Source organism: Prionailurus bengalensis, chromosome E3, assembly GCF_016509475.1.
Source record: "Prionailurus bengalensis isolate Pbe53 chromosome E3, Fcat_Pben_1.1_paternal_pri, whole genome shotgun sequence".
NCBI classification, from domain to species: Eukaryota; Metazoa; Chordata; class Mammalia; order Carnivora; family Felidae; genus Prionailurus; species Prionailurus bengalensis.
This window is the reverse complement of record NC_057357.1, coordinates 23,602,245-23,746,423: the sequence shown is the minus strand read 5'-3', so window position 1 is coordinate 23,746,423 and position 144,179 is coordinate 23,602,245. Positions and strand designations below refer to the sequence as shown.

The window sequence follows — 144,179 nt, the reverse complement described above, 5'->3', positions numbered from 1 at the left end:
GCCCTCAAGGAGAGAGGACTGTTCACAATGACATCCCTCCTCCGCCAGGGGATGATTTCATGATATCACATAATACAAGGGTGGGGAGACGGCTCAATCTCTTTCTATTAATACCATTCAGTGGAACTTTGTTAAAGAAACAGAACTGTATCTGCTTCTGCGACTGCAGAAATGGGCAAAGGCCTTGGTCTCTGTAACCCTTTGGGCCCTCCAAGGCCATGTATGCAGAGCATGCATAGGATCCTGGCTGGTGCCCATATGCACCCCCATTAACTGAACTCTCCGTCTAATGAGCACAACCCCCGAGGAGGGAGGGCAGAGGCGCAGGTCAGTGGGAAGGGCTCTGCCCTCCCTACAGACCGTGGTCTGGAGAACAGGCTTCACAGGATCTCAAATGTGCATGTGAATTTCTTGCTCTGTGCTGTGGCTCCCTGGCTTGAATACAGATGAAGCCTGCTGAAACCCCGGGCCCCTGCAGGGAGGGGGTTGGCTAGAGCCTTTTTAATGTCTGCCATGAGACAAGGGAGAATCCTTCCATCCAGGCATTTTCAGCTGGGATTTCCTAAGACGAGAATATACTTGGGGCATCAGCAACAGGGGGTGCACACAAAACGAGGGGGTGGAGAATGCTGATAGCGCTTAGCATTTAATATTTCCAACACAGATTTTGTAGACATCCTTACGTGTATTAATTTTTTTTAAGTTTTTGTTTTAACTATATATTGGATGAGTGGTAAAAACCATAATCTTTCATAATAGCTATGCTAGTGGAAAGCGCTTACTGTGTACCAGGCTCCATTCTAAGGATTTTTAAAATATTACCTCATTTAATGCTTTAACATTTTGAATTACATGACCTATTTTTTCTTTAAGTGAGCTCTATGTGAGGCTTGAACCCATGACCCTGAAATCAAGAGTTGCATGCTCCACCAGCTGAGCCAGCCAAGTGCCCCTATGTGATCTATTTTTATTCTATCTTACAGGTGAGGGAACTAAGGCACAGGGAGGTTAAGGGCCTTTTTCTTGGGTTAGACAATTAAATGGTGAGGCTGGGATTTCAACCTAAACAAATGTGCACCATAGTTGTATCGGCTAGCTTTGGCTATGTAACAAACCATCCCCAGCTTAATGGCTTTAATCAGCATACATTTATTATTTCTCACAACTAAATGGGTTGGCAGGCTGGTATTTCTGATGTGGGCCAGCTCAGCTGATCTCAGTGGTCTGCAGAGCAGCTTGGCCAGGGCCAGATGGTCCAAGATGGCCTCATCTGCATGTCTGGTGGTTAGATCCAAGTCTGTGGTGGTGATGGGGATGACTTGGTTGTGCATCTCTCTTCATCCAGTAGGCTATCCCAAGGCTATTCACACAGAGGTGGTCATAGGGATCCCAAGATAAATGAGAGAGGAAAGGTCCCAATATGCAAGTGCTTTTTGAGTTTCTACTTGTATCACGTTTGCCAATGTCCCACTGGCTAAAACAAGTTATAAGACTAACCCAGAGTCAGTATGGGAGGGGACTACCCAAGGTCATGGACATAGAGAGGGGAATAATTAGGGCCTGTTTTTACAATCTCCACAATAGTCTCAGCTCTGAACCTCTCACTAAACTGCCTCTTAGGCTTCTAATAGTCTTACTCCAACTCTGGCCCTCAATGGAGCTCAGAGCAGGAGCAGCTGGGAGGAATCTTATAACCAAACATATCCAGATACTGCTCATGCATGCCCAATGCTCCACCTTCTCCCAATGCCCCACCCAATCGGTACCCCACCATTATGTGGAGACAGAATCTGACTAAGCGTGTCCATGGAAGGAAAAGGAAGTGGGTTGTGAATCAGGCAGTTTGAGTCCAGTTACCTGAAACTAGCTGTGCGACCCTGGCTAGACCACCTCATCTCTCTGGGCCTTAGTGATTTTATTTTGCTCAATTCAACAGTCCCATTCATTCGATAAACACTTATTTGGTTCCCACTGTGTGATAGGCATTGTGTTGGACAACACAGATACATTTGTGAAAATAGACAGCTCTGCCCCTCATGAAGCATGTAGCATAATGGGAAAATAGGTGTTAATCAAATAATCTCAGTAACAATCATATATTTGCAGACTGAGGTAAGGCTCTGAAAGACAAAATCCCAGTGCTATGAGAAGTTACCACAAAGGAATTTGGTGTAGACTATGAGAGTGGGGAAGGAAAGAAGGTGCCCTCCAAATGAAGGACAGTTGAGAAGTTAACTGGGAGGACCAGGGAAAATGGAAGCCTGAGGGACTGGGAGATATTTTTCCATAGATCTCTTGCATTTCCATACACCTTGAAAGCAGAGGCCCTAATTGCCTTTGTGCTAAGCTAGATTTTCAAGGATATTTGTATAGTAAGCAGCCTTGGAAGACAGTGATAATACCTCCCTCTGGAGCAATGGGTCAGCATGCTTACTGCCCAGTATAAAAGATTTGGGTTCCCTACATTTCAGGTTCCTCTACTATAATGCAGTCCACTGCATACACAAGTGTCACATAACCCTGTGGGAAATAGGGCTCAGAAAACCAAAGCAAAATGATGATACTTTGGACCCTGCTATTGCTGTGAGTAATAAAGTGTCCTCTTTCTCTGACCCAGGTGTCTCTCATCTTCTGCCAGCATCCATGAAGCAGTAGCAAAGCTAACAGTTTAGCTTGCAAGGCAGGCAAGACTCAGACCCTTCACAGCTCTTGATGTACCCAAACAAAGTGTTACAAGCTGAAGCTGGAAGATAAATAAATCAGAAGGTGGGGATGAGCAGAGGTCTAGGCAGAGAACAACATGTGCAAAGACTTGGAGGTGGTGCAGAGCAAGGAAATGGAGAACAAAATTGTTCATTATAATGGGAATGGGGGAACCTGATGAGGAAATGGAGAGAGATGAAGTTGCAAGCCCATGGGGAGAAGAAGTCAGCATGTTAAGCAGGGAGACCTTATCCTAAGGGCAGTGTAAGCCACTGAAGAATATTTTGGGCAGACTAGACACAAAACCCATCAAGGCAGACTCTGAACACCCCCCCCACCTTAGCCTCCAGAACCTTTTCTACCTCAATACCCCCCAGAAAATAGCATTGGTTGCAGCATAGGTTGGCATAGAAACTGATGATGTGGCTATTTTCCCTGTGGTTTTATTTTCACAAGCTCAAGATTGTCAAGCAGGCCCTAGGTGTGTTTGGACAATTATAGGTGCAGAGGGAAGAGAGGTAGAGAGTCAACCTCCTTCTGGCTGAGGACTGGACAGTGACAGGAGATAATTTCTTTTGGGAGACTGAGCTCCCTAACTAGTCCTGTCTGGCCTGACAACCACTGTTTGTTTAATCCAGCCAGGCCAAGAAAGCAGTGTCTTTCCTGTAACCCATGAAATATATAGTTAGGGAGGCTTCAGAAGGAGTTAATTCCTTTTACTTGAATGTATGCAGAATATACAATGTATTTGAGTGTATGCAGTGTAGAATCAGACTACTTGGGTTCAAATCCTGGCCCCTCCACCTACCAGCTTTATAACTTCAGGCAAATTAATTAGCTGCTCCAGGCCTTTCCCCCCATCTATCAAATGGGATCTAACTCATAGGGTTGTCATGGAGATTAAATGAGGACTAAATATGTAAAGTGTTTAGAATGGTATTTGGCACATAATATGTATTCAATAAATATTAGCTATCATTATTATAACATGTTTGAAATGTACCTTCTTACAACCTCTGTCATTCAAAAATTTCAAATATTTCTATCATTTCCATCAGAGCAGGGTTTGTACAGCAAATTAAACAATTTTAGTTACTACATCACATTATAAGAAACTCCCTCTTGGAAGCCATTGGAATTACTACAATTTGAATTTAAAACTTCCCAAAATACTGTTTTGGGGTTCACTCAACCTAATTTGTTGATGGCTCTCTAGTACTTAACCAAGTTTCCTTCCTAAGGGATACATAGTAGACCTGGGGGACTTCCCACAATTGTCCTTGGGCTCCAAGTTCTTTAAACTGGGGAGGTCCCAGTCAACCCACAGAACATGAGAAATAATAAACCATTATTGTTTTAAGCCACTAAGTTCTGAGGTGTTTCATTACTCATGACTAGATAACTGATATACAAAACATGCAGACTGCTCACCACACTTCCAGAGATTCTGACTCATTGAGTCTGGGAAAGGGTCTGGGTAACTACTGTTAACTTGTGTCCTAGGCGATTACTAATTCACATGGTTTCCCTCACTGTCCACCCCCCACCCCTTTCCTGATGATAAGAATCACCTGGAGATTCTTGGGCCCAAACCCAGAACCTATGAATCAAAAAGTCTAGAAAAAAGACCCAAGAATTGAAAGACTGAATATACAAATGGACATTGGCCAGATCATATATAAAAATAGAACTCTGACCCATTATCTGGAGCAATCAGCCCATGAACCTGTAGCCATCAACACAACACGGCCAGGACTTGATCGAAGGCTTCCCCAATTTTGGGCCCTGCTTCCAACTTAGGGCCAAGCAGAGAAAGCCAAATGTGCTCCCCTAACCAATCACATAGGATGCCCACTTCTAGCTAGCCCACCTCCAGCTTGCCCATGCCAGTAGCCTACAATCAGGGCACACCCAAAGTCTTCCCTCTTTTCCACTACAGAGCATTCCCACTCCCTGCCTGTCTTTGAGTCTCTGCCACAGCTCAAGCAATGGTAGCTTCTAGAGCAACCTCAGAATAAATAGCTTTTGCGTATTCTTATTTAGGTGGTCTTCATTTATTTCCACAGAATTTACATACTTAATAAAGACAGGTGATTCTTCTTATCAGGGGAGTTTGGAAAACCACCACAGACCCTTGCTACTCAGAGTCCCCAGAGCAAGAGCCGCAGCACCAGCAGCGGCACCTGGGAGCTTGTGTGATATGCAGAATCTCAGTCTCTACCCCAGACCTACCGACGTGGAACCTGCATTTTAAACAAGATCCTAGAGGTGACCCTCCAGCACACTGAAGTGTGAAGAGCACTGACCAGGAACATTGATCCAGGTCAGCGGGTCTCAGCTCCGGGTGCACATTAGAATCCTCTGGGGCCTGTTTAAAATACCAAGGCCTGCCTTCCACAGTCAGAGCATCTAATTTAATTGGCCCTGGGTAGGGCTTGCACATCAGTGGTCTTAAAAGCTCTCTGGGTAATTCTCACATGCAGCCTGCGCTAAGAACCACTGACCTAGGACAATGCTCTTCAATCTTTGGTGTGTGTCCGAATCATCTGGAGAGCTCACTGGGTGCACAGAGGTGCAGGCTGGGTGAGGGAGCAGAGTCCTGGCCTTGGGAAGAATAACCAAGTGTCTGGGTGATTCTGAAACTGACCAAAGTAGGAGAAGCACTGTGAGGGAAGAGTCCCATGGAAGCTTCCTTTCCAGTTCTCTTTGCCTCCTAATTTTTTTACCTTCCTCAATTCCACCTGTCTGGCACCATGGCTCTTAAAACTCAAGGAACAAGAGAACCTCAGAACTGGAAAGAACTGTAGGCATCTTTGAGCACAGTAAGAGGATCTGACAGGCAAATCCAGCTCATTACACATGTGTGTGTTTTCATCTATACGGAATTTTTTTCTTCACACGGAGTTTTTAAAAAGCTTTTTAAAACTGTCAGCATTTTTTGTGGCGCCTGGGTGGCTCAGTCGGTTAAGCGTCTGACTTCAGCTCAGGTCATAATCTCACGGTTTGTGAGTTCAAGCCCCACATCGGGCTCTGTGCTGACAGCTCGGAGTCTGGAGCCTGCTTCAGATTCTGTGTCTCCCTCTCTATCTGCCCCTCCCCAACTTGTGCTCTGTCTCTCTTTGTCTCTCAAAAATGAATAAATGTAATAAAAAATTTTTTTTAAACTGCCAGCATTTTTAAAAAGGAGATTTTACATAAAAACCTAGATTTCTGGAATCCCCTGGAAAATTAGGGGACCTAGCAACAAAACCCACATTCCTGCATGGCAACAATTGGCTGTAATTACCTCTTAAAATGAGTTATGCATTCACCAGTTTCCCATAGTCCCCGCCTGATCCATGTCACTCATTTTTGTTACCTGCCTGGTCCTGCAAGCATCTGAGTTTAGAAGCTTTATACATTTTGTAAATGAGAAGACCAAGCCCCCCACATTACCTTAGTGGAAGCTCAAAGTCCCTGAATCACAGCCAGTGCTGGGACTTGGGTCAAACATCTGACTGTGTGCTGTTTGTAGGTGGAGGTCCTGCCTTTCTGAGACCCAACTTCTGCACTAGAGGATAATGGTCTAGATACCCCCAGTACCCACTCAGAACTGAGAGAACCTTGAACTATCAGAGATTTCTGCTTTTGGCCTTGGGGCTGTCACCCACTCAGATGCACCTACAGCAATCTATTCAACCCTTTGAGCCTCAACAAACTCATCTACACAATGAGGGTAATGACAGGGTCTGATCTACAGGGTTATTTGAGGGTTACATTAAATCATGTTTGTAAAACATTATTCTGGTACCTGAGACATAGGAGGGGCTCCATATGAGTCCTAAACAGTATTAATGTGGTTTTTTTCTATGTATTTTTCAGAATGGTCATTTTAGTTTCTGCCAATTCCAAACTTACTCAGAAAGCAGTGTGATAAGAGAGTCACCTATTGGTTGAGTGGTTTTAGGGCAAAACTCTCAAAACTTGATAAGCCCCAGTGTTTTTCATCTGTAAAATAGGGGTAATAATAGCACTTACTCTCCAGAGTTGTGTGAAGCTTAAATGAGATAATGCATGTAAGGAGCTTGCCTACCGCAGTGCCTGGATCCCGATAATCTCACGTTTTGACTCCTCAAAGCAGGGTCACCACCTAGTGGTGTAAGAGGGTAACTGCAGGCTCTACAGGGCATATGAGAAAAATAATGGCCACAAAATGGCCCTCGTAGGTGTATGAAAAGATCTGGCTTGACAGTGGAAAGTGAATTCAGAAAGAGGTGGCTGACCGCTCAGTGTGCTTAGGAATGTTCCCAGGCCCACTCCTGGACCACTCTTCACCATTACACTGCACTGGCCATGACAACTCTGGCTTTTCAGCTTGTTTGGAGGTTGAGGGTCTCCTCTTGACATTAGCCAGCAGGACTCTGGACTTGCTTGGCCCCTGGTTTGGTTCATGGCTAGTTGGTGTAGTTATTAACCACTGGCTTGGATAGTGTGTCCAGTTTCTGGTCTCAACTACTCAGTTGTTGAATGCTGTGCATGTTTGGACCCTAATTTGGCTCTGTACCATCATCATGGCTCAAGCCAGCTGGTCCTCCTCCAGCTGTGGATAAGAGCTACTCTTCTCTGCCTGGAAGTGTGGACAGCTAGAGGGGTGGCCCATTTCCCTTCCATAAGAGACCTGGAAACTGGCCCTGCCCTGCCCAGAAGAACCCCAAACCACAGCAAGGAGGCATCAACTACTCACTACTGTCAAATGGAGCCACTAATCAGTCTACAAAAGTGCCCTGTATCAGCCTCCAAAAATGTAGCTTGAGGTTCCTTTTTGCTCCCACCTTCTTCACCTAGCTTCTCACTCCTCCCCAAGTGGCAGATAGGATCAAGAAGCAAGGTATTCCTCCCTCAAGGAGGGATTAGTTGAGTTTAAGGATGTCTTATGTTTTCCACCATCCCAGAAGTGGGCAGGGAAAGGCCATGCCAGGTGACTGAGGCCTCTGTCTACACTTTCTCTTTCCCTCAGGTTCTTTATTATGACAGGCAGATGAGAGAGGAAATCATCCAAGGGGACAGAGACCGAAGGCTCATTCCTTTTTTTCTTTCAACAAATATTTAGTGGGCATTTACTAGATGCCTGGCACTGTTCTCAGTGCTGGAGATACAGCTGGGGACAAAATAAGCATGCATGCTCTCCTGGACCTGAATTCCAAAACAGAGAGATGGACACAAATAAGATAAAAAAGTGAAACACATGGTGTGTTAGTAAGAAGTGCTATGGAAAAACAAATCAAGGAAATGAGAAGGTGGTGAGAAGCTGACATAGGGACAAAGACCTGAAGTGGGGAGGGACTGAACTGTGTGGATATCTGGGAGAGGAACATCCCAGGTGGAGGGAAGGGCAAGTGCAAAGCCCTGACATGGGACTATGGCATGGAGATACAAGAAGACCAGTATGGCTGGGGCACATGAGTGACAGGAGAAGACTCAGAGATGAGGTCAAAGAGGTTCCAGGTAGGCCAGGAGGTGAGGAGTCATTGGAGAGTTCTGAGCAGAGGAGTGACAAGATCTAAATTGTTCTTACTAGGGGTCAGTCTGGCTACTGTCTGGAGAATGGACTGAAGGGGACAAGAATGACAAGGGACAAGAGTAGAAGGAAGGCATCCATTTAGGAAGCAAGAGATAATGGTGGCTTGGACAGGAGAGTTGCAGTGGAGAAGATTATAAGTGGTGGGTATGTGAAAATGACTCTGGCAATAAGCCTTAGAAAGGAGTCAACATATCTCACGTGCAACACCAACTACTGGCTCAATTAATTCCATAATCATTTGTGTCCTATCTGTCTCACCTGATAGAGTGTAGGCTCTCTGCTGTTGGGAATCAGGGCTATCTTTTTAGTTCTGTGCCTGGGTGTCCAGCACAGTGCCTGACATTAAGTGGACATTTGGATGGATGGATGGATGGATGGATGGGGTAGAAAGTTCCATTTACCCAACTTTCCCTTGTTCAAACTATGGAGTTATGACTAGCCAATCAATTTTAGAATAATTCATGGAGCTGACTACCCAGTTAAGGATATTCCAGAGATGCCCCCAACTAAAATGACAACAACAATAACGACAATAACAACAACAAAGGAAGAATTTGTAAATACAGCTGAATTCCTGAGAAGCCTCATCAGATGCCTGGGAGAAGCCAGAACTAGAGACTTTAGTCATCCCAACTGAGGTGAAAGACATTCTAAAAACTGAGCTTTGGACATCAGGGAATTTTCAGGGTGTGTGAAACATCTGCTGACTTAAGGCTTTGTGTGTGGTTCTTTTTTGTAAGCACTTTTTGTATAAACTTGCGTAAACAGGACTCTAGAAATCATGCCTGTCCAATATAGATATTCCTGAAAGGACCACTGTGTGGGTGACACTGAGAGAAGGTTGCACTTCATATTGGTGTTCGGTCCAAATAATTTTCCAAGGACAACCCCCCCACCACTTCTCCACTGCACCAGGAAGAAATTCTTGTCTTATTAAATATCCAGACTTTCAGGGCACCTGGTTGGCTCAATTAATTAAGCATCTGGCTCTTGATTTCAGCTCAGGTCATGATCTCATGGTGCATGGGATCGAGCCCTACATCAGCTCAGAGCTCTGACAGCTCAGAGCCTGCTTGGGATTCTCTCTTTCTCCCTCTCTCTCTCTGCCCTGCCCCACACACGCCCTCTCTCTTTCAAAATAAATAAACATTTAAATATGAATGAATGAATGAATGAATGAATGTCCAAGCTCTCAGGGGAACCCATCCCTGCCCAGACTGCTCCCAGCTATACCTCACCTATAGCCACAGGGAGACTGGAGACAGAAAGTTTATCAAAAATAAAACCCACTTTGACTACCTCAGCAAGTAATGTCTCAAGAATCGTTAGTTTTGCAATTCCCAGTCTGGATCCAGTCTGGCCACAAAAGCTTCTTCTATTCCACACAGTCATTAGCAACCCTGGAATCAATAGATAGCCCATGCCAGCCCTAAGAAATGCACAAACAGTCATAGCCACAGACCCAGTTAAGCTACTGTGGCGATTCCAGGAGCTCAGCAAGGGGAAAACTGCACTCATATGAGGGTATATTCTTATCTTTTCTCATAAAGACATCTGTACAACATGCAAATAAGTACATATACCTGCAAGTATTTTCAGTCTCTCTCTCTCTGCTTCTATTTCTGTCTCTGTGTCTCTGTCTCTGTTTCTCTCTGTCTCTGTGTGCATATCCCTTTCTGTCTCTATCTGTCGCTTTCTCTCTCTCTCCCTCTCTCTCATACACACACACACACACACACACACATACACACACACCCATTCTGTATTTTTTTTAATTTTTTCCTTTAAAAATAGCATTGGTAAGCATGTACAATGATAATGATGTCTGAGACAGTTAGCCAAGGAGAGGAAAAAAACGTCTGTACAAGGAAGAAGCAAAAGACCCACATCTGGGACAAAAGTTCAAGGGAGTATCTTAAGTTATCATTAAGATGCAGGAACAACAAGGATGTAATTGCCTGTTTGCTATACTAAAAAAATGCTAACTTTCAAAATGGAGAAATAACCCATATGTTTACATTTGTCTATGTAAAGAATATTTTTAATGATATAAAAACCTCTTACAGTAATGTACAAAGAAATATGCAAATTGCTAAATATTTTTATTCATAAAAATTACATTTTAAATGAATGTTTATTGTCACCAAGTATGTTCATTATATATTGTTAAGGAAAAAGTGAAATAAAACAACATAGGGTTTGCATTTCTAATAATCTAATGGACCAGGCATCTTGACAAAAATCTCTGACATAAAACATGTAGAAATCCTTCTAAATGAATACATGAATTAGATGAAAATAAAAGAAATTCCCAAGATGCCAAATATGAAGTGAGGGCTGAAAATCAGAGTGGCAAATTGACATTGAGGCTTGGGGACAACTGCCAATCGCAGTAACCAAGAGGTTTTTTACAGTTTTACATATTTTAAGTTATATGGGGACAAAGGACCAAAGTCCTAGACCTACCAGTGGTGGCAAAATAAGGCCAAGATCCTCAAAGGGCCATGCACTGGTGAAAAGTTTGACTAGAAAATAATTCACCCACTGGCAAAGAGATAAGAGTAAGGAAGACTGTTGGACTCAATCTGAGATCTGATAGGGAAAGAATATTTCCCTGAGAATTCATAGTCACAGAATTATTCTCACATGCATTTGGAATTTAAATTGCACTCCCCGAAAGGTTTGGAAAACCCCAAAGCAAAATATTAGTAGCGTCATTCCACGTTGGTATTACTTCAGACTTCCCAGAAGAAGAAAATGCATAATCTCTCTAGAGGTACCTATCCTTAACCCAAGCCTCCCTGGAAGCCACAGAAAATGCCCCATTAAACATTAGTTCACTAACCAAAACTAAAAAACACACAAATAAACAAGCCACCACAAATGAAAATAAACAGAAACAACAAACAGCAGAATTAGACCCCCAAGAACTTCATAGCACAGAACTGTCAGATTCAGAATATTTAAATAATGCTTTTTAAAGGAGAAAGAAAGAAAATACTATCCCAAAAGAGCAGAGGCGAGAGTGAAAAATAACAAAATATCATGTTTAAATATAAAAACATAATAATTTAAATGGAAAATTCAATGAACAGGTAAATCAGCAGATTAGAAACAGATAAAGAAAAAACAATGACCCAGAAAATAAACCCGAAAAAACTACCTAGAATACTGTACACAGAGATAGAGGTATAAATTGATAAGTGGTTAAGAGACACTGATTCTGGCACATATATTCAATCATATTTCCAAAAAAGGGAAGAGAGTTGCAAAGTGATATAAGCAAAATAGGAGAATAGTATACTCCAGCCCTTACTCTGACAGAAACATCAATTCTGACAACCATCCATGGACAAGAATACTTCTGTGGGAACCTGGGAGTCCAGTGGAGAAATTCCAGCACCCTATTCAAACTCCAAAAACAAATGCATTGAAGAGAATAGAAAAAGTTTCACTTAATCTCTGTCACTCCTCTGTTAGGTGGCATAGCTCAGTACCAAGAGAGGCTCCTGGACCATAATTTCTCCCATACAGGAAAGTGAGACTGAGTGAGTGCCTGGCTTTCCTAGCCTAGAGAGATGTTGCCCAAGAGGCCCACTTCTGCTTCATGCCACCCAGAATGCTGAAGGGATTAGTATAGCTGAAAAGTCAGGGAAAAGGAACAGGCTCACAACAACCTACAGATCTCAAAAACTCAGCCACAGATCCCACTAACTAGCTCTCAGACTCCACCAAGAGACCTGCCCACAAATCTCATGGAACTTCTCACCTGCAGCTCCCCCAAGTGACCAATGCATCCCCCCGCACTCCATGTGTACCCCTAAGATAGTGCACACAAGCCTCTATAAACAGTATGCACATGCTCCCACAGATGGTATGTGCAACTCTCTGCAGACGATACATTGATATCAGCAGCAGGTTTGATTCTGCAGATCTGGAGAAGGCGCACAAGCTTGCACACTTCAAGGTGCTACCCTAGACAAAATAAACAGAAGGCTCTCAGCCCCTGGCCCAACTTTGGGATGGAGAGAAGGCACACAATCCTAAGAATTCCCCTCCAAAGAAGGGACAAAAGGGAATGAAAAGAATGAAGAAAAGCAATCCTTGAAGAAATAATGACTTTCTAAAATTGATAAAGAAATTAATCCTGAGACTCAGAAAACATACAAATCCAAGAAGTTTTCTTAAGTCCACATTTGTACACATCCCACAGAAACTGAATAAATATGCAGACTACTCCTCTTCCCACTCCACCCACCAAAAATAAAGATCTTTTTTTCTAAGTTTATTTATTTTGAAAGAGAGAGAGAGATAGAGGGAGGAAGGGGCAGAGAGAGAATCCCAAGCAGGCCCCACATAGTCAGCGTGGAGGCTGACACAGGACTAGAACTCATGGGCTGTGAGATCATGACCTGAGCTGAAATCAAGAGCTGGATGCTTAACCAGCTGAGCCAACCAATCACTCCAAGAATAAATATATTAAAAGCAGCCAGAAATAAAAAACAAAGGAAGAGAAATCTGAGTAGCAAGGCTTCTCAACAGAAATCTGTAAGCAATAGACTAAGATCTCAATGTGCTAAAATAACTGTCAACTTAGAATTATATACCTAGCTAAACTATCATTCTCTACCAACAACAAAATAATGCCATAATGACAAATAGAATAAAATGATGTCTTCATTAAAGAACCAACAAAGGAAATATTTGAGGATAAGAAAGTGAATCCCAAAAGAAAGGTCTAAAATGCACAAAGAAATGTGCATACAGTCAGGTCTACGAATTTGGTAGTCCTACATAAGTCTAGTTAGAATCAGAAGAGCAAAAGGAAGGTATCTCGAATCCCTAAGGCAGGGATGGACAGATGTTCCTTTGGAAGATGCTAAAGTATGCAGATGCTCTCCTTCTGGAATATAATGGACCAGAAAACCTTTTGCCACCATAACATTAGAAAATCTTTTCTGGAGGATGGAGGATGTTACACAGTTCCCTTCATTGGCCCCAGGGTACTCTTCCCTCTAGATGAACACAGCCTGCAACTTTACCCTCCTCCAAAGCTACAGAGCTGTTAATTTTCCAGATAATCCTTCAAATCCACATGCCAGCTTTCTACTCAACTGACAGTAATTCTCGATGAATCATACTAATACCTAAAAAACAAAACAAAACAAAAAGGGCGTTCCATTTTAGATTTTTGAAAGGAGAAGAATCATACTCAATGGAAAATAAAAGAAAGGGGATACCCTGGGCTTTTGAATCTCATTTTACACCTCATGCTTTTTATAGTTCCATCTCTTAAAATGTTCTTGCCCTTTTTTTTGCCATATGCAAACTCCTACTCCCCCCTCAAGACCCAAGTCAAACAAACATAAGTTCCAAGAAATACTGGCTGATTCCCTCTATACTAATGCTATAACTTTCATATAATATTTCAGTTTTTTCCCATTATTTCTATATGTCTGTCTTCATCATTATACTGTGAAGTTTCTAAAGACAAGAACTAGTTTTTTCTTTCTTTGTATCCCCAACTCCTAGAACAGCATCTGACATATAGTAGGTATTTCTTCATATGTATTTATTGAACAAGTGGATGGCCCCCATGGATTTTAAAATAATCTAATAGATATAGACTATTAAATCACTAGGTAATCAGGTCCCACATCCAGTATTCTGGATCCTGGGAAAAGTCTAGCTCACAAAATGTAAAAACTCTCAGTAAGTAAGGAACTAAAGCTCAGCAATGATTATATTGATGTCCCCATAGGATCTGGGGTCAAATATCTGTGACACGGACCTAATGCAAAATTGAGCCCTGGGACTGCAAAAAATACCAGAGGGTTCTTGGACCTTATCAACTGTCATGGTCCTGGGAACATTTATTGGGAAATTTACTTATCAGGGTTGGTGACCTCTAGATTTGGATTTGTCTGCCTACTTTCTAAGCTGCTCATTAATCTGCAGGACGTTCTCTGAGCCTTGATCATTTCTGCCTTATTAGCATATCATTAATTTCTATGTAAAGTAGAGGTCACAGACCATCACTGTGACACAATAATTCTCCAAATGTAGGAAATTGAATCATTTAAATTTCTAAACAGAAATGAGAAGATATGTCTTCCCCAAAAAAGTGGTTCAGTGATAGCAGAACAGGAAGTATCCTTGAGTAAGAAATGGAATTTTATAGAGTAGGAAAGAGAATACCAAAAATTGCAGGCATGGGCCCTTTTTAGGTAAATGTCCAGAAAAGGCAAATCTATAGAGACAGAAAGATTAGTGGTCGTCTGGGTTGGGGATAGGAAGGGAAATTAAGTGTAAATGGGCTCAAAGAGTCTTATTGGATGATGGAAATTTTCTAAAACTAGTTTATGGTGATAGGTACACAGCTCTACCAAGTTACTAAAAAGCATTACATCACACACCTAAAACAGGTGAATTTCGTGTATGATATGTAAATGATCCCTCAAAATACTAGTTTTTTTGCTAACAGTTTTAGTATATCAAGGCAAAAACAAAGTTTGGTCAAGATATCACTGGTAGCATCTCTGGAATAAGCTACATCAAGAATTAAGGAGACTGAAACCAGGCAGGACTTAAGAGGCTTGCAACAGGATGTTAGCTGCAGTGCAATTGTTTGATTTTCCATTATAGAAAATGTGAAGCATATATAGACAGAGAGAGGATGGTATAGACAACCCCCATGTACACAGCATCCATCTTTAACAATGATCCAACTCATAGACAATTTATTTAATCTAAAACCCACCTACTCCAACCCACCCCACACACTAGATTTTATAGCACTATATTTTATTTTTTTATTACGGAAAATTCAGACATATACTAATGTAGACAAGGCAGAACAATAAACCCCCATGAACCTTCCAACTTCAACAATTATCAATACATGGCCAGCTTGTCTTATCTCTATCCTTCTTGCTTCTCCCATCCCTGTCTTATTGGTAAGTATACCTCAGACATCAAATCATTTCATCTGCAAATATTTCATGAAGTATCTCAAAAGGTGAGGACTTCATTCTTTTAACAGCCAGAGTACCATTACCATATCCCAACAAAATTAACAGTGTTGTCCTGATATCACTAAATATCCAGGGTTCAGATTTCCAGTTGTACCATAAATGTCAAAAATATGTTTTTTAAGGGTTTGTTTATTTGAATCAGGATCCACAAACAAAAGTTCACAAACTGCTATTTACTGACCTGTTTCTCATTTCTTTTAGTCTTCAGGCCCTCCTCATCCCCCACCCACCCCATTTCTCTCTCATTTTCCTTGCAATTTCTCTTTTGAAGAAACCATGTCATTTGTCTGTAGACTTTTTCTCAGTCTAGATTTTGCAGCACTATTTTCAATAACAAAACATTGGAACTAGTAGACGCCATCCATCAAAAGGAAGTCAGTTAAATAAATGAGGATATAACCACGTAATGGAATTCATAAGAGCTGTGTGATTAATTTATATCAAACAGCAAGATTCAATAAATGTTTATTAAATATATACTATACTATGTGCCAGGTTCTATTCCAGGTGTTAGAGACAGAGCATTGAATAAAATAGAATCTCTGCCTGCTTGGGGAGAGATCTCCCCGCCCTATATTTTAATGGAGAGTGACAGACAATAAACACATAAATAATTAAAATGCATAGAGAGGTACCAGGCTGGTTCAGTTGGTTGAATGTCCAACTCTTGGTTTCAGTGCAGGTCATGATCTCATGGTTTGTAAGTTCAAGCCCCGTGTTGGGCTCTCTGTCAGTATAGAGCCCGCTTCAGACCCTCTATCTATCCCCCACCTCTCTCTCTGCCCCCTCCCTCCTGCTTGCACTCTCTCTCAAAAATAAATAAACATTGAATACATACATACATACATACATACATAAAATACAGAGACTATCAGATGATGCAACCTGTGATAGAAAACAATACATCAGGAAAAGGGAATAAGGCTTGTGAGGAAGTGGGAAGGGAAGGTTGCAGTTTCAAATGAGGTAGCCACAGAAAGCTGTGATGGAAAGGTGACATATAAGCATAGAACTGACAGAGGTGATGAGTGAGCTAGTTATACAGATAAATGGGGGAAAGAATCCAAGGCAGAAGCAACAGTCAGTACAAAGGTCCTGAGGTGACAGTGTGCCTGGTATGTTTAAGGAGTGACAGGGAGGCCAGTGTCACTGGAGGGAACGAGGGGGAGAGGGGTAGGAGATGCTGCCTAAGAGGCATCTGGGCCCAGAAACTGCTGGGCTTTTCAGGCCATCACAGGGATGTTGGCTTATATTCTGGGTGATATAAGGCCATGGGAGAGGTCCCAGCTGAGAAGTCACAAGATAATGCAGCAGTAACAAGATAGAGGGAAGATGAATAAAGAAAGTTATTATACTTGCTGGACAATTTCTCCATCAGCGTATGGAGTTCCTGCACATGACCCTATAGGCCGATGACTGTTTATCTTTCACTTGTCAGAGAGGGGACAATGCAGGGGCTGCTGAGGCCCTTCCACTGAGGCTCAGGGCTAAGAGGTCTGGGTTGGGTGAAGTTTATTAGGAAGTTCCCCCAGAAGTGTTGATTCTGTGGCAAGAGCCCCCCCTTCCTGCAGTCTAGCCTGGGCACTAGTCATCTGTCCCTCCAAGTGCCCCTAAAGCAAACTATAGCCTGTTACAGACTTGTTTTTGTAAGTAAAGTTTTATTGGCATACGGCCACACCCATGCCCATTCATTTGCATATCGTCCAGGGCTGCTTTCAGCTAAGCAGAGTAAACTTGTTAGACCTTATGGCCCCAAAGCCTAAAATATTTACTACCTGGTCCTTTACAGGAAAAGTTTGCCCAGCCCTTCCCTAAAGAAACCTAAGCCTCTCAAAGCCCAGGGGCCACCCATTGAGGTGGAGAGCCGCAGCCTGGTTCTGGCTGAGAACTGCCATTGCCATTCTGAGAGGCTTCTTTCATTGGTCTGAGTGGATTTCCTTAGATGGGTGGTGGGTGCCCAGGGCCCCTCTGCTCTCCCTCCCTTTTCTCTTCTCCTGGGAACTTGGGTGAATGGACCCTGTCTCATGTACCACCCTTCCCCCTTACCCAGAGTGAGCTCCTGTTCAGTGTAGAAAATCCTGGTGGGTTCAGACCCCCTAAAACAAAGAGCCCTGGGCCCAGATCCCAGCTCTGCTGCTGCTTGTCACCTTGAATAATGCCTCTTGGCCTTGGGCTCCTCAACTGCAAAACAGGGCTAGCAGTAGCTGGTCCAAAGATTGCTGAGAGAATTACATGGGGGCGGTGGGGGTGGGGGCTGAGAACAGCGCTTAGCCTTACTAGGTCAGTGACGCCAGTGCACACTGGCCGCCACCACTGACATGGGCCTCTTACTCCATTTACAGTTCCACCTGGATGCAGTTGTGGATACTCCCAATTATGGGGGCCTTACAGGCTATCCTTGACCGTGCATCATTGTCATTATCACAGAGTACAACTGTCATTAGAGAAGTCCTGCACTCTTAGGCACCAGTGGACATCTCATGCTTTCCTGGCAATGCTTCTTCCCTTTCTGGATAAAATCACCATCGTTTTCCTTTGGGTAAATCACCCCACCCCCTCTCTCAGTCCATGTGGCTTGAGTGGGGCTGACAGGAATGGTGGGGATGAAATGAGATGACCCAGCATGCCCCTGCCCCCAGCCAGGCCAAAGAGTATCCTCTTCAGTAGGCAGAGAGACCCAGGAACTCCCAGGAATCAAGCCCGTTTCCCAGCACAGACTTTGCATTGTGTTGCCCAGCTTAAAAATATCCATCTCCCTGTGGGCACAGGCTAGAATCAGCCCTTCTCCGCCAGCTACCACATACCTGGGCTCTCAGAGTCTCCTGGACACTGTGTGGCCATCACTCCTCTGATCTCTCACCCCCACCTTGTGTGCTCACTTTCATATTAATACTACATTTCCAGGCTTGCTTAGTCAGAGAGGTTTCTGGGGCCAGAAGTGTCACTAGGGGACCCAACACTGCTCCAAGACTCACACTGCATTACACTCCAAGGTGTAGACAAAAGCTGCCTTGTGTCTCCTTTTAAAAGGAGGGAACCCTGTTTGGATGTGCTAATGATGAGGATGGTGTAGTGATCAGACTGGCATCCCCAAGGCCAAGCAGAGTAATAGCTGTGTTCCATAGCTGCCAGTCATGTCCCTTTGGGTTATTAAGTAATGAAAGGAATCAAATGGAAAGAAGGGTAAATGGAAGCATCTTCTGGGAAGATGGGGAGCTCCTCCTATCCTATGTCTCATTATTGTATCTAGAATAGTAGCTGAAGGGAAGAAATTGTTCAGTAACAGCAAAAGGATGGCCAAGCAAGTCTTTGGTAGGCTGCAGCCCCAACTTTGCTATATGACAAAAACAGGCTATTCTATGTCTTATTGGAGGCGCGTGGAATAGGGCGATGGCCAGGTTTTTCTGTCTGGCATACCGTTGCTTCTGTTTTGACAAAAGCACCATGGTTTTCTTTTGTAGAACCACGTTCCCTCTGCTCCCCATCAACCTATAAATCCCCAAGGGTAAGGGGGTACATAGCCCATTCCTTTGCTCCAGGGATGGGCAAGTAAGCCAGGCCTGTCCAATGAGGGTACTCTATGTCCTTGTCCACAGTGATGGGTTCAGAGGTGAGCAGAAGGCCCATGCTGCACCAATCAGAGCCAACAAGTGTCATCTCTAGGGCTTTGGATGGGATGATTGGGCACAAGTTTTTCTCTTTCTCCTAGATATGCAAGCTAGTTATGGTCTAGAGCCACAGAGGGGCCATCCTGGCCACCACTTGAAGGGGGACAGCCTAAGAATAAAACCAACCTCGATAGCCCAGCACAGCCAGGACACAGAGACAAGTCCTGATGACTTTTGTCTGAACTCCTGCATCCAGCCATGTCTAGAGCTAACCATAACCCTGACCTTTACTGTTCATAAGCTAATAAATCATTTTTCCATTGCTTAAATCAAAACTTCTGCCTGATACAAATATCTGCCAGGCACTAGGAAATTAGGAAGGGGTGTTTTCTCCATCTAACCTGTGGGAAATCTCTTTTTTGAGCATTTAGATATCCTTGTCTTTTTTTGGTGGGGGGGGGGGTGGCACTGGAAATTCAGTATGTTAATTTTTTTCATCTCCTTTGGCACTCTCTAAGAAAAAGAAAAATGGACTAGGGAGGAACATTCTTTGACATGGTACAAATGAAGTTCTGTGTAATCTAAATAAGTCATTCAGTTTGATAAGAAATTCATCAAAATTCCAAGAGTCTTGGGGAAAAGGCAAAAACAATATGCAAATGCCAAAGGGAGGGAATGTATGAGCCCAAGCATCCCCTCGGTGTCCAGATCAGCCTGATCACTCAGCGGCACACTGGATGTCAGGGGGTTCCCAGGGCGCCCAGAGTGACAGTTTCCCCAATGAGGTGCTAAGGAGGAACATCTCCAACTTAGGGAGAAGGTTTCCTTAGTAATCTTGCTTCTCATGTCTCTCCTGCCACATTTCATGGGAAGTGGGCTGTAGGAGATGGTGGGGAGGGCTGGAGAGAATTGTGAACACTGTTTCTATGCAAAAATGATAGTTAGCTTTACACAAGTTCTATTGGATATGCATCCCAGGCCTGCCCAATTGCATGTCCTATTTCCATGATGCCAGGTGGCAGCATGAGGCCTGTAAAGTTTGCTAAAATTCTTTAAGCCAGAGTGGTCTCTACACTTCTCCATATGGCCCTGAGGGCCAGGTGGCTCACTGACTAAGCAGGGGAGGGTCCTGGTAGTTCCACCAGCTAACACACAAGTTGGTGAACACCAACCTCATTTGGCCAGTCCAGATCTTTGCTACACTTTCTCCCTCCCACTCAGTATTCACTTCTGGAGTAAATCGTTGTTCAGTGGTTGACTTCCAAAGAGCTCCAAAATCTCCATTCCGAGACTGTGTATCAGTTCTTCCCACAGATATGGGCAATCCTTGGCAGCTCACCCTCCCCATGTATAAGGAAAAAGCATACTAAAACCACTCTTCTCCAGGGCCACAAATACAAAAATAATTTATTCCCATGGTAGCCATAATAATAATCCATGCAACCACAAACTTTTTTTTTTTTTTGGAGCATCTATTTTTGTAGCAGCACTCGATCAGGCACAGAGACTAAAAATGTAAACCAAGCTTGGACTCTATCCTCAAGTAGTTCATAGAAAAACTAAACAAACAGAAAGAGGCTCTACAGGAGAATTCTTCCCAGCCTCACCTAGTTTCTGATGTTCTGGTGTTCCTTGCCATTCTTTGGCCTATAGATGCATCCCTCTAGTCCCAAAGCTACCTTTTCCCTGTGTGTCTTATCATCATCTTCCCTCTGAGTATGTCTGTCTCTGTGTCCAAATTGCCCCTTTTTATAAGGACATCAGTAATGCTGGATTAGAACCCACCTGATAATTACCTCTGTAAAGACCCTGTTTCAAAATAAGGTCATACTCTGAAGTACTGGGGGTTAAGACTTCAACCTGCCCTTTTGGGGTTGAATTCAATTAAATTTTAGGGACAGAATTCAACCCATATCAGAAAGTCTCTCTGACAAGACTCACCTGCCTTCCAAATGTATCACCATATCTGTCTCTATCACCACTGGGCTCTGCCTACCTGTAGGGCCCCAAGACTTCAATGTGAGATGCCCCAGGACACACACTAGGGCCCACTGAGCCTGTCCTGCCCTGGGACACTTAGTGCCTGCCCAGTCATCCTAACTGTCCATCTTCATAATCTGGCCAGACTCCACTTTGAGTATTTGGTTGCTTAATGCTAGCTATGGTGAGATTAGTGGGATAGGCAGCTGAACAAACCCTGGAGCATTCTAGTCAACTGTCCACCATACTCAGCATATGATGAATGTCATAAGTCACTAAGATCTCAAAAATGGGAAATACAGAGAAACCACCCAAAGCCATAATGCACATGAAGTTTACTTAAGCTACCTGTTTTAATGAATGGGGTACCTTCCTGCCATTTAACATGGAAGGTAGGTTAGCAAAACAATGTGAGGAATGGCTGAATTGGTTGGTGACTTATTAAACACTGTTCAAATACACATAACTCCTTTGAGTTTGCTGGGAACATCATAGTCTTATTCTCATGGTATAGAAAGTATCATGACATGAATAAAACTTCGAAGGTGTTGTGATCCGTTCTGGTCTCTACTTTTCTGTGTTTAACCCTGGAGTCCAAAGGGATGCAGTCACAGAATTGTGTCACAGATAAGTAGGTTATTTCCTCTCTCCACTCCAACTGCTCCTCCATTTCCTAAATCAATGGGACCCTTCCTGCCACTGCCCTGTCACCTCTGTCTTCATCCAGCTGGGATAGGACTGGTAAAACCCCAACAGCTGTGAGTCTAAGAAACAAGGAGTGGGAGAGATATAAGCCATTCCAGCTGGGTGGAGAGTCTGGCACCAGGATAGATTTGAAATGGTTCAACCCTAAATTGATAATCCTTGTCAAGAGCCTTATGTTTGGCATCCCCTGTCTTATTCTGTTCAATTATTCATCCCTTAGAAAGAAACATCACATTTTTTACTAACTAGGGTTGAACTCTAGTTTGAAACCCATTATTTTTCTCAATTATTCCTCTTCCTTCTGGTTCCTTCCTCCAGCCCAGGTATTCTAGGTATTGTGTCTGGAAGGAATGCAGCAAAATATATTGAATTTCCCAACAAATTTCCATTTTATAAAAATATTCCCACATTAGACTATTATGTGCCAGGAGTCCAGATCTGTGATGCTCAGCACTCACTTCTGTTCTGCTTTTTAAGGAGAGGAGGGAACCCAATGGCTAAGAATCCTTGAAACTTATTAGTAGAACTTACTCAGTTCCCATGCCTCCATTTTGGGTAGCCTGCCTATAACCTCCCCTTTCCAACCCCAAAAGTGTTTCCACTAACCCTTTTGTGGAGTCTACATTGAGAATTTCCCAAATAAAGAAAATTCTTAGGTATGATTTTTTCCTGATAAATTCAATTCAAATACCATCTACTAAACACATGTGTTGATCATTATGGGGGACAGACAAATGGGAAAATCCTTGTTCTGGCCCTCCAGGGGCCAAATAAGTTGAGAGAGAGAGAGGCAGAAATATACAAATAAGTGATATAGAGCAGATTCTGCTAAATGTTACTCAAGGGGTGGGTAGTGGATGCCATGTGGGCCACCCACATCTTCCCTCTATGCCTTCATTCCCCCAGCTGCCAGGAGTGTTAGTTGCAGTCAGCTAACAACTGATTTGGAAAGGCATTTTAGACATTTATCCAACCAATGCTTATTGAATACTTGTTCTGACCTGGCATTGTTCTAGGCACTGTGGATATAGCAGCTAACAAGACATACCTGGTGTCTCTCCCATGCAAGTAAACAAACAAGATATTTTTAGCCAGTGACAAGTGCTAAGAAGAAAATAAAATGATGGCTGCTAATCCTATGAATGGAGTGACAGAGAAGGGCTCCTTTGGGTAGGTGGTCTCTCCCCAAAATGTTGAATGGGTAAGCCATGTGCATATTTGAGAGAAGAGAGTCCAGATGGAGGAAGTGGCAAGTGCAAAGACCCTGAGGTGGCAATGAGATGGGTGTGCTTAAGGAACAGAATGAAGAACCATATGACAAAATGAGAATTGGGAGAAAGGCTGGGGCAGATCAAGGGGTGGTGCAGATCATGTAAGGCCTTGAAGATTAGGTGTTTGGATTTTATTATAGGAAAGATGGAAAGGCACTGGCAGATTTAAAGCTGGGAGTGATATTTTCTGCAGTTTAGAAAGATGGTTCTGGTTGTTAAGTGCAAACTTGGAGGCAGGAAGACTGTGAGGAAGTTGCATCACTGCACAGGGCAGAGGGGATAGTGACTTGGACTGAGGAGTTGGCAGAGGGGACAGAAAGGACTGGACAGATCCTGGACATAGATTAAAGACAGACAGCAAGATTTGCTAATATCCTGCTAGATAAGAAGAAGCAAGGTGGTCAAGGATGACTCCCAGATTTGGGGCTTCAGTAACTGGATGGCTGTGGTGCCATTTAAAAAATTTTTTTTTCAACGTTTATTTATTTTTGGGACAGAGAGAGACAAAGCATGAACGGGGAGGGGCAGAGAGAGAGGGAGACACAGAATCGGAAACAGGCTCCAGGCTCTGAGCCATCAGCCCAGAGCCCGACGCGGGGCTCGAACTCACGGACCGCGAGATCGTGACCTGGCTGAAGTCGGACGCTTAACTGACTGCGCCACCCAGGCGCCCCTGTGGTGCCATTTTTTAGAAGGAAGGATGATAAGTGGGCAATTTATGGGTAGACATTAGATGAAAAGGATTCCAGGCAGAGGTAATATGGAAGCCATTGAGATAGGAGAATCGGCACATCTGAGAATCTCCTACTTGTCTAGTGCAGTTGGGCTGTAAGGTGTGTCTGGGTGGGAAGGAGCAGTGGAAGGAGGCATTCAACTGGACAAGGAAGACAGAAAATCATGTTTGAAAGGGGAAAGCAATTGAGTCTGCATTGAGCATTTTAAGCGGGAGGTGACTGAGTGGCCGGTTGGTGGAAAGTTCTGTTGGCAATTAAAAGCACTTAACCTGGAGTTCCAGAGAGAGAAGTAAGGGCTCCATAGACTTGTGGTGGTTGAAGCTATAGGCATGAGTGAGCTCACACAGGACAGGGCTGAGAATGGAGTCCTAGAGAACAATATTTAAAGGCTGGGAAGAAAGGAAGTACAAAATGGGGACTTCAGGATCAAGGACAATCAAGGGAGCTCAGAATAGTCAAGGAAGTCAGAAAAGGAGAGAAAGACTTTTGCAAAATAACAGCTTCCTTAACTAGCCAACCACCCTCCTTCTTTGCATTTTAAAGTATAACAAACAGGTGTGGTCTCAGGGTTCTGCTCACTCTTAGGGGAAGATCCTCCTGCATCCAGTCAGTGTCTGGGTCCCAATGGCTAGAGTGTATTCCCAGGGACCAATGCCTCCCTCCTGAAACCTCACTGCTTCTGCTTTATCTTCTCTCCTTGCCTCATTTCTCACAGCAGCAAGGCTATGGCTTGGAATCATCGCCATTGGGAGCTAGGATTAATGCAAAGACGTTTAAAGGCAGTAGTTCTCAACTTTGCATGTAGGCAAATCACAGGAGAGCTTGTTAAACTGCAACCCCAACCCCAGAGATTCTGATTTGGAAGGTGAGAGGTGGGCCCAGGAGCCTGCATTTCTAACAAGCTCCCCACTCCTGCTGTGGCTGCTGCAGAGCTTTGGGCCACACCCTGAGTTGCACTATCCAAAGGCATTTGGGTTGCAATGCTGACTTCTTGTGGGCAGGCCTCTGGAAGTATACTAAAATAATAAAAGTAACAGCAAATATTTATTGAGCTCTTACTATGTGCTACTCTCCACTAAGCACATCCTATGTATTACTTTATTTAATCCTTAAACAATGTTCTGAGGGAGGCAGGATTATTAGTCTCATTTATTCTCAGAGAGATTGAGAAACTTTCCCGAGGTCTCACCACTTCAGTAGCCCTGAGGTCCCTCTGAGCTTGTGACCTTAGCCAATGCTTATATCCACTGCCCAAATGGATGGGACTTGCCAAGAACTCAGCACACTGAGGACTCTGCCTGCCCTGCCTGGTTACAGAGAATGGCCATCTGTCCACTGAAATGATGGTTCTCACCCATTCCCCACAACTGAAACACTAACAGATGGAATTCATGATACACCTCTGTGGACACAACAAAATTTCTACTCTGCACATGGGCAAAATGTAAGAGAAACTTGATGCAACTATAAATCACAACTTGCAGGCAGTCCAATAATTCCCAACTATCACAGTTAAGAAAACAACACCACGGCAACAATCCATCACTATGAACTATGACCAAGACAAGATAGTCCGCAGGTTACGTGTGATTCTTAACACACTAACTATGATGCAAGGGAGGGAGAACAATGTATTATGTGTGCAATCTTACACCCATTCTAATTTTAGGAGCTGGAAGGTAAATAATTTGAAAACTGACTCTCTTCCCATCTGGTTGACATCTGTGTTTTTGTCTTCCTGGTATCTACTCCACCTTCAAATCAGACTGAAAAATAAGTGCCTGCCCGCCCCACCCCCTGCCTTTCTAGTGTTGTTTGGGTAGAGTCAGTTCCAGTCCTGATGCCAGTGGTGAGCAGGTGGCCCAGATGTAGCCAATGAGAACACAATATGCCCCACACTATTGGTCCCAGATTGGTCACCAGACTCAATCAGAGCCAGTCAGACTCAGTGCAGGGACTTTTATCAGAACTGCTGAGAAACAAGGACCTCTCCTACCTCTTGGCCTGAAAGCTGGAAGGATGCAGGCCTGGAGCTGCTGAAGTCCACACAGAGGGTGACCACATAATTAATCATCCAAATTGACACACTTTGAGAGTAAAAGGAGATGCTGTTAGTAATTATGCTGAACATCAGGCAAACATTGGGATTGTCTTGGGCAAGCTGGAGTGACTGGTCATCCTGGCCACGAGAAGAGCTAACAGCAAGAAAAGCAGGACTAAGAAAAATCGAGTCCAGCTGAAAGTTTCATTTTTTCAAATAAATGTTTTAAAAAAAATAGACTTTACTTTTAGACCAGTTGTAAGGTTCATGGCAAAGCTGAGTGGAAAGTATGCAGTGTCTCCTTATAACCCTGTCCCATTCCTCCCCTCCCCCAAGCCTTCCTCACTGTCTGTATCCCCCACAAGCGTGGTACATTTGTGACAGTTGATGAACGTACACCAACACCTCATTAACACCCAAAGTCCACAGTTTATATCAGGGTTCACTCTTGGGTTGTACATTCTGTGGGTTTGTACCAATGCCCAATGACATGTATCCACCATTACAGTATCACACAGAATAGTTTCACTGCCCTAAGAACCCCCTGTGCTCTGCCTATTCATCCCTCCATCCCCCAAACCCTGGCCACCACTAAGTTTTTACTGTCTCCATAGTTTTGCTTTTTCCAAAATGTCATAGAGCTAGAGTCATACAGTGTGTAGCCTTTTCGGATTGGTTTCTTTCACTTAGTAAAATACGTATTTTAAGGTTCCTCCATGTCTTTTCATGGCTTGGTAGTTAATTTCTTTTTAGGACTGAGTAATACTTCATTGTCTGGATATATCACAGTTTATTTATCCATTCATCTACTTAAACACATTTTGGTTATTTCCAGGTTTTGGCAATTATTAATCTGTTATAAACATCCATGGGCTGGTTTTTTTATAGACCCAAGTGTTCAACTCATATGGGTAAGTACTAAGGATTTAATAAGCTTTTTGCTTTCAAATAATTTTAGATTTATAGAAAAGTTGCGAAGATAGTCCAGAAAGTTCCCATATACCCCTCACGCAGTTTTCCGCAAGGTTAACATCTTACATTGCCATGGTACGTTTATCACAGCCAAGAAACCAACACTGGTACATTACTATTAACTAAAGTCCAGACTTTATTCAGATTTCACTAGCCTTTTCACTAATGACACTTTCAGTTCCAGGATCCAATCCAGGAGATCACATTCCATTTAATTCTCATGTCTCCTTAGCTTCTCAGTATTTCATTATTTTTCATGGCATTAGGAGTTTGACAGAGTATCGGTCAAGTATTTTGCAGAATGTCCCTTAATTTGGGTTTTTCTGATGTTTCTCTGGTGATTGGACTAGAGTTATGGGCTTGGGGGAGAAATGCTCCAGAAGTGAAGTGCCCCCCTGATCACATCACAGCAGGAGGTATATATATATTATCAAAATGGCTGTCACTGTTGACCTTGGTCACCTGGCCAATATAATGTGTTCCAGGCTTCTCTACTTAAGTTACCTTGTTTTTACCCCTTCCCATACTCTGTTCTTTGGAGTCAAGTCATTAAGCACAGCCCATGCTCAAAAGAGAAGAGGGAACTAAGCTGCACATCATAATGGTAGCTTTGAGCCCCTGGATCCACCTATACCTGAAGCCATACACCCCCAGAATTCTCAGTTACATAAGTCCATACATTCTTGTATTTCTGGAACCAATCTGAATTGATTTTTCTGTCACTTGCAAATGAATGACTACTAATGGATGCCCCATATCCCTTCTTGCCTCCTTCCAATGCATACAGAAGCCAGCATGATTTTTAAAGTGAATATATGATAAGTTCCCAGAACTACTACTAGGTCACAGCCTATTTGTACAGCCTGTATGATGAACATCCCTTGAGCTCCTGAACTGATGTAGCCCTGAGGCTTCAACCCCATCTGTCTCTCTGGGATAATATATTCTGTTGACCCAACCCTGTCAGGAAAACAGTCTATTTAGACTTACTGTTTTACCACATTTAGAGAGCTCAGACACCCAGAAGTATTTATAGGCATGATCTCTATCAAGGTGGGGGAGAGAGGGTACTTTGTCCATCTCAGTGACCCAGATAGGAGGTTAATGATCTTGCTTGGGCTGTTAAGTTCAATCTTGGGAGTCTGTGCATTTCACAGTAATGAGGGGAGCCCTGAAATACTGGGACATCCAGTTCTTTGACTTGTTCTTTCATTCATTCAATTAATATTCATTGAATTTGTTATGTACTGAATACTGTGCCAGGCTCAGGGAATACAATGGTGGACAAGACAACATCCTTACCATCATGGAGCTTATTTCTAGTGGGTAAACAGGTAATAAAGAAGTAAATGAGGAAATAAACCAGGCAGTTTCAGATGATAAGTGCCATGAGGGAAATACTGAATACTGTGCCAGGCTCAGGGAATACAATGGTGGACAAGACAACATCCTTACCATCATGGAGCTTATTTCTAGTGGGTAAACAGGTAATAAAGAAGTAAATGAGGAAATAAACCAGGCAGTTTCAGATGATAAGTGCCATGAGGGAAATAACTGAGAGACCTGGTAAGAAGTTAACTGATGGGAGAGGGAGAGGAGAGCTTTACATGGGGTTTTAAGGGAAGATGTCTCTAAAAAGCAAAAGAAAGAAAGGAACTCATCATGAGAAACACTAGGATAGGATCTTTCCAGGCAGAGGGAACAGCGATACAAAAAACAGAAGGCAAGAAAGAGCTTGGTGTGTTTCAGAAACGAGAGAGAAGCCAGTATGACTGCAGTGTGGGGAGTGGACCAGAGAGCAATGAAAGATTACACTGAAGATGCAAGGGCCATCATGGAAGACCTCTGTAGCCATGGAAACAAGGACTTTAAGAAAGGGAGCAACACGCTCCAATTTATTTATGTTTTTTAAAGACTGTTCTGGCTGCTGAGTGGAAAACGGATTGCAAGGTGGTAGAATGGAAACAAGGAAGACCAGTTAGCTGTTGCTGAAGTCTGAGCAAGGGGTGGGGACTAATATCCAAGGTGGTGGCTCTAGACTCCAAGAGAAGGGGATAGATTTTAGGTTCTTTTCAGACTACAAAATGGGTTGGTAAATTAGAAGTGAGGAGGGGATTAAGGCTGACTCCTAGGTTTTGGGCTTGATGATGGACCCATCATCTGAATTGAACAGGCTGGGAAGTATAGGGTTCCATCCTGACATGTTACATTTGTGACGACTGGCAGTGAATAATGAAGCAGGGCATCTGCTGAAAGGAAGAGGTTGGGGGAAGGAGGGAGGCTTGAGAAAAGGCAGAAACATTTGAAATGGTAGTCTCAGAAACCGATTAAGCAAATTCAATGAGGAGTGTGTGATGAGGTTTCTGGGGAACCTTCTGTGCCAACCTGAAATCTGTGGTCATGAAACTAAGGTGAAGCAAGGCAGGCTAGATGTGATTTTCTCCTGTGGTATTCAATTGCCTGAGTATAGACTGACAGTTTGGTCCAACAAATAATGAAATTTTTTTCCAGATGAATAGATGACGGGAGAGTGGAGGATATCTGAAATAGTGTGATGATAATAATAAGACATGGAACTTATATTGGATAGATAAGACATTCAAGAGGCTGGATAAAAATTTAATTATGTCAGTGGACTAGAGTTGTTGCTCTATCGAATATGGTAGCCACCAGTCACGTGTGCTATTGGGCACTTGAAACATGGCTAGTCTGAACTGAAATGCACTGTAACGGATTTCAAAGACCTTATGAGCAATGGAAGATGTAAAATGTCATTAATAATTGTATATTGGCTACAACGATAAAATGATAATATTTTGGATCTCTTGAGTTAAATTAAAAATATTAAAATTAATCTAAAATGTTTATTTCATACTTTTTTTTAAATTATTTTTTTAACGTTTTATTTTTTTTTATTTATTTTTGAGACAGGGAGAGACAGAGCATGAACAGGGGAGGGTCAGAGAGAGGGAGACACAGAATCTGAAACAGGCTCCAGGCTCTGAGCTGTCAGCACAGAGCCCAATGCGGGGCTCGAACTCATGGACCGCGAGATCATGACCTGAGCCGAAGTCGGCCGCTTAACCGACTGAGCCACCCAGGCGCCCCTATTTCATACTTTTTTAAAATGCTTATTTTTGAGAGAGAGAGAGAGAGAGAGAGAGAGAGAGAGAGAGAGAGAGAGAATGAGCGGGGAAGGAGCAGAGAGCGAGGGAGACAGAGGATCGCTAGCAGGCTCTGTGCTGACAGCAGAAAGCCCGATCTCAGGCTCGAACTCACAAATCATGAGATAATGACCCAAGCCAAAGTCAGATGCTTAACCACTTGAGCCACCCAAGTGGCCCTATTTTATACTTCTTAATGTGGCCACCAGAAAAACATAAATGGCATATGTGGCTTGCATCATATTTCCATTGGACAGGACTGAGCAAAAGTCCCACTGACTTGGGGAAATGATTGGGGTGGTGGTATTAGAATAAAAGAAGAAATATTGGTCAGAGAGTGGGAGACTTGAAATTCAGAGCTGGGGCGGTACAGTTACCATCAATGGTAAGGCTATAGGAAAAGGTGAGGAGAGATGGAGAAATAGGTCATAGGTGTGTAGGAAGACCAAGGAATGGAGAAGTCAAAGGACTGGATGAGTTATCTATGTAAATGTTGAAATCACCAAGAATGATGAAGAGAGGTTGGAAATAAAGACAGTGACTAATTGGGCACTAGAGTCTTTAATGATTGAGGGGATGATAAATGACCACTTTGAGGAGGAGCGGCTGGTACCACAATCTGAGGACTTCACTTGAAAGATTTGGGGATTTTTTTTTTAGTTTATTCATTTATTTTGAGAGAGAGAGAGAAAGCATGAGTCAGGGAGGGGCACAGAAGGAGAGAGAGAGAATCAAGCTCTCACTGTCAGCACAGAGCCTGACGTGGGGCTCACAGCCACGAACCGTGAAATCATGGCTTAAGGTGAAGTTGGACACTTAACCAACTGAGCCACCCAGGTGCCCCTCAGGGATTTTTTTGAAAGGGAAAATGTTTTGGAGGTGGCAAAGGGGAACACTGAGGTACATGTGGTGACAGAGACACTCAGGAAGGTTGGGGGACCTCTGGGTGCAAGCTAAGACAAGAAATGAAAGACAATGTCAGAGAAGATGTTGAGAATATAGGGATGTCTGCTAGCTACAAACTGGGAATTCCAGAGGGCACAGAGGAAAAGTTTGGGGAGGTAAGAGGGGGATAAAGGAAACTGGTCCAATCAGGATGTAGAAAACACTATGGACCTCGGTTTCTAGGTGACAACAGATGCCCTACAAGACTTGGACTTCTGGGGCTGAGTGATCTCCCAGAAGCAAGTGGATGATCTGCAGAAGCCACCGTCCTAAGTACTTAGCTTAATGGTTTGGAAGCTAGGTGACAATCTTCAGGCATCTGACATCCTCACTAGTTCTGAGAGATGTTCTAAAGTAACAGTAATTAGTAATGATTAAAAAAAGAATAATTAGTATAATGAGAGGTACCAGGAATAATTAGAACTTTCAATGATGTTGCTGTTGTGAAGATGAGTTAGGAAGGGCTTTTGATTAAACTAGATCAATGAGGAAAGATATTGGAAACAATGAGTGAGAAATGTCAGTGAGTGTGTCAGTGGAGAAGCAGCTAAAAAATGCTGCTGACGGAGAATTTAAGAATGCTTACCCAGAAAAATCTGCTCACATGGAGATTTGTTTCTTTTTTAGTATTTTAATGATACACGTAGATGAGTTTAGGTACTGAAAGGAATCAGGAGGAATCTATACCAACTAGTTAACTGAGGCCACTTGTAGGAATGGAGTTTAAAAAGGGATTACTAAGAAGGGGGGGTGGGGGATGGTTACTATCTTCATTGCATATTTCTGTGATGTTAACATTTTTATAATGAGCATATATTACTTTTAGAAATATATACCGGTACTACATTTTGGAACAGAAAGTATACATATATATGTAAAATTTGAAATTTTGTATAAACCCTTTCAAAAGGATTTGAGGTTTCTGATACAATGCAGGAATCGGCAAACTTTGCAGATGGTAAATATTTTAGGCTTTTTGGGCCACACAGTCTCTGTCATGGCTACTCAACTCTGCCATTGTAACAGTAAAACAGACATGGACAATATGTAAGTTAATAAGCATAGCTCTATTCCAATAAAAGTTTATTTACAAAAAGAGGCAGCAGTCCCAGATTTGACCTACAGACCATAGTTTGCCAACCCCTGAAATAATAAACACATAGAATAGAATAGTAGCCACATGAAACAAAAAGACATAAACATTCCCTCATGTTTGCCAAGTAATAATAATTTAATGTAATTCTGGGTGCAATTTTCACCACATGTTAAAATTTTTAAAGAGGAAAAAGACAATAAAAACCAATGCAGAGGCAATGAAGCAATTATTTCACACTAACTAGACTGACAGATGCTCCTGAAATTATCCAGAGAAGTTATCTTGGAGCTTCTTAGAGGTCAAGGCGAAGAGGGAAACATGAGTGCTTCGCAACATCTCATCATCAGACAAAAGGAAACATCCCAGTTTAGCAGGAGGAATGGTCTTTTTCCTTTTTTTTTTTTTTTTTTTTTTAGCTTCAAGAGAATCTTGTTTTCCTCTGAGTCTTTATTTAAGTGCAGGAGACCAACGCATCCTAGTTTTCTGGATTAAAAGTACTACATCCCAAGAATACCCTCAGTCTTGCGAAAATGAGGGTGGTTGGTCACCCTAATTAATTAAGGGACACTGAAGGAGAGTTCTCAATAATGGCAGTTACACAAATTTCAGAGTTCTTTTTACACATGTTCACTTCTGGTATGAACCAAAAGTAATGGCCAACACGTCATTTGTCCAACCCTCAGGTATTTATTGAGTGCCCACCATGTACCAGGCACTGCAGATACAGAACTAAATAAAATGCCCACTTCCCCTGCCCAGAGGCAGACAGCAAGTACTAGGAAATGGAAGAGAAGCCTGTACAGATGCCTGAGTTAAAGGCTTTAAGGAGGAAGAGAAGACAAAATACTGGGTTCTGGAGGAGGGATAAGTAGAATTGAATGATGTGTGTCTAATACGCATGGCAGAAAAGGCAACATGATTGTTCTCAAGGTCATGATGGAAGAGGAGAAAGCAAAGGGAATATCAAGGTGGAGACATAAGATTTCCTAAGCTGAAATCTCAAAGGTATTTCCCGTGCAGAACTTCTGGCTGGGAACCCTGAGACGCAGAGGCCACCCGCCTTCTCAGAACTGTTCTCAGTTGATGCTGCTGACAAAGCATCCAAATTTGACTCAGTGAGGGCAACTCTGCTGAAAGTCACAAACAGAATCCTGCAGGCTGGCCCTGGGCCATAAACACCCACATATGTGTCACCTCTCTGAAGATCCTTACATTTTTAAAAAATTACTTAAATTTTAAATTACTTAAAATTTAAAATATTTTGGGATATTTCACAAAATCATTTGAATTTAGTTAAAAATCAGGAGACCAGATGATCTGTCCCCAATGGTGCCATCAGCTGGACCACCCTTCCCTTTAGATGGGTGTCAATGCTTCAGTGTGCAGAGACATCATCGCTCCCTGTTACCCTGTGACACTGAGGCCACAGGCCAGTTCCCATTTGCCTTCATGCTTGCCCTATTGTTTAGTTCACACTCAGGCTGCTTCATTGACTTATGTCAAGTTCCTGCCCTGATAGTCATTTCTACTCAAGTAGGTGACCCCCAGGATAAGCTAATCAGCTAAGTCATAGAGTTTCTTGGTGATCCATGGGACCCAAGGAAATCTCAGGATTCTTAGAGGACTCAGTTCTCTTCAGTGTTTGAGCTCTAACCTCACCAAGAAGATGGTGTCCTTCCCATTACTCACAGAAACTGTAAAACTTTACTTCAACCCTGTTCTTATCCCTACTCTCTTCACCCTTAGCAGACATTCCACCTTCCATTTCCCTCCCACTGAACCCTAGAGTTCTCCTTGGGAAGTCCTCATCATCTTCAAGATCTGCGACAGCACTGGACCATCCACTCCGTGAAGTCATGGACTGCCTCTGTTCTGTTGATTGCCAGATCCTGAATGCCTAGTGCTAAACGTTCTCAATAAATATGCCTGGGTGAGCAAATCAAATGTCTGTCCTTCATCCAAGATTAACTGTGCTTCTGGTTCTTCATCTCACCCCCTCTAAGAACTCTTGGACACCTTGCAATAGTAGGGCTTTTCCCCCAAATCCAGCATTGAGAGATCACCTTTCCTTCCCCCAGAGGAAGGGTGAAAGTTAAACATTCTAAAATTCAAGGGACTCCAGATGTGGTGGGCAGAATTCTAAGATGGCCCCAAGGTTTCCTGCTGTAATGTCCAAGACTGTGAATATGAGGCACAATCATGCCTGTGATCACATTACCTTATGTGGCAAAAGGGATTTTGCAGATGTAATTAAGGTTACTTATCAGTTGACTTTGAGTTCATCAAAAAAGAGGCTATGTGGTAAGTCTAATACAATCATGGAAGCCCTTTAAGACTGAGCATTTTATCAAGCTGATAGCAGAAGAGTAAAGTCAGAGAGATTTTTGAATGTTGAGGAAGATTTAATGTGCCATCACTGGCTTTGAACATGAAGGGGACTGTGAACCAATAACAGGCAAGAAGGCTAGGATTTCAGTGCTACAACCACCAGGAATTGAATTCTGCCAACACTCTGAATGACTCTGGAAGTAGTTTTTTCCACCAGGGCCTCAAGATGACAGCCTGGTCAGGCTGACATCTTGGTTTTCAGCCTTGGGAAACCTGAAATTGAGAACCCAGCTGAGCCCACCCTGAGTCCTGACCCATAGAACTGTGAGGTAAGAAATGGATGCTATCTTAAGCTGCCAAAATTATGGTAATTATTCACACAGCAATAGAAAACTAATACCACAAGTCATCACCATCTGGCTCTGTTCAACAGATAGGGAGATACAGGATGCCCAAAAGGTGAACTACTGCCCTGAACAACAAAGATGAGAAGACACAAGCTAAGGCATGGTTGCTCCAGAGCTGCTGCCTGTTTACTGTGGAGCCCAGTTCCCCAAAGCTTACTGAGTATTCCCTTTAAAGCCCTCTACACACAATATAGCCCAAGCCTGATGTACAGCCAAGACTGGGAAGAGAGCATTTGGAAGAGAGAACAGGGTGGCTGTACCAGTTTGCATTCCCACCAACAATGCAAGAGGGTTCCCATTTCTCCACGTCCTCTCCAGTATCTATAGTCTCCTGATTTGTTCATTTTAGCCACTCTGACTTGGCAATGAGAAAGAATAAAATATTTTGTAGCAACGTTGAACTGGAGAGTGTTCTGCTAAGTGAAATAAGTCATACAGAGAAAGACAGATACCATATGTTTTCACTCTTATGTGGATCCTGAGAAACTTAACAGAAGACCATGGGGGAGGGGAAGGGAAAAAAAAGTTAGAGAGGGAGGAGCCAAACCATAAGAGACTCTTAAAAATTGAGAATAAACTGAGGGTTGATACAGGGTGGGAAGGAGGGGAAAGTGGGTGATGGGCATTGAGGAGGACACCTGTTGGGATGAGCACTGGGTGTTGTATAGAAACCCATTTGACTTGGGGCGCCTGGGTGGCGCCGTCGGTTAAGTGTCCGACTTCAGCCAGGTCACGATCTTGCGGTCCGTGAGTTCGAGCCCTGCGTCAGGCTCTGGGCTGATGGCTCGGAGCCTGGAGCCTGTTTCTGATTCTGTGTCTCCCTCTCTCTCTGCCCCTCCCCCGTTCATGCTCTGTCTCTCTCTGTCCCAAAAATAAATAAAAAACGTTGAAAAAAAAAAAAAGAAACCCATTTGACAATAAATTTCATATTAAAAAAAAAGAAAGAAAGAACAGGGAAGTATACAGCATTACAGGAAAGGGGACACAAGCTGAGAAGAGAGCCTCTGAGGTCTGTGACAAGTCAGAGAGGAGCCTAGGTCTCACTTGACTTCCAGGTGCCCTGTTTGTAGCACTCAGCACACCACCCAGGGGAGTTATATAACCTGAATGCCCCTGGGCCTCACCAGCCTTGGGGCACAAATGAGGTCACATCAGCATTTATACTCATAATTTGCTTGCTCAGACCCCTTCATTAGAGCACAGGATAAGTTGCTGGAACAGAGAGACTCAAATACATAGTAGTTCAGGGAAATAGAAGTTTATTTCTCTCTCATGTAATATCCCAGAAATGGATGGTGGTTCTGGACAGGGAGGTGACTTTGTTCTATGATGTCACTCAGGGTCCCAGGTTCCTTCCATCTTGTTCTCATCTAAGTCAGAGCTCATGTACTACCACCAACATCCTCCAGAGAGAGGAAACAGAGGCCAAGCAATTTCCTTTTAAGGAAGTGACACATTACTTCCTCTCATATTCCAATGGCAAGAAGATGGTCATACCTAACTGCAAGGGAGGCTGAGAAATGCAGTTTCCACTGAACAGTTTACAGAGTCCTATAACTAAAAGAAGGGAAGAGTATACTTTGGGGGAGCAGCAATGAGTCAACATGACAGCACTACTCCAAGTTTTGCTGGGAGCCTTGGAGGATGTTGCACATGTGCTTGAACACCATCTGAGTCCCACTGTTCCTGTGCATCGGCCATGTCTGCTCTGTCAGCATGCTGGGAATCAGCAAAGAAAACAGTGCACAGACCAGAGGCTAGTTCCCTTGAGCTCCCAGAACTTGTGTCACTGTCTTAGTTTGGGATCCCTCAAAGCAGAGCCAGAGGCAAGGATTTAGATGCCAGTAGTTTATTTGGGAGGTGACCCCAAGAAGTAGAAGTGAAGAAGTAGGTAGAGTAATAGGGGAAAGAGAAAAGTCAATAAATTGTGTGCTGTTGACCCAATAACTGTTGTGGGTAAGTAGAACTCAGTTCTACCATGGGCACTCTGAGGAAATGTCTCTCTGAAGGACAGGAGACTGAGATATTTATCCCTTCTCCCATATCCCATTGGTTGAGGTCTATCCCTGGGGGCATTTTCTCCCCTGCCTGTCCAAGGGCTAAGCCGCTCTCAGTGAGACAGAGAAACAGAGAGGAGATGGGTACTTGAGGTAGGACACTGTCAACATGCACGAGGACTGACCACCATAGCTGCTGCTAAAATTTGACAAGGGCCAAGAGGATGTGGTGTGGGCTGGGCTAGGCTCTGCTAAGGACATGTCTGCTTGTCTTCTCTGAGCCTGGAAATGAACATTTACAATGTCCTCATCACAGGGCCCTAGCCCTGATGCAACTTACCATGCAAATAATGTCTGGGGGATCATAGGCTTCTGGTCCAGTCCCAGCTGAGGCACAGCCCTAAACACCTCCAAAAGTTATCTATTAACATATCCATCTTCTGAAGATTAAGGGAATTCATCAAAGTATTGTCTGGCTCTCAGTAAATATTAGCTCCTTTTATTATTACTAGCTTGTGACTTTATGAACACCAACATTATTTTGGGCCAAGATCACACACTTATTCAATGGTGGAGCCAAGATTCAATACAGGTAGTCTGATTCCTAAGTCTCTAAGCCACATTGTTCTGCCACCTCTCCAGGGGTAATCACTGGTGGCATTTTTTATCTGATAATATGATTGTGACCCTAATGTATGGGGCTACCTTGGAAAGCACCAGGAAGAATGCCCAAGGATGAGAAGGGATGTTGCAGGAATTTACAACCAAAGGAAACCATTCAGGGAAGCCTCACTCTGTTCTCCCCACCCAAGCAGGGCCAGATGGGCAGCACCAAAGAGACCATCTCAGCGGTTATCACTGGGTCCTTCAACTGCTCCCAGCAGATGGAAAGGATGAGGAGGCGGTGATGAGGTTGAGGCCTTGAGAACACTGAATAATGGTGCAGGAGTTTTAGAGCCTTGGTATAAGTGATTTCAGCTTGGTTAGCTTTTTAGGACACTGCAAAGAAATTGGATGTGGAGGGGGCAGGTGCAGGGAGCAGCCGCTGGGCTGGAAGGCTGCCATGCCACCTGCGATGGGAGAGAGCAGAGGAGGAAGCTCATTAACTGTTCCTGGATCATTAACTCTTGGTCCCCAGAGGCACAATCACTGAGGCTGGACTTTTTCGATGTGTCCATCCCTCTGCAGGGGTCTCTGGAGGATCCACCCTAGGCCAAGGCTTTCTTGGGAGGAAAGTGGTACAAGCCACCCTTCTGGGACTCAGGAATCTGGTAAACACTGGGCAGAATAACAAAGGCTACTATTTACTGAAAGTGTCCTCTGCTCAGGTGGGAAAACCAAGGCTCAAAGAGGTTAATTAACTTGCCCAGGGTGCACCGTTTGTAAGGGGCAGAGCCAGATGTCAAAGCAAGCCCATCTGGATCCCCAATTCATGTTCTTAATCACTACATTGCCCTAAGTCTTGCAAGATGGATAACAACAGTTCTCATGGCCAGTGGGAGCATCCAAGAATGTGCCACACACCATGATCTCATGGTTTGTGGGATCAAGCTCTGCGTCAGGCTCTGTGCTGGTGGCTCAGGGCCTGCTTGGGATTCTCTCTCTCTGCCTCTCTCTTTCTCTATCTCTCTAAATAAATAAATAAATAAATAGCTAAAAAAAATCAAACTCTAAAGCATGTGCCACACAGGCCTGAACAGTAGGCAGAGGGCTGTGGGTAGGAGGAGAGACACTCAGATGTGTGGGTTATTCAAGAACACATCAATTATTCATTGGTTGATATTTATTGAGCGCCTCCTATTTGTTAGGCACCAGGGATGGAGGGGTGAATGGGAGAAACTGGGTCCTAGCTCTCCTGGAGAGGATGAGGGAGAGGGGACACCAGCACCAATCATTTCAGATGGTGGCAGTGATAAGAAGGAAATAAGAACGAGGCACAGAGTGACAGCACACAGGCTGCAGGGTAGCCCTGCAGGCCTTCCTGAAGAGAAAACATTTGTCCTAAGCCTAAATACTCACCCCTGGAAGGCCTGGGGAGAACTCAAGGGAAACAAACAGCTAGAGTCCTGCAGCAGGTACAGACTTGGTAGCTCTGAGACCCAGAAAGAGCCTAGAGTATGAGTGAGCAGGGTATGGAATGAGAGAATGTCAGAGGTGGACAGCCCCAACACCACCCTCCATGACCCTGCTCAGTTGCTCACACTTGAGATTCCAACTGTGATTGGGATTTTCTGTGTCAGGTTTTGACCAGTCTCTGACCTTCAAGTTTGGTCCAGGCAATGGAATCAGTGCTTAATTGGGGTTCATTGAACAGATCAGACCTGACTTCACGAGAAGGTGGTAACTGTTGGCAGGGCTTGGTTAACACCCCTGTGCCCACCCAGTGGTGAGGAGGTCAGAGGAGGAGCAGGTCAGATTTTGTTGCCACAATGAGATGAGAGCAACGGGGTTTTGTATGGCTTCCCTCTGTATTGGGAGTCACTCAGGGCTTTGCACCTGGGGGTCAGGGTCCTGCATCTTGGCTGCTCCAGGATTAGGCAAAGTTCTGTTCCCTCTGTCCAGGCTTGCCTTCTTCAGGGCTCACTTTCTCACCTTTCAGGACTTTTCTCAAACCTTGCCTTCTGGGAAGGCTTCCCTGATCACCTCTCCTCCAACCTCCAGAACTTCTATATGTCTTGCCTGCCTTATTTTCCCCCAGAGCACTTACTGCTTTTAACGTGCCATATATTTTATGTATTGACTGTGTTTCTTGCCTGTCTCCCCAGCATTAGAACGTAAGCTCTGTAGAGACAAAGATGTTTGCCTTTTGGTTAACTTCTGTGCCAAGCTCAATAGTCACTGCATGAATGACATGCATGAATGAATGCATGTATGTTACCAGAGCCAGATGACTCATGACGCAGAACAAACACCATCATGGAACACCAGCTAAGCAGTGGCAGCCCCCAAATAAAACCATTTCCATTTCAATAAATTAATTCAACCTTTGCCAATCAGCACATCTAGAAGGAAGATATTTCAACATAGACACTTTATGTTTTATACTTTTGTACTGTTCTTATTCTGACTTAATGATGGCAGATCTAGGGAATGCCTTAATATTTTCCATGCTGAAAGCCTTTAAACCAAACCTTAAATTCTGCAGCTCTCCACCATGCCAAACCTTATCTATAAAACAAAAAAAAAACCTCAACTTTCATTGCCTATATATATTTTAACCTTTCCTCTAAAATTTAGAGCTTGTGTCAGTTAAATATCAACCTTCCATTTGAGTAAGGTTTACCCAGCTTAAGTGTGGTTTAGCAAAATGCAGATTCTTGGGACCAGCCACCTGGAGCAGAGCCTAGCCACAGACTCTTGCTATGAGAAACATAGGTCTCACTGCTATGAGGGATCAATTTAATACTGGCATCCATCAGGACATGAGGTGCAGGGGGGCCAAATACTACAGTGGTTAGTAAAAAGCCCATGCCTCCAAATTTTCTAAGGAGGAATTAAAAATACTAAAGTGATGAAGAGTTTAGGATGAGAAGATGGGGACCCGCCCAAGGCAGAGCAGCAAACTCTCCCCCCTATATCTTGGAGACATTCCTTCCCTGCCCTGCATCCCACCTAGCTACACAATGTGGCTGGTTACAATGCTGCACAGGAGGAGACTAAAAATTGGAAAAGACTATTTATTCTTTCCCTAGGATAAGGTGTTTCCTATGGCCTATAAGTCTTGGGCAAAATCATCTCCTTGGAGATAAGCTTGGAGCAAGTAACTAGATACCTGAAAATAGTAAACTCCCTCAATTTACTGCCTGCCAGATGGGTCTTTGACATCTTTTCAACTTCCCCAGAAACAAAATGAGCCCAATATACTAAAAAATGGGGTCCCAGACAAGTCACTGGCCATGCATTTAAGTACTTTTGCTTCTAAGATGTTCACATCTTATTCACTGTCTCTGATTCACTATGTACCTTGGTGTCAGAGCTTTGGTGGTTCACCCAAGGTCACCCTGCGGAGTGTGGAAGGAAGCTCCTCACAGCATCTGTGATCAACCTCAGAAGAAGGCGACAACCCCAGCTCAGAGTGGCAGGGCTGGCAAATGAAGGCAGATCCAGGCTCACAGAGCAGGGGTCCCAACCCAGTGCCTGTGGACACCAGGCAGGCAACCTTGTGGGTCAAAGTGGGCAGAGCTGAAAGCTGCACGCCCTCTACTGGGGGTGGCACTACTCAACTTTTTGCCACACAAGATCCTCCAGGCTCATCAGGACAATCTGAAAGTCTAGATTTTGAAATGAAATATCCTTATTTTTCAATGTTATCAAAAGAATTCCATCTTGTAATTGTCCTGGGAGCCAAAGAAAATGTATCTGTAGACCACCAGTTGTAATTCCCTTTATGGAAGAGCTGTACAATACCTGTAGCAGGAACATGGGGTGGGAAGCAGACTAGAAGCCCAGAGAGAGAGAGAGGAGAGAGCTCAGGAGTCAGGCCCAAGCCTTTCAATCAGGTGGGAGCCCCTCAGCAGATCCTGAAGACCAGCCCACCAGGGAATGACACTTCACAGCACCTCACAGAGCTTGCGTCCGTTACTCTAGCTTAGTGTGGGTCAAGGACCAGGCTGGTCCAGTGAAGAAGCACTGGTACTTGTTCCATCAGGGCCAAGGACCACAGCCTGGGAGAATGGGGAGGAGGGAAGTGGAATGTGAAAACTGAGTGTGAGTAGAGCCTTGTGATCTTGGGCTCCAGGCCTCTTTACTGATCACATCACTAAAGTCAGATGAAGAGAGGAAAGGGAAGTTCCCAGAAGTAAAGAACATAACAGTTTTCTATTAATGGGGAGACATCACAGAGCAGAGAATAGGAGCCCAAGGCTCTGGAGTCCGATTGCCTGGTGTGTGAACTTGGGCAAGCACCTTCACCTCTCCCCTCCGTGCTCTCTCCAACCATTCCTCTCATCACCATTAAAAAAAAAAAGAAGAAGGTTTTATTTTAAGATATTGTAGATTCACATTCACTTTTAAGAAAAAATAGAGGTCATAGATCTTTTACCTGATTTTCTCCAATGGTAACACCTTGTATAAATATGATGCAATATCACAGCCAGGAAGTTGACACTGATACAATCTACTGCCCTTATTCATATTCCACCAGTTTTACATTCACTTGTGTGTGTGTCTGTGTGTCTGTGTGTGTGTGTGTCTGTGTGTGTGTGTTTAGTTCTATGCAATTTTATGCCATATATAGATCTGTGTGAATACCACCACTATCAAGATCCATTACCACAAGAATCCTGTGTGCTGCCCTTTGATAGCCACAGCCATCTGCCTCCCTCCCCTGCTCTCTAATCCATGGCAACCATTAATCTCCATTTCTATAATTCTGTCATTTCAAGAATATTATATAAATGAAATTGTATAGTATGTGATTCTCTTGGGATTGGCTTTTTCCCCCACTCAGCCTAATCCCCTGGAGACCCATTCAAGTTGTTGCATAAAACAGTAGCTTGTTCCTTTTTATTGCTGACTAGTAATTCATAGTATGAATGTTCCACAGTTTATTTAACTATTCACCTGTTGAAGGACATTTGGATTGTTTCCAATTATTGACCATTATGAATAAAGCTGCTATGAACATTCATGCATGGGTTTTTGTTTGAATGTAGGTCGCCAGTGCTCTGGGACAAATGCCCAAGAGTGCAATTTCTGGGTTGTATGGTAAGCGCATATTTAAATCCATAAGAAATTGCCATACTCTTTTTGAGAGTGGCTGTATCATTTTACATCACTGCCAGCAATGAATGAGTGATCCGGTCTTCTACATCCTCACCAGCATTTGGTGTTATCACTATTTTTAAAAATTGTAACCATCTAGTAGGTGATGGGTATTAAGGAAGGCACTTGTTGTAATGAGCACTGGGTGTTGTATGTAAGTGACACATCACTAAATTCCACACCTGAAACTAACATTACACTGTATGCTAACTGGAATTTAAATAAAAACTTGAAAAAAAAAAAGAAGCATATGGGGAAAAAAAACTATAACCATCCTGATAGAGGTATAGTGTAGTATCTCATTGTGATTTTAATTTGCATTTCCCTAACAGCTACTAATGTGAACACCTTTTCACATGACACTCACTGACTTTTACAAAGATCAACCTTGAGAAAGTTTACTTGCCTGTTAAATGGAGATAATAACGACAATAGTACTTACCGCACAGAGATGCTGTGAAAGTTCTCACGAAGCACCTAAGAAGTGACTGGCACGTAAGTATTCAAGAAACGTTAGCTGTTAAATTTCCTGTAAGAGAAGGATTAATAACATAAGCTTCAGAAGCAAGCAGAATCTCATTCTACTATAGCTGAGAACCCCATCCTGAAAGTCACTTTATTTCTCTATAAAATGGGAGGAATAACACTGCTTCCTTATAGGGTTGCCATGAAACTCAAATAGATACCACACGCAAGGCACTTACTATAGTACCTAGCAAGTACTTAACTTGCTTTTCCCTCCAGTATTCAGTCGTTCTGATGCCCCAGTGAAGCCCCGTCTCCCTAACAGACTCTTCATGTCTCTTTTACCATTGTTTTCCCTCAGTCCTCCAGGGTCACTCTGCTGGGGCTGAGTAGGGGGAATCCTAGTAACAAACCCTCCCATTACTACACCAGGGCCCTCCACTGCTCCAGGAGAAGAAACAACAGATTTGGCTGGGGAGCTGGGTGAAATCACATTTATCTAAGACGCTTCCAAATGAAAACTAGCATTTGTACTTATTGCATTTCACCTCCAAATTTGATTACATTTCTCTCCCGCTGTAAATCTGCCTTTCCTTCTGCCAACTTATTATTAAAGCTGGGACAGAATTGGTGGAGTGATACGTAAAATTTCCATCTTGGCTTTGACATTCCAGGAAGTTACAAACCAATTACAGCTGCTGAGCCTCAGGCCCTCATGACTCACAGAGCACAGCAAGGGATTGGAAGAGGCCAGAGCGGAGACGTGAAGGAGATAGTGAGTTGGAAATCAAAGGTCAATTAAAATAAAACAGTCCATTTTAATTTGAATGTCTTGCTTATATTCACATTCCTTTCCCATAAATGAGAAAGTAAATGAAGCTTGTTCATTTGTGTGGGTGTGGTGTGTGTTTTTGAGGACAATGAGGGCTTTTGAAATGGTTTCAGAGTCTCAAAGATTTGAAATTTGAAATGTCCCAGGGAGAAAACATACAATCTGGTGGCCTGCCCAAATGTCAGCATCTCTTGGGTAGCTGCCTGACAAAGAGCCATCAGCACTAGCCTTAGGGCACATGGGTCTAATGTCAGCAGGTCCAGCTTTGGGAATGGGCACCTCTGTTTCTGAGCCCTGACTCTACCACAGAACAGCCGTAGGAGGTTGGCCAAAGTGTGAGCAACTTCTCTGTGCCTCTATTTCCTCATCAGTAAAATTAAGATAATAATTCCTACCCCTGCTGGTTATTTTAAAGATTAAGATAAATCATGTAGCCAAGGTGTCAGGTACAGTGCCTGGTCAGGTGTTCAATGTTATTTCCTCTCTTCTTGGAAAGTGGACCTGAAGCCCAGCCAGATGTTCTCAGGTAACTACAGTTTAACTAGACCTTACCATAGTGGTGTGCATCTCTCTGGTGGGGCTTAGGTTCCAGGACAGTCGGGCTTTTTTTTTTTATTATTAAGTTTACTTATTTATTTTAGAGGGGAAGGGGCAGAGAGAGGGAGAGAATCCCAAGCAGTCTCGCTACTGCTAGCACAAAACCCCATGCGGGGCTCAAACTCTCGAATCATTAGAGTTGAAGTTGAGTCGGGTGTTTAACCAACTGAGCCACCCAGGCGCCCCCTGGGGAGCAGTTGGTTTTAATGTCCTTCATGGGGACTGCTCAGTCCTGTTCCTCCCCTAGAGGCAACTGGTTGGTGGGGTTCAGCACCAAGGACAGCAGGGAGGCTGCTAAGGCCGGTTATCACAGAGTTCCTGTCAGCTCAAGGCTCAAAGACTTCCTATGAGCTGTACAGCTGATGCGGTGTGAGGCTGGAGTCTTATGGCTCTGGCCTCATCATTTGCTTCCAAGTTCATAGTTCTCTTCTCCAATTCAGGGCAGGGATTCCACTAGAAGAAATTCCCAAGCTTTTTTCTTTTGGCTCTGCTCTGTCTGCAGGCATGGTGCTGGAACTGGAAGAGTGAGATAAAAGCTAGCAGGGAGAACTAAGAGAGGGTATTACCCATGGTAACCTAGGACAGTGTAGCTTGGGTGGAGAACCAAGATAATTTTTGAGAAGAGCCAAGTTGGTATGAATCTGAAGGATGAGGACCAGAGATAAAGGGGAGAATGTGTAGCAAATTCAATAGCCAGAAAAAAAAAAAATCAAGTCCAAAATGAGGTGAGGTATGACAAATGGATCAAAGTGGTTCAATAATAAGACCACAAAGAGTAACTGGGCACCAGAATGCCCTTTATAGGTGATGCATAGAACTTGAAGTCGAAGGTATAGCATTTTAGAGGACCTGGACCAGTCTGGTGGAAACAAAAGATAGAACACAAAAAGAACAGAGACCAGCAATGGAGCAGAGCCTGGATTGGTGGGTGAGGAGCAGTGCAATAGTAATGATTTATTTTCCTTTTCCCTTCTTCCATTGACCTTTCCTGGGACATTGAGAAAAATTCTAGCAAAGGCGGTGTTGATGGGGATTGTGGGTGTTTCCAAAAAACGAGGCAAGAAAGGGGGTGTTTCCCCACTGCTTCCTCTTACTTGTCATCATGCCCCCACCATTGTCTTAGCCAGGGAAGACAGTAAGGAAAAGTCCCAAATTAAGTCACAGTATGCACATAAAGAGACTCAAGATCAGCCCTCCAACTGAGGGCATGAGGTTGTTGGTACCAGCCCGGAATTGGAAGGGGAAAAAAAGCAAATCAATATCCACACATAACACACCTCTGCCTGGCAGCAATCAGCACCTGTTAATTCATTTGCAAGTTTTGGTTCCAGAGAACACCTGCTCCTCTATTCCCCAAGCATCTGATGTTGTCCTTGAATCCAGAATGCCAGCTTCCCAGGGAGGAGCAGAGACACCAACAAACACAGCTGGCAGAAGTCACCCAGCTGGCCCTCTCTCTTCCTCCCTACCCTGTATGTACCTTTGCTAGTGAGGCCAACCCCCAAACTGCTCCATTCCCTCTGCCCACAACTGAGACACGCTCTGTAGGAATCCCAGGTATTCCTGTGTCTTGTTTGCCAAGGATTTTACCTGGCTAATGCTCTGAGTGATCAGGTGGGGGCTTCAGGCCAGTGGAAGGGAAATCAGAGGGTAATCCCATCTACCTCCTGGACTCCTGCCTAGGCCTCTCTGTCTCTGGTTGTTCTCCTCCAAGATCTGGAAAAACCTTGAAAAAGGCTTTGTCTTTTCTTTCCATATCAGTGGTTCTCAAAGTGTGGTCCTAGGACAAGCAGCAAATTTAAAATGCAAATTCTTAGACCCCACACCAGACTACTAAAACAAAAACTCTAGGGATGAGCTTCAGTAATCTGTTTAAATAAGCCTCCATAAAATTCTGATGCACACTGGCATTTGAGAACCCCTGTCTACAGGAATCACAGGAAGAGGATGTCTAAACTTCCACCATGGGCAATTGTTCTCTTGTTCATCCCAGTGGGTAGAATCCTGCATTAGTTCCAATTTTCTCTTACAACAAAAAGTCTGCATTGAATGTTCTTTCGTATACATCTTCATGGACTCACACAAGTATTTCTGTAGGGCACATTCTTAAAAAAGGATTTGATGTACACCTTCAGATGCTGATAGATATGCCAAATGGACCTAAGAGGTTGCACCAATTTGCATTCCCACCACTGAAAAAGGAAGGGCATGCATCCTCCACAGTCTTTCCAGCTTTAACTGTGTATTCTCAATGTTTTCTTTTTTTATTTTTCCAATCTGAGAAGTGAAAGTGATATCTTGTTTTGATTTGCATTTCTTTAAGAGTGAAATTTAGCATCTTTTCTTATGTTTATTAGCCATTTTAGCATAGTGCTTTTTTGTTGTCTCTATTTTCAGCAGCCAACATGCATAACTTGTATGATAAAAAACAAAAGAAAAATGTTCCTTTTCTGCAAAGTGCTTTGCAATCTCCTGAAGGAGACTGATAGGAGTTTAGGGTTGAGTGTAGGATGACCAACTGTGGTGGTTTGTGGAGATGTGTGGGAGTTTCCCAGGATGTAGGACTTTCAGTGCTAAAACCAGGAAAGTCCCCAGCAAACTAGACAGAATGAGTTGGTCACCTGGGTGAGTGATTTTCTCAGGACATCACATAGCAAACCATCAGCCAGCCTGAGGGAAGCCTCCCAGACCCCTACCCCCAGTCCAGGGCTCCTTCTTCTCTCCTAGGTACCTCTCATGAAGGAAAAGAAATAGACACAATATAGTTTGTCAACAGGACTTGACAATCTCTCCTGACAGGAAGCTCCTTTTGCTCATTTACCTCTTTTAAATATTTATTTGAGAGAGCACAAGCAAGGGAGGCACAGAGAGAACAGAGGACCTGAAGTGGGCTGTGCACTGAGAGCAGAGAGCCCAAGACAGAGCTCGAACTCACAAGCTGTGAGATCATGACCTGAGCTGAAGTTGGACATTCAATCAACAACCAGGTGCCCCTTGCTCATTTACCTCTTAAACCCAGCATTAGTCACAGAGCCCAGCAAAGAGTTGGTAGCTTGAGTTACACTAAAGCCATTATCACAAGATTGAGGAGAAGACTCTCAACACTGCTGTATCCTGATCACACAAAATTCAAATCCATCCAATGATTTTTAAAGGAAATGTAGTTGAAGGACCATGGGCTTTAAAGTGGACAGACTTGGGATTTAATCATCCCAATCCAATCACTTGCAAGCTTTATACCCTTGGAAAATCCCCCTTATCCTCAGTTTTCTTATCTCTAAAATGGGACAAATAATACCTACATCATAACAGAATGGTTGAGACATGAGGAAGATATGAGAAGGCAAAAAGGATAGATTATTCTTTCTCTTGAAAAAAATAAAACTTCAATTGAGTAAATTTTAAAGATCTTATTAGCTTTATTCCACAATTCATGAAGTGGGCAACATCCAGTCAAGCAGATAGAAAGGAACTCTGAAGAGGGGAGCCCGGTAGCTCAGTCAGTTAAGTGCCCTACTCTTGATCTCAGCTCAGGTCTTGATCTCAGGGTCATGAGTTCAAACTCCACGGGAAGCCTACTTTTAAAAAAAAAAAAAGGAGCTCTGAATTGCTACACAAGGCAAGAAATTCTATAGGCAGGAGGGAACAGGAAGAAGGAAGTAAAAAAAGGTGGGTTGGTTATTGCAAGGTTACTTTCCTTTAGGGGATGTAAGGGGCTTATCATGCAGATTACCTGACTCATGATGATCAGGCTAGTCAACGGTTTAAGGTTCCCTTTCTGGGAGAGCCAAAACTGTAATTAAGTTAAGCCTTAGTTTGGTGGAGTGGGACTTAGCATAAGCAACTCCATTTTGGGTATGCTGTCTTGTTTTTAACACTCTCAAGGTGGAAAGAACCAGCACTGGAAAGGCTTCGTCCAATAGAGAAGGAGGGGCATCTGCTTCAGGGCTCTGCACTAAAGCACCTGGCTCTGCACTAAAGCACCCCTAAAGCACCAGGGGTCAAGTGGGGCCTTAAATACAGTCTACGCTTTCCTTACCAAAGCACATTCCCTGGTTCAGGGCTGAATGTGCCAGGGGAAAGAGACACATTCTCCTCCAAGAAGGAGCCCTCCCATTGCCAAGCTGTGTGGCCAAGGGGTTGTGTCTACCCAGAGGGGGCACATCTTGCAAATCCACTCAAAGGCATTATATAAGCTAGCAGCAAGCCTGAGCTGTACCACCCCTGCACTGCTGTGGCCCCTCCGATCTCTACTACCCCTCAGAACATGGAGGACAGGTTCCTATGGACCCCATCCCTGAATCAGGCTTACCCTGACAGGTCATCTGAAGAGCAATCTTTTGTTCATTATGAATCACAAATCATTTGCAAAATAGGAAGCTGCCTAAATGCTGGCATGAGCTCCCTGTGAACTGCTGTAGGAGGCAGATGGTTGCCAATTAAGGTAGGACTCGGCCATCATGGATTCAGTAGGGCTTCAAACGGGGTGCCTCAAACAGGCTTTGTTCACACGCCGAGAGGCTCCAGCTCTAAATGCTGAAGCACCTTCGCCCTGGCCTGTCCTTGTTGTTTCCAGAGCTGACAGAAGCCCAGCTGTGGATGTTCAGGGACATCTTTGGGCAGAATACCAAGCCTCGCAGCAGTCAGCCCCTGTTCAATTAAGAGAAGAGAGGACTGATAAATCTTCGGTTTACTTGCATCCCCTCAAATATCCAACACGAGGGAGAGAATAATCTAATACATTCTGAAATAATTTAAACTCATTAAAATTGAAAAAAAGAAAGAAGGGAAGAAAGAATTCTGCAGCAATGAGCTGACACAGAGAACAGGGATTTGGTGACTTCACACAACAAGCCAAAGATGTGGCTCAGAAAAGACAGGAAACCCACTCAGGATACTTAAAAGTATGACCGCTCAGCTAGCTAGCTCACCAACTAACCAGACAGGCAAACCAGGACCAGGAGATCAGTCTCAAACACCCTGTGAAGTGAGGATGGACGGTTGAGTTCTGTTCTCAATGTGAAACCCGAATGAATTATCCTGGAGGAGGGAGAACTGCTATCAACTAAACAAACAATATGCTGGTAAAAGAGCTGTGTGATGATAACCATTAAGCACATTCATTCAGATGCTGTACACACATTTCATGCCCTCTGTTCAAGACATAGGCTCCTCATCTGTCACAGTCACACAGACATGATGTACGTACTTGCTCTGATGCCAGCAGATACAAAGCCCCTCTCCCTCGGCACGCACACCACTCACCCGAGACCACCTAGGGAAAGGGCCTCCACACGCAGACCCCACATGCACATTCATCCATTCCCCCGCCTCAGAGCCACACATACCAGTGGCCAGCCTCTTCATGCCTAGCAAGATGATGGAACATTCTGCAAAGCTGGTGGGGTCACTCTACTCCTCAGGAAGGTGCCACCTCCTGTGGCCTTGTGTGGCCCCTGGCTTGGGTCATGGCACTGCAAGCACTGCTCTGCTCCCCCTAAGGGTGTAAGGACCCTGTTGACCTGAGGCTCCAGGTTGGCCATCCACAAGTCAGTACCTGTGATCTATCCTAGGCTGTGAGGACCCGGGGAAGACACAGGAAGACACCCACTTCTGTCCTCTGGAAGTCCTGCTGCTCTGTTCTCTGTAAAACAGAGAGTTATAAATGCAGAAGGAACCAGCCAGACTGGGGATATAAACAAGGGCAGCTGGCTGGGTGGCCCCCTGTGAATGAAGCCCTAGGCCCCATTTAAAGAAGACAGATGCTGCCCAAGCCCTAGATTAGAAGAGAAGCTAGAAATAGGATTTTCAAATGAACGCTCCTCATTAAAAAAAAAATGCTATCAGGACACATGGGTGGCTGTCAGCTGAGCGTCTGACTTCGGCTCAGGTCATGATCTCAATGTTGATGGGTTCGAGCCCCACATCAGGCTCTGTGCTGACAGCCCAGAGCCTGAAGCCTGCTTTGGATTCTGTGTCTCCCTCTCTCTCTGCCTATCCTCTACTCATGATCTGTCTCTCAAATAAATAAATAAATAAATAAATAAATAAATAAAATGTTGAAATGAAAAAAAATATAAATTTTAGAAATGCTATCAAATTCTTTAAATCTCCCCTTTTCCAAGATAAAACAAATCTATTTGCAACTTGGTCTGTTGTCCCAAATATCTGGTGAATTATAGCTTTTGCTGTACTTGAGGATGCTGTTTTGGTTAATCTTCATCATCAACAGCTCTTCTGGTTATTGTATGTGTGCAAAAAATTCATGGTCACAATGTTTCTGATGGGGCTTTCCACACATGACAACTGTCTTGGACCTCAGCACAGAAATAATTTTCATGCTAACCTGTGCTCTTTCCAGAGTTTTTTTTTCTCTACCTCCAGTGTACCCACCTGTACCCTGGACTCACACAATGGTTTTAGCCTCCCTGCAGCTTATAGACACAGATATCTTGAAGGGACCCTATGCTACTTCAGGGAAGAATCTAATACTACTTGTTTGAATAACACAGACCCATATGGAAATACTGCTTCTCTGGCCATATAAGCATAAAATTCTGTACTCCCAAAAGAGATGATATCCAAAGCAGAGAAAAGAGCCAAAGCTTTGCAACACATCCACCTGATTTTGGACCTTAGTTCAGCTACTTACCACCTGTGCAACTTGGCCAAGTTACTTAATGTCTCTGAGTCTTACTTTCCTCATTGGCTAAACTCAGGCTATTACTATTAATCTCATTGAATTACTGTAGAATAATTTATCCATTCATTCCTCATGTATTTATTGAGGGCCTACTATGAGCCAGGCACTGTTCTAGGCACCAGGGATATAGTGGCAAGTCACTGTAAAGTTCTTGCTCTCTTGGGACGTATTGGTCAGTGGACTGGGTAATATGTAAAGGGCTAGCACAGTGCTTGGGATGCAAAAATACCCCATGGTTTTCTCTCCTATTTCCTGATCACTTTCTGTTCCCCAGCTGAGAAGACCTTGGCACTGGGGCCGGAGCTATCCATCTCCTTGACCAGACTTTGGCCACCATTCCTTAACCCTCCACTCACAGCTCCTTTGCCCACACTGCACCCCCTTAGACATTTGTCAAAAACCTGAAATCTTCTAATGATCCTCTCTCACTGCATACATGAAGAATAAAATGACTGAATTAATTAGGATATCAGTTCAGCTGTTATAAGAGAGGGACCCAAAATAATAGTGGCTTTAAAAGTTAGAAATTAATTTTTCTGTCATAAAAAATCTAGATAGGCAGTCAGTGCATGGCATGGTGTCTGCATAATCATCCAGATACTAGGACCCTTCTATCTTGCTGCTGTGCCTCCCTCATTGCGTGGCTTCCATCTTGTGGCCCAAGATGACTGCTCCAACCATCACAACCACATCACAGACAGTAGAAAATGGAAGAGAAAGTGGGAAGGTGTGCCCCTTTTTCTGTAAGAGCATGACTCAGAAGGTGCACCCAATGCTTATCCCCACATCCCACTGGCTAGAACTTAGATCCATGGCCATGGTCAGCTAGCTGCAAGAGAGGCAAGGAAACACAGTCTTTGCCAAAGAGCCATGTGTCTTTCGGACCCGCTGCAGGGGGTGAGGGGTTGAAATCTGCTTACAGCTGTTAACCTCTGCACTGACCTCATGGTAAAACAGATGTTGATGAATGATGGGGCCTTTTACACTCTACAGGATTTGTTGATTGTCATCCATCCAAAGAACCTTCTCAAACATTTGTAATACAGAAGGTCCAAAGAAGAGCTTGACAAGTTAGGGGAATTTCTAAGGAAGGTGGCCTTATTAAGTTCCCAAAAGCGCTTCTTCTAGGGTGGCATTTGCTTTTTCTGTTCACAATATAGTTCTCAGTTTATTAGGCTGAAATATTGTCCAGACTCTGACATTGGACCCATTTCTGAGGTGGACTTACCGAAGTAAAGGCTGGTATGGAAGGTGTAATTTCAAAGCATTCATTTACAATGAGAAATACAATTGTTCATTCAAGCCCAATGGCCAGCACCATCTTTACTGTAGAGAAAGCCACATGGGAAGCCAAACTATAACTAAAAGTTTGCCGATGGGGGAAAAAATGAATTTGATTAACCTCAAACGGAGTAGCCACGTTGAGTCTGGCCAGAAGCCAGGGCCTCTGGCTTCTCATTCATCTGCTAAATGTCACCATGGGTTCTCAAGAGAAAGAATACTGTAGGCAAAATCACACTTTGTACTGAAAGGCTTTTGTCCCAAATCTAAACCGTGTGGCCCATTTTAGAGGCAGGCCAAGGTCCTACTCCAGGGTAAGCAATTCTTCCTCCCTGGCCTCTTCTCTCACATTTACTGCTTGATTTGGGGGCTTGTGGAAGACCCAGAGACACAACACTCAAGTTCCCCTTCAAAAGAAGCAAACTGCCGTGGCAAGAATATGAATCACTGACAGCCTCCATCTGGCAGCTCCTCCCAGGTACTTAGATTTGAACCAAGGTAACACTTTTTGTGGGTTGGTCCTTGGCCAAGACTGAGAAATATGGCAGTACTAGGGGCTGGTCATTTCTGCCCAGTGCAGGACTCCTCTAATGGGCAACCTGGGCTCTGGAGCACCCTCTACTCTGGAAGTCCCCTGGGATTCTGGACATCCTGGAGAAGAGACGGGAACTCCTTGAGAGGAACGAGACATTGAGAGGATCCAAGGAAGAGGTGACCTGGGCTTGCCTCTCTATATCCTCAGAAGGATGTGCCAGTGTCTTGGCTGCAAAGACTCAGACCTCAGTGATGAATAGTATCTTTATTCCAAAGTCCTCTGCTGGGATTGTGGTGTCCTGAGCAGGTATTTTTCCAGTTTCAGTGAAGCAATTCCTTCAAGAAACAGTCTAATGTTATTTCCAAATCCTCAAAGCTGGGTAACCAGGGGGATTTTATTAGACATATTTATTCTACAATCCAGCATCTCACAAGACATCCAGAAGCTTCTTTTAAGCTGCCTCTCTTGCCTCCCAGGCAGAATTCTCATGTTGCTTCTCAGACATTAAAAATAAAATGAAAAAGCTCCTGTTGTGCAGGATGAAACCTTCTGGGCTGAAAGGTTCCTGCTTCCACCCCAGCCAGTTGGTAGACATGCCTGTCTTCCACCTCCTTCCTGTCTGTGTAAGTCCCCTTGTGGCTGGGAGCCTTTCTCTGCCATGGTCAAACCGACTTTAGATCTGCAAGGCTGAGGCAATGGTTGAAATGTAACACAAAACTACCCTACTTATATTTTCATTTCTATTAGACCTTTATAATGATTCCTTATTGAACTGAAGCTTAAATGGCTAAAGACTGATCATAATAGAACATTTAATTGTTTACTTGTCTAACTCTCTCAGCCCTAATTAAATATTGTTTTTTCACTGAGCAGCTTACATGGTGTTTTCTTCCTGTCACTGAAGAGAGCAAGAGGGCTGACGCAGAATTCAGATGAGCCCATGCTCACTTGGTGTTCTCATCCTATTCATTTTTCATCCAACAGCGAGGAACAGAGCCCTCTGGAGGGAGAATCACAGAGTTCTGGGGAACAAGCTTTTGGACATGATCACATGCAGGTCCTCAGAGAGGAAGGCGGCTGAAGAGGAGTTACCAGAGACCATGTCACCCTGTTGGGATTCCTAGAGGGGGTGTAGGCTCTGGGTGTTAAAGGCTGGTATTGAAGCCACTCCAGTTACCTTTCTTCACACACCCCCTTCTCACTGCCTATGGTGTCACCTCCGTGCCATCCCCCGGGTGCACACCACCCTCCCCTGTCACCAGATCATTACAGAAGCCTCTTGACTGACCTGTGTTTATCCCAGCTTCACTACAGTCTGCTTCCAGCACAGCAGCAAGAGGTCTGTCATGTCCCTCTCCATCTGAGGACCCTCCAGTGGCTCCCAGCTCACTTAGAAGAAAGCCAGGGTTCTGACCACAGCCTCCACCCCACTGTTCCCTCTAACGTCGCCTCTTAGCGTTCACCCTTTGCTTATTCAGCTCCAGCACTACTGACCTCCTACCTCAGATATTCTTCACATGCTTCCTCTTTAGGGCTTTTCACTTGCCATCCCCTCTACTGGAAGAGAACTCTCCTGGAAACCTGCGGGGTCCACTCCCTCATACTTTTATCCAAATGTCACCATTCAATGGGGCCTCTACCCCTTACATACTCCCTGGCCTCCATCTCTGTCTTCTTTTTCTCCATAGACTTTACTACTGACACACACTTTACTTCACCTACTGATTTTGTTTACTGTTGATCCACCTGACTGGGATCTTAGCTCTAGGAGGGCAAGGATCTTCCTCTGTTGTTTTCACTGCTGAATCGTCAGTGCCTAGAAAAATGTCCAGCACTAATTAGGTGCGCAAATACATACTTTTTTGAGTGACTAGAGTACATAAATCAATGTAAACATGCATAAATGAATGAACAGGCATTCATTTCTGGCCACGAATCCCAACGGCCAGAGTCTACTCTAGGCCAGAAGCCTGGACGTATCTGCACTTTGCATTCTAGGATTCTGGGCATAAAGAAATCTTCCAATGGGAGACGGCGATGCTAAAGGCAGAGTGAGATCCAGAGCTCAGAATGAGCCCCCAGCCTTCCATCCAGAAGTGCTGATTTAAGTCTAGGGCAACATGATGGAGGGGGAGGGGATGTGAACCTGAGTTCAAAAAGGCCCTGCTTCACAGCATGAGAAGGGACAAGTGGACTCAAGGAGCTTCCCTGGAGGCATCAGATAAAGACAGTCCGGTGAGTGGAGGAGGCATCACTGTGAACACCCCTTGAGTCTGGGGATGCTCTGGGAGCCTGGGGATGGTTTTGGCTGTTAGAGCCCAGAACAATCCAGGACAATTTTCCAGAAGGAGAAGAGGGGAAGTTGGCTACCTAGGACCATGTCCTTTGTATAGGACTGATTCATAGAATCATGGGGCCAAGGTCAATGACTGAGACACATCCCTCTCCAAAGGCTTTTGGAGAGGGGAGTTCCATTTATCCCCTGTTTGCCAAGTCTGGGGTTTCAAACTTCTAACAAAAAAGTAGTATTTTTCCATGAGACTTCAACATTTGAGAACCTCAGTCAGTTCAACCTAACACTTACGTATTCATCAAATTTTCAAGGTACGCACATTTTACATTTTGACAGTTGTGTCAATCCGCCCACCAGAAATTGTGTACCGATTTATATTGTCTGTTTCTCACGCCTTACATTGAGTATCTATCTCTTTCTACCTGCTTTGAGCGGAATCCTATTTCCCAGAGACTTGTCTACTTGATTTATCCTTCCAAAGTTCTGGTCCTTGATTTGATTAATCAATTCCACAGACTTTTTGCTTTGTGATTAATGTAGGCTCTTATCTTTATTAATTTCTTCTACTTTTTATTTTGCTGTTCATTTTCTAGCTTATTTTGAATTCTTAATCCAATTATTCTCAATCTTCCAACGTTTAAGCATATTTATTTTAGCAGTATCAGCTTTAGATTATGAATTTTTACTAAGAATAACTTTAGTCCCATCCCTGTATGTATTTGTATACAGTGGTCTCATCATCTTAAATGTCTAGTCTGTCTTTTCAGTATTGATTTCCACTTTGACAGAGGAGCTATTTTTTATTTTGTTTAACTTCCAGATGGCTATCATTTATCTTCATTTAGGCACAGTCTTGCTATTAATGTGATCAGGAAATATAGTTTGTAAAATTTTAATTGGGGGATTGGTTGTGGATTTCTTTGCCTGGGTACGTACATTGTATCAGTCAGGATGGGTTAGGTTAAGCTGCAATAACAACTAAATATTCTCAGTGCCTTAACTAACATGGGTAAGCTGGGTGTTCTTCTCATCATATCCATTTAAGGACTGGAGCTGATAGAGGCTCCACTTTGACACCTGCTTCCATGATCACAGGGGCAAAGAAAAGAACCTGGCTCTTAAAGGCACTTCTGTGTTCATTTCATTGGCTGAAGGAAGTTTAGATGCCAAGGTTCCACAGAGCATGGATGTCTTAACCTCCCAAGGGAGGAGGACTGAGTATTTGTGAATAAACATTCTATCATATGCATTCAACAGATACTTATAAAGGACTGTGGAGACACCTCCTACTATATACCAAAATTTGTCGTAGACTTTGGAATCCTAGCAGATATTGTCAGTTGATGTCCTGCCTCTCCTTCTCATCCTTGACCCTCCTTTTATCATCCACTTTCCAGCCAGAGGAGGCCATGTGACCCAGATGTAAGTGGAAGTTGGTGAGGTTCCTAGGAAAGCTTTTTTTTTTTTTTTTTTTTTCTTTTTTAAGCTTTTGTTTTTCTGATGTTGGTGCTGCCTGGTCTTCTTCCTCCTTCTTCCTGTCTTGAGTGCTAATGTTGAGAAAGGCCAAGAGAATGCCAGAAACATTTGCCTTGACATTGTTGAGCATCTGAACCAATGTCAGCAGCTGCCTACTCACAGATTTCTCATATGAAGAAAAAAGTAGCCTCGTGTTTGTATAAACCAATGTGGTTGGGTTTCTTGTTACTTGCATCTGAAAGCATTTCTGAGTCATAAAAGAATTCAGCATGTAAACAAGACAATTCCCATCTTCAGTGAGTAATAATCCATTAGAAGTATTGTTATGTGGGGTGCCTGGGTGGTGCAGTCGGTTAAGCGTCCGAATTCAGCCAGGTCACAATCTCGCGGTCCGTGAGTTCAAGCCCCGCGTCAGGCTCTGGGCTGATGGCTCGGAGCCTGGAGCCTGTTTCCGATTCTGTGTCTCCCTCTCTCTCTGCCCCTCCCCCGTTCATGCTCTGTCTCTCTCTGTCCCAAAATAAATAAAAAACGTTGAAAAAAAATTTTTTTTAATTAAAAAAAAAAGTATTGTTATGAAATTATAGAAAATACGTTCATTGGTCTCTGCCCCCAGTTCCTGCACAGAACTCCCAAAAGCCTTGTAATTTCCTAACTGATCAGAGCACTAAGAGCTTCTTTTGTTCCAATATTTGATATTTGATCCCAGTTCCTGACACAGTTCCTAAATTCCCTGGAATTTCCTGGGTGATAGCAGTGCCTTTTGTTCTAATGAGAAAACTCTGGATGGGCTAATGGGTGGCCCCTGGATAGGGGCTGGTTACTAGAAAGACCGTGATTAGAAGCTTGGGATTTTCAGCCCTACCACCTCTCTCTGTGCCTTGCCCCTCCGACCATTCTCCACAGAGGAAAGAGGGATGAAAACGAGTCAATAGTTGTTCATGCCAACGTGATGAAGTCTCCATAAAAATCCAATAGCACAGGGTTTGGAGAACTTCCATGTTGGTGAACAGGGTTGGTGAACCCTCCCAGAACTTGCCCTATGTATCTCTTCATCTGGATAGTCATCTGTATGCTCTATCACACATAATCTTTGTAAATGTAAATAAGTGTTTCTCTTAGTCCTATGAGCTGTTCTAGCAAGTAACTGAATTCAAAATGGGGGTGGTGGTGGTCATGGGAACCTCTGACTAGCAACCAAGTCAACAGGAATTGTGGGTAATCTGAGGACCTACCACTTGTAAATGGCATCTGAAGTGGGGGGCAGTCTCGTGGGACTGGGCCCTTAACCTATGGGTTCTGTGCTACTCCTGTTAGGGTCAGAATTGAATTGAATTGTAAGATACCCAGCTGGTATCATGGAGAATTGCTTGGTACCAGGGGGCGGGAGGGGAACACAACACATCTGGTGTTAGAAGTGTTGTGAGTGTGGTAGTTGTGTGAGAGTAAAGGAGAAAGTCACAAGAAGAGTGCGTTTTTCCTACTCATCTGTGGACAGCTGAAAAGAATGCTAAATATGTATTCTAAATATGTAAAAGAATTTATACGGTCCCAGATGATCAAAGGTGTTCAAATATGTGCTAGGAGACAAAGTAAGATTGTCAAAATGTTGATAATCGTTGCACAAAGAATCTATTTTTTCCCAACACATAGTTTTCTCAATTGTTATAGGTGCAACAACCACACTAACAATTACTTAGCCAACTCTAATTTTCACTGGTATCAGTGATTCACCACTGTTATTTTTATAACAGCTTTATTGAAACTATAATTCACATACCATATAATTTACCAATTTAAAATGTACATAGTTTTTAGTATATTTGCAGAGTTGAGCAACTATCACCACAATCTATTTTAGGATATTTGCATCACTCCAACAAGAAACTCTATACCCTCTCAGGAGAACTCCTTATTTCCTCCCCACCTCCCCCAACCCCGCTTGCCCCTCCTCCATCCCACTTCTGCCCACAGCCCTAGGCAACCACTAATCTATTTTCTGTTTCCATGGATTTACCTCTTCTGGACATTTCATATACATGGAATGATACATACATTAGGTGGCCTTTCAAGATTAGCTTCTTCCACTTAGCATGTTCTCACAGTTCATCCATGTTGTAGCACACATCAGTACTTCATTTCTTTTACTCCCAGTTATCCATTGTATGAGTATACCACATTTCTTCATCCATTCACTGGACATTGCATTTTTTTCCTTTTTTTATATGATGAATAATGCTGCTACAAATATTCATGTACAAGTTTTTGTTTGAACACCTGTTTTTGATTCTTTGGGGGTATATACTTGTGAGTGAAATTACTGGCTGTTTAACTTTTTGAGGAACTTCCAGGCTGTTTTCCAAAGTGGCTGCACCCTTTTACATTTCTACCAACAGTGTATCACATTCCTATTTCTCCTATCCTCTCCAATGCTTGTTATCATCTGTCTTTTTTACTTTAGCCATTCTAGTAAGTGTAAAGTGGTATCCTGTTGAGGGTTGGATTTGCATTTCCCTGATGACTAACAATGTTGACATCTTTTCACATGTTTATTGGCCATGGGTGTATCTTCTTAGACTGAGTTTTTTGCCCACTTTTTAAATTTTTTAAAAAATGTTTTATTTATTTTTGAGAGAGTCAGAGCGAGCGAGAGAGAGAGAGAGAGGGGGGGGGGCAGAGATAGAGAGAGACACAGAAGCTAAAGCAGGGTCCAGGCTTTGAGCTGTTAGCACAGAGACAGATGTGGGGCTTGAGCCCACAAACCGTGAAATCACGACCTGAGCCAAAGTTGGACGTTTAACTGACTGAGCCACCCAGGCATCCCTTTTGCCCATTCTTAAATTGAGTTATTTGTTTTTGCATTTTTGAGTTGTAAGAGTTCTGTAGCTATATTAGTACAAGTTTCTTGTCAGAAATATGATTTGCAAAAATTAGCTCCCATTCTATGGGTTGTCTTTTCACTTTTCAACTATGTCCTTTAAAGCACAAGCATTTTTTAATGTTTACTTATTTTGAGAGAGAGAGAGAGAGTACATGAATGGGGGCAGGAGCAGAGACAGAGGGAGAGAATCCCAAGCAGGCTCCATGCTGTCAGCATAGAGCCTGACGTGGGGCTTGATCTCACGAACTGTGGGATCATGACCTGAACTGAAATCAAGAAATGCTTAACTGAGCCAGCCAGGCACCCCAAAGCACAAAATTTTTAAATTTTGATAATGTCAATTACCTGTTTTTTTCCTTCTGCTGTGTTTTTGGTGTCAAGGCCACAAAGATTTACATCTACGTTTTCTTCTAAGAATTTAATAGTTTTAGCACTTAACATTTAGGTCTTTGATCCATTCTGAGTTAATTTTGACATATGGTGTGAGGTAGAAGTTCAACTTCATTCTTTTGCATGCAATATCCAGTCGTCCCCACACTCTTGAAAAGACTGTTCTTTCTCCCATTGGGTTGTCTTGATGCCTTTGTTGAAATCAATTGGCTATAAATACGATGGTACATTTCTAGATTTTCAATTCTATCCCATTAATCAATATGTCTTTCCTTACACTAATACTACACTATCTCGATTACTGTAGCTTTCTAATAAGTTTTTAAGTCAGGAAGGGTGAGTTCTCCAACTTTGTCCTTCTCTTTAAAGATTTGCTTTGGCTATTTTGGGTTCCATAAATTCCCATATGAATTTTAGCATCAGCCTGTCAGTTTCTGCAAAGAAGCCAGCTGTGGTTTTGATAAAGATTTCATTGAATCTGTAGATCAATGGGAGAAGTGCTGCCATCTTAACAACATTGTCTTCCAATCCATGAGTCTGTTTATTTAAATCTTGTTTAATTTCTTTCAATAATGTTTTATAGTTTTAGTGTACAAGTTTTGAATCTCTTTTTTAGTTAAATGTAATTAGTATTTTATTTTTTGATGCTGTTGCAAATGCAATTGTTTTTTTGGGGGAGGGGTTAGGTTTATTAATTTATTTTGAGAGTGAGACTGCATGAGTGGGGGGAATGCAGAGAGAGAGAATCCCAAGCAGGCTTAGCATTGTCTGTGCAGAGCCCAACGCAGGGCTCGAACTCAAGAACCATGAGATCATGACCTGAGCTGAAATCAAGTCGGATGCTTAACCAACTAAGCCACCCAGGTGGCCCAGAATTGTTTTCTTAATTTCATTTCCAGTTTGTTCATTACTAGTGTATAAAAATGCAATTGATTTTTGGATATTGATCTTGTATGCTGCAACCTCACGGAACTCATTTATTAGTTCTAATCATCTTTTAGTGGATTTAGTGGATTCTTTAGGATTTCTACAGACAAGACCATGCCATCTGCAATTAGAGATAATTTGACTTCTTCCTTCCAATCTGGATGTGTTTTATTCCATTTTCTAGCCTGACTGCCCTGGCTAGAACCTTCAGTACAATGTTGAATAGAAGTGGGGAGAGTAGACATCCTTCTTGAAAAGGATGAAAGGGAGAAAACACTTTCACCAGTAAGTATAATGTTAGCTGTGGAGTTTTCATAGATGTCCTTTTTCTATGAGATTGAGGAAATACACTTCTATTTCTAGTTTGTTGAGTATTTTTATAATGCAGAGATGTTAGCATCTATTGAAATGATCATGTGGCTTTTGTCCTTCATTCATATAGTATATTAAATTAATTCACTTTGGAATATTCAACCAACCTTGCATTGCTTGGATAAATCCCACTTGGCCACAGTGTGTAATCCTTTATATACTAGTTTTTGTTGAGGATTTTTGCATCCGTATTCATGAGGCACTAGTCCCTAGTTTCCTTTTCTTGTGATGTCTTTAATTTGTTTGACTATCAGGGTAATATTAGCCTCATTGGATGAATTGCAAAGTGTTCCCTCCTCCTTTGCTTTTTGGAAAGGGCTGGTATTAATTCTTCTTTAAACGTTTGGTAGAATTAACCAATGACATCTAGGCCTGGGCTTTTCTTTGTGGATAATTTTTAAAATTTTACTAACTCAATCTCTTTACTTGTTCAGAGTCTATTCAGATGTTTTACTGTTTCTTGAGTCAGTTTTGGTACATTCTATCTTTCTAGGAATTTGTCCATTTTGCCTAAGTTGTCTAATTCATTGGCTACAGTGTTCATAGGATTCCCTCATAATCTTTTTTATTTCTGTAAGGTTGGTAGCAATATTGTAAGAAGGAAAAAACTCAGTTTCTCTTCCCAAACCTTTTACTACTATTCTCGATACTTCACATGTAACACCCAAATGAGGGAGAGTTTTCCCCACACCAAGTAATCCTCTAGTTCTCTGTGCATACCAGTGGGATGCCCTATAATTTCACAGCTCTGACACTGTCTACCTGGTGTTGTTAGTACAGGCTGCAGAGGTTAAGGCTGTCCCTCGCCTCTACTTCAGATACCAAATGCACGACCATTTTGTTACCTGTTCTTCTGGCCAACTGACTATAAATCAGAGGTTCCCATAACCCCCTCCGAAGGTCTGATAATTTGCTAGAGTGGCTCACAGAATTCAGCAAACAGTTTATTTACTAGATAACCAGTTTATTACCAAAGGATACAACTCAGGAACAGCCAATGGGCAGAGATGGATTGGGCAAAGCTATGTAGGAAGAGGCAAGGAGCTTTCATGCCCTCTCCAAGCACATCATCCTCCCAGCACCTCTGTCTTCACCAACCAGCTTGGAAAGCTCTCCAAGCACCGTACTTTATTATTTAAAAAATTTTTTTGAATGTTTATTTTTGAGAGAGAGAGAGAGCATGAGCAGGAGAGGGGCGAAGGAGAGGGAGACACAGAATCTGAAGCAGATTCCAGGCTCCGAGCTGTCAGCACAAAGCCCGACACAGGGCTCCAACCCATGAACCGCGAGATCATGACCTGAGCTGAAGTAAGACACTTAACTGACTGAGCCACCCAGGCCCCCCCAACCACTGTACTTTAATAAGGATTTTTATGGAGGCTTCATTAAGTAGGCATGATTGATTAAGCATTGGCCATTGGTAATTAACTCAACCCTCTCTGGTCTCTGAAAGTTGGAGGTGCGGCTGAAATTTCCAAATCTCTAAGCATAGGTGGTTCCCCTAGCAACCAACAACCCACTCCTTCCTCAGGGGCTTTCCCAAAATCACTTCATTAAAGTAAACTCAGGTGTGGTTGAAGGGGCTTCTCATGAATAACAAAAGACACTCCTTTCACATCAGGAAATTCCAAAGGTTTTGGGAGCTCTGTGCCAGGAACCTGATGAAGACCAAATACATATTTCTTATAATCAATCATAACATCACAATGTCCTCTTTTTCATTCTTGATTTTAGTAATTTGAATCTTTTTTTCTTGATTAGTCTAACTAAAGATTTGCTAGTTTTGTTGACTCATTCAAAATACCAACTTTTGGTTTTGTTGATTTTTCTCCATTATTTCTCTAGTCTCCGTTTTACTAATTTCTGCTGTAACCTTTATTATTTCCTTCTGCTTGCTTTCGGTTTAGTTTGCTCTTCTTTTCCCCGAGTTTTAATATCTTTTTATACATAGAATTTATAAAAATCCACAAAACATCTCCAAGTGCAGAACTTTTTTTTCCCCCAATTAATCCTAAGCATAAATCAGGAAGTCTTTTTGATATGAAAATTTAAGTATTCAGGTCAAGCAAATTTTCTTCTTTTCTTTGATTATTTCTTCCCCCCCATCTACTTCATTATGTATTTCTGGAACTCCTTTTACATAAGTATTGAATAATTTGATCTAGTTTCATATCTTGGATTTTATGATTTTTGTCCTTTTTAACCAAATTCTAGAGGAATCTGTTGATAAAGCCTTTTAATTTATTCATCTGATGATGCTATCCCATTTTTTAAAACCATGCTTTCTATCTCCAAAATTCCTTTTGCCTCTCTGATGATACCTTTCCATAGGACCCTGCTTGTGTTTCCATTATCCCTCCCCCAGAATCTCACAGCAGCCCAGGGCTTCACCGTGTGGTCCCTGCTCTGAGTCCTGAGGATACTCCCCCTCTTGCACTCTGAGGAATTCCTGCACGTGTCCAGAGACTTTTCTCAGAAATAGGTGAAGGTACGTACTTCAATGCCAGGAGCTGAAAGTGAGCTTCATAACTCCTCATGTTGATGGACTGTGAGATCAAAAGGAGAAGTAAAATTCTACCTTGTTTGATCATTAGATTTTCTCACTGACCTCAGTTGCAGAAAGTTGAGGTAAACGCTCCCCTTGGTTTATGGCATATTATCATATTCAGTCTGTGAAAAGCCTTCTTTCATAAATGACTGAAAGTTCCTTCTCTTATTTATGCATTTAGTTATTCCCCTCGCCTCCACAATAACCCCTTCCCCACGGGGCTACCTGGCAGGTACTGATCACACACAACAAGGGCCCCCCTCCACCCCTACAGGTTGTGAATGCAGACTCCAGGCAGCACTGAAGGACCCACCCACACACACCCTCCTAGATCTCAGGACTTGTCCCTTGGATCATCCTGTATTCCCTGGCCCTTTTCTCTATCCTCTCACTGATTCCACAGATGTTATGGGGTTTAGGGAGGTTGGAAGTGGGGGAATCCTTCCATCGCTTTTGGCAATACCTTCTCAAGGTCACGGGTTTTGGGGGGTACAACCCTACCCCCACACTGAGCTCTCCTCTCTCGCTGTCTTGATGTCTCAAGTGTGAAGGGACGATGCTTTTATTTGTAGGAGTGGTATAGAGCTTTCCCTTTGGTTTAAGCCAGGACACTTCAGAAAGATACTGGAAGAGAGAAAGAGTCAGACACACAGCTTTCAATTGTTATCTGTTCTGTAAAAATCCTTTTCTCCAGCTTATTCCTTTGCTTGCCTTATGAGAGGAAAAGTCTAAATCACAAAAACCAAAAGGACACTAGATTTCTCTTCATTTCCAGGGGGAAAAAAGCCTCTCATGGGTAATATTGCTCTCATTCTTCTGATAGACCTGAGCAAAGTAGAAAAATACAAATGTTTCTCTATGAATAATGCGAATCCAATGAAGTTATTCAGTTAATGCTTTCTTCCCACTTGACTGCAAGCTGCATGGAAGCAAAGAGCACATTGGGTTTGCTCAACACTCTGTCCCAGTGACTGGCACACTGTGGCCGACGCACAGTAGGTATTGAATAAATATGTGTTGAATGAATGAACAAATCTTCAAAGGCTAGGTCACCAAATGGAATCTACAGAGAAAATGAAAGCCTCCATCAGGGCCATATTTTGATCCAAGAAACAGGGCACAGAGTCTGACCTCAGATCATTGCTTCCTAACGGCAGGGAGACAAGGGGGTCAAGGAATAACATCCCCTGGCCCTGGCAGGATTTGGACAATGACCCGAGAACCTGAGGCAGCTGAGAGCCAACCTGAGGGTGAAACAGGAGCCAAAGGGGTGTGTGAAAATCACAACTGTGATACATGCTGTCAATCAGAGGTGTGTGGAACTAAAGAAGCGTTTGGTGGTGATGCTGGAGAGGACGGACTTGGCCACAAGGAAGACTTTTGTGGTACTCGAGAGGAGACGAACACAGATCACCGAGGTGGCAAAGACATGGGAAGATCCTCCCACTCTTTCCTTCTTCTCCCCTCCTCTTTCTACTCTTCCCCTTCCTCTTCCTAGAATTCTGGTGTGTGCCAAAGTTGATGCCAAAGGAATCATACGCTAGTTAGAGTGGAGGCTATGCCACTGAAACAAACACTTAACAATGAGGTGACCTCAATAAAATAACAGGCTTTTCTTCTCTCTCACACCGTAGTCCAGAGCCGCTGGACGGCACTGCCCTCCCTCACGTGTGGCTTCGGTTCTGCTGCAGGAGCCACCATTTCCCAGCCGACAGGAAGGGGAAAGAGAGGAGCAGGAGGTCAACTTGCTTCCTTTTAAAAGATGTGATCCAAAAGTTGCATGTATCCCGTCCTCTTACACCCTCCTGGCCAGAATTTAGTCAGAGGACCACACCTATCTACAGGCAGGCTGGGAAATGTGGCCTCTCGCAGGGTCAAGAATAGAACCAAGGACAATTGCCAGTTTGTCTTGCAGAGAACATGTACATTAACTCAGGGAAATAAACTCACTTCTCAATGCCTCCTAACACTTGCCTAAGTGTTGGCACAAGTTTCTATTTCACGGGCTAGAGCAGGAGACCTGACGGCCCAGCTAGCCCCAAACCAACAGTGAATGATCTACCTCAGAGTCTGTCCAAACTCCAGACATTTTGGAACCACCTTCACAATTTTTGCCTTATCTGTCATCCTGTACAAAACCATGTCATAGCCCTTAGGGCAGAGGTGCACACACCTTCCTCCTGCAGATTCTCTGGACTCACTCATCACCTCCTCACTAGTTCAACAGGTAAATGTGTTGTAGGGAGCCACAAAAACACACTGCTACCCAGGCTTCACTTCAGATCAATCAGAATCTCTACGTGAGGCTTTCAGACTTTAGGAATGCTTTTTTAAAAACTCCCTAGGGGATTCTAATGTGCAATGAGGAAAGAGATCCAGTGCTTGAAGATTATTACTAAATTTCCACAGAGGGCAGGAAAGCTTCATTCCTTTCTCCTTTGTAAGAAGACAGTGCCGTGCTCACCCCCAGCTGGGGTCAGAGTGCTTCATCTAATAACCCTAAAATCACATTTATACTCATGCTTGGTGGGGAAGTAAGGTGAGAGGGATTTCTTTTTTTTTTTTTTTTTTTTTTTTTTTTTTTGGTGGGTCAACTAGACAGAAGAGGATGTACATTTTCCCAAGGCCATTCAACAAATCAACAAGCTCCTAATGCTCGCTCCCACAGCTCCAGCCACATGACCTTTCTGATGTGGCTCAAGGCTAGGTCAGGGAGTTCCATGCCCTTCCCTGACCACTCACCTTGGATGAAGGTCAGGGAAATAATCATCACTAACCCAATTAACACCAAGCACCAGACTTCTTTCTAGGTATATATGTGACACCGAGACACAAAAAATGTTTGAAAATGTACTCAAGGCCTCAAAGTTTTAGGAAGCGGTAAAGCTGGGACTTGAACCCAGGCAGTCTGGCTCCAGAATCCATGATTTCAAAACTGCTCCATTAAACCATCCCTACTGCAGGAAGGAGGTGGCTCTTCCCACCACTATGACCATAGGTCAGAAAGAAGCCAGCGTGAGATTCGGAGTGGGCCAACATCTGTGGAGCATCTACACATGCAGGAAAACATCTATCTCTCTCACGCAGGTTCGGAGGCATCACACATTCGAACCTCCCCTCCCTGTCCTCTTGCACACCTGTCCCCCACGTAATCCCACTCTGGAGCCTGTCTAACATATCTCTGCCCTAGCCTGCTTTCTGAGAATCCTCTGGGGGGCTGCCTTCTTTCTGCTTCCGTGAGCCCAGGGGGGCTCAGCAAAGACTGGGAAACTGGTCACCCAGCTCTGACCACAGCTACTTCTGCTCGCATGGGGGTGAGAAGGAGACAGCACATGCCAGACACATGGCCTGAGCTACTGCGTAGAGACTGGCTTTCTGTCCTCAGCTCGCAGGGAGGCTCTGGCTGCTGAAGCCCCATTAGCCCGACCCCACAGGCTTAGGAGAAGGCGTTCAGGGAACATGAGAGTGGTTGTTAAGTAGAAAGTGCCACACATGTCGCCCCTTTGTTATTTCCTTTCTGCACTGTCACTCTGACAAGCTCTGCCTGACACAGGGGCATTAATTTTTCATGCCACCCTGCCAGAGACACAGATTTGTTTGGAGCGATGATAAATGAAATGCAAATGTGGCTGGGAGCCCAGTGCCGAGATGCCGAGACTACGGGTCACATCGTGCTCCCGCCTCATCCTCCTGTCCCCAGGACACCTCCAGCCGCTGCTTTACATTTGCTACATCCCGTGGCTCCGTGGAGCAAAAGGTGACTGCTGAGGAGAGGGAATACAATATTCTCGGTGGGTAGCAGGAAAGTTGATTAAGAAAAATCCACTCCCTCAATACAGTTTCTGATCTCGTGTTTATCTTCATTTGAACCATCCTGGGTAGATGTGTTTTAATTGCAAGCCACTTCCATTCCTTTTCCAGAAGCAGGCAGGGCATAAATTATAAAATAAATAAATGATTAAGAAACATCTAATTATTGTTATTAGTTTCTTACTTGAAGGTGCTTCCAAGCTGCTTCTTATTAAAGTCATTCATCAAGGAGCCACCGTGCCCTTTCTGGAGGCGCTGCTCCCAGGACCGGTGCAGGACTCACTGCCTCCCGCAGCATGCGGTGCTTAATAAACACGGAGAATATTGATGGCCGTGAATTCCTCCCTCAGCCGAAACTCCAGCATGATGGATCGATGCTTCCTGAACATGGCGGATATTTCTCCGGCCATTCATCAGCCCTACCACAAATACAGGTGTCAGCCTGAGCAGACGTCAGCCTCTAACTGCGTCCTCCAGAGCACACGCACAGAGAAAAGCCCCCATTTCCCACACAGGGACCTCATCAATTTTGCATGTGCTGCAGTCCCTTGACTTATTAAATATTTATAACAATGTCATTATTTACCAAACAAGCTACCAGGCTGCGCCCAAGGCCCCCAGAGCCAGACGCCTGAGTGTTAGGGGCAGGGACCTCCTTTCAGTGTCCCTTTGCCTCCGGAGAGCCTTTTGAGTAGAGGGAGGTGGAACAGCAGACAGGTTTCTCTGTCCTCCCTCAAAAGTGCATCTGTAAGGTCTCTCCAGGCTTTTGAGAGGGAACAGGGCCAGAGATGCGTCATCCTGCTGGAGACCAAGGCACAAGAAAGCTAAGGATGTTGCAAAGCTGGGAATTCCCCAAACAGGGACCCGCATTTGTCATTCTGCCATCCTGCCAAGATATCCTCACTGTCGCCCTGATTCACTCTCTAAGTCACTCTCTGATTCCACAGGCGAGAGCTCTAATGCCTCCAGGTAATGGCTGATTATGTCTCCAGGCAAGAGACAAAGAACCTCATTCATTCCACAAATATTTACTGAGATTTCCAAAGATTCTGTTGCAAGGCATTGCCTCTGGGGCTGGCCTGCCTCCCCACACTCACTCCCCCAGGCCTCTTCTCTGCCAGAGCCCACCCGTGTACCCTCCCAGACACTGGCGAGAAATCTCAGACACCTCCTTCAATTTTCCTGCAACTTGGTCATAGGCAGGTAACCAAGATCCTAGTCAACAGAAGGAAAGGATTTTTAGAGGGGCCTGGGAATGGTCTCTGGGAAACATTCTTACTGGTCAAGAGACCTAGGTAGAGAGAGGTCCCACCTTCTTTAACTGGATGTTGTCAAGCCTCTGCTTGACAAGTTTATGCTTATTAAAGGCCAGATCTGGGGATGAAGGCCACCACGCTGAGAATGGCAGACGGCACAAGAACCTTGGTCCTTTATGACACCAATGAGGTGTTGATCCAACCCCCTGTACCTGCCCTGCTTAGGGACTTCTTATGAAATTGGGTTTTTAAAATGCCTTTCTTTTGCCATTAGAACACCACAATAATAAAAATTGTCGCAGGCAAGATCCACTGACAGATGCTAAAGTTTGGAGAGTTGGCCAAAGTCTAAGGAGATAGTTGCCTGGTTTACTAGTATCTCTCCCAAGACATTTGTTAAGTACACAGGGAAAATTAGTAATTTTACAGTGGAGAAACCTGAAAACATCACCTTGACCAAGTGACCAAAGTTCTGATATCGCCGGTAATGACTCAGCAATATCAAGTACTCCCTACGATGCACTGAGAAGGGCATATTTCTTTTGTGACATTCTTGCCAAAAAAGCCCCGCAAAGTCTCAATCTAATTGTGACTATGCACAATAGAAATCCAAATGCAGGGACATTCTACATAACTGGCCAGTTCTCTTCAAAATTGTCAAGGTCATAAAAGACTAAGAGCTGTCACAGATCAGAGGAACCAAGGAGACATGACAATTAAGACCACTGTGGGACCTGAGACTGGACAGAAGTGGAAAAACTGGTGAAACCCAGATAAAGTCTGTAATTCAGTTAATTGTATTATACTAATGTTAATCTCTGGTTTAGAACACTGTACATGGTTACACATTATGCTAACAGTAGGTGAAGAGTATATAGGAATTCTTTGAACTTTTTTTTGCAACTTTTCTCTAAGTCTAAAATGATTACTTTATGGCTTCAAAAAAAAAAAAAGAAAAAATTGAGCCAAGGAGGTTCCCTTAAATTCTGTTACCAAAAAGCAAAACTTCCTCACTTCCTGAATTTATGTAATAAAAATTACTCAGAGATTACAAAGAAAAGGACTTTATACAATCTAGAAAGGATTCTCCCTCTAGTAACTGTATTGCTAAATGCGGTTCTGTATGTTGATTATTCAATTCCCTTACTATCATGTAACGTATTGGGAGTAATAACGTGAAAAAAAAGAACGCAAGCTTTAATAGGCCCAATTCACCTCCAAGATCTACCACTCATTACCTGTGTGATCTATTTATTCCCTCTGAGCCTCAGTCTATATATGTGTAAAGTTGAAATAACGGAGCCTGTGAAAAACAAATAGGGTAATGAGATAAAGAGGGCAACACTGGATACAGGGGTCCAAGGAGGACTTCCTGAGCTCCACTAGGAGAAAAAAGGACTTGTATGAATGTCTGAAGGAAGAGCATTCCTAAGAGGAAATGGCAGGTGTGCCAAGACCCTGTGTTCAAGACAGGGTCTGTGCCTGGAAGTGAAGAAAGAATGATATAAAATGGGGTTGGAGAAGCAGACAGATTTAGGACATAATTGTGGAAGTGGATCAGGACAGGGCTTGTGAGTGGAGCTGATGTAAGGATGGGGGGCTGAGAGAAAGACCAGAGTCAAGGATGGATCACTGGTCTGGACTGAGCAGCTGGGGTGGATGGTAATGCCATTGACTGGGTCCTAGGATGGGATGGGAAGAGGGATCCAAAGCAACATTTAAAGAGATAATGGCTAAAAAGTTTCCAAGTCTGATTCACAAAGTACAGTATAAAAACAAATTTTAAAATGAAACTAATGAAAAACAAAGAGAAGCATCTTCAAAGCATTTAGGAGAAAAACAAACAACACACCTTCAAAGGAACAACCATGACATTAATAACTAATCTATCAACAGAAATAATAACAGCAGAATACCACAGAATGAAAAGGAAAGAACTGCCAACCTAGAATTCTATTCCCAGTGAAAATACCTTCCAAAAAGTAGAGGCAAAATAAAGACATTGCCAATCAAACAGAAAATAAGAGAGTGCATCATTAGCACAGGTTTGGGGGGTGGGGGGAGAAAGAAACTAAAATGAATTCTTCAAGCAGAACGAAAATGATTACAGGAAACACACTGAAATGCAGGAGGTGACAACCAGCAATGGAAAGTGAGCGTGCTGGTACATCTAAATGAACACTGGCTTTTACGTTAGTAGCGACGTTAGTTACGGGAGTTATATATCTATTTATGTTAAATACACATGGAATTGGAATGCACAGTCACCAATAAAAAATGGTAGAAAGGCTAAAATGGAATCAAAGTGTTCTAAGACTCTGAAGGGTGAAAATTACAAAGCTTTCTCAGACTCTTATAAATCAGGAATGCATGCTGATATCACAAGGATAACCACTAAAAAAAGAAAGAGTAAAAGGATGAATAAGAGCAGAGGCGAAAAACTGGAAATTAAAAAATACTTGACTGATCTAAAAGGCAAGGAAGAAGAGAAAAAGATATAAAACAGGTGGGACAAACATCAAAAGAATAGTAAGATAGTAGATAAAATAAAATCCACTTATAATTAATGTAATGCATTAAATGTAAATAAACCAGTCATCCCAGTTAAGCCTCCCAATGATCATGTAGGTACTATCAGCCCCATTTTACAGGTGAAGAATTTGAGGCACAGAGAAGTTAAATAATCTGCCAAAAGCTGTCCAGCTAGGGAGTCATTCAAACCTAGCAGCCTGCCTCTGGGACCTGAGCACATCACCCCCCTCCAAAAGCCCCCCCCCCCCGGCCCCCCTCCACCCAACACTGTTTTAGATCAGTGTTCCACAGACTGCACCCAGATTCCTGCAACAAGCTCCTAACCCAGGCTCGCTGATGCTACATCGTTGCCATGGTGACCGTGCTAAGGCACAAACTGGATCTCATCTTTCTCCTAAATTAAAAATTTCTCCTGAATTCTCATTTGCTTCACGACAAACGTAGTAGGTCAATAAAGGTCCTTCTAGATGAGGCCTCTGCCAGCCTCCCTTCCCCCTCCATCTACTGCTTCCTGCCTTTTTGCCCGACATTCCAGGAAAATTGGATTCCTGGGGTTTTTGGAAACTATAAGCAGTTTCCCCAGTCAACAATGTGTGAGCTTTGTTCCCATGACCCCTCCTCTGTAAAGCTCCCTTTAGGCTCAGTCCCTCTCTCCATCCCTATTATTATAATGTAGGAATGGCACTTATTCCCTGAGGGCTTTTTCAATGCCAGGCACTGTCCTGGACTCTATGGGGAATCTTCCTATTTAACCCTCACAACTCCATGACAAGGTACTGTTCTTCATCTTCCAGATAGGAAGGGGACTCAGAATGGTTAAGTGGATTACTCAAACAAATCCATTAATTTGGATACTCACTACTATATGCCTGGCACTCTGTCAGGTACCAGGAAAAGAGCAGTGAGCAAAACAGGTAAGCAAGCCACAGAGCTGAGCATATATACATGCGTACAGACTCTATGTTGCATATATATTGCACATAGACTGCATACAGACTATATATTGCATATTTATTGTTTATAGACTGATGTAGCATATATACCATTGCATATAGACCAAATATTACAAATATACTGAATACATTTTATGTTGCAGATAGACTATATGTTGCATATGTACTCAGATAGACTGATGTTGCATATATATTGTAGGTGATGTTGCAGATAGACTGCACATAGACCTTGGTAGTTGGTGACAAGTTACATGAAGAAAATAAAGTAGGGAGGAGGGAGAGAACATGAAGCAGGTTGCAATGTCTTAAAACGGTGGTCAGGGAAGGCCTCACGGAGGTGACATCTCAGTAGAGCCATGAAAGAGATGAGATAGTCAGGGGGTCAAGTTGGTTACGGATAATTAACATTTCAGTGCTTACCTGCCACACCATTTACTCATTGCTCTTCTCTCAAGGCATCGCCATGTTCTCATCCCTCTTCCAGCCCACTTCCTGGAATTCTGCCTAGAAGGCTTGTCTCGGAGGTGCCCACAGGGCTCATTCCCTCAGCATTTGGGCACACAGGAAGCACTGCTAACTGAAGCAATCAGGACTTCAATTTTGAGTGCCACAGTGAAGGGGCACTCTTCCCACCACAGCCTTGTATGGATTTGAAACCCCGGAGCTGGCGCCGCCCATCCTCAGCCACCCTGCACTATCTCCACATGTGCCTTCCCTTCCCCACTCTCTGAAGGGATGACGAATCCAACACGGTCCCTGAGTCTTGGGAACTCGATCTGTATGCTGTGGGCCTCTGTGGATTCTTCCAAAGCAGAGGTGAAGTGCAGGAGAGCCTGGTTTCACTCACATCACCTTCTCACTTCAAGAAAAACTAAGCTGTTAGAAATACAAAGAGCAAGTCAAATTAACATCAAAGCTCTGAATGTTCATTAAGAAATGAGGTGCCAGGCCATCAGGCTATATGACGTGATGCAAAAACCTATCACTCTGGGAGACAGCCCTGGTCCTCTCTCCAAGTAGGAAGTGTTGACAGGGGATGAGAAACATGGCTAAGACCAGACCAAATCAAGACTGAATTCCAGAGGGTTCTAAATGAGATACACCCAACCCACCCAGAGAGAGGTGATCTCCCAGGTGACCTGGGTGGAGATGCCTGAGACCCAGGTCTACAAAAAGGAAAACCAAAACCTTCACTTGGGAGAATGCAGGAGCCTGCCTCAGAAAGAGAAAAGGGACACTGAGGGTGGGGAACAGGCCTAAGCCACATCCTGCAGAGTTACAGTGGCCTAGAATCACTCCCTGGGCATACAGAAACATGTGGCCCAGGGCCCAGGGCTTTATATGCCTTTGGCTTTTTCCGGGAAGACTGACAGAGGACAGAAGGGTGTACAGGGAGATCTAATCATTCAAATTTTTAAAAATAATCTTCCAAATTCTATGGAGACAAAATGATCCTTAAATACCTGCAGAACTATTAAATCTATGTATTTCACGACACGCAAATACTTTCAGGCATAATGAAGCTTCCTGAATAATCAATCAGTGTACTACATGGTTAAACTCTTTAGAGAACCTAAAGCAAAACTTTACTATTCAAAATTAGAGAGGTTTGTAAGTGCTGCACCTCGGTTTTAGGGCATGTGGTTCACATGTGTCCTGGATTAGGAAAGGTTTCCCTGCCCTAACCCTAAATCATCATGCTGTGCTTTAGAAAACAAGATCTCCTCTATGACCTCCATTTAATAGTTCCCAGGAAAAATGATGGCTGGTGAGGTACTCATATAAACTGAAACCCCTGCTCACTGAAAATGCACTCAATTCATAATGAATAAGCATTTCAACAGTCAGGCATAGAATACACACGCACTAGACTTTTAAATTCCACTTCATGATGGTGATCTTTGGTGCCCCCAAGTGGTCATAAGTAATGTGACATCCTCAACAGGGAGTCCTGTCCTAAGGGGAGGTAAAGACCGTGGAGAACATTTTATCAGAACAAGACAGTTAAAAAGGAGGTTATCCGGGCACAAGAGAGGGCACAGAAAAGAATGGCTCCTTCACTGGAATTAAGCCAGACTGTGAGTTCTTGCTCGGCCCCATGGCCGAGGACAATCTGCCTCTTGGAAAAGTGGGAATAATAATCCCCAACTGTGAAAATTAAATTAAGCATAGATGTGATTTTTTTGTTTTAAAATTTTACATATAGAGTATCTATATCCTTCTGTTAACTTGCTTTTTTTCATTTAACACTACGGTTCTAAAGAGTTTTGTAGAGATCAGTGTGGTACAAAGATAATTTCTGCTTAATTTTCAAGGCTAGTCAATACCAAAAAGATACATGTTGGTAAGGGGGAGAAAGAGGAATATGGCTTAAAGAGGGCATCATGTAATAAATTTATTATATTGTTACATTTTCCACTTTTCTCTTAATTCCAACTGTATACTATATAATCAACTGCTGTTCCAGAAATAAAACGTTTTAAACATAAAAATATAAATTTTGCTTTTTAAAAGTGCATACACCTGGAATAAAACATACAAATAAATAACAGAAGTCAGTGACACATCTCATGCACTTGTTCTAAAATAATTTAAAATGACACACTTTTCTTCGGCCTCAAGGAAAGACATCCTGGCTTCCATTATTACCGTACAACAAAACAAGAAAATCATACAGGAATCACTACGAATGGTGCATGAACAGTACCAAAGCATTGCGTGTACAGTGACAGGACATGCAGCTTGTGAGACAACTACACAAATTCCAGTGTGACACTGAGGAGTGCAATGAAGAAACGATTTTGGTAATGGGGCTTGAATTCGATTTTAACCAGTGGTGAGAGGCACAGTTGGTGAGCAAACCGATAGGGAACATAAACACATATCCGAAAGGCCTACAGAAGAGAACCTGAGCTTCAGAAAACACTGGATCTGCCTTCCCCTTTGATGTCATGACACCACACCACTTAGAATAGCACCTAGGAAACCATACTGCCTTTTCACCGTCGCGACAGGGAACTCTGCTTCAAGGGGCTTTTCTAAAGGAGGATTTCCAATTTGGATTTCTACTTAGATCTTCACTCCTTGAAATGTTGAAAACACCAGGTAAATTGTGTGTGTGTGTGTGGTTTTTTTTTTTTTTTTTTTTTTTTTTTTTTTTTTTTGGTAGGCAGCATAATGCTCAACAGGATGAAACCACCTGAAAAAGCATAGCAGACTACTTTGAAGATGTTGTAAGTGCAGCTCACCACAGATCAAAAGTAAATTTCATTTGCCTCCATAGGTAACATTATTGCCACATTTTTAGATGTGTATTATTTGATTTTTTTAATTACATGAATAAATACTGGGGGTTACTAAAAAAAAAAAAAAAAGACTCCAAACAAAATGCTTTACAGTCATTTTAAAAGTAAAATCACTTCTGAAACTACCCTGTGGAGAAGTAGAGAATGAGCTAACTAGGAAACTAGGTGGCAGCCAGGAGTCGGCTATTTGTAATTACTACACAAACAATTGTTCCATCAAAATCAGGACAGGTTCTCCAAGCCACTGAAGGCTTCGCTTCAGCATTTTTAAACTCAGGATGACTTCCCTACTCCCCTGTGGGTCTGGTCCTGTGGCGGCATCCAGGGGAAAAGGCTCTGGGAAAGATGCACACCCCACAGGGAACTGTGTCTCATCTAGCAAACTAAAGACCACCAAATCCCACCAGAGTGGCAAAAGTGCTGGGCTGCCCACAAAATGCTCCAAGCTCCCAAACAGGGCCTCAAATCAGAAAGGCTCCCTTATTTCAAACAGGATGTTAATATCAGTAATTCTCAATCTTTTTTTCCTTTCTTCTCCAACGAAACAGAGGAGTCTGAGTCACTCCTGAGTGCTTCACATGGCAGTGATTCTCACCATAGGGATGGTGTAAGCACAGTGGTTCTCAGTTCTGACTACATATCAGAAACCCCCAAGAGCTTTAAAATGTACGGCAATTTCTGGGACCTGCCCCTACACTAATTAGATCAAAAGCTTGGGAGTGGGACCCAAGCATTTTTAAAAGTTCTCTAGATGATTCTAGTGAATGCTGGGTATCAGAATCTCAGACAAGTCATTCAGAAGAGGCTTAACAGAATCTTGGGGAAAGTACATGTATGAGACTCAAAAAGCCTCCCGAGCCTGCAATGGATCTCCCTTCCCTCCAAAATTGGGAAACACCAGTTTTTAAATGAATGTGAGATGGATCTAGAACCTAATCCACTGTAGACTGCTACCATAAGTTCCATGAGCTTATTCTTATTGTAACCAGTGGCTGCAAAGCTCCACAGCTTTCCAAAACAGCTCTAAGTCTCTACAAAAGCATTTTAAAATTGTTAGCACTATTAGAAGCCACATTCTCTCCTTGTGACCACGATAGAACCCTAGAAGATATAAAAAAATTAAAATCTATAGAAAATGGCAGGTTATTTTTAGAACAAAATACTTTAGGAAAGTCTTCAGGCTAAATACAGTATATAAACCCGTGTGTGTTCAACATATCCAATTCCACTCGTGCTTGCAAAATACTTATTTTCATACAATCTTGCCAACGATAAAAAAAAATCAGCAAAGAGAAACATGTGCAAAGCAAAACAAGAAAACACATTCATGCTCTTCTCTATTGATGATTAAGCCACATGTAAAAAATTACAAATTCAAAAATAGAGCTCCATAATCCAAGAATCGCCTTTTTTAAAATTCCCATTTAGTGTACCCCACATTTTGTATTCGTTGTTTGCATAGGTGGTAAGAACATGCTTTCTGGGTTAGATGGAGGCCATGCAAAATTGTTTTCATTACTTGGGGTGGGGGGGGTGCGGAAATGACCGGTCACGCTCAAATTGCAGCTGCAAAACAAACACTTTGAGAGTTGATCAAAAGGCAGTGTGAAACACTAAGTGTTCATTTAAATAAAAGCATAGGATTTCCCCCCAAAAGATGTAGTCAGGTTTAACAATTATGTACCCTTTATGAAAGTAAAGACGGACAGTCTGTGCAGGAACAGCTACTTTCTGTTTATGATACGGGCACTGTTTTGTCAGCGTTTTGCTCTTCTCTATTCCAAATAATACAAGTTCAACATGCCTCACAGAATATGTGTTTTATTGAAACTGTGCTTATGATTTGCATACTATCTCAAAAATCCAACCCAGAAACACTAATTATCATAGCATCCAATAATTCTAATAACCTACATAGGAAACAATAACGTCAGCTGTTCAGTAATTTGTCAGAATGAAATGTAACATCAGATGTCAATCTATTTTTAAAAACATGTTTATTTGAAATAAGTGAGCTTTGTTCACAGCTCTTCTCTGTTCCATTTTTCCTAAAGGCTGCCACTACTGCTTCCTTTACATACTGTTCCTACTTTTTAGCATGATAGCTATTTAGAGGGATGGCAATTTGTCCCCCACCCCCCAATCCCCACATCTATTTCAAACAAATGTGGATGACCAAATTCTAATGGAAAGTGATTCTGTAATGGATTTTCAGCCGCTAACTCGTAGAGACAGCTCAGTCTGAAAAAGTGGATGTAAGAGTAAAATGTCTCTGAAGATGAAGAAGGGCACTTTTGGTTTCCAGAACAGGAGAGACTTGCTCAAGAGGACCACAGGCCTTGGCCGGTTCACCAGAATCCACCTGATCTTTTTGTTCGGGGGACCGTCACTCCATCTAGGGCCTCACCGGCATCCCCTGGTTCATCGGCTGTGTTCCCAGGGCTCCTCAGCTACAGCAAATTCCTGAAGCTTTCAGCTTGCCTTTATGAGCAAAGCAGGCCCTCAACGAATGTTTGCAGAATGAATGAATGAGAGAGGAAAGAATGATTGCAAGAGTTTAGGACAGCCTCACAGATAATTACAATGTTTTACCAGACCACAAATACGCCCACATCCATTTCTACTGGTCCAGCGAGGTATGACTTACTTTCAGTTAGGCTGCTTTTAGGATGGGAAAATACAAGGGCTGGGAGATGATCTTGAGATGACGTGAGCTTAGCAGTTTCTTTGTGCTTCCACGTTATATAAGAGATTACAAAGGCAAGGTGTAGGGCTGTCTTAAGGAATGGAATAGCCTCAGTGCACTGCATGTTTACAGGAAAAGAAATCAAAAATAAAGTTTTTTAAAAGCAAACAAACATTACAGAGTAACACTACTGTCAGGGATTATTCTGTGTCCACCAGGAAATGACTGCTCTAGTCAGGCCCACTCAGTTGTCAACCAGAAACCTAGGCCCACCATCCTCAACAGATGATTTTTAACCCCAAAGCAGATGTGCTTCTGTGCCAAATGCTACCAGGAAAATAAAAAGCAAAGCAAACACCAAGTCCCTAACCTACCAAACAACTGAATTGAACCAAGTAATAATTTTCCCATAAGATATTTCACACCTCAAAGAACACCTCCAAACTTCTGGGCAAATCTCCTTTTCTGTGTCTTAAAGGTTATACCTAGTAGTTGGGGATGAGATTTTCATTGTTTACCAAGCACAGAAAGAATAGCTTAAAGTTACCCTGACAATACCACAGTATTTTTTCATTTAAATCTGGAAGAAGGACTAAACTTCATAGACATATAATTTACTGATACTGAAATTTTATTTCTAGATACCATAGAAAATTAAAGAAATTTGTAGAGGTGTTTTTTTGGAGTGTGTGTGTGTGCTTAAGACACTAGACATAATGGGAAATCCATTCCTGGAGGATACAAGAATAAAAATATTTGCCACGTGAAAATTAAACCAGATTCTATTAATGCTTAACTGATAACAGCCTCAGGAAAAGGTGTTATTAAAACCCTCTGTGTAGTCAAACTTTAATTCTAAGACTGTTTCAGAGCTTCAGGTAGGAGATTTCAAATGAGATTTACCTATTAAAAGAAAAAGGCTCAAATCAAACTCCTGCTACCGACGATCCCATTATTGGTGCGTCCTTTCCAGGAAATAAAAGCAACACAGAAAAACCAGCGGTGGCAAAACATTCACAGGGCTGTTGGTGTGCTGTTGGCAGCAATAACACCACTGCAGGCAGCCAGTCAGCGGCAGTTACACTACGACAGAGGAGAGGGATGCTGCTTTAGGAACCCACAGCCACCTGCGCAGTGTTTCACTGTTTCAGGGACACCCGGTGCAGGGGCGAGTACAGGACTGAGTGCACTGGGCAACAGGCTCACGTTCGATGAGATTCACAGAGCACAAGGTAACTTTCACAAGGCTGAGTATCTAAGTCTTAAATATTGCAAGGGTCTAAAATTCCAGCTACCCTCAACATAAAATGGCCTCCAGACTTGCAAGTTACCTGCTAATGCTCAAATAGCAGCAAAATAAAGTTAAGAAACCTACTGGAAATATTTCCCAAGAGGTATTTATGGGGAGAAAACAAAACAAAAGGCAGCGCAGAATTCATAGCTGTGCATGTGTATGTGCTCTAATTACTTCACACACAGCAATACTGAAAAGGGAGATTATAAATGGATCTGTGCACCAAGAATTCAGGAAGAACTGGAAAGTTTATGAATTTTTTTTAAAAGTTAATATTTAAAAGCATATAAACTTAGCATGCTGTATCTCATGGCAAAGTGACAAATGCTATTCAAAGAGAATCAGGACCATGGCTCTCCTGACATTAAAAAAAAAAAAAAAAATAGAAAAATGGAAAAAAAAAAAAAAAAAGGCTAAGAATTTCCAGGATACCTCCAGAAAGCCTGAAGAACTATGATCTTGCTTATCTGTGAGATTTCTGTGAGGTTCCCTTGTTTTCTCACTGACAATGCCAGACGGAACATGCTCCAATCCTGCTTGTGAGTTCTGGGTAAGAGATGAAATCTTAACCACTAAGGAAAAATAAATGACTTACTGAAAAGCAGTCTGTAACTTTGCCAGGCAGATCAGAAGCACACACGTTAATACTTTGTCACACATCACTCCAACACACCATCAACTGACTTTTGGCATCAGGCAACATCTTTCCTCTCCCCAAGGTATAAGAAACGTGGGCATGTGCACCCAGGGCAGCATGGAGCTGTTGGCTTCTAACACAAGGAACAAGCAACACCAGAGAAGGGAAATGGTACAAATTCATGCATCCGGTTCAGAATCCTTTTTTTTTTCCAGGCATCTTTCAAAGGTGTTAACTGCTCTACTACATTTCAAAATCCCAATGGCCTTAGCTAGCAAATTTAGAAGGAAAACAAAATTAACTAGTGACTGGCTTTCTGGCCGTCCAACTTGCCACTCCTTAGGACATCTCCAAAGAACCAAGATAGCGTGTAGTACACACATCTTTGCAGTTATGAAGGACTTCATTTCTACCTCCAGAAACTTCTATCTGTGGCAGCTGGAGAAAGGACAGTCACCCACAGGCCACCTTCTTGGTTAACCCTCTTGCTGATGCGCATCCACCCTAGACTAGCTGAGTATATACCTGAGAAACATTAGTGTTAAAATACTGCCCTTCACAGAGACTGGTAGATGGGGCCAAAGTGCAGAAAGCAACAGTCTTCTCTCGGTTTGTTTGTTAGTGTCACAGTTTTTAGAGCTCCTGGTGCCACACGACAATCAGCTGTGAGGACAAATCCTGCTCAGATGAAACCCAAGTCAAATAACTGATCCCTCTACAGCACACACTAATGACAGCTTAACTGGTTCACAGGTTTCCAAACCCTAGTGTCCAACAAAAGTCATTAGAGTTCTCTAGAAAGAAATATGTACAATTGCTAAAGGGACCGCCCAGGGTCTCGTCTACAATGATTCCAGTTAGCTTGGTATCAATACTTTGCCTATGGCTGTTATTTGGTTCAATGGCAGAATAAGGCGACGCTTTTAACAATTTGCAGTTGAATTCTAAACACACACACGCACACACACACACACATAAACACACACACGCACACACACTCGCACGTCAGGCACGTGACCTAAAACATATAAAACAAAAGCATAGAGGGCTTTGGTGGGGGGGAAGGGGTTCTAAATAAATAAACATCTTTACAGATAAAACACTTGGATTGCAGAAATATCACTGAGGTTTTTGAGAAGGCCGTGCAGAGGTTTGCATGCTAGAAGATAACTTTTTCGAGGATTTCTCAGCAGACTGCCTGCCACCAGGAGATGAGGGCACTCCAGAATCTAGCTGGGAAGACTTGGATTTGCGAGCGGACAGCAGGGAATGTTTAGCAGAAGCAGGGTCCTTGGAGACAAGCTGCTCTTTTCCAACTGCACTTGCATTTGGCTGCTGGGAACCTGCAGGCTGATAGCCTTTCTCTGCCTTGTCATCCACGGCATTCTTACTGGCCAACTTGGCAGAGCTACTGCCGGCCTTCTTGGAGAGCAAGGTTGTTTTGCCAAGGTCAGTTGACCGCCGGGTTTCCTTCTGTCTCAAGGCTGACTTGAAAAAGGATAGCCCCTTGTCCTCTGACTTGCTGTCCCTCTTCAGACCAGCCTTCATGCTTGTGTTGGGGGAGCGCAGACTGGCCATAGAGGAGCTCCTGACGTGCTTTCCGTCTCCTCGGCCCTCCCCCACCCTGGCTTGGCTCACCCGAGGGGAGTTGGGTTTGGAGCTGGAGGTGACGCTGGCTCTGTCGGAAGCCAGGCTCTGTCTGGAGCCCTCTCTACTCAAGCTCCTGTCTGAAGTCCTGCTCTTCCCAGGAGGGAAGGGGCCCCTTGCAGCAGGGCCGGGGGCTTTTTTGGCAAATGCGGAGGAAGGAGTGTAGGCGAGGGAGGAAGAGGACTTCTGCCTCTGGGGTGAAGGAGATGACACGGAGTCTTGGGATTTGGGGGAGGACTCCTTTCTAGGCTGGGCAGGGCCAGGAGAGGAATGCCGTCCACTGGCTCTGGAAGAAGAATCTGCTTTGCTTCGGGAGCGGGAGGGCTTTATAGAAACTTTTACAGGAACAGGAGAAGAAGGGGACGTACTCGAAAGAGATGATTCCTGGCTTGCCAAGACTGGTCTCCCCTTCCGCAAGCTTCTATCTGGCTCAGAAGCGCCTTTGGAGCTGGGAGAGCTCTTGGCTGTGCTCTCTGGTTTCTTTGCAAGGGAGCCTGGGTGGCTCGTGGGTTTCACCTCTTTGACTGGAGAGCTGTCTACAGAATCGCTCTGATCCACATAAGCAATCTGGTTATTATTATCAAAAGGATCGGAGATGGGGGGCACGCAATCCCCTTGTGCTGAGTTTTTGCTCTGTGTGTCTAAAACACCGGAGTTCAATTTGTGGGTGTCTGATTCATCTCTGAACACGCCTTCCATGACAGCCAGAGGGGCCCGACCCACAGCCTTGTGCTCACGTCGGCCGTGACTATCACTTGGTTCCTGGAAACTGCTAGAAAGGTTCCTCAAGCTGCCAAAGCAAGAGATGGAGACCTTATCATCCACCGCCTCCCCGATCTTCTCCAAGGTGGAGGCAGAGGTGTGGATCGGAGAGTCTCCTGAGAACCGGGAAGGAGAATTGGAGCGCATCTGCAGCTTAGCAGACAGGGACCAAGAAGGTCTAATGCAATTGTCGTTAACGGCCAAGGGGCTGGTGACAGAAGATCTGGATGACAAGCTCTGACGCTGGACGCTTCTCACGAATGGTCGAGTTGAGAAACCTCCTGAATGCAGCAGAGAGAACAGCATTAAGCTACACGGAAAACATGTCTGAGCAACACCTTAAGATACTGAAGATGGAAGGAAGGCAAGCCTGGTGGAATGACAGGAGCATGACATTCAGGGCCAGCATGTCTGGGGTCAAGGAGCAGCCACACGACTGCAACTTCTCAGAGTTCAGTCCCCTATCTATAAAATAGGGACATTCCAACTCAGGGATCGGCAAACTATCGATCTTCTTTCTGTACGTCGGGGGTCAGGAGACCTCCCTTGGAAAGGCCCAGTTAACACTCTAGGTTTTGTGGGCCAACCACTCAACTCTGCCACTCAGCACAAAAGCAACCAGAAGACACATAAACAAATGGGAGTGGCTGTGTTCCAATAAAACCTTATTTACAAATAAAGGCAGAGCTCATACTTGGCCCATAGGCTGTCGCTTGCTGATCCCTGCTCTAACTCACAGGACTACTGTAAGAACTAAATAAAATCCTGAAAGTCCTGTGCCCACCTGGCACTCCACACATGCACAGTAAATGTGAGCTACTGACCCAGCTAAGGACATCCAGAGCCTGAGCCCACAGAAGTGAAGTCTCTGCCCAAGATTACACAAAATTAGAGGCAGAGCTAATACCAGAAACACAAACCCTTGCCCCCAACTCAATGCCACATGCAGCTTGGCCTGTCATTATTGAGTATAACAGCAGATCGGTGAAAAAGAACAGAGACGATACACTCCTATCCTGACTTCAAACTTCTAGAGATGACAATCATAATTAGAACAATACACTCCTACCCTGAGTGATTTCAAACTTCCGAAGAAAATGTTCACAATTAGAACTACATACTTCTATTCTGAGTGCCTTAAAACTTCCTTCCAAAGAAAAGATTCTAAATTAACTTCCATACACACTTGGTACTGTGGCTGCAGTATTTATAAAGCTCTGTCCAGATAAGATCCTCGGAGACAGGCTCTGTTCTGTGGGCACCCCCCGGCACCACTGTGATGATGATGCTTAAGAGGATACTGATCTCACCAACTACACTGTCTAAAAACAGACCAGGGGCAAACCAGCTTACTGTTAAAACAACAGTGAATTCTAAGTTTAAAAAGCTGTGTTGAGAAAAACCTCTACCTGAAAAAGCAAAGACTCAGTGGTCGGATTTTCATAAAGTATCAGGAGCTTGTTAGCAATTCTGGCCCAGTACTCTTGTTATTTTACAAAGAAAAAGGCAACAAGCCAGAAAAGCAAGCGGGCCTGGAGCTACAATGAGGCAGACCTCCCTGGCCTGGCGGCCCCCGTCCACCCTCCTGCAGTTTTCCTTCACTTCATGGTCTCACAATTACCCATCACTAGATGCAGATTACAGCAACCGACATGCTGGCTGCAGGCTTGGGAGATGAGTCACTGTCCTCATTAGAGAAGCTGAGCTCACTCTCACCTCCTCCAGCCTCAATGCTAGGGCTGCCTGATCCTTCCCGCACCACCTGGGGTTCCTGTCAGAACTGAGGGCTGCCATTACTCAAGCGTAAGTGAAGGTAAAAAACAAAACAAAACAAAACAAAACAAAACAAAACAAAACAAACCCAAAAACAAAAACAAAAACAAAAACAAAAACAAAAACAAAAACCCATAGTTCTATTTGTATTGTGTTTCCCCAAGTATCCGTACTGTGACCATCTTCAGAATTCTTTTATGCAGAGTCAAGAGTTTCTGTTCTAGATGCTTCTGCACTTAAAAGAACATGCCACAAATTCCTGTAAAGGAAACAGCAGTGGAAAGGGGAAAAGCTGAGAGCCGGGAAGCCCCCACACTGGGCGAGCACAGCAACTCCTCGCCAGGCGGCCCTGGGCAAAGCACTTTGGAAAGCGCTCTGAAAGAAATATATCCCTTATTGTAGACTTAAAGCTCCAGCCTCCACACTAAGCCTTAGAAGTAGAAAATAATGAAGTACAACGAGAAACTCATCCTAGAGCTCACAGAGGAAAAGCGAATAACCAGGTTTATATAAAATGGTACTTATGACCGTACAGCCACACAGCCCTTTTACCTTCTCTGACAATCTTCTTGGGGCCTAGCTCCTAAGCGTGAGGGACCCTGTGCCGTGTCCATGAGATGCCACTTTGGAAATCTGTCACAAAACCCATACCCACCATCGTCTTCACTCCTCTCTCCGGTCATCTCCACCGACTCGGATAATGAGGCCAGAGAGGTGCGTCTGGAGGACGCCGCGGAGGTCACGCTGGCTTGCTTGCTCCCCGGGAGCCGGCTCACCCAGTGTTCACACAAGGAGGAGCTGGTGGAGCCTGCAGTAAAGGAAGCAGGCACTGGGGTCAGGCTGGAGTCCCAGGCTGGCTCCCTGGCACACACTCGTGTGAAGGGGCAGCGCCTGAGCTGGGGTGGCCTGTGTCAGTCTTACCTCCCAGACCCCTGCTTGAATATCCCATCAAGATGCAAAGAAGGAGGGCAGACTAGCTCATGTTTATAGTCATAAAATGCAAGTATTGGCATGGACACTTCATAATGCAAAGTGCAAATCTTAAGTGCTGGCAACAGAATCATCTATACTCATTCTGCAAATAGTTATTAAGCACCTATTGCCAGGCACCGTTCTAAGTACACACAGTAAAAACTCTGACACAGAGCAAATGAAAGTGGCAGTGCACTGTTATTTCTTAGCTTGCTTTGTGGAATTGTTAAGTCGTTTTCACAATATTAACATACAAACACATAACATGCACACACCTAGGCTGTATGTCATCTGTACTGTCCATTCCAGGGATGCCCTTAAATTCCAAAGCAACATAAACTGCTCTTGAAACTGAGAACAAGACGCAAGTAGACCTCAAGAGGGTGTAATCTCCAAGTATATCTCAGAATCTGGAAAGCACTGAGGGAAGGCACTAGAGCACTGGAGTTCTCACTCTCTCAACTGGGTGAGCAGCTACTGAGGGGTGGGTGCACTGAGTGGGGCTTCACTCCAGCAGGGGTTGACTCGGTTCAGCGGTTCCTCTTCTCAGCGGCTTCAAACCAATCCCTCACAAGCTTCAAGGAGATTCAGGGTGAATACTCTCTAACATGATCCGATGTTACCATGTCTCCGTTGTCGGTCACAGTCTGTTAGACGCTGCGTTAAGGAGCGTGCGTCACCTTGTCTGGACTGTGTGGCTGCATCGAGACTAAACCCCATCCAGCTAAATCCAGCCCACCTATCATTACTATAGCCTTCAACCCTTCCAACCGAACAGGCCGACCTCATCGGGAAAAAGAATGATTTCTAATGGTGCTTTTACCTTGTCTAAAAGGCTCTAACGTACATTTATGTAATCTGATGCATGCAATGACCCCATGAGGCAGATATTATTAGTACACCCACATTACAGATGCTTAAATATGTGGCTTGGATGTGATGTGCTTCCAGATGATGTGACCGAAACATGGTAAAGCCAGGTCTCATTCCCTCTTGCTTTTAGTGTGGCAGCCATACCGCTTTTTCATTCATTCGTTCCACAAGCAAACATGGCAAGCTCACTCTGAGACCGGCGCTACCCACTTCCGTGGGAACTCTGCTGGTTCGCACATTCCACCCCCATTTCCTTGACTGCAGTCATTTTGGTTTCCAAGTTAAACTCAAATGTGAGAATTTATCTGATCAACACAACAGACTCATGAGACCTTGTGGAGAAGTTCTCTGGACCATTACAATCTTCTGCTCTAGGAAGAAGCTGCTGAAGAATGACTGGCCTTACCTGCCACTGAGCTGTTGGCTGACCATGATGGAATAGCTGTCCGCCTCTGGTAGAAAAGGATGTACGCTGTCTGTGTGCAGACCTCATCTTCTGACAGCTGCTGCACGTCACTGTCATCGAAGCAGTACCAGAGGCCATCCACAGAGTTCTTACAGTAGGCTGCCAAAAAGAGCCTGCCATCAGTACCAGGGGAGGGGGCACCGGCCGCTCCACTCTGCCCACAGACACCAGCTCTTTGGCTCATCTAATTCATTCAAGAGCTTTTTAAGGTCGCACGTAGTTACACACAAAGTGGTAAAAAATCCAAATTGGGTTGTGAGCTCAGGCAAAATGTTTCAAGACATTCCAAACTATTCCAAATGTACAAAATTCTACTTAATCTTAGAAAGCCCAACGTACTTATTTACTTGAGGCAGTGGGTCTCAACCTGAGACGATTTTGTGCCGCTAGGGACATCCAGCAACAAATAGAGACATTCTTGATTGTCACAACTAGGGGACAGGGTAGTACTGGCACTGAGTGAGTAGAGATCAAGGATGCTGCAAAACATTCCACAATGCACAGGACAGTCCCCACAGCAAGAATTATCTAGCCAAACTATCAAGAGTGCTGAAGCTGGAAAACCCTGATTTAAGTATGTTGTAACATTTCAGTGTTTATTAGAGATAGAAAATAGGACTAGAAATAATGATACTAATAATAGCAGCAGCTAGTATTTGTTTAGTGCTTATTATGTGCCAAATACCTCAATTAATCCCATGAGATTTATTCTGAAATTCCCATTTTACAGAGGTTCAAAAAGATTAACCAGCTTGCCCAAAGGTCAAGCAGCTGGTGAAGGACAGGGCCTAGCTCATTTCAGGTGTATCTAGTCCCTGAGTTTGCACTTAAACCCTATCCCACCCTGCTTCCCTCAGGGGTAGTATGAACAACATAATGCCCAGTGGAAGCGCCCTGGCAAACTAAGAACACTTGAGCTCAGGAATGCATGTGTGTTTTTCTCCAGTTCAAATTCTAACCCTGAAATAGAAATTAAGAACATTCAAGTACCAGCAAAAGACAAGAACTTAGTGTTTGTGAAGCCACGTGATCTTGTAAAGATATGTCAAGGGGTGTGATAAAATTGATTCAGAGGAGTACCCTATCACACTTCCTAAAAATACCCACTTATTGGGGTGATAATAAATGAGGGCTAGAATATTTAGCTGAATGCCTGAGGGGCAGGGCACACAGGGTCCCATGAGGCATGAGGAGTGACTCCCTCAACAGGCCACAACGACATTTGTAAAGTATGGAGCCTTAAGAGATAAAGGGGATACAGGCGAGGATGGGTTACAACCAGACAGGTCCCAAAAAGAGCAGAATAAGAATCTGTGATCATGGGGAAGGAAGCCATGTACAGCCATGGATTCCTGGGACCAGAAAGGGGAGAGAAATAGAGACAGAAGCAGCACGGGGAGCTGGTAAAACAGCAACTCGTCAGTGGGCAGGTCAGGCCTAACGTATAAACGACCCAGTTGGGGAGATGGCGGCTGTTCTGGAGTGGGACATGCCCCCGAGACAAGGTGACAGAGCAGCCCTGCACTAGCATCAGTAGGCTTCTCTCCAGGACAGTCTGTTCCCAGTCACAGCACGGCAACTAAGGCAGCCCAGGAACACTTTAATGGTTTAACAATGTATTTACTAGATAACTCACTTTTCTTTCTGGAACTAGCTTCTCAAATGTTTTCTAGACAAGTATTATTCAAACTGTGGTTTGCAGACTGGTCCCAGTCCACAACAAGCTAAGCACTCAAACTGAGATAAGCATTTAAAAACTTTCATAGCAACTGGTCACTGCTCGGATATTTTTACTGTATTTTTACATAAGTATTGAGTCGTGAAAAATTGGAAATTTTAGGGGCGTCTGGGTGGCTCAGTCGGTTAAGCGGCCGACTTCAGCTCAGGTCATGATCTCATGGTCCGTGAGTTCGAGCCCCGCGTCGGGCTCTGTGCTGACAGCTCAGAGCCTGGAGCCCATTTCAGATTCTGTGTCTCCCTCTCTCTCTGACCCTCCCCTGCTCATGCTCTGTCTCTCTCTGTCTCAAAAATAAATAAACGTTAAAAAAAAAAAAAATTAAAATAAATAAATAAATAAATAAATAAATAAAATTGGAAATTTTAAAAAAGAACAAGGCAGGTTCTGCCTCATAGAAGTTTGATCTAGAATCCATACACAAGTTAGCTACACACGTACCAGTTGATTATATCTAGAACTAGTGCAAAATAAAATCCCAAATAGGGGCGCCTGGGTGGCTCAGGCAGTTAAGTGTCCAACTCTTGATTTCGGTTCAGGTCACAATCTCATGCTTCATGGGATCGAGCCCCACGTCGGGCTCTGTATGGACAGTATGGAACCTGCTTGGGATTCTCTCTCTTTCTCTCTCCCCCTCCCCTGCTCAAGCCCTCTCTCTCTCTCAAAATAAATAAACTTAAAAAAAAAAAATCCAAACAAGGACTTAAAAACAAGGTATCTCGAATTCAACAACACTAGGGTATTTAAAATGTTCTCTAAACTAAAACCCTAAACATTTTATATACTGGAAAAGCAGTGGTATGGCCTAAGCATCACAAAGGGGGAAATAATGCAGAAAGAGCCTAAGCTTTTCCTAGGTAACACAGGCCCTGAGAGGCAGGCATGAGCAGTTCCAGTGCACGAGCATGGTCACCAAGTTCCAGTAAGATTACCTGCTGTAGGTCACAGAGCTCCGAAGAGGTGTCTAGCCTCTAGCCCACGTTCCTTTCACTAAACTATGCTGCCTCCAAAGTACCTGTGGGTTTTCAGGCATTTTCCAAAGTCTTCTCTATATAAAGATTAACATGAGGGGTGTTGTTGGTTGAGTGTCCGACTCTTGATTTCAGCTCAGGTCATGATCCCAGGGTCGTAGGATCAAGCCCTGCCTTGGGTTCTGCATGGAGTGCGGAGCCTGCTTACAATTCTCTCTCCCTCTGCCCCAGCTCATGCCTCACTTTTTTTTTTTTTTTTTAAAGAGTAACATGATAGGTTAAAATCCAGCACTGCCTCATTTTTCTCAACAATTTCTTGCTAGAAACTGCATTACTTTCCTGAGAAACAATATTATAAATGGAAGACACATTCTTTACCAAAGCTGAAGCTGGACGAACACCAACCAGGGATGCTGGCAAAGGTGTGACCACACCAGCTAACCAGTGAAATTAAACCATTTCTAAGTCCCTTTCCATCTGAAGAGTCCCTGGGCGTGTAATTCTATGACTCAGTATCAAAGAACATAGATATGACTGGTAACACCCCAAAGGCAAACATCCAATTAGACACACAACATTTATTATATAAACGGGTCCCATCAAATATAAATACAAAATATGCAAGACCAAAATATAGTCTCACCAGATTTTAAATTTGGTTTAAGCCAAAATACTAGGTAAAATATATCTGAACGTTTAATTAATATTAACTCTGTCTTCTGGGGACTTATACTTCTCAATCTCATTCGTTCTTCTCCTTGAGCGTGCTTCTAGAGCAAGCAGAGGCAAAGCAAACCACTCCACTATGAGACATGCTCCAAGCTGGGACCATTCCTCTCACATCCCCAAAATATAAGATTACTGTATCCAGTCACCTTCCCTGTCTCCTGCATCCCGTGGGGAAAGCAGATTGAGAGAATGTGCCAGCAAAGGGGTTCGGGAGCCCAACAGGGAGGTCTCAGGGTTGACTGCTAGGGAACTCCACACAGTTGAAAAACCAGCTGGTAGAGCCAGACTTCCTCTACCCCCACCCCCGACCTTTATGAAGCACTGGCACCCTAGAATCTTGTAGCATGAAGCACTGAGTTCATGAAGAAAGGAAGTGCCTGCAAGTATACATGTCAAATGTGTTGAGTGTGAGGGAAGCAAAACTCTGAGTCCTGGCCGCCCACCCCCACAGATGGCCAGACTAACAGCAGTGCCCTCCATGGACTCCCCACACACACGAATGTCCAAGGAAGAGCCCCCACGCCTGCGTGCCTCCCCAGTGTTCATCACGGATAATTCCAATTCTGAGACTCCATCTCAAGGAAATACAAAACTAGAATGTAAACTAAAAGATGTTCATCAGTGTTATGGTCAAAGTTAGAAAGCAGGAACAGTAGATATGTTCAACAACAGGAAATGGCTATATAAAATTAGAGTTCCACCAACAGAATATCCTGTGGTCCTAAAAAGTAGTGTGTATACAAATTAAGCATAGACAACTGAATACTCCTGTTACAACAGGTAAGTGTGAAGACTGGGATGCAGGGACATACACACACCCCTCGCATCTCACCACGCCTCTGATTCTGGAACTTTTTTATTGTCTTCCTGTCAGCAGGTACAGTCCTGAAGTGCAGGCCACTATCCTATCAGCTTCTCCTGTGCCTCCAGTTTGCTCTAACCACCCTCTCCACTGGCCCGCTGCTCTTCCCGCTGTGTACACTTCTGTGCACCACACAACCTATTACACGCTACTGATCTGACATATCAAGTGGTCCTATATGTCCCTGCTCGATTACACTCTTAGAAGACACAGTTTGAGGCCTATTCATCTCTGATGTGCCTCTGATGTGAACCCAGTGCAAGTTACACGGGAGGTGCCCCATGAATGTTCACCTAAACAGAACATACCAGTACAACCACAACAGTGTCAAATAATGGCCAAAACGTCCAGAAAAACACTGGAAGAAATGTTACCTACATACAATGGGATAGTATTATTCAGCTTTAAAAATGAAGGAAACTCTGACATGTGCTGTGACATGGGTGGATCTTAAAGACATTACGCTACGTGAAGTAAGCCAGACACAAAAGGACAAATACTTGCAAGGTTCCACTTATAGAAGGTTCCAAGAGAATCAGATTCATAGAGACAGAACAGTAGTGGCCGGGGGGGGGGGGGGGGGGGGTGTGGCGGGGAGGGTGGGAAAGGCAACAGGGACTTGCTGTTTAACAGAATTTCAACTTGGGAAGAAGAAAAACGTTCTAGAGATGGATGGTGTTGAGGGCAGCACTACAACATAAATGCACTTAATGCCACTGAACCATACACGTAAAAAAGGTGAAAATGGTAAATTTTGATATATTTATCACATTTTTAAAAAATGTTACCAATGGTTATTTTTGAGTGATGAGCCCATGGATGATGGTACTGTTCTCTCTCGTGTATAAATTTCATATAACGAACAGTCCCTTTTAAAAATGAAAAAGATAAATTTAGCTTTAAAACAAAAAGAAAAAATTCTTCCAAATCACCTTAAAGACACTATAAAACCGGTTCATCTAATCACTCCAAATAAGGGAGAAGCAAGAACCTCAAGGAGTGGAATGAAACCCTAAATGGCGGTGGGGGTGATGTAACCAAAGTGAGCCCTTGGTGACCCAGACAACATGATCTACCTGCACACACCACTCCCCAGTCAGGTCACACAGCTACTGGATGGTCCGACTCAGGAAGAGAAGGAAGAATTTGCATTTATTTGCTCTTGGACAGAGATCCAGCAGATGAAAACTGCCCTCAAAGATGGCAGACTGCGTACTAGAAGAGAAAGTGAGGTTTTAAAGCAAAAGTAGCCCTGTCACAAGCAAAACATGTCTGAAGGAACGGTCAGCACAGACACCCGGCCTCTCGCACTGCAGACCTGTGTAGTGCCCCCCTTGCATGGTGCCATGATGATTGCACACAGCATACAGGTCATAGACGTAGTCCTCAGGGTCCCTCCCGAGTCCATAGGGCCGTCTCCATGGAGACCAATGGGATGGCAAACTCCAGCTGCTCTGACTTCTCTTAACCACATGAGGTGTCATGTCCAGGCCAGTCAAGGGGAACTTGACCATGTTCTGAAGTTTCATACGCCTGTCTCCTTCCTGTTACAAGAAGAAAAACAAGTTCTGATGATATTTTCATGCAAGTAGATGGTAGATCAATTCTGCGTGAAATGTGGACCCTAACAGCTCAAGTGGTTTGAGTTACCGATCTGATGGTTTCCAAAGATACGTACAAAATAAGGAAACACACTAACAGTTTTAACTATCTGGAGAAACAAGTTTCAATACTACTCAAAGCAGAACAAAGAATGACCTACATATAAGGGGTGATGAGCCTCTCGGAGTCTCCATTTCCTTATCTGATAGATGAGTTTAGGTTTTTAACTTACAAACTGACAGTATTGGGTAGTTCATCATGATACCTCTGTCAAAGAGGCATGAAAAGTAATGGAGTAAAACTGTACATGAACGACAAAGTTAGTGCTGGCACAGAATAGCCACCAGATTAAGCAGTGTACCCTTTTCCTCCCCACCTCCTCCAACAAGCACAGTAACAGTTAACATTGACTTAATAATATATTCATTTAGTTGATAATAACTCATTTAGTTGATAATCTCGGGTAATCTGTATCTTCCATTAAAGCCACGGGGAAATCCTCTGAAATCCAACTGTCCGCTCACTAGCTATTTTCTGAATGTTTCTTGTGTCCGTGGGAGCTCTAAGAAATTAATTGGGCATGGATAACACCCACCCCATGGAGCCACGGATCTATTAAGAGAAGGAAAATGTTCATAAGAGAAAGGGAGGATGAGCCCTGGATGGTCAGGAAAGTCAGACCAGAGAATTTGGACCTTGCCGTGCAGTCAAGCACTGAGGCTTTGAGGGAGGAGGGAACGTCATCAAAGCTGTGTAAGCAGTGCACAGCACGGGACACAAAGGGAGGAGCAGCTTAAGTGAAGAAATCAAGTAGAAGACAACGTGACTGCAACTAGCTAGAAAGCATCACAAGTCTGAACGGGCAGGCTTACAGCAAGAATGGGGACAAGGGGACACACACAGGAGGCAACGCAGAGGCACAACCAAGCTGAAGTGATGACTGGCTACATGGGAGGGACAAGAAAGAAGTCGAAAACAACACTGCAGTTTTGAATCTGGGTGCTGGAAGGGTGAGGACATTTCTTCTAAAGAAACAGAAGGCAAAGGAAATCGGTCAGCTTGTGTGTGGAAGAAGGCCGGGCTCTGAACCTCGGCTATCTGCATACAGCAGCTATCTGCATACAGTCGAGACACTCTTTACTATGATTAAAAACCTAGGGATCCTGTGCCTGTCACCCCAGACACTCTCACTTCATCAGCAAATCCTAAACATCTGTTGATCTATTCCAGTCTTTTCTCCACAGCCACTGCTCCGGACAAGCCACCAGCATCCCGCCCCTGCATGGTTGCATCGGCTCCCTTCAGATCTCCCTAGCTTCATTCATGTGGCCTCCCATCCTCCACACAGCAGCCAGAATAGTCTCTTCAAAACACAGATTTGGCCATGTTGCTTCTCTGCTTAAAACCCTTTATCAGAATCCCACTCTGCCCACGAGGAACAACCAGCCCCTGCCCTTCCCCCGCCCTCTGGAGCTCCAGCCAAACTGGTGTGCTGTCAGTCTCTTGCACGTGCTGCCCCGCTCAGGGCTCTGCACACGTGGCTCCCTCTGCCACCGTGTGTGTGCAGCACGGCCCCCACCTCACTAGGGAGAGGCCTACTCCTAATCTTTCAGATACACACCTTAAAGCCAGGCCTGAGAGACTCCTTGAACATTTCCCTCTCATCTCCCTCTCTTACAGTGGGGCCTGCCCAGGACAACCCTAACCTCAGGGAACACACAGCCTTTTGGGAAAAACTGACTCGGAGCAATACAACTCACATCAGATTTTCTCTGCATATATTTATGAGTCATCTTCCCAACTATGTGACCGCTTCTGGGAGCAGGGTAACACCTGCTATTACTTTAGGTACAAAGAGAATTCTACCTGCCCCAGAAAGGAGCTCTGGTTTTTTTTAATCCTAAAGTACACTTACCAAAATTTAAAGCACAACATTTTCAAATCTAAAGCAAATCCTCAAGAACAAAGTAAAACATCTGCAGTATGAACTAAAATGTTTTGAATTGAAAAGGCCACAGGATGCTCAAATTTTGCTTTGGGTAAGAACAAACATGACCCCAGACACTGGGGCAGAGGCATCTGTAACAACGTGGACAGGGACGCTGGATCCAACAGGGACACCGAAGGACCCCCATGCAGCCCACAGCAGAGGCACGAGAAACTTGGTCACAGCTTTTCTCACTGTGACAGAGGACATCCTTACCTGTCGAAATCTCTTCAGATGGATAATAAGCACATCAGGCAGAGTCCAGAGGCTTAACGTGATGCTCCCCTGCTGCAGCTGCTTACAGTGCGGGCACCGCCAGGCGTCATCCGGGGCAAGCTGAAAACAAGGAGCATGACACGACTTCCGTTACGCACCACCTCAGGCGAGGCTTTTATAGGAGGCCGCGGCCCCCACTTCTTGGTCAGGGCACGGTACAACTCGGGTCTCTCGGGAAACCACATACATAGGATGCAGAGTCAATGGAAAACACCATCAAAAGCGGCACCTGGCCAGAGCTGGCACCCAAAGATTTGCTAAATAAATCATCTCTCAAAAATGCATGACTGAACAGGTAAATATTACACAGAGGATGTTCCACATCACAGAAGAACCTCAAATTCCACAGATTCTCAAACTCAACCTGTTGCGCTTCCATCAATATAGTGTCCTCCTCCTCCTCCACCTGTCCCATCCTCCTTCCCTCCCTCCCCCTTCCTCCCCCTCCTCCTCCATGTCATACCTCAACAAACACTACTGCCACCCACCAAAAGCAGAACCGGCAGGGCGGACAGGTATCCCAAACCCTCAAACCCTTCCCTCTTCCTCTCGTTCCACATCTACCCAAAGTAATTGCCTGCCACCTCCCACACCTGTCTCCTGCACTCCATTCCCACTAACATGGCCTTAGTTCAGAGTCCCTACCCTCGCTCTCATCTGGACTTCGGAGTCTCCTATCTGATCTCTCTCTCCCAAGCACTAACCCACTCCAAACAATCCTCCCCCATCCTGCTACCAACAAGGTCTTTCTGAACGTCAATCTGAGGCCTCAAGTCCACATATGTCATCTCCGCAGGTGAGGGTTTTAGGAAGGGGACTTATTCAGTTAGAGGTATGCCCATGAGGCATGTCTGATGAGAGATTTAAGTCTCCTCTGGAGTTCAGAAGATGCACCAGATCAGGGACTATCAACATGATGAGGTAAGGAATGACCATGCCTACTGAGATGGAACAGATAGAATCACAGAACAGAATCTTGGGGAATGCCTCTTTTTTTAAGTGAAATACTAAAGCTGAGAAACCACCAGAGCCTGAGGATGCATAGTCAGAAAAATAGGCAAATCAGAAGCATTCCCTCTGATGCATACCAAGGAGAGAGAATGGCAAGATCCCATGGAGAGGTCAGATGGTGATGGAGCAAAGGCCACAGAACTGAGCAAACCAGGGGCCACCGAGAGTTTCAGAGGGCAGTGTCAGAAGTGCAAGTGGGATGGAGAGAGGGAAAGAGCTGAAACCACTAATAGAGAATAAGGCAGAAAAGAAGAGGAGAAAGGCAGGCATGGTAACAGGAAAAGGAAGCAGACTGGGTTGTTGTTTTTTTTCCCCCGTGGCAGGAAGACCAAATCACATTTGTAGGAAACATGGGGAAAAACAGAAGTTTGGGTGGATGGAAGTGACTCAGACACTTAACGCTGGCAGAGACCCACAACTGTCATCTGGTCAATCTGCATCTCTGTGTGACTTATTAATAGTCTATGTATGTGGCCATCCAGCCCAGCGTGTGTGGTAAAGGAGCAGGCTGTAGTCTGTTTTGTCAATTTCCAATACAGATACTTTTATCAGATACAATAAGAACAACCTGACAATGTCTAAGAGCTATGAAAGCTTCGAAAACGTCTCTGATTTCTGTACCTATCTCATTGTAAACTGCTACAAAGAGCTCCTGGCCCTGCCGACCACATTGAGCACCGCTGGTCTCACTGACTCTGACCAGCAGATGAAGGGCAGCTATCTCAGTAGGCAGCTCTTCCATTTTCAGACTGTCTGTCACAAAGTTCTTCCTCATATTAAGACAAATGCACTCTCCCTGTAATTTCCAATCTTTAGGTTCTGCTTTTCAGATAAAATTAAGTCCAATCCCTTATCCACAAGCCGGTCCTTGAAGTGCCTAAAAATAACTATTAGATCCCCACTCAAGGCCTCCTCTGTCAAATTAAGCATGTCGTGGTTTCCAGATGCACCAGCCCCTATCCACTCTCTCTGGTGCCCCGGTTTGTCAGTCTCTTATTAAAGAGTGAGCATTTAAGGTAATGAAAAGAATGGTGCTATCACCATCTAAATTCTGGGCACTGTTTTAAAGCATCCTTAAGGCAGCTGACAGTGGCTGGCACGTGACACTGCTGATCAATACCGAGCTTACAGACATCTAAATCCCCAAGTTAGCATCTCACAGCCTGCTGCGGAATCTCACTGTCTCCTCTTCCGTGTCCCTGTCGTATTTCTGGACCCGATGACTGAACTTCCCAAGTAACATTCATTTATGCATTCATTCTAGTGTGGACTTACTGAATCCCTGTCTATGTGCCAGGCATGGCTTATAGATATTGGGATTATTTTATGACCAGAACAGACTCTCTCAACTCTCTCCCTTACCCGCTGTGTCCCAGCCATACTGGCCTCATTCCTGTTTTTCAACCATGCCAAGTTGCTTGCTTTATTTACTTATTTATCCCCACCAAACAGACTGAGGTCAGAAACACTGCCTGGCTTAGTCCCTGTTATATCCCCAGTACTAAGCGTACCACCTAGTGCACAGTATGTACTCAATAAACATTTACTGAATGAATGAATCCCTACTAAAATGTATCTTGCTAGCTTGAACTTAACCTTCTAGGTCAATGAGATGTTCTGTGGAATACCAATGTTGTCATCTAGTAGATCCACTCAGTTTTAAGCTTTGGGCCATTCTCAAACATCTCCCAAATTAAAAAAAAAAAAAAAAAAAGCCCAAATAGGACGAGGTACCACACAGAGTCTGCCATCAACCTGTTTTTAAAGCCAACTGCCTATTGTATAATTGGGCTCCAAACTGGGAAGAAAAAAAAAAAATAGGTCTTATGAAAAACTATTATTAGGAATGTCTGGGTGGCTCAGTCGGTTAAGTGCCTGACTTCAGTCAGGTTATCATCTCAGGGTTCCTGAGTTCAAGCTCCACAGTGGGCTCTCTGCTGTCAGCACAGAGCCCGATTCAGATCCTCTGTCCCCCTCTCTCTCTGGCCCTCCCCCACTAGTTCTCTCTCCCTCTCTCTCTCAAAAATAAACTTAAAAAAAAAAAGAAAAACTATTATTAAAGGAGCTGGCTATGAATAGCTTGGGGGAAAAAAGACTGTGAGAATATTAAAAGTATTTTCAAATATTTAAAGGATAGACAAGTGGAAGCACAGAGCCCTACGTGGAGCTCAAACTCACAAACCGTGAGATCATGACCTGAGCCAAAGTCAGGCGCTTAACCGACTAAGCCACCCAGGTGCCCCCCGAACTTTCGATCTACATCTGCACTGAGCACTCCAAAGTGTGGCTAATGTAGCTAAGGAACAGAATTTTTAATTTTGTTTCATTTTAATTAATTTAAGTTTGAATTTAAGTAGGTCCTGGCACATATGTTTTTGGTGCCAAAAAGTTAAGAATAACTATTTTTGTTACTAGGGGAAATGACTTAAAATCCCTAAATCAAGGGGTGCCTGGGTGGCTCAGTCAGCTTAGGTCATGATCTCGCAGTTCACGAGTTCCAGCCCCACATCAGGCTCTGTGCTGACAGCTCAGAGCCTGGGGCCTGCTTCAGATTCTGTGTCTCCTTCTCTCTCTGCTCCTCCCCCATTTGCGCACGTGTGCACGTGCACGCTCTCTCTCTCTCTCAAAATTAAACATTTAAAAACAAGGTTTAAAATCTCTAAATCAAAACAAAAAAATAATACATATATCACTGTTAAAAAAGAAAAAAAATTAACTACAAAGGTTCACTTCTAGAGCATTTCAATCAATCAAGGTTTTCTAGTAATCTAAACTACTTTTGTAAAGTCCTAAAAGGAATAGCACTAAGACACCCATTATGTGAGTGAAAAACGCCTGGGGACTTTTCTGGGGCATACTTTGCTCTCCGGTGTCATCCTGCCACATCGCCCTCCCTAGCACCCTCACCACCCCAGAAGTGCTGCCAGGCTCTTACCCGCTCCTCTTTGGTGTAGAGCTGGAAACACTGGGATAAAGTGCAAGTCTGGGGCTGATGATGACGCTCCCTCTGCAGACGGACACTTTCTGCATCAGGAATATACTCATCTTCAGTATTTACAAACAAGCTGCAATTGGCGGGGGAGGGAAGCATTTATCAGAGAATGTCTTGCAAAACTGACCTCCAAACTGCAGCTTCATGATGTGACTATAAATTCATAACCAAAAAGAACCAATGTGTAACAAAAGCAAACAGGTTATCAACTGGTCATCCAACTTTTCTATGTTCCAAAATAGTCTTGAAAAGCTCTGTATCTATAAAATTATTTCTTGAAAATAACTTGGGAGTTGGTTTTCATGGGATTGGTCGTGAACCATTAATATATATTCTTGTCCTTTGTATCTACAGGCATGCATTTGGCATAATTTACTAGAGTTAATGGGCTTATAATCAAAATCAAAATCACTGGCCCTGAACAGTAATGAATAAATAGCTCAGTCTCATCAGCAGCAAATGTTCTGAGGTTTTTGAGATCCAGACAACAAAATGTATAGGAAAGAAATAACTGATTAAAGGCTTAGCAAGCCACTTGGATACTTAGCTAAAAAGAGAGATTTGTCTCAGCAAATCTGAGGGATCAAAGGGATGCTATTAAAAATGGTAATTAAAACGATGATTCTATAAACACTAAATAAAACAATACTCACAAATCTTTTGTTTCCTTGTCCCATTCTACCACTAACTTCACATGAGCAGTGCCACCTGGTCCACAAGATTTTAATGCCCTAGAGGATGGAGAAGGAAGTCACATATTATGCTCTTAATAAATTATTTCACTTATGATTATATCCTATCTGAAATTTGATATCATAATGTGATTGCTGAAAATGTTCAACACTGTTCCTCATCAGAGTTTCTAGCAAGACAATTATGACTTCATATTTAGAATAACTAGGTTACAACTGGACTGAAAAATCCTTAAATTAAAATGTCCAGTACAGAAGGAGACTAGAAGAAATTAGTCTCACATTATGTAGGCTGTCTACAATCACTCTCAGATGTTCTTTATGACCTTTCCAACTTTTTGTCTCATTTCTCACCAACCCAAATAGAGACCAGATAGTAGTCCCTCTGGGAACACAGTCTTGCTCCTACACCTCTTCTCCCCCATAACCCACGCCTGGGCCCTTGGACTGTGCCCCATGCCAATCCAAACTGTGCCCTTCCTGCAAGGTACCCCTCAAGTTCCATCCCTGTCTTTTATAAAGCACTCCCCTCAGGTGGCCTTTCTTGTCACCATCTCCTGAGAAACTCTTTCAGCAAGAGTAGTCAATATTAATTACCCATCTAATATTTGTTACGCTTTGCAGTATTCTGGATCAGTATCTAATCTCTTAACTCTTGTCTCTAAAACCAAACATAAACTGCTTTCAAACACAACCACATTGTATACTTTTTTTGGAATCTTAAAGTGCAAACACCACAATATTTGCTGAAAAATCATAATAAAGATAATGTGAGTTTTTGTATTTATGCAACTATATATATTGCATATATATATATATATATATATATATATATATATACACACATATGTGTATTCTTTTATTAATGCAGTAGGGTGTTGGAAGCATGTAGTAAAGCAGGGAGGTAGCAGAGGGAAGCGACTAGGTCTACTGAGGGAGAGGAGGAACAGTGTGAAGGTTCAAGGGAATGGAATGATCCACAGAGGACAACACATGCAAAGGCACACACGAGTCGTGCCACGTGTTCCAACAATCCTCATGCTGGGATACTGCTGAAGATTTAAGATGAGGGGAAGAGCCTGACAAACGGGGTGTAAGCAGGGTTCAAACTGTAGAGCTTCATACACTGTGGAAGATGGGCTTCATCTTTTAGGTCACAGGTTGCCATTTAAGATTTCCAGGAGGAGGGGCACCCGGGTGGCGCAGTTGGTTAAGCATCCAACTTCAGCTCAGGTCATGATCTCACGGTTCAGGGGTTCGAGCCCCACATCGGGGGCTCTGTGCTGACAGCTCAGAGCCTGGAGCCTGCTTCGGATTCTGTGTCTCCCTCTCTCTCTGCCCCTACCCCACTTGTGCTCTGTCTCTGTCTCTCTCTCTCTTTCTCAAAATAAATAAACATTAAGAAAAAAAATTTCCAGGAGGAAAGCGGCATGATGAGAATTCTACTTTGGAAAACTTCCATCTTGGCTGAGTATGAAAGTGTAATTATATCTGTAGTCCTGGGACATACATTAATTTGCTTTCCTGACAGGAGGACTCCAGGTTTTTCTGATTTCGAAAAAGATCATAAAACATATCATACTCAAATATGAATGAAAAGTAAAAAGTATACTTAATTTCTAAACGAGCCTAAAGAGCCTACATACGTAGGTGGAAACTGTACCAGCCGTCACTAGAAATTATACATGAGCATAAATAAAATTGTAGAAGACAATTTCTTGATTTATTTTTACCTTTCTACCGTTGGGTGGCACAGGGGTTTCTCCTCCTGGGGCAGCAAGTATGTTATCCCCACAACACTGACGACACGCAAACTGAATGGACACACCTGCATCAAACAGTAAAGGAGGATTTGACTGAATTTCTCTTCAAAGGCATGTGCGTCACAGTAGCATTTCCAAAACAGATTAGAGAGACAGCAAATGGTTTGGCAAAATGCTTCTCTCTGATATTCTATTAGGTTGTTGAGCCACTCTTACACACTTTAAATATGATTTACCTAAATGCAGTTTACATATCAAATATGTTAGGCAGGACAAGTAACATGCTGCTTTAGGCTGAACGTTAACTTCATGTAAGTCTCCCATGGATACCTTAATATAGTAGTCGTAATTTTGAAAGTACACAGATAGCTGTTCTACAAAATCTCTCCAAGCTGATCGTGTGCTAATCTTTATTAGATAAATATATATTATAAAGAAATACCCAGCAGTTCAAGGAAATTCTTGCAGTGGCCAGAAAATGAGGGGCTAAGTCCTCAGTCTTGAAAATCTGAACACAGCTGATTTTACTAAACAGCTTTGCACACAGCTCCTTGGCATCCCAGCGCCATGTCTGGTCTTCCCTAAGTGCAGAGGTCCAAAACTCAAACTTCTCTGCAGGGACTGTTTCATCGTTGGGTACACACGCATGTGTGCTGGAGCATCCAGATGCCGACCCACCTGAATGCAAACCGTGGGCCTCAGGAAATACTTCATCTTCTCCAAGATTTCCTTCTGCAGAAGGTCCCATGCTATTGTCTTCTCCAAGTGCAGCACAAAAGGCAGTCCAAATCTAACACACATAAGTATTGCAATCGCCTTAAAAGTATGGCAATTCTTTTAATACTGTAATTCTTTATTCATGATCTCTTAAAATGGAACAACTATCTAATTGGGTTTAGGACGGTTCTCAAAATAAAACAAACAGGAAATGTAACAGTTACTCCCAGAAGTGGATAAAAAAGTCAGAAAAGAAGCTTAGATTTCTAAATGAAATTTAATACCTCATGTGCCAAAATGGCTTCTAGGGGATATTAGGTCACAAGAGGCCAGGATCAATGAATATGGTAAGGAAAGAGAGCGGGAGTGGACACGCTCCGACAAACGGCATGGGTCCACAAAAAGGGGTCAGGTGCTGGAGGAATAGATGGCTGGAAGGTCTAGCGGGCAGGTGGCTGTACCCTGGTAATCTGACAAGCAAGTGACACTGAAAGTCAGCTCCCAGCCTAGGGGAGAAGCCAGGTAGCCCCTGCCCATGCTGGGCTCTCAGGAGTCAGAGGATCAGAGGCAGTACCATGTACATGTACCACGTAAGGCTCTGGCAGTACTCAGATCACCAAGGGAGCTTGAAACAACAATGATGCCCGGCAGTCCCCTGAGACTGCACTGTAATCACTCTGGTATGTAGCTCAAGCACTGAGCTTTGCTGAGGAAGCCCCAGATGGTTCTAACACGCAGCCAGGGCAGGACCACTGGCCCAGCCTCACTCCCACTCACACCTGGCCACTCATACCTACTCATTGTGCCCTACATGTATGCTACTCACCCAGCCAGGTCTCTGTGCAGCCAACTCCTTCAGCTTGAACAACCCTCCCACCTCTTCCCTAAGCCACTCCCTAGTCCCCCACATCAAGACCCAGGGGAGGGATTCTTCCCCAGGAAGCACCCTGTTGATCGGCTCCCTGTGCTATCTGGGCCACTGCACTCACTACACCATGGGAAAGATAAGGTCTATCTCCCTAACTCCCACCAGTAAACCAAGGCAAGAACTGTGATTTATTTATCATAGTCACCCAAACAGCCAACCCCTAAGAATCCATAAGTGTTTAATGAACAAATGAACAAAGAGATAAACCTTGACTCAGGGTGAAGCAGAGGCACTCACATCAAGAAAGCTGCTCCTGGAGCACCTGGATGGCTCAGCCGGTTGAGTGTCTCTTGATTTCAGCTCAGGTCATGATCTCACTGTTCGTGGGTTTGAGCCTCACACCAGACTCAGGGCTCACTGTGCAGAGCCTGCCTGGAATTCTCTCTCTCTCCCCTTCTCTCTCTTCTCCCCTCCCCTGTCTCTCTCAAAATAAATAAACAAACAAAAAAGGAAAGCTGTTCCTATGACCTCAGCCTACGCACAGCAGTACTCCACAACCAGCACCATGATGGGAGATAAATTACAAGCACATGTAAATCAGCCACTCCTGGTTTTCACATGATCATGTCCTCACTTGTAAGGGGATAGTATTACGAAAGGGACTCCACAAGTTCTTTATTTTATATCAACGGGCTGAGCTGCCTTTCTTTCTGCCCCGTAAACATGCCACGCTCCTCTCGGTCTCAGGGTCTTTGTACTCATGTTCCCTCATCACGGATCCTTCTCCCCGGAGGCTCACACTGTCTCCTCACTCGGAGGACTCCGCTCCGTGCTGCATCCCGGGGTGGACCTCCCTGTCCCCCTCTCCAGCGAGTCTTGCCACTCTCTCACTCCAGCCTGCTTTCATATCTTCAAGGTGCTGATGACTGTCTGAAGTTAAGTGTGTTTACTTGTTCGCAGTCGGTCTGTCCTCACTGGGACAGAAGCTCCACAAAAACACAGTCTATCTCGTTCATTGCTCTACCCCCAGGGTTGGAACAGTGCCCGACACACTGTAAACACCACAGCATTTGTCAACCAATATCATATATATACAAATCAACATATTTCACACTTATGTTATTGAACCATCATTAAATAAGGAAATTACTGCAAAGCAACATTTTAAAAGGCTAATGTAATGCTACCCTGACAAACAGCAGAAACAAAGTCCTTTGTCCCTGAAACTTATCCATATCTTGTTGTTACTCAGGTTACATTACTACTGTGACAAAGCTGCTTTAAAAGATAGTCATATAAGGACTTTAAGAGACAAAACAGATAAACATAAGGGAAGGGAAACAAAAATAATATAAAAATAGGGAGGGGGACAAAAGAGACTCATAAATATGGAGAACAAACTGAGGGTTGCTGGAGGGGTTGTGGGAGGGGGGATAGGCTAAATGGGTAAGGGGCATTAAGGAATCTACTGAAATCAATGCTTCACTATATACTAATTTGGATGTAAATTTTAAAAAATAAAAAATAAAGTAAAAAAAAAAAAGATAGTCTAAACCTCCCATAAATTCTTAGCAGGAACAGATTTGAGAGAGATTTGTGACTCCCAAATTTCTGACTTAAGCAGCTGAATGAATAGTGGTGCCATTCGCTGAGGCAGGAAATGCTGGAGGACCAGATTTACAGGGTAAGAGAATCCGTACAGTTTGGAACCTAACACTGAGGTACATGTACCGTCCAAGTTGATATGCTAAGAATTAAAGAATTAAAAAAAAAAAAGCTGTTAAGAAAGTAGCTGGATATAGGTCTATAGGATCCACGACGCGCCTGAGCCGAAAATAAACACATGAAATGAGACATTGACAATTAGATGAGCTCGAAGAGCCTTTCTAATTCAGACTCTACCATCCTTATTTTAGATTCTCCCCCCCTCCCCAAACCCTCAAATCAGGTCAACTTACATTCTTTATAAATATCAGATTCAAAAATTAAAGATTTTTTATTTTTTAAAATTTTTTAAATGTTTATTTTTGAGAGAGAGAGAGAGAGAGAGAGAGAGAGAGAGAGAGAGAGAGCGCATGTGCAAGCAGGAGAGGGACAGAGAGAGGGAATCCCAAGTAAGCTTCATGCTGTCGTGCAGAGCCTGATGCAGGGCTCACAAACTGTGAGATCATGACCTGAGCCAAAGTTGTATGCTTAACCAACTGAGCCACCCAGGTGCCCCTCATAGTTTTATTTTGTTTGTTTTTTTTTAAATTGTTTATTGTGAGAGAGAGCAAGTGTGAGTGGGGGAGGGGCAGAGAGAGGGATGGAGGAAGAGAATCCCAAGTAGGCTCTGTGCTATCAGTGCAGGGTTCGATGTGGGGCTCAAACCCAGGAACCGTGAGATCATGACCTGAGCTGAAATCAAGACTGGGATGCTTGACCAACTGAGCTACCTTGGTGCCTGTCATCCCTACTTTTTTTTTTTTAATTTTTTTTTTTCAACGTTTATTTATTTTTGGGACAGAGAGAGAGACAGAGCATGAACAGGGGAGGGGCAGAGAGAGAGGGAGACACAGAATCGGAAACAGGCTCCAGGCTCTGAGCCATCAGCCCAGAGCCCGACGTGGGTTCGAACTCACGGACCGCGAGATCGTGACCTGGCTGAAGTCGGACGCTTAACCAACTGCGCCACCCAGGCGCCCCTCATCCCTACTTTTTAAAGCATTTTAAATTGTTTGAAAACATTAGACTTTTAAAGTTTCAGCACTTACTGGTAAGTCAGTTTTTACCTTTTCCCTTGCTGCCCAGTGCAAGCTCGGTTACACACTAAAAGAACAATCTTGTCGCCTCCTGGTCTTGTCGGGGGCAAGTCTGTTTTCCCTTGCTTTGCTGCTGCCTGTGTACAAGAAGACAGTCGATGATGATCCAAGCCAAATTTCAAGTGGTTTAGATTGTTGTTTAAGTGGATTCCTGGAAAAAAAAATTAAAAACAACTTATTCTATCTTTTCAAAATTCTTTCATTCATTACAAAGAAATTTACCCAGCAGAGAAATTAAGAAGCTGTCATTATGTAATTTAAACTACAAACGAAAAAAGAACAAATGATTATGAGATAACCAGCCATTAAAATAATTTCTTAAGCATCTATCATTTCCTTTAAACTAGCTTTATATATCTTAAAAAGTGAAATTTAAAATTCTTCACTTCAGTGAATACTGGTTACAGTTGTATTTTTTATTATTTATTTATTTTGAGGGAGAGCGTGCATGCATGGGCACAAGCACAGGAAACAGGCAGAGACAGAATCCCAAGCAGGCTCCGCACTGTCATCATAGAGCCTGATATGGGCGGGGCTCAATCTCACAATCATGAGATTTTGAGAGCAAGTTTGCAGAGATGATCCACCAAGGCAAATTTAAGGGGAGACCATGCAACCAGGAACCAAATAAATTTTAAAAAAATAAAAAATTAAGACTAGTAAACGTGGAATGATCTTCAATATTTTAATAGCAGTTTCTTCTCCCTGATTAACAAGACAGACTTATAAAAAACAAAGTATAAACCGCACTTAACTAGACTCACAGCCATTATAGGACATGTCAACTTTAATGCAATCAACCACCCTGGATGGACTTACATTTAAGTGAACAAAAATATATGATCGATAGGAATACAGGTTAGTAAGAATCAGGTCTTTAGAAATGCCTGAAAGCAGAGCTGTCTGTCAATCTTAGCTACTCAGCAATTTAGTACCTAGTACAACGCCCTGCACTTAGTAGAAATTCAAAAGTGCTTGATCAAACAACCGTTCATTTCAATGGAATACTACTCAACCATTAAAAAGAATAAAACCTTGGGGTAGCTCAGTCAGTCAAGGTTCCAACTCTTTTTAGTTCAGGTCATGATCTCACAGTTTGTGGCATCAAGCCCCATGTTGGGCTCTGTACTGATAGCACAGAGCCTGCTTGGGATTCTCTGTCCCTCTCTCTCTGCCCCCTTCCCCAACTCGTGCACATACACTCTCTCTCAAAATAAATAAACAAGAAAAAAAAAAAAAAAAAAGAAGGACATCTTGCCATTTGCAACAACATGGATGGACCTTGAAGGCATTATGCTAAGTGAAAGAAGTCAGAGAAAGACAAATACTGCATGGTCTCACTTATATGTGGAATTTAAGACAACAACAACAAAACGAAGGCAGAGATACACAGAAGAGACTGGTGGTCGTAGAGGAGAGCGGGAGTGGTCAGGCAAAATCGGTGAAAAGGGTCAAAAGGTACAAACCTCAAGTTATAAAATAAATAAGTAATGGGATGTAATGTACATTATGGTGAGTATAGTTAATAATACTGTATTGTATATTTCAAAGTTGCTGAGAGTAGACCTTAAAAGCCCTCATCATAATAAAAAAAATTTTGTAACTCTATGGTGATGGATGTTAACTAGATTTTCTGTGATGATTATTTTGCAGTATATACAAACACCGAATCATTATGCTGTACCCCTGAAACTAGCATGTTATATGTCAATTACACCTAAACAAAAATAATAATAAAATTAAATTAAAATAATTGTTCACTTCTTTAATCTTTTGGAAGTAGAGCCTAAGGAAATTATACCCCAACTTGCAAATAGAAGAAAGCCCTTCACCACCACCACCACACGCATAAATGAGAACAACAGCAAAAGGAAAATAAAACGTGGCTTATAAAAAAGAATTCATAGCAGAATTCTGGCAATAACCTAAACATCCAGCAATACAAGACTTGCCAAACCTATTAAGGGACATCAGCATTACAGCAATTTAAAATAACAAGTATATGGTTAATACCAAAATAAATTCCAGATGAATTAGAGTTAAAAAAAAAAAAGTATACAGAAGCTAGAAATAAGGAAAAATGGAATCTTCATTAAGCTATTAAAGGGAAGAAAACCTTTTAACCTTAAATACCAAAAAGAAATCACAAGAGGAAAAACAGGTTTCACTCCATAGCCATTTCAAACTTTGGTATGACAAAATAAAAATAAAAGAAGTCTGAATTTGAGACAATAAATGGCCTCACTGCCCAGCTCCTTGGCAGAAAGAAGGCTGGGGAGACCTGTTCTCAAGTGATAAGGGTCCCTAATGAGATGAGGGGGTACCACTCAACTGCACAGAAATCAAGCTCTGTGTTCAAAGAGCAGGCCCAGTTACTACCAGCTGCACGACTGGGGCAGTTATTCAACTCCCCAAGTCTTCCCTCATTTGTAAAACGGGGAAGGCAGCAAGTAGCCTCATAGGCCTCAAATAACTTATTTATAAAGATTAGAGCAAAGGCTAACACATACTTAGTAAAGTACAGTGTTCCAACAGAGCCACTCTCTGGTTAGAACACAATCACCTCGGACCTCATCAAATTCACTTGAAAACAAAATTTAGTATTAACCATTAACAACTGGGGTGTGAAAGGGGATTTGAAGAAATTTTCAGTTGAACATTAACTGGGCTCTTGCTCTGCATTAGGAACTATACTAAACTGCTGGGTACAGAAAGATAAAACAAAGCATAGCCCCAAGTGCAGAGAATTTCACAGCATGGTGCAGGCAGAGGAGGAAAAAAGATCATTTCCATGCAACATGCTGGTGTCAGAGATTAGCAGAAGCTTTGACTGGAACAAGGAAGAGGAGTAAGTCAGCAGCCTGATGTGGAGGAGGTAAGGAAAGAGTTTCAGGAAAAGGTGATGACTGAGTATTTTTTTACTGTAATGCAATTAAAAGTAGAAAACAAATTGAACAAACAAAAGCACACACATGAAAAAGCACCTGGAAAATAAAGCTCCTAGGTCAAAAAAATTAAAACTTGAATAACAGACTACCTAGAAACTAACAATGTAAATATGGGTGGGTATACCAGAGAAAACTGAATCCTAACTGGCAGTGGAGAAAGCTGATCAACCCAACATACAGAATTACCAAAAGGTTCAGAAACTAGAGGCACCCATGGAAGTAGGTGTGAAGGAAAAGAACTAAAATAAGGACTTTCAAGAACGGCACCAAGATCATTCAAAGTGGAAAGAATGGTCTCTTGAGGCACCTGGCGGCTCAGCCCGTTAAGCTGGTGTCAGAGATTAGCACAAGCTTTGACTGGAACAAAGCTTGATCTCAACTTGAGATCAAGTTGAGGCTTGATCTCAACTCAGGTCTTGATCTCAGGGTCACATGAATTCAAGCCCCACATTTGGCTTCACGTGGGGCATGGAGCCTACTTAAAAAAAGAAAAAAAGAATGGTCTCTCCAACAAATGTTGGTGCTGTTTACCTACAAAAGATTGCAGCTGGACTCCCACCACAAACCATACACAAAATTAATTCAAACGGAGCAAAGACCTAAATGTAAAAGCTAAAACTATGGGGCGCCTGGGTGGCGCAGTCGGTTAAGCGTCCGACTTCAGCCAGGTCACGATCTCGCGGTCTGCGAGTTCGAGCCCCGCGTCGGGCTCTGGGCTGATGGCTCAGAGCCTGGAGCCTGTTTCCGATTCTGTCTCCCTCTCTCTCTGCCCCTCCCCTGTTCATGCTCTGTCTCTCTCTGTCCCAAAAATAAATAAACGTTAAAAAAAAAAATTTTTTTTTAATTAAAAAAAAAAAAAAAAAAAAAAAAGCTAAAACTATAAAAACTCCTAGAAGTAAACACAGGAGTAAACTTCATGGTCCTGGATTTAAGGATGAAATCTTAAATTATTTTTTTTTTTCAACGTTTTATTTATTTTTTTTTGGGACAGAGAGAGACAGAGCATGAACGGGGGAGGAGCAGAGAGAGAGGGAGACACAGAATCGGAAACAGGCTCCAGGCCATCAGCCCAGAGCCTGACGCGGGGCTCGAACTCACGGACCGTGAGATCGTGACCTGGCTGAAGTCGGACGCTCAACCGACTGCGCCACCCAGGCACCCCAAGGATGAAATCTTAGAGATGACACCCAAAGCATAAGCAATAAAAGAAGAAAAAAATTAGATCTCATCAAAACTAAGAACTTCTGTTCATCAAAAGACACTATCAAGAGAGTGAAAAGACAATTTATAGAATGGGAGAAAATATTTGCAAGTCACATATCTGACAAGGGTCTAGAATCTAGCATGTATCTCTTACAATACAACAACAACACCAACAACAGCACAATTTAAAAATGGGGCAAGAACTTGAATAGACATTTCTCTAAAGATGATAAACAAATGGCCAACAAGCACATGAAAAGATGATCGACTTCATGTATCACGACACACCACTTCACACCCACTAGGATGGCTATAATCAAAAAGATGGAAAATAATAAATGTTGCCAAGAATGTGGAGAAATTGTAACCCTCATATATTGGTTCAGCTGTTGCAGAAAACAGTCCAACAATTCCCCGGAAAGTTAAGCATAGAATTACCACGACCCAGTGTTTCCACTCTTAGGGGGATGTATGTGTGTGCGTCCCCCAAAAGAACTATAACCAGGTATTCAAACAAATACTTGTATGTGAACAGTCACAGCAGCACTATTTCATAATGTGGAAACAACCCAAATGTCCATCAACAGATGGAAAACAAAATATTCTATATACAAAAAAAAATTTTTTTTAAAGTGGGTGGGTACCTGGGTGGCTCAGTTGGTTGAGCATCTGACTTCGGCTCAGGTCATGATCTCTTGGTCTGTGAGTTTGAGCCCCGCGTCAGGCTCTGTACTGACAGCTTAGAGCCTGGAGCCTGCTTCAGATTCTGTGTCTGTCTGTCTGTCTGTCTCTCTGCCCCTCCCCTGCTCATGCTGTCTCTCTTACTCAAAGATAAACATAAAAAAAAATTTTTTTTAATGTTCTACATACATATAATGGAATTAAAAATTTTTTTAATGTTTTATATACATATAATATTTAGCCATGAAATGGACGGAAGGACCGATAAATGCTACAACACGGATGAACCTTGAAACATGCTAAGTAAAAGAGACAAGTCACAAAAGGCCACAAATTATGATTCTATTCACATGAAAGTCTAGACTAGAGAAATCTACAGAGACAGAGAGTAGAATAGTGGTCACTCAGGACTGGGTAGGATGGGTAGGTTGCAGGGAGGTGTGTGTAGGGGAGACAAAATAGGAGCTGAGAAAGGAGCTGGAGAAATGAATTCTCAACAGAGCAAACAGTGGGAAAGTATAAAAGTACACGGCATGTTTGAGAAAGAGAGTGACCTGGGTAGGGTACATGGGGAAGGAGACAGAATATAGTAGAGAGGCTGGAAAGAGAGGCAAGGACTCATCATGAGGGGCCAGGCATCCTTCCAAGGTGTTCAGATGTAATCTTAGACAAAGGGGAAATCCTAGCAAATCAATAAAAAGCATGTAACATGATCAGAAATGTAAGTCGGAATCAGTCTGGTGGCACCATGGAGAAATAATTGAACAGAAGAAAGCCTAGGGATAAAGGTATTACTAGAGAAGTTACTAGAAAAAGCCCGGTTGACACTGGTCTGAGCTGTATCAGTGGCAAGAGAATGAGGAGGAAAACTGCATAGTGTTTACTTAGTTCTATGTGAATTTTGAGAGAGAGGTCAAAATTCGAAGAAGTGCTTGGATCCACCTTGGGTGAAAGTGGTGGCGCCATGATTCCACAGAAGAAACGCAGGAGGATCGGGTCTAAGAAATGCTGAGTGTTAAGACACCAACAGGACTTCTAAGCAGAGATTCCAGTGGACAGGCAGAAGTCAGGGAATGGAACCAGAGGAAAGAGAGGGCGAGCAGGGGGGTTCAGTTCTAAAAATCATGGCAGTAGAAGAGATACTGATGAGACTGGATGGAGCAACGGGTTCTCAAACCGTGGTGTGCATCAGAATTGCCTGTGAAAAACAAGTTTACTGGGCCCCACCCCCAGAGCTGCTCATTCAGTAGGTCCGGGGTGGGGTCTAGGAATCTATAGTTCTCACCAGTTCCCAGGTGCCTCTCATGCTTTAATAACCACTGGAGTCGAGAAAAAGGACAGAAGCCCCAGAACCATGAAAAAGACCAGGAACAAAGTTCGAGTTGCCTAGCAACTTTCAAAATAGCCCCCAAATCCTGGAAGCACTATAGAGAGACACGCTGAGTTCCAAATCACAGACGAAACCACAGGAAAAGGAGGCACTGTCAAAGCTGTACTCTCTTGCTGCCTATGGATGCAAATTTCTTAAGAGCAAGGTATCAAGAAAACATTTTACAGCAAAGAGTTAGAATTTAGAAAGCATCAGAGCCGGGAACAAAATGCCAAAAAAACAACAAAAAAAAGATGGCAGCTATGGCATAATACACCTTCCCAAATGCTGTCATAAGATACTTAAGAATCACTTCAGGGAGGATTTAGTCAGTTCTGAGCCTCCAATTGTGGAGAGGAAAGGTTAGAAAAGAAATAGTGAGAACTGCCTTCTTCCAGAGAAACATGTTACCATAAAATTTATGCCATCCTAAAAACAAGCATTATGTGTATTTTTACCACAGTTAAAAACAATTATGCCATCACATAATAGACATCTCAAAAGGGTATACAGTTGTAAAACCTGCAAACCCCTGTGGAAACAGATGCTCATTTACCTCTTTGACTGAGAATTCCTTCAGGCCTAAATATTTCTGGAGTCTCAAAGGCAAAAATGCAGTCGCTTTCATGGACTGTTTCCAGGTCGTCTGTGTCACAAAAGGAACGATGGAACCCATCATAGTACATTTCCGTTAACACAATCTAAAAACGGGAAAAATGTAAACAGTTGGACAACTGGAAAGTCAATACGCATTGATCTCCCAATTCTACCATGAACTTCTGCAGCCTGTCAGGATTTGTGGTGATGTGAGAGGGCTCTGAGACATGTCACAGAGCCCACACTATCTGCCTTCAGTAAGGAAATCTAAGAAGCACAGTATCTTCTGTAAATGTGTAACAAACAATATACTCTGATTTCAGAACGCTATGGCACTGAATCCAGAGTTCCTCTAAGTTTCCGTGAAGAAACCCAGGAAATTATAAAAACTAATCCTCCTGTTTCACAAGGGGAAGACACTGAAGACAGGTGGGAAACTTGCCAGAGTACCCGACCATTAAGTCTCGCAGCGAAGACCGAGTCCACATCTGATTCTGAGACTTTCTCCTACCTCGTTAACTTTTTTCATTTCAAGTTAAGAAATGCCATATAACCATGGATTGTGTATTAGAAAAAAAAAAAGAAATCAACTCAAATGTCCAACAATAGGAGCTAGTTAAATGTATTATAGTCCTACTGTAATTATAAAGCTATTACAAAGAATGATCTGAGTAAATAAGAAACAACATAAAGAGTAATGTGTGTAAGCAATTCCATTTTTATAAAATAATAAATGTAATATATATATAGAAAAAATAGAGGGAATATACAACACAGTATTAAAGTTAGTAAGTCTTAGTTCTAAGGTACTTATTGGGACAAGGTACTTCTAAGTTATGCTTCTGAAATGGTTGAATATTTCACAATGAAACAAAAAAGCAAAAGATGGGGGGAAAAAAAACAATGCAAACATTTAGATGCTCATTACATGCTCAGTAGCACCGTCTAGCGAAAAAGCACTGGATGGGGCCTGAAGAGGTTCCAGTCCCAGCCTGCCACCAACCAGCCCTATGACCTTGAACAAGTCACATGGTTTCTCTGGGCCTCCTTCAAATGAGGGGGTGGAAAACGGACCCCTAAAATCCCCTCTACTAATGCAAACACACCACAAGTCTGTGAGGTGAAACAGGCTGGTGGCATATTCTACAAACAGTCCAAGAAAAATATCCCTGGCACATTTTTCTTCTAATGATTTTAATGACCACATTGTTTTTCTGCAGGTGAACATACAAGTATAATTTACTTTCTCCAGCAAGCTAAGGTCAAAAACAAACTTGTAATTACATCACCCATTTAAACCACATGCAAAAAGAGCCAGATGCCACTGGAGGCTTTACAGATACAACCAGATTTACCCTGGAAACACATCTAAGCCTCCCTCCCTCATTGTGTCTTTCCCCTCATTCTGAAGGGGAAAAAAAGAATCAACAAGGACTTCACAGTAAGGAAGAATATGAACATTTTATCAACATGCCAGTACTTGGCCTATGAAAATATGAGATACTTACTACATTAGGGCCCCACTGCTGGTTGTATTTGTTTTACTGTGGTAACTTCCCAAATGAAGCCACATGAGGCCAAAGTACAAAATACCTTTAGTAATCAAGTGATTACACAGCAGCTTCCAGAAGCTATCTAGGGAGAAGTTATTCTACCACAGAATCATCTTTCTTAGTAAATCTAAAATAGGAAATGTTTTTCCAAATAAAGTCATAATAGTGAATTGAGTAAAAACTGTATGCAAAAATGTCAAGTCACAAACAGGCCAAAGTATCTGGGGTCAATTTAAATATAACTACTTATCAAAAATTTACCCAAAAAAAGAAGGCAGAGGGAGCACAATGTTCCTTTCTCTCATCTAAACAAAGGACGAGACACTGGCCCAGCTTTAAGCAGAAAGTGAACCATACTGAACATCTATATGTACTATACCGGCAAGAAGATACCCACTCTTGACACCACAATGGAAAGGGGTTTTCAAGAACCACCAGTCAAGTTTTCTAAGCCTCTCTGACCTTCAACAACCACAGCAATGCTCTTCCTATTGCCTGCATAAGCTTCCCTAAGAATGGTTTAAGAGAGACTGTATAATTATACTTTATAAACAAAGCTAAAAGAAGGTCCTGGTGTAAGGTCACAACTTTCCTTCTAAAAATATATGTACGATTAAATGAAGCACAAAAAGTTTTGATGTACATTTTCCTCCTTTGGGTCTTAATTTTTTTTTCCCCTCAACACACACACACAACTGGTTTTACATTTCTATCTAACCATGCTTGGCAGAGGATTGTTAAAAAATTCCAGAACAGAAAGCAACACTTTTATGACTCATGTGTAATCGGCCTTAGCACACTTATTACCTGATCAGTAGGGATCTTTGTTTCCATAGACACTGCTTCCCGAAGCCTGGCGACAGTCCCAGACAGAGGCACGGCAACGCCAATCCTCATGCAGTGAGAACACTTCCCCTGATACACTACGGTAACATAGAGAGGCCTGTACAGATCAAAGCCAGATCTTCTTATTAGTCACTTATTTCAACTTAAATATAGAAGCAAAATGAAGAAACAAACACAGAACTGAAAGGGAAAAATCTGATTTGGACTTCAGTAGGACCAGAAAACAATAATCAACACATCTTTGGAAAAGGCAGTTGAACAAAATATATCAACACTTGATCCTGTGCTTTGTATGTTCTTCACAACAGCATAATTCCCAGAAATTATGAAAAACTGTTCAAATAAAGCAACTAATTAAAAGTGCAATAGAAAGTCTCTAGAAAATCTAGAAGGCACTCAACAACTCTCCTCCTCCCCCACACTATCAACGGATGAGCAACTGAACAGACTACAACCACAGGGACTGAAACGACTTGTTGGCCCCATGTACCTGTTCACCCTGTAAACTCAGACAGAGATTTATAAATTTCTGTAGGGTTTTAACAATGCCTGTATTCAATTTATCACTAATCCCGTTTTTTTTCTAAATAAGTAAGAACACGTAACAGGAGCTGGACAGGAATACAGTCTTAATTTTATTAAATCTGTTCTTCTTACCTTGTGTGGGGTAGAGGAATTGGCAAAGAAATGCAGAGGAAAGGGTCAAAAGTGTTGCTCTGCTTCTGACAATGAGGACATGTCAAAGAAGATCTTCAAAAACAAAAATGAAAGACACACACAGTATGAGCATCTACAGCTATGTTGAGCAGACCATATAAGAGACAATTTGATATGCTCATACCTGTACTGGGCTTGAAAAAGTTCTTGTACAAAAGTGCTACAGACAGGAAAAGATGGTCCCTCGGGCATCATATCAGTCTCTGACGGTGGCTAAAAAAAGGGAAAGTACAATTTCACAGATTAGAAGTACCAACTCTTGATTGAAGGTGAACCTGAAACAGTCACAAATGGCCTTCACTTCCTTTACAAGCTGTGCAGAGGTGCCAGTGAAAAGCATGTGCTAAAGGCACTGGAACGCAGCTGCCAGGACAGGGGTCACAAGGACTCCTCTCCCCATGGGCTCTCCCACACACCGTGCCTGTGCCAGTCTCTCCGCCCCACCCAGCAGCTGGGCAGTCCTTTTGCAGGGTGCTTCAATCTCCAACTCTCAAGGTCTCCCTGCAGCCTCTTGCAGGAAATAACCCCAACCACTGTGCCCTCAAGCTACAGCCCCTGCCGACCGCACCACTCGCTTTGGTGCCCAGTCCCTCTACTGCATATACTTAGTTAGCCTTTTCACGTCCATCCACCTGACAAAGAGTCACTGAACACCTGCTGCCACGTGCAGAGAGCCCTGCAAGGCCATTAGGACACAAAGGTAAATAAGACACAGTGCCTGACCTTGAGTATGTCTCAATCTGGTGGGAGAGCCAGCCACAAGCACATGGTCATATGTTAGTACAGAGTGTGCAGGCACAGAAGAACCCTGAATCAGAATATCTTGATGCCTTACCAGAACCACAGACTGAAATTTTGAGGCACAGAGCAGAATTAACAAAAACTTTAAAGGTGGCAAGAGAAAAGCAACTCTTTGGTCTTAATTATTTCTAGTATATAAATCAGTTTTCCATCATATTAAGGCTGCATCATAAAAATTGAGAATGTATCACTGTGTCTTAATAAGAATGTTATTCTAGAGGTTCAGTTTCTACACCCAAACCCAACCGAAACAGCAAAGACATCCATCCATTTCCTTTTCACCTATGTATTCATCTCAGTGATCTATAAGGGTATGTGTGTCATTGGAAAAGAAAGCAAATTTCTGCTTTAAAAACAGCTTAGTGAATGGAATCACTTGGCTGTAGTCTAAAGCTAGTCATACATGCAATTATGTCCCCTCTCATTAGACTCTAAGTTCCTTAGAGACGGCATCTCTCGTATCTTATGCTGCCAGCACAGCAATAAACGTGGGGAAAATCCTCTACGTATCCCTGAATTTTATACTCACCAGGAGCTTAGTCTATTTCACTACATTAACTAAATGCAAACTGCAACAACTCCTCAGTGGAGGTTACCCTGCTCACTGCTCCCTGGCTGCCCCAGCAGGGTGCGCACCCTCACCTTCAGAGGAGGCTGGCCGCTCTGCTTCACAGCATGATTGAGGTCCTCATGAACTCGGTCCAAAAGCCACAGCAGAAACTCCTGGGCATCATGCTGGGAATTTCCCCGATATTGCAGTGCGTTCTTTGACACAATACTCTACACAGGTAAATAAATCAGCATGAATAGTCGTGAATTCATGGCTTTAAAGATGAACTATTTATAATCCCAAAGAAGGATGCAAGATCTCAAGGGTGTTACAAGTACTTCCTAGAAAGACAGCAATATAAAAACAGACGCTTAATGTAAAAACCCCACCCCCAGAAACATGTACAGAAAACTTAAATGCACCTACCCAACAATCCTACTTTGAGAAATGGATCTAAAGGAAACCATGAAAACAGCATGCCAAGACTTCTAAGAAAATATTTATTCGTCAGGCTTTATAATAGCAAAAAAATGATAATAACTTGAACATTTAAAAACAAGAACAGGTTAAATAAGTAACAGAGCATTGAATCATAAACCAAAGGATAAAATAAACACATCTACAAAATATAAATGACTGAGTGAATAAATAAGTAAGGGGACCAGATAAATCTTCTTTATAGAATTCCAAATAATTAATGTCAGTACTTCCCCCTCCAGGAGTTGGATCTTAACCTCCTACCTTGAGTAGTGACTTGCTTCCACTAGAATATGGAAAGAGGCAGGGGTGGGGGCATGGGGGCTGGTGAAAGGTTCTCGGTGAACTGGTTAATTAAGATCATGGCTCTGGAGCAAAGAACCTGGGTTCAAACTTCTGCCCCACCACTTGTATTTGTGAAGCCTGGATCTACTCTCTTCCAAAGTAAAAGGGAGAATAATGGTTTAGTGTGATGGTTAGTGAGAATGCATGCACGATATTTTGTGTGTGAGGTAATAAGCACTCAACTTTCAGCTCTGAGTATGGGATTTGGAAGTATGGAGGAAGAAGGGGACACAACCGCACAAAGGGAGGGCAGTTAGAAGACAAATGAGCTGATGAGGCAAGAAATAATGAGGGTCCAAGCTAAGGCAGTGAGAACAGAAATGTGAAGGCAGACTTGAGAGATTTAGGAATTTAGGCAGTAGACTCCATAGGACTTGTGACCTAATGAATGGGGAGAGTGAGAAAGGAGGCATTAATATCACCAAGGTGTCTTCTCTGAATATGGGCAACCGATGGTACCCTTCATCAGGATAAAATGAAAAAGAAGTCTGGGGAAGAGGACTGCATTTAAAGTTCTGTGGAACCTCCAAGTAGAAGTACCTGGTAAACAACTGAAAACTACAGATCTGGGGCCTGGTGGAAGAGTGTGTGCTAAGGACAAAAATTTGGAAGTCAACAGATGGGTGGTAGTTGAAATCATGAGTACAGCTGAGACTGCCCAGACATAGTCATGAGAGATCAAGCCAGAAGACAGAATAATCCAGAGGACACTATATTTGGGGGCCCTCAAAGGAGACCAAGAGAAGGCCACCAAAGATATGGCAAGAAAATCAGGAGAATAGTCACAAGAGTCAAGAGAAAAGGGTTATGAAGGAGAGAGTGATCAACAGCGTTAAGAGTGATAGAGTAGGACAAAGAACTGAAACTGTCTACCGCATTTTCCAATTAAGATGATTATGGGTGGGGTGGGGGGCGGTGCCTGGTTGGCTCAGTTGGTGGAGAGTGCAACCCTTGATCTCGGGGTTGTGGGTTTGAGTCCCACACTGGGTGTGGAGATTACTTAAAAATAAACTATTTTAAAAAAGAAAAGAAAACAAGGGACAGACTTACAACTTGATAATGAGGAAGAACCATCACACCCTGATGATCAATTAGATGTGAATGGTAACAAAATGATGATTTACAAAGATTCAAAGTAAAGGAGGAAAAAATCAAAGGGACATGAATGAGAGGGAATACTGAGGTGTCAATTGGCAAAATTTACTAACTGGCCAAAGGCAGCAAAGGAGAGGAAGAACCCTGACAATAAACAAGGTTTCAGTGACTAGAAAGATGCCACTTGAATGCTATCTCGGAAAAAGGTACACAAAAGGAGAAATGGGTGTGGGGAGTCTTTACTATACTACAACACTTCCCCCATGGTCAGATGCCACCTGAATCGTCAAACTCAGTATTTCCTTTCTTGGTCTTCACCTTCCTCAATCTTCCCATAGCATTTTATACCTGACACCTTACCATCTTGAAATAGTCTGGCTTGTGGCCTTATGCACTCATTTAGGAGAACCAAAGCTGGAGCCACTGGTGTGTACAGTGGGAGAATGTGAGCTATAGAAGAGAGGATTTCACAGTAAAGAAAAACAGGCCAAAAACAAGCTAACAAACAAAAGACATTAGCACCAGCAGCACTGTTGATGGTGTGGCCAACTCAGGATGGAAGAGAAACAAGTGACTGGTGATACTATTATTAAGGGATACAAAGAAGAAATGATGGACAACACCAAGGTTTTTAGTTTCTAGTCTAGGTAGACAATGAGATCAGGAACAGAGGAAGAGATGGGGGACAGCAGAGCTTCATATATGGTGAATCTGAGGTACCTAAATGATCGCCAGTGAGGTGAAGTCTGGTGCTCAGGAAAGAGAACTGAGCTGCCAAGTTAAATCGGAGAGGCACTCACCTTCCGTATGAACATGGAGGAAAAAAAAGCAGAAAAGGAGGCAACCAGGATCTTGAAGAATGCTAGCACAGAAGGGACAAGTCACAATACAGAAGCCAAGGAAGATAAGAGTGGCCAGGAGAACCAGAGACGGAGGCAGTGATGTAAACTACCGCAGGCAAGCCAAGCAGGGCACTGACGTGGTCCCTGGGAAGGGCAAGTTAAGAGGCTGACTGCAATTTCAGTCATGCAGAATACCGACCAGAGAGGGTGGGAGGGAAGAAAAGGTAAGGAAACTGAATGACTGCAAGAAGACCACCCTTCATATGCAAGAGGCTCGGTTATAAAAGGGAAGAGGAAAGATGCTCTGCCCACTGGGGGGCTTACAGGGCAGAGGGACTTACGCACTGAGAGAAGGAGCTAACAGAAGGGAGACACAGCAGAAAGAGGATTCTCCAGTGAGAGGTGAAGGTGGGATTCAGAAAAGAAGTAGAGAAGCACCTTTAACAGGAGGTGGGAGACACAGAAGGGGAGGAGGTAAGGATGGTTACGGATTCAGAAGTTATAGACAGGAAAGCAGGGAACCTTTGTTTCTGTTTGTTCTGTGTTGTTCCTTTTTGGAAGAAGCAAAGGACAACTGCCAAGAGGAAGTCTCAGGTGTGGCAAGGTTAATGACAAATGTCACGGCATGTTGCTGGGCATGTTGCTGAAGCATAGCAAATGTCTGGCCCGGGAACCCTCTCCCGTATTTACCTCCAGTGGGGGTGAGGGATTTCTCAGCATATGCACGATCCTAAGAAACAAATGAACTGAAATCAGGCTCTTCACTTGTGTCACAGCAGACACCTCATGCACAGTGTCCATCACATTTCGGAGCGGGGATGATGTACAGTTAAGACTGATTTATGATTCCTGCCGCTATCACTTCAGCTCATCTGGTGCCTTAACTGTCAATCGCGGTGTATAAGGTGCCGTATGGAGGCTGCTCAACAAGATTTTTGTTGGGCACGACTCCACAGGCAACAGGACTTCCACAACCACTGTAACCAGGGCAAAAACCTCACCCTAAATCCCTACATCACAGACTGTTTTACAGGGAACCTCGCTGAACACACACACTAACCCAAAGGATCCTTTTTCTGCCCCTTTGCCTCCTTCACAATGGTGACTTATTCCCACTGCAGAGACCCAAGGGACTATTTATTTTACTTCCTACCAAGACAAAACAAAACAGAATAATCTAATAACCATCCTTTAGTGTGTGTTACAGAAAAAAAAAAAAAAAAAAGTGGGAGCCAAGAAGGAAAAATAGTGGAGGGGCACCTGGGGGCAATCCTATACTCGTAGGTTAAGCATCTGACTTTGGCTCAGGTCACAATCTCAAAGTTTGTGAGTTTGAGCCCCGCATCTGGATCTGTGCTGACAATCAGAGCCAGAACCTGCTTTGGATTCTGTGTCTCCCTCTCTCTCTGCCCCTCACCCGCTTGTGCTCTGTCTCTCTCTCAAAAATAAATAAACATTAAAAATTTTTTTTAAAAAAAGGAAAAATAGTGGGAATCAAGAAACCTGGGCTGGATTTCTGGCTCCGCCACAAACCACTGCTTGTCACAGAACCACTGATTCCTGATTTATAAAGCGAAGCAGTGGAGTTGGCCATCGATGACACCCCTGGTGTCCCAAATCTTCACCTAAGCTCTTCCCCCAGAGTCCCAACAAGCGATTTGATTTTTGCTTTGGGTCTCATCTGACATTGCTTTGGTTTGCCTTTTATGATTTTTTGCATAATTAAACCTTAGTTTATTTTTATTTATGTCCTAAAATCAATCCTTTTGTGTTTTTGCAGTTTTAAAAAAAGTTCATTATCGCTGGAATAGGTCATCTATAAATAGGAACATTGCTACAATCTGAGAATTTAAATTTGTCACTTCTATGAAAAATAAATATGAGCCTTTTTTAATTTTTATTTTTAAGTAATCTCTACACCCAACGTGGGCCTCCTGAAATCAAGAGTTGCATGCTCCATGGACTGAGTCAGCCAGGTGCCCCAAATATGAGCCTTCTTAAAATCAACCTTGCATATTTATGTCTACTTTATAGAATGGGGGTATGGCATTTATTTGGAAAAACATGAACTAACCTATTGGTTTAAATCCTATACATCCTACTATGAATAAATTTGACCATCACTCCAATTTTCCTTTCAGTTAGGGTGATCCTTAACTTCCAGTTGCTAAACAATAAAGGTTAAACAAATTTGTAGAGCTTTCAAGTTTCATAAAATTTCTCTTTACCCTTCAAATAAAACCTTAAGGTTTTAATAAAACCTTAAGAGAGCTTTTTTTTCCCCTTACAAAGAAAAAAAAAAAAAAAGGAGCTGGAAGCATGGCCTAGGAAAGAAAAAGAATTAAATCTCTCTACCTGGAACGGTAAAATCAGACATGAGGTTCTTTCTTTCTTTCTGTAGAGCCCTAGTACAGAAGCAGCAGAGTCCTGGGCTCCAGGGAAAAGACAGAAACTGGTTCAAGACACACTTTATCTGATCCCAGGAAGAAGACAACAAAGCATGAGGAAGGGACATGGCGGTATTGATTTGATCAGGAGCTGGGTTTACCCTTTCGGGGAAAAGGTAGCTTGCCAAAACTCACCAAACCAAATTATCACTGACCTTCCATGATTCTATGCCAGAAGAAAAGGAGAATTTATTTCCAGTGATTCTGGGTAAGAAGCAGAAGAACTTGGGAGGACAACAGTACTTACATGTTAAGAGAAAGATGAGATGTGAACAGATGAGTTCAGAGATGGCATCTAAAAGTGAAATTTGGTTTCTGGACTGTGCTGGAAAGAACAGAATAACACTTGTCTTGAGAAAAGTTCCATCTTTTGAATCTGACTTTATGGACAACTACTAAGTTGATGAAGAATAATTAACCAAAACATAAGGGATGAAATTGGTGCAAATGGATGAATACTGCAAAACCAGACATGACCCATGAAAAACAGTGATAGAGAGTGCCCATACAACAGAGTTCCATACCAGGGTACAGAATGCAGCCATGCTCAGAGTTCCCTGTGTCCTGAATCCATTCTTTGCTCCTTATCTTCACCTCTGGTGGGGAAGTCTTTTCACATAACGAAGTTAGGCCAAGAGGCCCTCGGTATTAGCCAGTATTAGCCAGCCGTGGCAACAACAGACCCCTGAAAGAGACTGTAAAGCCTCCAGACTTTCACACATACTTTCCCTATGACTCGAATGCCCTCCACTCCCATTCCTCAAATGCATTCCCTTACTCTCCTTCCTTGGTAGGGTGGAGTGGGGAGCTGGGTGGGAGAGGACAGAGACAAAAAAGAAAAGAAACAACAGGAAAGGAGCTTCCATCCAAGATGGAAAGACAACTCAATGAGAACAGTAGAGAATGCCACACGCAGCCTGTTTGTGTGTCCATGTTTGACCACAGGGGAAAGGGAGTTATTTCGGGTACAGAGCTCCTTCATCGTTCCAGACAGAAGGGCCTAACAAGGGTGACTTAAGTATAGCTGTTCCTTGTATACAAGTTCTCATGATTCAGACTCAGGAACTAAACAGATTTGGACAGCAAGAGATATCTGCACTGTTAAAAGATTAGATTTGGATATTAAACAGACTCACATGTACCATAAAGACTTGGTGGCAGAGACTCATTGCTGAAATAGAGACTAGAAAAGGGTATATATCTTCTCTTTAAAAAAAAAAAAAACAACAAAACGCTATAATAAGAATGTTAAGAAATGGTTACTGCATTTCAAAAAATTACAAGTAAGGTGGAAGTAGGGTCAAGAGTATTAGAGATGGGATGATAGGGAGAAAAACAAATGGAACCCCAAGTGGTTCATTCAGATGAACAATGAGCAAACGTGTCACAACAGATCCTAACGCTATACTAAGGTAGAAAATACAGCAGCAAGAGAAGGCCCCCAAGTGTATAAACAGTGGCTGGAAGTTTCTGCTAGAAATGCAACAGAAACAGAAAGACTAGATTCTGAACACCTGGGTTCAAGTCCTCTTTCCACCACCTTTTACTTCATGTGTGGTTTCTCTGAGCCTCAGCTAACTTTTCTGTAAAATGGGGGTGAGAATACTTTTCTAAAAGAATTACTGTGAAGCTTTAATGAGATTTATTTTACAAACTCTATAAAAGCATTTCATAAACTCTTAAACTCTACACAGCTTCTATTATTTAAGCTGCAAAAGTCAAGAAAAAAGAAAGGAATTATCCTATACAAGCCTGGAAAATGTCAAAGAGAAAGAAAAGCACTGGCTCTTGACCCCTGGCTGCACATTAGAATCAAGGGAAATTAAAAAAACAACAACAAAACAACGAACTGGGAGCAGCCCAGAGACACTGATTTAATTATCTACAGTGGGACCTGATCATTGCTAATTTTTTTGAAGTGTGATTTTTTTTTTAATTCTATTTCTATGTGAAGCCAAGACAGAAAGAACATGGTCACAGTGGAAAAGCCTTGAAGTTTCACTTCCAAAGGCACTAAAATTTACAGGAGGCTCTTGTCATAACTATATTATATCACTTATTACACTATGCTGTATTTGTATCACCAGAACATATAATCCATCTGCCTCCACCACTAGACAGTGATCAAGAAGGTCTTATTCAATATTATTTCCCCAATATCTAGCAAATGCAATACATGAAACAAACAGTAATAGTAATGGCAGTTAATAATTGAGTGCCTATAAAGTATCAGGTGTTAGACTAATTATTTATAGGTGTTATTTCTTATAAAATTAATCCCCCAAAATTCCCCATTTTGTTAAGTATTATTACCATTATTTATAGACAAAAAAACTTGGGCTCAGAAAAAGTGAAATAACTTGTCCAAAGTTACACCGTTCTTCAACCTCCTCTAATTAAAACAGCCTTAAGGCATTTTTGTCCATAATCCTTCAATAAATGATTTTTTTCCTTATATGACTCAGGATCATACAGGGCTTGGTCATTCGGTATGTCATTTCTCAATGCAGACATAAAACATATGTTAGAAACTGAACTACAGCTGTACCAAGCCTGAGGCTTCTGGGAGTTTATTTGCTTTTAAATAAATCCTTGTTAATCGGTGTTTGTTTTGTTGTAATTTGCATTTTTCCTATGACTGAAATATGACCCAGAAATAAAAATGGAGTTTATCTAATTGAAATGTTATTATTTGAGGGGTAAGGAGGAATTTGGACTATGTCAGAAGATCAAGTTGCAGCATGTGAAGAACTATGTCCTGCCTGAATGTCCCAGGATGCTAGAGAAAGCAAACAATAGAGAGACAACAATGTGGCTCTGGAGAACTACATCTGTCTCTCATCAAAAAGTGTAAAGGGGAGTGCTTTCACCTTAAAATGCTCAAGCTGTTCTGCTGGTGGCGATAAATTCCGATCCAGTCCATCCTTTCCAGCACACCCCAAGTGGCCAAGCCTAGCCAACTCCAAGGTTAAAGTCAGCTCAGGTTGCCAAAATGTGTTTATGTATCTAATCAAGTAATTTAAGTAACTCAGGAGTATCTTCTTTTTGGTCTGTCATTATCCAACATATTTCTAAGATTCTTGCCAGTCACAATAAAATAAAGCCTTTTAAAAAGTTTGTGGGTTTTTTGTTTTTGTTTTTTAGAGGAAGGGGGAAATTTTGGCTAACAATACAGTAAAAAAAAAAAAAAAAAAAAAAAAAAAAAAGCATACATCTAGTCCCAATTTACCCAAAAGGCCATCATCATATGGGAGTGTAATAATCTTCAACAGTTAAAAGTCGAAACAGATATTCTGGAACCCCCTCTCCTTGCTAGATGGGATGCTGCTTGATTCATGAATTATTTAATAAAACTAATTATATCTTAATTTTTTTTAAGTCAAAACAGAAAAACTAGAAAATTCATCTAAATATCTAAGAAACTACAGGAGTGCCTGGATGGCTCAGTTGGTTGAGTGTCTGACTTCAGCTCAGGTCATGATCTCATGGTTCATGGGTTCCAGCCCCGTATCAGGCTCTGTGCTGACAGCTCAGAGCCCAGAGCCTGCTTCAGATTCTGGGTCTCCCTCGCTCTCTGCCCCTCCCCCACTCACGCTCTTTGTTTCTCAAAAATGAATAAACGTTAAAAAAACTTAAAAAAATACCTAAGAAATTATTTTTTTTCTACAGTGGAATTTTATAAAGTTTTAAAATCATTGAGAAATTAATATGTAATACAATTAAGTGAAAAGAAGATGCAAAACTACATATGAACATGATTTCAAACTTTTAAGATACATTTTTAAAGACCTTTTTGTCTTTTATCCTTCAAAATATACAGCAAAACATTAACAGTCATTGCCTCAGAATGGCAAATTTTAGGTGATCTATCCCTTTCTTCCTTATATGTTTCCATATTTCTGATGTTTTCTAAAATGGTTTTGCTGGTAACAACGACCAGGTCGACCAGGTGGAACTTAAGGGGATCTTACGAGAGCACACCCTGGTATTTTGGCCAGGGAACCCAAATCTTCTGCACAGAAGATGGGGCTGGCAAAACACAGATATGTACCTTATTTGTAGTTACGGCTTTGGCCCCAAATCCCAGTGAATCAGACTGTACTATGCTGAGAATTTCTTTTTTCTCTAATAGACAGACCTAAGGAGCCTCAAAGCAGTTTTCTGCCTAGCGTAATCCTAAACTCAAACCCATACCAATCTTTGGATCTTATCACTGGAGGAAAAAAGTGACAGCGGCTAGCATCAAAGAAAATTGGCGGAAAGAGACAGGAAAAGAGTTTACGTCTACAGACACCCACCAAGGGCCTTTTTAAGCCACCGTGGCTTGCCAGGTAGGAGGTGAAAGCTTAGCCCTAGGAAGAGAAAAAGACAGCCCAGGATCAGCTTCCTGATCAAGTGGACAGAAGCAGAGGAGGAACATAGGCTTGGCTTATAAACTCAGCACGTGGCACTGCTCACCAGCCCAGTGGCCAAAATTCTTGGTTGAGTGGCACTGCTCTTTGGGGTGGAAGTGAAGTGCCCTGTACCCCCTTGGAGGTAGAACAGGGTGAGAGAGACAAGAAGTAGGGAACACATAAGGTCAAGCCTTGAATTATGCTGAGGCTAAACATGCATATATTTCTTACATAACCTGCGTGTGTACGTATGTATGTAATTATACACAAAGAGACAAAGCATGCATCCTCTTCATTCTGAATATATTAGTATCTGGTGATAAACAGATCTCAAGTTTTTAATTTTTGTTTTTTAAGTTTATTTTCAGAGAGACAGAGACAGCATGAGTGGGGGGGGAGGGTCAGAGAGAGGGAGAAAGAGAGAGAATCCCAAGCAGGCTCCGTGCTGCCAGCAGAGCCCAATGTGGGGCTCAAAACCAAGAACTGTGAGATCATGATCTGAGCCAAAATCAAAAGTCGGACGCTTAACCGACTGTGCCACCCAGGCGCCCCCTGAAATGTTTTTGACTAAACAGTTTTATAAAGTAATCCAAAATATTCTGCAAATAATCTTGTTTTGAAGCATTATTGTTACTGCATTTTGATAACTGAAACATCAACTAGTAGTAACCAAGAGGTATCATTCAAAACAGATCCAGCAAGTTTCACTACAAATTGTGTTCATATTGCCATAAACCCGAATGCCATCAACCCAATTATATCTTAGCTGGCTGACGATGTTTTCAAGTCACAGGCCTGCCATGTCACTTCTCCACATCCAACACTGTGTAGGCCTGAAGGTCAAGCCAGGTTGACTCCTGAGCGGCAGACAGGTATGGTCTCCAAATCAATCCTGGCCTCTGCCAGTTCTTTCAACTCTCACCATGAAAATCAGATTGCATAAAAACAAGCATAGGGACTCATTCTGCCTCTAGGTTTTCCCTAACAAAGTACAATTTAGAACCTTCCCAGCCTCAGCCTGGTCTGGCCTGACCAATTCTAGTTAGTTCAGGCCTTGGTCATCTGACGGTAGAAGGGGAAGGCTAAATGGAAGAGCGTGTGAATACACAGAAAACAAAGGGAAGTCTGCGAAATCAAAACAGGGTAACTCCCTAAGTTATCAAAATGTTGCTATCATATGGGTACACTTCCACTCTAAAGAACAGATGAAGCTGTCCTACCTCACTAGTAATTTAAGACATCAAAATTAAAACAATAAAATGCTATTTTCTATTTATCAACCTAAAGATTTCTATTTTGCAACAGTGGGGTACAACAGACATTCTTACACACTGCTAATGGCACAACCTTATAAAATAAGGTAACAATGTAACTTACGGATCTTCAAACTAAATAAGCATTGACCCAGGAATTTCACAGAGTATATGCTAAAGAAATAATCAAAAGTAACTGTAGTTTTCTTATTGATTCTAAGAATTCATATGTTATGAATAATCACCATTTTCTGCTTGTAAAAAAAAACAGTAAAAGATTTATGTAAAAATTATTCATCACAATCAGAAACATCCAAAAATAGGTCATCATATACCTTCATACAATGATCTGGAGGTTTGTGACAAAATTAATCATAATACAATATGAAATGAAAATCACATGATGTAAAAGTATATATACAGTTTGATATCAATTATGTTAAAACACATCCAGAGGGGGAAAAAGGCAAGAGAGTAATACCAAATAACTTATATACATTTTCAATTTTCTTTTTTTAATGTTTATTTATTATTTTTGAGAGACAGAGAAAGAGAGAGGGAGAAAGAAAGAGAGCGCGAGCAGGGGAGGGGCAGAGAGAGAGGGAGACAGAATCCCAAGCAGGCTTCAAGCCGTTAGCACAGAGTCCAATGCAGGTCTTGAACCCACGAACTGTGAGATCATGACCTGAACAGAAAGAGACTAAGAGTCAGATGCTTAACCAACTGAGCCACCTAGGTGCTCCTCAATTTTCCACCTTCAACCTTTTACATATTTTCTAAGTTTTCTACAATAACTTGGTAACTCTTACCAAAATAGATTTTATCTCATAATGAACTTAAGCAGAAGCAACCACACACATACTTAATGCAAACCAAAAACACAATGAGGGGTGCCTGACTGGCTTAGTTGGTGGAGTACGTGACTCTTAATGCGCAGGGTTTTTGTGAGTTTCAGCCCCATGTCAGGGGTAGAGTTAGAAAAGAAAAGAAAAGAAAGAAAAGAAAAGAAAAGAAAAGAAAAGAAAAGAAAAGAAAAGAAAAGAAAAGAAAAGAAAAGAAAAGAAAAAAGAAAAAAAAGAAAAGAGAGGAGAGGAGAGGAGAGGAGAGGAGAGGAGAGGAGAGGAGAGGAGAGGAAAAGAAAGGAGGAAAAGAAAAGAAAGATGTCACTAAAAACAAAACAAAAAACCACACAGTGAAATACCACTTCACATTCACTAGGATTGCATTATTTCATTTTGTTTTTTTTAACAGGCTCTATGCCCAATGTGGGGCTTGAACTTACAACCCTGAGATCAAGAGTCGGAGGTTCTACTGAGTGAGCCAGCCAGGAGCCCCCAGGATGGCTTTAATAAAAGACAGACAGTAACAAGTGTTGCCGAAGATGTGGAGAAACTGAAATACTCATGCAGTGCTGGTATGAATGTAAAATGGCGCAGCCACTGTGGAAAATAGTTGGACAACTGCTCAAAAAGTTAAACGTGGAGTCATAATATGACCCAGCAATCCCACTCCTAGGCATATACCCAAGAGAAATGAAAACATATGTCCAAACAAAAATTTGTGCATGAATGTTCACAGCAGCGTTATTCATGACAACCAAAAACCTATGTCCCAGGCTTGCTCTTACAGGCTGGGCTAGTGAATGTGTGAGCCAGCTGGTTGGTTTTTCCTGCTAAAATGTTCCCATCACTCAGGTGTAAAGGAACCGATGGCTATCAAACACCTTGATCTGTGAAGCTGGTATCATACAGCAATGAAAAGTTAAGTAAGGAAACGGAGGCTCAGTGACCAGCCCAAGATCTCAGTTGCTCCAGGATTCTCACTGTATTCAAAACTCATTCGTTCAGATTTTCAAAAGGGAAGGGGCAGACCTGCCCCTTAGCTGCCCTCACCCTCCTCCTGGCACTATCCTCTGATACTGACAGCCTGAAGCCTGAACCAGAATTGGGTATCACCAGGAAGTGGGTGCGGGCAGTTACAACAGCCTAACCAGCTGCCTGGCATCACAAGAGAGCCTCAAAGGGTAATAATCAACAGGTCTCCAACCTGACCAACCCTTCCTCCCGCTGGATAGATGATAAAAAGCTGCCAATGCTCCTTCCTCTCACCCCGCCTGTAGGGAAACGTAACTACTCTCTTCTTTCCTTCCTGCCACTATTAAAATCCTGATATTGACTAGTAGGTATTTCCCAGGAGCTACTGCTTTTAAAGGAGTTTGTCTTCTCTTTAGACTCTAAAACGAGGGAGATTTACCAAGTTGTCACTACACTCTTACAAAGGGACCCTTATTTTGGGTAAGATTAAAGAATGTTCCAAATTCATGTATCTTTAGAATTACTAGGAGCACCTCGTGTCAGTAGCAGTTCTGTTATTCTTCTCCAGCTATAGAGAGCTCTGGACCTCAAAGAAAAGGCTGAATCTCCTCTATCACAGTTTAAACACAAGCCTTTCCCTGCCTCCCTCATTGCTCAAAATAAAGCAGATACAGAAGTTAATTCCCTGCCCGTTCACTCACTCATAAAGATGCATACGAAAGACAGGACCGGTTACTATGGGAAATTTAGAGAACCACAAAATTAAAAGTCTGTAGAGATGCCTCTGTTTCTTCATCTGTAAGACAGAAATAATAATTTATGTACCTACTTTACACTATTATAAGGAATACATAAAATAATCAACTGTGCAGGGCATGTGGTAAGCACTCATGTTACCTATAGGAAAGGCTATAGGAAAAAAATTCTATATAATGTGCTACCATTTATCTAAATAAGAGCAAATATGAATATACACACAACACACACATATACATACACACAAAGCAAGAAAATTAATTTGCTCATATTAAAACAATAAAAGAATAATTCATAAAATTTAGGGAGAAAGAGAATAGGGTACAGAGATCAAAGACAGAAACCAGACTTCTCTGAATAGATCTTATGTTGTACATTTGACTTCAGGCCATGTATTTTATTTTTTACATAATTATGCAACAAAATTAAATTTTCAAAAGTAATCCTTCAAAATCAAAAAGAAATAAATGACTTTAAGTACCTAGTTGGTGACAAATCCACACTGAGAACTATTCCAAGGGACCTTAAAATACAGGAATTTGAGGGGCGCCTGGGTGGCTCAGTCTGTTAAGCCTCCAACTCTTGATTTCACCTCAGGTCATGATCTCAGCTCAGGTCACCATCTCATGGTTCGTGAGTTCGAGGCTCCAGGCTGACAGTGCAGAGCCTGCTTGGGATTCTCTCTCCCTCTCTCTCTCTCTGCTCCTCCCCATTAATGCTTTGTCTCTCTCAAAATAAATAAATAAACTTAAAAATATTAATAAGTTGATTATACAGACCCAGTAGACCATGTCCTACAGACAAAACAAAAAAATACCAAAAATAAATCTTAAATATTTTTCAAGCACACATACTACTGGTGGTAGTATTGGGATTATTATCCTGAGACTTATGAGGACTGTAGGATAATGCCAATGAAAAATTACACTGTGCTGGGAACAGGGTTTTCAGCTTAGGAGAAAGGAGAAACAGATTCAAGATCAAGGAGTTCAAAGAAAAACCCTGAAACCCTTAAAGGGAATTATCAATAAGAATTCATGATTTTTTTATGTCTTTAAAAGAAGTTACGTATTTTCTAGCTCTCTCTACTTAGAAGACAAAGAAACCACATGCACTCCTAGGGCCCAGACTGTGGCTCTCTACCATTTGCCAAAAAAGGCAACCAGGGATCCTCAAAGAAATCACTGATCCCAGATCTGGGGCAGGAAATGTGTTAAGATGAGCCGGAATATCTTCCCTGGATTCTAGTTTGACATCACAGACTACTAATATCATGTCAGAAGGATTCAGGAGCCACTTCTACTGGACACAAATGGCACAATTTGGGCGTCAATTAGGCTAACAACTGTAACTGAAGTACATCAGATATACAGTTAAATCCATGAGTTCACATGGTTTTAACAAAAAACTCACTAACCACATTTGGAAATCAAGAAATTATTTTGAAAACCAAAATTAGGGGCGCCTGGGTGGCTTAGTCAGTTAAGCGTCCGACTTCGGCTCAGGTCATGATCTCGCAGTTCGTGAGTTTGAGCCCCGCGTCAGGCTCTGTGCTGATGGCTCAGAGCCTGGAGCCTGTTTCAGATTCTGTGTCTCCCTCTCTCTCTGACCCTCCCCCATTCATGCTCTGTCTCTGTCTCAAAAATAAACGTTAAAAAAAAAAATTAAAAAAAAAAAAAAAGAAAACCAAAATTAAAGGGGAAAAAAACCTAAACCATTTATCGCGCCTTTCTTCTCCAAATTTATGTTGGGGTAACAAAGTAATTGATGAGGGCAGGAGTCGCTACAGAAGTGTTCTAGCTAATAAGAATGTTAAAATTATAACATCACCATTTTTCAACCCTTAATGAACTAATGGATCAAGGAATAATCATCAATGTCTACTAACATAGTAAGAGACTCAACCAGACATTATAGCATTATAGGCTTCCTGATAGAAGTTAACAACACTACCAAAAAAAAAAAAAAAAAGAAAGAAAGAAAGAAAAAGAGAGAGAGAGAGAAACCTCAAACCTGAGTCTCATTAAGCCTCTAAATCTACCATTTTACAGGAAGTATGGGAACAGAACATTTTAACTGAAACTACCGGAATACAACAGGCAAAATCAGACTTTGGGAAGCTCTATAGCAGCACTCTTCAAAATGTGATCCACAGAGAGATGCCTGTCTGTGAACTTTTTGCCACCAGTCATGGACTGGTAAGTACAAAAGATAAGTACAAAAATTGAGAGTTGGCATTCAGAAATACTTAGAGCAAATTAACAGTTTTATGTCTATTGAGTCCAATTTTTTTTTTTAACAGGGCTAGCTTTATGTATGCCTTTTATTTCATTTTTCTGGAAAAGCTTAAATGCCAAGCTAAGAAATGTATGCCATATTTTGTATATAAAAGAAAAAGTAAAAGCAATTTTTGAAAAGAGAAATAATATAATCTCGGATAAACTTTAAGATTAATCCAGCAGCAATAAAAACCGGCCATTGGAAGAGACAGTTTAGAAATGGGGAAGGGTACTTGAGGCCAAGTTAGAATGACTACCTTCATTATCACCATCTGCCGTTTACTGAATAGTTACTATGTGCAAGTTTCTACACTAAACTCTTAGTTGTACCTTTTCATTTAATCCTTGTAAAAACCAAGCAAGGCTCTGCTACTTACTAGCACTGAATCCCAGTATCCTAATTTCAAAAATGGAATACCAATGCCTCTTCACAGGTCTGTAGTGAAGATTTAATGAAAAAATTTATATGAATGTACAGTTGACCCTTGAACAATGTGGGCACTCACCTCCATGCAGTCAAAAATCTGTGTATAACTGTGGACTCCCCCAAAACTTAACTACTAATAGTGAGAACTGCCAAGTGATCACTTTTAATTGTGATATACAACTTACTGAACAGACTAAATGCTCACACAGAGATGATTGGCATCACTTGGCATTTTAAGTGGATGCTGGCAACACTTGAGCTCAGCGCAACAGCCAACAGGAGGTGGCCATGAAAATATTACCGGTAGTACAGTATGTACTACAGTTAATTCCTTACAGCTACGATTTAATACTACATGTCTGTACCTGTTTACATTTGACTATAAATGGTGCCACGTACACTCTGTGTGCTTAAGTTTTGACATATTTTAACTTTTTATAATAGGTTTGTGTATATTTTATGATAGTAAATGATAACACAGACTAGCATCTACATATATTTTATGCATTCATGACATACCTAACTTCTACTTAAGTTTTTCTATATTTCTAGGCCACATAGTTCATCTGCAAGTTTAATTGCCACAAATCCCCAAAATTTTTTCACGTGTGTGTGTGTGTGTGTGTGTGTGTGTATTTTTAATTCAACATATAGGTGGACTTGCACAGTTCAAACTGGTATTGTTCAAGAAATGGCTTTGTAAATGATATGGCCCCACACAAATAAATGGTATTTTCATTATGATTATTACTGTTTCTCGAATCAATCAGATGACTCTGTCTTGCTTTTAAATATTAGAATATCTGGGGCACCTGGGTGGCTCAGTCAGTTAAGCGTCCGACTTCAGCTCAGGTCATGAACTCGCAGCTTGTGAGTTTGAGCCCCGCATCAGGCTCTGTGCTGACAGCTCGGAGCCTGGAGCCTGCTTCGGATTCTGTGTCTCCCTCTCTCTCTGCCCTTCCCCTGCTCATGCTCTGTCTCTGTCTCTCAAAAATAAGTAAATATTAAAAAAAATTTTTTTTAATATTAGAATACCAAGGAGCACCTGACTGGCTCAGTCAGAAGAGCATGTGACTCTTGATCTCAGGGTCACAAGTTCAAGCCCCATGTTGGGAGTAGAGATTACTATAAATGAATGAATGAATGAATGAATGAACATAAACTTGAAAGAAAGAAAGAAAGAAAGAAAGAAAGAAAGAAAGAAAGAAAGAAAAAGAATACCAAGAATTCAAGTCAAAGAATTTCCTGAGCTGGTGATGCACTTACAGAAGTTCTTGCAGTGGAAGCAACAAAGGCATTTCCCAACCAGTCCCATGAAATCTTCTAATGCCTGAACTGTTTGTTTGTGGTCACATTGTTTGCTACCATCCAAGCTCAACAACCGGAGGGAAGAAGCAACAGATGTTCAGTGACTGGCCAATTCCTCTAGGAACTGCCACAGTCCATGGCATAAAACAATGATTTCTAAATGAAGAAAGATCACAGTCAGATGAAAGACAAGATATCTCGATGTGCTCCACTGCAAAAATGTTGTTTGTTAAACATAAAAGGTCATTTGAGGAACAGCCAGTGAAGGATTAATTAGCAGAGCAAACAAGAGTATTTTTGAGGGAAAAAGCTACAGAGGACGGAACTTTAAATTACCCAGCTTTCAATGATTTCTTTTCCACTATTATATATAAAAGGTTTTTTGTGGAAACCATGAGGTCATTGTTTTCCAGAGTCTTTACTATAGGAAACAGCTGTGGGGAACTACACAAACAGTGAACACTGCCCTATTTAGTAGCCCCTCATTGTGACAAGTGTATAGAGGGGGACAGGAAAAATCCATCAAACCACACTCTAATAACAAAACAAAAGCAGAGTCAAACTAAAAACTTTAGGCCACACAAAGGATGACATAAAACAATTAGTTCAGAATAAGCCTCTGTAAGTCAGGACAAGCACCTGTGTTATTACATCTGTAAATTCCAAGAACAGCTCCTTTCGACATGGGTCACTAAAAACTCAAACGATTCATTTTGCACAGTACCTGATATATGACAGACATTTGACAAATTTAACCAAAAAAAAAGTCTTCCTAGGACTCTTATGTTATATACTGTATGACCTGTCCAAAACTGAATTTACCCGCCCACCTGCAGAACTGCTCTGCATTCTGTGCTTCTGGTCTTGAACACTGCCATCCCACCACACCCTGCTTCAGTACCTCTGAGTTATGTTCAGTTCCTCCTTCTTATTCACTCTTCACACACCCATAAAGCTGCCAAACACTGTCAACTCTGCTTCAAACATAGATTTTATATACATGCTCTAAAGTCAGAGGAAAGGAACAAAAGGCAAGGAAAAGGAAATAAATAAGCTGAATCCACTCCAATCCACTACAGCGTATGTGGCTCCTTCAGAAACCACCCCCAAGACTCTGCTTAAACTTGTCCAGTGATAAAAATACAATTATGTGAGACAGCTCACACAATACGCAGCTGAATCCAAGTCTACACACCTAGTCCCAAATTGCACCACAGTTCCTGTCTATCAAGACTCCCTTTCTTAAATATCCCATGATCACTGACCCCATGTTCAATTTAAATGCATGATCTTTTCTGCCCCTTGTGCTCCACAAACCACTTCCCATTTCCAACTATTCCATTCCCATCAAATGATTCCCATGATTTTCTCCATACCTCAGTTCTGAAACCTTGGTGTTTACAACTCTATCCCTTGGACTCTCCCTAATAGTGTCTCCCAAAATGTCCCTTGGATTCACCCTTTCCTCGGTTCATACTTATGATTGTCCTTTTCCTGCAATTACTTTCTCCTCCATTGGATTCATTTGTGCTCACCATCAGACCCATTTTTCTAAAGCATCCTTTTCATCAAATTAGTGTCTGCACAGCTCAAGAAGCCTATATTGAAACACTACTGATTGCAGCCTCAAGGCTAAACTGTTGTGACAGACTTTCAAGGCCACCCACAATTTGCCCTTCTCATCTCATTCATTTGTATTTATTTCCCCTTCTCTCCAAATCAGGGATTCTCAACTGGGGCAATTTTGCCCCCCAGGGGACATTTGGCAATGTCTGGAGACATTTTTGATTGTCATGACTGGGGTAAGGGACTGGAACACTGCTAAACATCCTACAATGCCAGGATAGTCCTGCCCTCCCCCCCAAAAAAACTGACCCTGTAAAAGAAAATAATTTTAAAAAATGGCAAACAAGGGCAGTCACTAATAAGAGGAAGCACATGTCAGAGGGGGTAGGCCTTAGCATGCACCATGGATGGGTCAGAGAATCTTGTCCTCTACTACTCTTTGCTGGGCAATCCAGCAACGTGCAGCAACATTTTAAATGCAACATTTAAATTCCCTTTGACTAAGCAGTGCCACTTCTAAGACTCAGTCTTTAGAAAATGAGACTTGGTGTATACTGAAGGATTGGCTATAATGATTAAAAACTTTATACTACTGGGGCGCCTGGGTGGCTCAGTCGGTTGAGCGGCCGACTTCAGCTCAGGTCATGATCTCGCGGTCTGTGAGTTCGAGCCCCACATCGGGCTCTGTGCTGACAGCTCAGAGCCTGGAGCCTGTTTCAGACTCTGTGTCTCCCTCTCTCTGACCCTCCCCGTTCATGCTCTGTCTCTCTCTGTCCCAAAAATAAAATAAAAGAAAGTTGAAAAAAAAAAATAAAAAAAAAAAAATAAAAAATAAATAAAAACTTTATACTACCTAAACACCCACCATTGGGCTTCTATACCACGGTCAAAAAGAATGAGATGGGCTTGGATGTATCAACAAAAAACAAGGAAAGCCATGCTACCCATGGGTAGGGCAATAGGGGAAACCAAGTTACAGAACTATATGTGGAGCATGAGCCCACCAATGTAAAAGATGTAGACATGTTTATATACACAACTAAGTGGTCTGAAAGGATTATTTTTAAGGCCGACTTCCCAAAGTGCCTAAGTCTGAGAAGCAATGGCATGTATACAGCGTTAGCTGCAGCTACCTTATTTTCACTAAGATTGAGCACCAGAGTCTTAGTGGAAGGAGAACATTATACATTTCAGCACACCCCACCCTACCTCTTTATGTTTTATGTTGAGAATTGTATTTCAGTGGTTGTAAAAACAAGGTCACAGAAGCACGGGTGTGCTTCAGTGTGTGCATCAGCAACGCAGAGGTGATGAAGGCTGAAGGCATAGCTCTGGTTCTGTTCTCTCGGTCTCTAGCCAGCAGGGGAACCACATTCCCTTCATCCAGAAAGGCTGAGGCCATTCACATCTCCCCCTAAGTCTAAAATTTGACGATTTGGTTACCTCCCTTCTCCTTCAGAGATGTGGAGCTTCGCTACAACAAAAGTGACAGCACTGGACAGAGAAGGGAACTGATCAGGAAGACACATACTTTATACTTGGCCACAAATCTAAATGTGACCTACACAATTTTTTTTCTTACTTTTCAAATGAATTTAAGGGGCACCCTCAAATCTGAATACTCCTTGGGAACCACTGTGAAATAACAATATACTAAACATTTTCACACAAACCAGGAAAACTTAGATCATAGGTCGGCAGCATAAAATCAGAGCCTCCAACAGAAGTCTATGAAAAAGTAAGGTGTGAAACTGAGCCAGTATACCCCAATTGCTAGCTTATCTGCTACTACTCATTTATACATTTATTCCCTTTGTAACCTGAGAACTCTCACTCATAAATAGGCACCACCAGGCACCGCAGTTCAAGGAAAAAAAATATGGAATAGAAATTTCTATTCATCAATTATCTTTTGTTTTACGGCAAATTTAGAAGGAATCCCCACAGTTCTATTATCAGTAGAGAACTCTGTTCTAGTTGGTTTTTGGCAGCACAGTTTGAAAACTGCTGCTATAAAACGTATCTTTGTTACTTGAAAGATGACCACCCATCTCTTTACTTGCTGTGCAAGGGCACTGAGTACTAGAAATCAGCACGTAGGAGAAACTGGAAGCACACACACTAGCATCCTACTAGTTAGACAATAAGCTCATTTCCTCTTAAAACAGCATTTTGAGCATTCAGCTTTCAGACTGATTTATTTTCTCTCCTTGTTTTACCAAGATAATGGTCCAAGGATCCTGCCAATGAAGTCAAATTTTACTCTAGTGCTGCTGCAAACACACACACACAGAGGAGAAAACGTAACACGGCAAGCATTCTAAAGGCTGGGATACTAAGAAAAACGCCCTAAGAAGGCACAAAACATTCCTCCAACAGAGTGTTTTTCAGTCTCAACCTAACTGGCATTTTGGGCTGGATAACCAACCCCTTACTGAGGGGAGCAGAGCCAGCAGCACCCCCACCCCAGTTGCATCAACCAAGTATGTCTCCAGACAAGGCCAAATGTCCCCAGGAATGGAAGGGTTGGGAAGGCAAAAGAGCCCTGGTTGAGAACCCTGCTCTACGAGGAGGAGAAAAACACCTGCTTAAAAGGAGAAAAGGATATACGTGGCAGCCAGAGAAGTTTCTTAAAGCATACCAAGGTTGAGCCAGTCCATTTCATTTTGGAAAATGAAAGGCCAACCTTAACAACCATCTAGCAGCTCATCCAAAACCAAGAATCTGTCTACCTGGCAAGCTCCTAAACCTCAAATAAATCAAAGTGGTTAGGAATCAAGAAAGAACTCTAATTGGAAAACTTACAAAGAAAATCATTAGTAACTTAAAGTTTTAAGACGATAAAAGCATACTCAAAGACATACTAAGTGCTTTTCGAAACCTCAAGGCAAACTCTCAAGATGGCAAATTGGTTTCATCTTCTCTGCCAACTCCAATCAACTGGTAGTGACTGCCTGGAGCCCAGAATTGGGCAGGATTCTGAGGTTGAATGTGAGCTCAGGGAAAGAGTATCTGCATGGAACACCAATGTCTGACACATACAGGCAAAGGGCCGTGGTAACACGTATACCTCACACTCACCTTCTTGGTGTTCAACTCAACTTTCTTTATGCTTAAAATAATACCCATCAAATTTGGCTGTAATAAAACATTTTGGGGGGAAAAAGTAATCCTCCACAGTGTCACTAGGCTTACCTAATTCAGGGGCAAAAAGAGGAGGAGGAGGAGGAGAAGGAAGAAGGGGAGGAGGAGAAGGAAGAAGGGGAGGAGGAGGAGGGAGGAGGAGGGAGGAGGAGGGAGGAGGAGGGAGGAGGAGGGAGGAGGAGGGAGGAGGAGGGAGGAGGAGGGAGGAGGAGGGAGGAGGAGGAGGAAGAGTCTGATTCTACCACTCTCCTGCTTAAAAAAATCAGCCCTGGATTCTCAACTTCCAGAGAACAGTGTCCAAACCAGCATAGCCTACAAAGCCATTCACAATCCACATAACATACTTCTCCCAGACTTTCAGCACCCCCACTGCTCTTCATGGTGTAACCAGCCACCAAATGTCTGTTCCTCCAAAACCGCATGCCCTTTCACGCCACCCCCTCTTCTCTGCCTGGCTAATTTCTCTTCATCCTGCAGACCACTTCTCTGTGATGCTTGACTTGTTCTCCAGAGCAAGAGTGTTCCGTGGACCATCAGCATCACCTGGGAGCTTGATAGAAATCTCAGAACTTCAGGCCCCACCCCATCTCCACCAAATCTAAATCAGCTTTGTGACGAGACGTCCACGATTACGTGCACAGTAAAGTATAAGAAGTGATGTTTTGGGGAATGTACCAAGTCTCACTGGATTTAGTTCTTCACAGGCAAGTACAGTGTGTTTCCGAAATAAAAGTGCCTCACACTTTGGCGGGCTGCCCCTGAGGCAAACTCCTCCTTTATTCAACTTCTCTATTAAGCCAAGAAAACCCAAATAGCCACCTTCCAGCCTCCATGGCAGCCAGAGGTGGCCAACTGACACGGCTGTAAGTCAATGAGATGTCAGCAAAAGCCTGCTGAGGGGGCGCTTCTGGAAAAACTTACTTTCCCAGTGCCTTCCTACCTTGACAAACATTAAGGATGAAAAGCCAAAGGGACAAAATAGCCAAGGACAACAGAGAGGAAACACAGAAATAGTCTGAGACCCTGTTGAGCTCTTCAAGCCATTGTACATTAGAACACCTACCTCCAGACTTACTGTGTGAGCTATTTCAACACCTTTATTGCTCAAGGCATCATCATTGGGGCTTCCTCTTTCTTGTGCTGAATGCATTCCTAACTGATTGAGTAAACCCTTAATAAATGGGAAGTGAATGAATGAATGCAACGTAAAATCTACTAAGGGTTCAGAAGATTATATTTTTTAAAAATAGGGCCTCTAAGAATCTGTTCAACTTTGCCAAAGCATGCTTAAAAATCAGCCTCCGCATTTCTAGAATTATTGACCCATTTCTGTTCACAGCTTTTTAATGGATTAAAAAAAAAAGACAACCTTTTAAAAAGCAATGGAAATGTTCACATACAAAAATGCTGGAGGAATTGATTTTTATATTTTGGAAAGAGTAGAAAACCAAACTTAAAACACTGGGTTCTGACCTTGAAAAGTTTGCAATTTGCTGTGGCTACTGACGGGCAACTATAAGCAAAGAGGAAAAAAGAGAAGAAGAAAAAAGACTTACAGTAGCTGGTTGGTTGCCATTCTCTCCTACTTTCTTATTTTGAGATCTCTGACACTGATCTCATTTTTTTCCAGTCCCTATCCCAGTCAAGTATTTCCATTCAAATTTCCAAGATCAAACAGCAGTCATTTTTTCTTTTTAAGAAAAACAGAACATAAATAAATATCAATAACATGTATTAAAAAGAGGAGGGGTGCACTGACAGTATTGTTCCTCAACAAAGTAGGTCCTCAATCAAGTGCTGAATTCTCAGATCATTTTATATTTTAATCAAATCATTTATTTTTACTTAAATAAATTTTAGAAAGGCACTTTCACAGCACCAATGAAAAACCAGTACCATTTGTCACAGATAGAAGACAAATGTAAAAACAAACACAATGAAAACATACCCTTATTAAATCCTAGCTACTGCTGTCTGCCAAGGCCTCTAAACTTAGCTTGTTCTGTTTAAAAAACAAAACAAAACAAAAAGGTGGGGGAGTGAGCATGAGGTGTTAAAGTCAGGCTACCACCAAGCTGGGACCTTCCCTTGGGCATAATCAGGACAGACAGAATGGAAAAGGAATTAACTTTCTCACTGTGTGATTTCATTCTATTTAATACCATACCCATGTCCCACCTCAAAGTATCCCTCCTGCAATCTCAAATCATCTTCCCCTCTTTTTTGCTCAAAATAAGAGCCCATCTCCTTAGTGCAGCCTAAATGGCCCTACACAGCTACCACTCAGCTCTCATCAGAGCTCACCACGCCTCCAGCTCCACCCGCAGACAGCAAACGGGGACCCAAGGGCCATATCCAGTCCACTGCTTGTTTCTGTACGGCCAGAGCTAAGAACAGTTTGCAGAGCTAAGTATTTGTAATCAATTTAATGATAGGGAACGCTAATTTTGAACTCCAATTAAGGTAAACACTCCTCCCATTAGACCTATATTACAAAATACAGTATTCACCCACCATATTTTTATTTTAGTCAATGAACATTTTGTGGAAGTTTGTTTTTTCTTGTTTTTTAGTACCTACATAAGAGCTTCCATTTTGCATCCTGACCATTTACTATATGGCCCTTTACAGAAAGAGTTTGCTGATCCCAGAGCTACACTGTTCCTCAAGTGCACCAAGCTCTCAGGCTTTCACACTTTTATATACCTGGGAGGCAATTCCCCCTGACCTCCTCAAGGCTGGCTCTCCCTGGTTACTCAAGTCTCAGTTCAAACCTCGCCTCTTCCAAGAGCGTCACCCTAACCCTGCCCCTCCCCATTTAAAGTAGCCTGCCAACACATCAATCACATCACCAAGTTTTAATTTCTTCAAACCACTATCTGATATTACCTCCTCACCTTACTAAAATCTGTAATGATAAAGAGAATAAACGCAGCAAACATACATGGTACTATGCACAATGGAAGCGATTTGCATACCAGGTTGAACCTAATAGAAGTGCCAATCTGTAAGTCAAAAACGGTCAAAAATGGGTACTCTCACAGGGTTCAACCCAACATATCAACTTGTTTGCAGCTCACAACCACCTATGAGGTAAGTATCAGATGATGAAGCTGGCACAGAGAGGATGAGAAACTTGCCTGAGGTCACAATGCTAGTAAAGCATTATGGCAGAAAGAGGATTTGAACCCAGGCTCAACTTTCCCACCCCCAAGAACGTAAGTTCAATGAAGGCAGGAGATCTTGTTCATTGCCATATCCCTCCAGGGCCCGTCACAGGGCCAGGCACGTAGTAAGTAAGCCCTTAATACTCGAAGAATGAATGGGTGAGTCTCCCTTACAAACAGTGGCATCGGTCCTAGACTCGGGGCCCACACCTCTTTAGACCCGTGCGCTGGTTGGCCCGCCGCGCCGCCAGGAAAGGAGGAATGGAAGGGAGACGTGGGGAGCCGGGTGCCCCAGGGACGCAGGGGGCAGGGCCCCCCTCCTGGGGGTGGGGACGCGGCGGGGCTCACCTTGAAGTCGCGGCTGTGCTGCGGGGTGTACTCCAGGGTCCAGAGGGCCCGCACCAGGTGCGCCAGCTGCTCGGTGACCTCGCCCTGGCCCTGCGTGCCGCGGCCCACAGGCTGCTCGGGGTCAGGCGAGGGCTCGGGCCGCCCCGCCCGGTACTGGCCGAGCGCCAGATACTCGGCGAAGAGCTCGGTGTTGCTGAGACACTGCAGCGTGGCGTTCATGAAGCACGTGTTGCCGTGGTTCCGGAGCCCCGCCACCCCGGGCACCGGCTCGGCGGCGCAGGCGGGCGGCGCGGGCGAGGCGGGCGGCGGCGGACACGGCGGCGGCGTGGGCGCGGCGGCCGGCCCGGGCGGGAAGCAGCTGCGGAGGCCGCCGCGGTCCGGGGCGGCGCCCTCGGAGCTAAGGTGCGAGAGCGTGGACAGCGTCTTAAGGACGCGGCTCATGAAGCTGCCCACCGAGCGCGCCGACGAGGGCGAGGCGGGCGCGGCCGGCCCGGGCCCCGTGGGGCCCCCCGCGCCACCGCCGCCGCCCGCGCGGCCGCTCCGAAACAGCCGCTTGCTGAAGGAGCGCTTCTCCTTCCCGCCCGCCGCAGCCGGCGGCCCGGGCCCGGGCGCCGTTACCTTGGACATGGCGGTCGCCGACGCTCATCACCTCGTCCGCCCGCCCGGCCCGCGGCCCCGCCACGGCCGCCGCCGCATCCCGCCGCGCCGCGCCTCACCGGGCCGGGGGGCTCGACGCCCCGCACACCTCAGAGCGCCGCCGAGCGAGCCAGCGAGCGAGCGGTGGCCGGCGGGGCGGGCGGGCGCGCGCGCGATCCGCCCAGCTGGGCCGCTCACGTGACCCGCCTCCCGGCGCCGCCCGCCCGGCGCAGAAGCCGCTGTGGCTGCCATGTTTATTGTGGGAATGGATGTGCCCCTCCAGCCAGACGAGATGACTCTCGGCCCCGGGGCGGTCCCGCTTTGTGAAGTCCAAGAGAGGCCATGTCTAATGTGGGCACGGTCCCAGCAAGGTGGACAGCCCTGGGCTCGTGCCCGGGGATGGACCCCAGGGGTGGGTCTCGGTCTTCTGATCTGATGGCGGAGGCCTTGAGAAAGTGCGGAGATCAGGTTGCCGCCCCTTACCAGACCGTGGAAGACGTGACGGATATGGCCCTGAACAGTTCTGAGCAAGCCAGTCCTGCCCGGCTCCCGAGGGACCCGGACCGCCTGCGCGCCTACCCGAACGCCATCACCGAGTCTGGCACGCCCCAATAGGCTTGTCTTCCAGGTGGCACGTTGTGGTCGCAGTGAAACTGTATACTCAGAATTACCTTCCTTTGCAGACCTGCCTTTAAAACCCCGCTGAGCTCTACCTTCATTCATTCATTCAACAGACGCCAGGCACTGTAGGCGCTGGGAATGTGACAAAGTATGACATTAACACAGTTTCTGCCTGCCCTCTTGCACTTTCTACTCGCGGTTGCTGATAATAGCTGCTATGTTTCAAGCATTGTGCTAAGCATGCAATATTTCCTTTAATTTTCAACTCAATGCCTTTGAGGTTGGTACGATGTATCCATTTCAAACCCAAATTTGTTTCAAAGCCTCTAGGCTTGACCTGTAAACGAAAGGTCACAGACCCACATACAATCACAGGGACCAAGATGGGTTATATCAAAGAATCTTGGTGTTTCAGTCA

At 43.1% G+C, this 144,179-nt stretch overlaps 1 protein-coding gene across 2 annotated transcripts; it reads right to left on the bottom strand.

Moving 5' to 3' along the window:
• Positions 1–74,526: 74,526 nt before the first annotated feature.
• On the bottom strand, positions 74,527–143,293 carry USP31 (ubiquitin specific peptidase 31). Of its 2 annotated transcripts, XM_043560298.1 has the most exons (17): positions 142,505–143,293; positions 116,935–117,072; positions 115,616–115,704; positions 115,432–115,524; positions 114,736–114,871; positions 113,482–113,589; positions 112,335–112,479; positions 105,548–105,728; positions 101,870–101,981; positions 101,162–101,256; positions 99,390–99,467; positions 98,680–98,809; positions 94,674–94,793; positions 92,187–92,412; positions 86,512–86,670; positions 84,916–85,068; positions 74,527–82,768 (listed from the first exon to the last, which is right to left on the bottom strand). In XM_043560298.1, the coding sequence occupies exons 1-17, from the start codon at positions 143,129–143,131 to the stop codon at positions 81,198–81,200; spliced, it is 4,161 nt and encodes a 1,386-aa protein (XP_043416233.1). In that variant the 5' UTR covers positions 143,132–143,293; the 3' UTR covers positions 74,527–81,197. The 2 variants fall into 2 exon arrangements, with proteins under 2 accessions (XP_043416233.1, XP_043416234.1); XM_043560299.1 differs by lacking the exon at positions 113,482–113,589 and having other exon boundaries at positions 142,505–143,292.
• Positions 143,294–144,179: the final 886 nt, after the last annotated feature.

Bases quoted from the DNA above. Each gene is read 5' to 3' on its own strand.
- USP31 (XM_043560298.1), bottom strand. From the start codon at position 143,131: ATGTCCAAGGTAACGGCGCCCGGGCCCGGGCCGCCGGCTGCGGCGGGC. The intron at 115,705-116,934 runs GTGAGGGTGCGC...CCCTTTTTTTAG, and splicing joins GCGGCCAGCCTCCTCTGAAG to CCACCGTCAGAGACTGATAT. The intron at 101,257-101,869 runs GTGGGTCGGCAT...TGTTTGATGCAG, and splicing joins GGCCCACGGTTTGCATTCAG to GTGTGTCCATTCAGTTTGCG.